The 144,179-nt window shown below is 40.2% G+C and overlaps 1 protein-coding gene across 4 annotated transcripts; it reads left to right on the forward strand.

Moving 5' to 3' along the window:
* Nucleotides 1-6,730: 6,730 nt before the first annotated feature.
* ZNF608 (zinc finger protein 608) lies at nt 6,731-92,751 on the forward strand. Of its 4 annotated transcripts, none has more exons than XM_076362625.1 (10): nt 6,731-6,755; nt 9,826-10,873; nt 46,081-46,336; nt 83,300-83,387; nt 83,849-86,300; nt 88,057-88,474; nt 89,024-89,196; nt 90,095-90,248; nt 91,508-91,567; nt 92,615-92,751. In XM_076362625.1, the coding sequence occupies exons 2-10, from the start codon at nt 9,986-9,988 to the stop codon at nt 92,749-92,751; spliced, it is 4,626 nt and encodes a 1,541-aa protein (XP_076218740.1). In that variant the 5' UTR covers nt 6,731-6,755; nt 9,826-9,985. The 4 variants fall into 4 exon arrangements, with proteins under 4 accessions (XP_076218740.1, XP_076218739.1, XP_076218741.1 ...); XM_076362624.1 differs by lacking the exon at nt 6,731-6,755 and adding an exon at nt 8,587-8,896; XM_076362626.1 differs by lacking the exon at nt 6,731-6,755 and adding an exon at nt 8,587-8,896 and having other exon boundaries at nt 91,508-91,589; nt 92,615-92,681.
* Nucleotides 92,752-144,179: the final 51,428 nt, after the last annotated feature.

A 144,179-nucleotide genomic window follows, 5' to 3' on the forward strand; every position in this document is an offset into this window, starting at 1 on the left:
TACGCAGTCCTCTTTTCTGTCTCCCTCTCTTGGTCTCAAACCCTCCTCTCCTTCTTTCCTACTCTCTTGATCTCTGTCTCCTCACGCTTCTTTTCCCGGAGGTCGCTTTTTGTGCAGTTGAGGGTACAAAGCTCTCTCTGTTTCTCTCTTCCTGCCCCAGTACAGCAAAGGAAACAACAGGAGAGCAACAAGAACTGTCAGGAAAGCAAGAGGCCATAGTTGCCTGCTCTGGTACACATAGAGAAGTTCTTAGGGATACTCTCTTCACTTGTAGCTCCAGTGGCCCACATACTTCATTTCTTAAAATGCCTCTCGGCCTGATTATCAGGATCTCAGGCATTCACCTTGTCCTAGAGCATTTATTTTCTCCCTCTGCACCTCTGCAGTTTTTAAATCTACCAGGCGTCAACTCCCAAACACATTCTGATAACTTCTTTGGTGCGTTTTCAGGGTCATTCCTCTTCAAGCTCCTTTCTGTCAAAAATGTAGCAGCACGTTTCCTCATTCCTCCCCTGAGGATGATATACCTAACCTTGGCTTCGAAAACTTTCACAGATTCATTCCTCACTTCACCAGCCAGTACACACCCTGCCTCTCAGTCATCTTATCTTACTCCTAGTATGTACTATCTGATCTTATCTCTGGCCTGTTCCTTCTGCTCATCCAGCATCAGGCTTCTCTCTCTCCTTTCACATTGGACAACAAATCCCTCTCACCCCCACTTCTGCTGCAGACTCCTTACGTCTAACTGGCTACTTCTCTGCAGATGCCATTTCAAGACTCATCTTCCCTCTCCCTGGCCTATGACTCCTAGCCTTCTAATAAAACAATCCAATCCTACTCCCTAAGCCTCAGTTTAATTTCCCCATGCTTATTTGTTCTCTCTGAAATTCTGAAGTATGGCACCCAGCCACTGGCCTTTTGTACATTTTTCACCTTAGCACTACTACAACGTGGATGTTGCCCGACTAAAATACTGAATCTGCATCCATCATTTCTATTACAAATTATAATTGACTGTGAAACATTCAGCTGTTTTGTATGAAAGTAGCTGTAAAAAATACACTGTAATAGAATACTAAGGCTACGACAAAAGGCTATAACATAGATTTTAACATGTATTGCCTGTTTCTCATCGCACACAGTCTATTAAGCAAGAAATACACGTTTTTAATATTATCTGAATGTTTATACAATGCACTACATAAATAAATAAGCTGTTGTTTAAATTACTCGAGGAGAAATTGAGTATCTATACAGTGAACTGAAGGCTTTATTCATGTCTGGGTAAAAGGTTTGTAGTTCAAATTCTACAGCAGAACTTCACAGAACTATTGAGTTACGAAATAGGAAAGACTTACTAGGTCATTCAGTCCATTCTAATGCCAAAATGGAGTCATTCCCCATAGTATCTTTTTTTAGTGCTTTTTCCAGCCTAATTTTCAAGTCCTATGCAATGGGACTTAAGAACTTCCTTTGGGACATTATTTATTTCACTGATTAGCACATTTCACTGTTAGGATTTTTTTTTTTTTAAATCTTCAGCTGTTGTTCTTTTCTTTTTTTTTTTTTTAATCCCCTGTGGTCTCAGAAAGATAGTTTCTATCCTGTCAACCCTTTACACTCTCTCCCTACCCCCAAAGGAATACACCCCCACCCACCCCCCACCCCGTCTTTCATAAATCGTTCCCTCTAGTTGCCAGTTGCCAGGCCATTTTTGTTGCTCTTCCACAAACACCACAGTGGTACTTTGTTTCCATATATAACCTATATTTGTGTGCTGAAACGTCAGAGATGCTGACCTTTAGATTAGATATCAAACTGAGACTCCTTGTGAATATGCAGATAAATGTGAAAGAGTCTATGGACTGTTGTAAAGAAGAAGAAAACATTGTTAGCATTGCCTCTTGGAAAAAAAAAAAGTATCTAACATAAGTGTCTGCCAAGTGTATAATGACTCCTCTGTATGTTTGTATCACCAGTTCCCACAGTCTGGCCTGTGGATCACTGCAAAGCTGTAATAAATTATCCACAACTAATCTGCAGAGCCGGTAGTTTGCGCACATCAATTTCAAGTTTGTTCATAAGACTGTGGGATAGGACATGATAAATTCTGAGGGTTGTAAGGATGCGCTAATCCAAAATTTTCAGATCAGTATGGTAATTTCCAATGTACTGCTTTCAAATCTGCTGTGAGAAACCCTTTATGTGCAAGATGTGTACGAGAGAAATGCCACTCATTGTTTACCTAGTTAATCTGGCAAATAAGTCCTCAAGAGAAATAGATTTTTGTCCCCTCTTTAGTGCAAAGTTGAAGAGAAAAGAATGTTTGTTTAATCTTTGCAGACATGCTGTGTGTAATACTGAGACTGTCTGCACGTGCACGTACCTCTGCTCCTGCATCATGAAACGCAGGAGCAAAGGGTGCAGTCGGAAGAGATCGTCTGGGGCAAGGTAATTAAGGCTCAGCTGCAAATGACGGTAGGACTACGTGGCATTTTGAGCCATCAATAAGTGTAACACCAACGATCTTAAAGTTCGTCCTGTTAGCGGGACAGGGCCGTCGGCGAGGACTGAAACAAGCCCTTCCCTAAGTTGCCCGTGAGTAAGTATTCGCTGTAGTCTTTATTTTCCCACTGAAGCCTGCCTCTGGAGACAGGTGCCCCGGGCTCCCGGGGAACACGGAACAGCGGGGCGACCCGGCCGCCTCCCCCCGCGGGCGGAGCCGGGCGCGGCGGGGTGCAGGGCCGGCCGCGGCGCCGCCGCCAGCCGCACACCAGCGCCCAGCCTCAGCCAATGAGAGGGCGGGAAAGCGATTTCTGGAGCGGTGATTGGCCGCTGCCCGCTCCGCGCCCCGGGCGCCGGCGGCCGGGGGAGAGCGGGGCGGGGGGGAGGAGCGGGGCGGCGGGCAGAGCGCTCGCCGCCGCTCCGCGCCCGGCTGGAGGCTCCCGCCTGGCCGCAGCGATTGATCTTGTCGCCAGGCTGCCTCGGGTGAAGGAAAAAGGAGCGTTTCCTCGTAAGGAACGTGTTTTTAAACTGTCCAGGAGTGTAAGATAAGAGCCTCACGTTCCTTTCGCTAAAAATAGGCGTTTGCCGGTAATTTTTCTAGGCCTGTGTGATGCGTCTGCCTGGCAAGATTAAAAACAAAAAGGGGGAAGGGCGGGGAGGGTGGATGGGGATCTCTTTGGGATTATTAGCGGTCAGCAGCTGCATTAATTAAAAACGGATTTCCTATTTCAGACAAACATCACTAATTTATTGGCCTTCTGTCTGTCTTGTAAAACGTACATGAATACAAAGTTGTAATTTAATTTGGCGAGCAGGCAGAAATTAAGGCGAAAAAGCCACTAAATCACACAGCGGGCACTGGCCTCTTTTTTAAATAGGGACACTTCCAACCTGACAAGACGATGTGAGTTAAGTGGTCCTTTTGCAGCCACTCATGGGAATCGACTGCTGCCGATGCACCCACGGGCCTGCGAGCGGTCTTGCTGTAATTTCTGCCGCGGAAACAGATAAATAAAACCCTGCTTCGGTAATCGTGCAGTACGTTGGGCAGGCTCCTTCCCTGTATAGTCATACACAAAAGCCGCGAGGGAGAGGGGCGAGAGGGGAGGCTCCCCTCTGAATTTTGTGATCTAAGGAGGTTTGTGAGGATATTTTACCCATCAATTGGCAGCTGTGGTTGGAGAAACGGCTCTTCCACGGACCGTTGCTTTCAGAAATTAAAATGATGGTGTAACGCAGATAAAGCGGAGGCATTTTTGCAATCTCTCCCAGTGACTGTTCCTTGGCTAGTTAACAGACCATCTATTCAGAAGCAATTTTCTTTGGGCTGAAATTATGTGCTGACCGTAGCAGATCACTTCCCATAATACCCCTTCCCCCACCCAACGCTAAATACAAACTGTCTCCTACTGACTGTATAATAATGTGAAAATGACTGTAATTTCGCAGATGAGAAGCAGCCCAAAGTGAAACGTGTCTAAACAGAGGTCGATATTGAAAAATCAGGGCCATTACCTAAATCTGAAAAATACACACTGTAAAGAAACAGGAACGGTGATCCGCGACTAAGTAGCCTAAAAAAAGGAGGCTTGGTGGTGCCGATCTTAAAATTTTCTCTAACCGCTGAGTGAAATCACCCAAAAGTTACCCCGGGGAACCTGCGATTTTCAGTTGTAACAACATTATGCATGCTCGTTCTCCCACGAATTTGCAGATGCCTGGGCGCAAGCGGGCCGTCCCCGGGTACCGCTGGCAGCCTCCGCAGCCGCCTCGGCTGCCGCAGCGGCTGGGAAGCGGCCCCTCGCAGGTGCTCCCTGCGATCGTCCCAGCGCTGTCGGAATGCCGGGGCGGGACGGCAGGGACGCCTTCCCTCCCCAGCATTTCTTGTTTGTGCTGCACACATGCCGTGCCCCCTCCCCCGCCTTCCCCCCCCCCCCCCCTTTGTAATCACTTAAAAGTTTAACGTGATCGAGGGCCGCCTTGGCAATGAACTTATCCCTGCTAATAAACCCTTCATTATCCGCCCCTGAAGGGGAAGTGTTTTTACACTAGGAGAACGGAGCGGGTTTTCTCCCGGCCGCTTCCAGGCCTCCCAAGGGAGGGTGTGCTGGTGACCCCGGTGCCCTCGGCGCGGGGCGGAGGGGCGATGGGGAGCCATGGCCCTCCAGGGCCCTGGTCACGGTGGCCTGGTGGCCGAGGCACGGCCGGGTGCCACATCGCGGGCGGCTTTTACCCCCCCACCCCAGCTTGCGTCACCTTCCCCGATGCTCCCGCAGCGAGCAGGTTTAGGAGGTTTTACTCCTCCACTACCTCTCCACTAATCACCCCTTTGATGGGAAGCGTGTAACGCGGGGACGCTAACACCCGTAATTTGCTCAGCTGGATGAAGTCCAAGGAGGTATTTTGTCACCCTGTCACGGGTGTGCAGGACATCGTAAATGCCACGCTTTGACTTCTCGCCGGAAACCTTGACTTGGGCAACGCGTGCGTTTGGCAAGAAAAACATCCCCTATCGATTTTCACAGGGAGATAATTCCTGGTGAGATCAAGGGGGGGGAGGGGGGGAAGGGGGGGAAAAAAAGTGAACCGCGCCTAAGGGTATGGAGAAGGACGGGGTCCGACCCCCCGGCCCGGCGCACGGCGGTGCCGGCGGGTGCCCGGCGGCGGGTGCCGGCGAAGGGCAGCGCCCCCCCTCCCGCCCCGGCCTCCCCGGTGCCCGCGGGCGGCCCCTGCCCCCCGCCGCCGTCCGCGAAGGGTTAAACGCAATTTAACGCAGCGGTGTAGCATAATGGCTCCCAACCTAAACAAAAGGAATGATTAAGGGGGATATTTTCGAGCTACACAAAGCCCGATAGGGAAGATTTGTGTTACTAATTCCTGTGAAAGGATGTTCACGTGGTAGTTATACGGTCGCTGGCATTCACAGTTCAGTGCCTGCAGCAGTAAATCAGCAGTCTGGAAACAAAAGGGTTATTTTCTGCTCCCCCTCCTTCCGGAAAAAAAAAAAAAAAAAAAAAGACTAAAACCCGACCTGCCTAACTTAAGCCATATTGTAAAAATGAACATGGGATAAAATACGTGAGGAGGGGAAGGGAGGGAACACGAGAAGGAGGGCTGGTCCGAAAGCGAAGCAGCGCCTCGGTGTCCCCCCGAGCAGGGGTGGGGGTGCTGCCCTGCCCTGAACCTCCCTTCAGCCCCTTCCTCCAGACACTGTTTGCTTTTCTCCTCCACTAAGCACGAAAATAATCGCACATGTGTATCAGCAGCTCGCTCTCGCTGGCTTCAAGCTGTTATAATTTTGAATGAGGGGGCATTTAAAAATTATGAGTGAGATTCTAAATTGCCTCTTTGAAACCGGCACAGAAAAATCATTCATCATCGCTTCGAAAACTGCCCTGAAATTAAATTAAAACGAAATGAGGGAGTCTTCCTCCCAACGTGTGAGTCTTGGCAGAGCCACTCTCCACCTTGGTTTTCTATTTTTTCCCCTCCTCCCTCCCTCCCTCTCTCTCTTTTTTCCCCTAAGCCCTAAATGTTATATAGGATAATTGAAATGGGAAACATGATTTGTATCTGGCTGCAGCAGGAGGCTGCCGACTGTAGCACTCGGCGTAGGCTGAGGGCTGCAGAGCGAGGGGCTGTGCGTGCGTGCGTGCGTGTGTGTCCAGTGTGAGTGTGTGTGTGTGTGGGGGGGGGGGGGGGGTATGTGTGCGCCTAATGCCTGTGTGTACTGTGTGTGTGTGTGTGTGTGTGTGTGTGTGCGTGCGTGCGTGTTTGTGTCTCTCACCCTCGCCGGCAGGCAGGAGGAGCGGCGGACCAATCAGAGAGCCCGGTTTCATAAAAGCTGGCTTCCGATTGGCCAGCAGGGAAAGGGCATTGTGAACAAAGAAAAGTCCCTCTCAGGTACCGCGCCGGAGCGGGCTCCCACTCCCCCGCCTCGGCCGCCGCCGCCGCTCGCGGCCGCCGTGGGGGCAGCGCCCGTGTCCCCCGTGTGTGTGTGTCAGCGTCTGAGCGTGCGGGGGGATAGATGCACATGCCGTTTTTTCTTCTCTCCCCCGTTTTTATTTTTGTTTTAATTTTGTTTCTAGAAAGAAAGGAAGGTTCATGGTATCTGGTGCTCTCTTCTTCCAAACACAATAAATCTGTTGAAGACATTAGATTTTTTTTTCCTAAAATAAAAAGCGGCTGCAACAAAAACACACTCAATGCAGTTAGAAGGAAAAGGTCAACTCGATCCAATACAGACCGTAAGTACGGTTGCGTGGTGTGTCTATAGCACTTGAGGGGATTTTTTTTTTTTTTCTCTGCAAAGGGGAGCGTTAAGAGTTTTGGGAGTTGAGATAACTAGGGTTTTTTGGGGTTTTGAAAAGAAAAAAAAAATCCCACAGGCAGGATGAGTAATTCGAGGGAAATAAGAGGGTGAAAGCACTGTAGTCACACAAATCATACTTGACGGTGCACTTGGGGGGCGTTAAAGCATAGTGCCTTTTTTGGGGTTCTGACTAACCAAGGGGGGGAAATAAAAGTGACACAATTACAGACAAGCCTGCATACCTCCCCCTCCAGAGCAAGGCGCTCGTTAGGAGGAGTGATGGGGTACCCACAGATCCCGGCGGCACGGGAGGCACTGCTCCTGTCACACGGAGACGCCAGAAACGCGAGGCTGGAGACGGGCGGGGGGTGGGGTGGCCCGTTGGTCGCCGGTGCCTCGGCCGTTTTACCCCCGCCTCGGTCTCCGTCCCGAGGCGAGAGGAGGGGAAAGCCCCGAGGTAACGGCGTCCCCCCGCCGGGCCGCCGGGAGGCGGCGGGGGAGTTTGCAAGGTGTTTCTCGGGAGCGCCCGCTTTGCCGCGGCACCCCCGGGCTCCAAGGACCCCCTCGGCCGCGGGGGCGGCGGTGAGAGGCCGGGGCGAGAGGCAGACCTGGCGGGCCCTGCCTGCCTATCTGTCTGTCCGTCGTGGTGCGTTTTTTGCGTGTTAAAGACCCGACCCGCATTCGCTGGTTACGCTTGTCACCCATTTTTGTTCTCACGACAACCAATGGAGCCCGCCAGCCTCACGTGACGCGGGCGGCCTGAACTGTAACGGAACCGCCGCGCCTCGGGGGTTGGCGGTTGCTGGCGCGAGCGCCCCTCCTCCCCCTCCCCCCCTCGCCCGCCACCGGCAATTCATTACGGCTTTTAGCTTCCCATCGCCGGCTAATTAAAAATACTAAGCTAAAGCTCCGAGACCGTCTGACGGGGGGGGGGGAAGAGGCGGGAGGGCGAGGGGAGGAAGGGGGATAGAAGTAGACTGCGAGGTTTGCCGAGACAATAAGGTGGGAGCGATCTGTCCTGAAAAAAAGGTCGTCTGCTTTATCTCCTCGGACTCTAATTACTGAATTACTTACCGCATGACTGATTAGCCCAAGCTCCCGGGTTTTTCATTATTATTTTTTTTTTTCCGAGACAGCAATTTGAGACTCTGGTCTGTGCCTATGCTTTTTTTATTACTATTTTTAAAAAGCGCTGATTTGAGGCGGGGGGGACGGGGACAGACGCCCCCCCCCCCCCCCCCCCCCCCGAAATCTTATCCCTGGGAAAATTTACTTCGTTTGAGAGCACGCTGTCCTTCCTCCACTCCCACAAAATGTTTTGATAACCGGTTTATCAGATCAGTGATTCCCCCCTCCCGCTCCTCCTCCTCTTCCTCGCCCCCCCGCCTCTCCCTTCCCCCCCCCCCGTTTCCCCTCAAGTTACTTCAAGAAATCAGATCTGTCAGGACGGGCGAAAAAAATGCCACTTCCCAACTAACAGGCGGAATCCAGCCCAGATTTTCAGTCCTTTCTTCTTCTTTTTTTCCTTCCTCCCTTTCACTAATTTATCCCGATGTTAGCACATTCTGTCTTGTAACACCCGGGCGCCTGTAGGTTTGTTTCATGGGATCATTACTTACTGATCAGGATGGCTCCCAGGTCCGGGGCTGAAGACGGAGTGTGAAGTTGGGGATACATTTTTTTTTCTTTTAAATTACTGTGATGATTATTACCTCTCGGTGCTTATTCAGGAAAAGCAAACAAACAAAAATCTGGTCTTTGATGCTTCAGTTCTGAATGTGAAATATTACCTACCAGCTGGTAAAGTTGTGAGGCTCAGCATTTTCTTTTTTTCTTTTTTTTTTTCTTTAAGCAAGGAGGAAAAAAACCTAAACAAACAAAAAAGGACTTCTGATCCGTGTGCCAGAGTAGGGGGAGATATGTTATTGACCGATTTATACTGGCTGAGATGATACTTGCTTTCTACTTCTTGATCACTTGCTCTTTAAGTAAAATGAGGCACAGAGTTGTTGCTGAGACGAGTGGGAACAGCATTTTGATTTGCTGGTTTAATTAAAAAATGATAAAGGATTAAAGGTAAGCATTATGCATATATATGTATAAATATTTCGACAGTCGACTGTAAAAGGGAGAGATCCTTTTAAAAATCGTTTTAACTAAGCTTTGTCAAACACACACTCATTTGCGGTCACTGAGGCCACCTTGGTGCAGATCACTTAAAGTGTATGTCTTAATCAGTTTCCTGTACAGTCAGTAATACTATATTTAACAGACCTAACAATTGTGTGACCTAGGAGTACATGAGAACTGCTTTTAGAACTGTTATCTTGAGATTTTTTTTTTAAGAAAAAAGACCTTTTTATTTCTTTTTCTGCTTTTTTTTAACCTATGGAGTTTAATATTTTCCACTAAACATTTGTGTCTGCAGGTTTTTGGTTTTTAACAGAAGCTGTATTGTGGCAAGGAAAATTAGGTTTCCTACTTCCCTTAGCGCTCCCTCTCCCCCCCCCCAAGAGATTAAGTGGAAGGGGGGTAAAAGATAATACAGGAGAGCCACAAAACTTCAAGGGTCTGGTTTAAAGCCACAAAATCCATGGAATGCAGCGAAGAGTTGAATCTGTGTCCTTCCTTTTCTCCCTTTCGTGCCTAGGTGGTGGTCCAAGGGGTTAGATTACAACATGTGCTCCAACAGCTAGGCACCACTTCTAAGACTGTATTTCCGGAGCTTTGTGGATTTAAATCATGTAGTTAATTTTTTTCTTTCCTTTTTTTTTTTTTTTTGTGGACATGACTTTTTAAGAGAGATTGTGGATGTTGGTATACAACTAGATTAAAGATGCTCACTATAAAAGCATCACGGCCATTGCCTCCGGTTTAACAAACTTAAGAAAAAAATGTGGCAAGGGTGAATGATTTCACTCCCCCTCCCTTGCCCCTTTTTATTAGTCTTATTATATTCTGGTAACACCCAGACAAGAAATATTCAACTTTTCCCTTCCTCACAGGACAAGGTGGACGTGGACTGCAGGTTGTGAACCTAGACACACCTGGGGGAGGAAGACAAGAAGAGTTGAACTTAAGAGAGCCCAACGGAGATAAACGAATGTCCCCACATCTCCAAAGGAAAGTTCATCGGATTTTTACTCTAGAGATCTCATCTTCAGGATGTCATTGAACACTTCCACTGCAGGAAAAGGTGTGGATCCAAACACGGTTGACACTTACGACAGTGGCGATGATTGGGAAATCGGTGTTGGGAATTTAATAATCGATTTGGACGCCGATTTGGAGAAGGACAGACAGAAATTTGAGATGAATAATTCTACTAATACCACCAGCAGCAGCAACACCAGCTCCAAGGATTGCGGGGGTCTGGCTTCCAGTGGGGCTAATGCTACCTCAGCCTTAGCTGATGGTCTAAAATTTGCTTCTGTTCAGCCCTCTGCTCCCCAGGGGAATTCCTCTCACAAAGAGACTAGCAAATCAAAAGTGAAAAGGAGTAAAACTTCTAAGGATGCTAATAAATCTCTGCCTTCTGCTGCCTTGTATGGGATTCCTGAGATCAGCAGTGCTGGCAAGAGGCAGGAAGTCCAAGGGCGCCCTGGAGAGGCAACTGGCATGAATTCAGCACTGGGTCAAAGCGTGAGCAGCAACCCAAACGGCAATAATAACAGCACCAGCAACAACACCACCATTGCCTCTTGTGGGAAAAACAAAGAGGAGAAACCAGGTAAAGCCCCGGGCAGCAGAGGCTCCAAGCGGGATAAGGATGCGGGAAAATCCAGGAAGGACAAGCAGCATGACCTGCAGCAGGGCCACCCCAATGGCAGTGGGGGTGGCAGCAGCCAAGCTCCCCCCGGGCATCTCTATGGCTTTGGGGCCAAGGGAGGCGGTGGTGGAAGCAGCAGCCCCTTCCACAGCACCTCCTCTGCTGTGGGGGAGGTGAGCAAAAGTACCCCGGATTCAGGGTTAATGGGGAACTCTATTTTGGTAAAGAAGGAAGAGGAGGAGGAGGAGAACCACAGGCGAATCAAGAAATTGAAAACAGAAAAGGTAGGACAAAGCTCCTTTCCACCTCTTTATCTTCTGTGTCTCCCTGTGTCTATAATAAATGTCCCACAACTGTGTGTTTGGCTCCTGTGTCCTCTCTGCTGTATGTTTGTGACACGCATCTGTTCTTCCTCTTTCTCTTAAAAAAAAAAAAAAACAAACAACCCCGAGACCTCTTCCCTAGACAGAAGACACCATGTTTTGAGTGTGCTGCTCTTCCTTATGATTTCCCCTCCCTGTCCTCAGACCTGGAGAATGTTTCTGTTTTGTCTGTTCCTTCTGATCGCACTCGCCGAGAAGGAGAAACCCCGAGATGACCCTCACTGAGCTGTCCCCGGTTTTAGCAGAGAGCAGCAGTGTTGGTACCAGTGGGATGGCACGTGTTTGCAGGCTGGAGGTCTGTGTGTTTTCCTGGGGGGGTGCGTAGCTCAGTCTCCAGGAGCAGCAGGTCTTGTGTGTGCTGACACTTTTCCACAACACTGGCGGGCCATTCCTCTCCCAAAGCCTAAAGGGACTTCTCTCCCTTCTCCTCTGACCCGCTGCCTGGAGATGAGATTGTGCTTGGGGGGGAAAACAGGACACATCAGCAGAGACCAGGGCTCCGCCGTTGCGCTTCGTGGAGATGCAGGATGCTCATCGTACTGCGGGCTCCTGTGGTACAGCAGCCCAGAGGCCCCAGAAGCTGGTGTGGAGGACGGGAAGGAGCCAGCAGACAGGCGGTGCCTCTCATCTTCCTGGAAGGAGGAGGCTGGGAGGAGGGGAATGCACCTTGTGCTGAGATGCGTGTGTGCCAAACAGCTTTCGGAACAGAGGGGAGCAGTTTGTCTCCTGTCTGGGGGAGCTTTCCTATCTGAGCCCTGCTGGCTCTTGGATGCGAACTACTCGTTTGTTGAGTGGTTGAAATGTATGAAAGAAATCAGATGGGGGTGTGTGTTTTTCTTCCTTTCTATTACGTTATGAAGGATGCTTTCTGCAAGAATAGATGGCCACGGCTCTATTCTTTGGGTAGGGTGGAGGAAGAGCTTGGCTTTTGTTAACTGCTGGTTCAAGGAGGTTCTGGTGTCGGCAGGAATTGTTCTGTCCATAGGGCAGAAGGCGTCTTCTGGGGGACCTGGGGGCGAGTGTTGGCCCGGGATTACAAGTCCGATGAATTCTACAGGTTGTTAAACAAAGATAACCTGGTCTGCCTGAAAAATAAAGCAAACCAACACCCCCCCAAATGAACAATCTCAGGGTGTTAGATTGTGACTTTATTGTCAGCTGTTGGTCTTAAATTACCTGCTTTTACAACTTCCCGGGGTGAATGTTCAGCAATGGGAAAACTTTCAGGTTGGTGTTAACTGTATGGTCTGCAAGTGTCTGGGAGGGCTGAAGGTCTCAGGGAAAAGTTATGTCTTTTTACGACTCGCTACCGGCTTTTTTGTATTTTGGTCATGTTGAAGTTTTTGTAATATTTAAGTCGACTGGAGGATTAGATTTGGGTGTTTGTGACATAAGGTATTTGTTAAAACTGGAAGATAATTTCAAGGGCTTCTGTTCAAGGCAAGGAACAAATTAGATTTCATATTGTATGCATATTGTTGCTTTCAAGATAGCATATCTACGGATGAATTTGAATGAGCCTTGTGACCTTTTCTAAATGCAGATGAGAAAACCAGATTGCTGTAATTCATGTGTATATGTTTGCGCTTTGATTTATCAAAGTCCTGTTCGTGGTGGAAAGGTGTCCTAAAATCTCATGGTCTCTTTATTAACTTAGTACAGTAGGCATTTACTTGTGTTGCCAATAGTCTTCAAATTGCAGTTCTCTAATCTGTTTTAACTATCTAGATAAATTGCCCTAATCCGGTCTTCACAATGGCTGTGGTTAAAGAGTCAGAGCCATTTGATTGGATTCAGTGGCTGCCTGGAATGTGGGAGGTACTGCCCTTTTGCAACCCCCTTAGCCTTTTAATCTCTCAGCCAAATGTTCACATTCAACAATTTTGTTTAGCTGGCAATCTGAACATTTCAGTATCTCAAAGGCTGCTGTCATGGCAACAGAGATTGGAGGGTGGTGTGGTTTCTCCCGTTTTTGTGTTCTTTTCACTCTGTAGTCATACAGGAAATTGTATGAAGAATCCATATACATGCGAGTAATCTACGTGCAATGTAAATTGCATGGCATGCAAATTCAGAGCAAACATGTATGGAGTGGCTTAGAGCCGGTGGTACACTTTGTGTTGTAGTTGTTGCTCCAGGAGGAGGTTTGGAGCTTGCATTTCCAGTAACAGCCACTGCTGTTGGCACACACCGACCTTAATACAGGCTTCACACATTAGAGTCGTGCAGTGTTGGCCATTGTCTGGCTTAATAGTGTGCTTGCTTGCTGTCTTAAATAACATCCCTTAGTATTTCTCTTCCCAAAGAATGTTCCCTTCTAGACATACAATAATAATAAAGCTCGTTGCTGACAATGGTTGCAACCTTAAGCCCAGCCTGTGGTACTATTAGTGAAACTTAAGTGTTTTATGTTTGTTGTTCTGGCTTTTTTCCCAAATGTTTAATAATCATTAGAAAGATTTTTTTTTTAAGGGTTTTAGATTCGTTAAGTGTTCTTGCTTTGACTGTTTATACACTAGAACACATATGCTGTACGTGCACAAAGCACCTTGTGTCTGTAGATAAATATATAATTTTCAAGCCTGCATGTTAAAATCAATTTCCAGTTATCTTAATGTTGTGAAAGACATGTCTCAAGAATTTGGATGTTTCCTCTTGGATACAAATGAGTTCATGCCTGTTGATTCAAAATCTACAGGTTTTTGTATGTAGTGTGGAATATAATACTGCATTTTTTTACTATTTGTGAAAAGCTTGGAGCAGATTCCCAGGAGTTGTAGTCACTGTTTAGCTTTCACAGCATGCTTCAATGTCTATTTTTGGTCTATTTATTCTGTTTCCTTGCTGCAGAAAGTCATGTAAAACATGATAAATTGGATCTTATGAAGCCTAATTAAATCAATGACTGTGTTCTGCTGGTTCTTTTATGCAGAAACCGCAAGTATGTTGTAAAAGTCGCCACTCCCCTAATATGTGGATAAAGTCAAAGTATGCTGTAATTCTAAGATGTTTGAGCTATATTCGTGCAGCCCATTTTGTGGTTAAGCCACCAGTGACATGTCTGAATAAGTAGCTTTGACAGGTAGGCTAACCACTCCTAAGATTTTTGGTGTTAAAACCTGTCTCTATTTTCCATTTCTTATCCATACTGTTTTTAGCACAGTTAGTGACTGTTTGTCACTCTTCATCTGTTTTAGCTAAGTTTTTTGTATTTTTAACCGCTGTTACATTGAAAAGTGTTCAGAGTATCTAGAAGAATTTGCTTTGTGTGGGTTGCAGGGAGATTCTGGGATTCAAACAGTCACAACTTACTCTGAGATATGGGAAAATTGTGTTTGGCATGTGAAAATCAGTATGTTTACATGAAGACAATACAGAAGATACAAAGCTGTAATCAGAGGTGTCTGGTTGCAGTTTTTAAATGAATCAGTCTAGTGATACTCCAGGATTGAATTTTTCTCTTGTATTAGCTTATTGCTTCTCATTAAGACTGCATTTCACATCTGAAAGTTGTCTTCAGCAAATTAACATGTTGGCTGGTATTGTTTATTTTATCTTCACTTCTTTTTTTTATAGCGGGATTGAAGGTGTTTTACACTTCATCAGGAAACTCTGTGTGCATTTTACCTATTGATGTAAATCATTTAAGTACATGCTTTGATTAATGATGTTATGGAGATATGCTTTTCATGTACTTTTCTCGCTGGCCTTGGGTGTAGTTTATTCACTGTGAAATAAAAGGGCAGGGAGGTCACTTGCTGTAATTAAAGAACAAAGTCTATTGTTGTTTGACAGCAAACTGTTTTGAAAGCTACATAAGGGATTTAGCTGTTAAAAACATTGATAACTATGGGTGTCTAACAATAAGCACAGCTCAAGGTTCTTAAAGTTCTGTAGTGCTGTCTAGTAGTGTGACGGTGCCTTTTGAGCTGGGTGAAGAGGTGTTGCCCTTTGGCCGAGGAAAGCTTTCCGTGTGAACCTGCTGACCTCTGCCAATATGTATGACCAGATCTGCTATTGAATTCCTGTGCAAAGCAAGAGTTAGCATAGCACAACGGAGGCTGGTCTAGAACTTTTATAAAATAAAGTAGGGAAGCTGATAACCTTATTTGGAACTACTGGAAAAGTATTTCACTTTGGGCATTGGTAATTTTACAATTTTAATAACTTCATAAATACACAGTAAAAAGGAAAGGATTGATTGTCCAGATGTCATGAGGTTAACCACGTTCTCCATGTTAAAGGGCTTTGCTGCAAGACTGTTTTAATTATAGCTATATAAAGACCTGTTTTTCCAAAGTAGCATTTTATAGTCCAATAAATGAAATGTATGTTAAAAGTGCTAAGCAAAATCTCCCGTAACCATAGAGGTGTTCAATAACCAGATTCAAGTAACATGGAAACTACCATCTGTTCCTAGTTTTCAACATAAAAACAGGAATTGAATAGCTGAGATTTGCTTATATTTTTTTGACTCTTTCTTTTTTTATTATTATTATCATTATTTAAAATAAGTTCACCTGGCACTTTATAGAAGCCTTCTGAAATGCAATAATACAGGAGAGACTGTGAAAACACATGTTCATACATATAGTTAACAAGTTCAACTTTCATTTAAAGAGATTTCCAGAAGCTCAGTCATTGAAGAATTTATAATAGTGAATCACCTCCTGCAGGCAAGCACAATAAGGGTCAGTTCTTCAAAGGTCTTACTATTTAGGTAGAACCAGAATTATTCTGTCAATTTTTCCCTAAGAGGTAAAAAGGGGGGGGGGGGGGGGCGCCTCTCAAAGGACAACTTTAGCAAGCTCTTATCAGTCACCTAATTGGATATGATAAAACCATTGAGTAAAATTTTCCATGCAGAGACTTTTCTGCTCTTCAGAGAAGTGTTCTAGAATTGTTGATGGGGGAAAATTACTCTTTTAAAGATAACTTAAGTTCTGAACTGTTAGGCAATGAGATTCTTGGCTGCAGCCTATGAGCCCTGGATAAAACGCCATCCGGCCTTTGTTTGAGGTCTTTTACTGAAGCTAATGACTGGTCTTGTGCCGCCCTGAGATAAATGACATTATCTCTGAGTGGTCTGACAGGAAACAGACATGTTAATGGTGAAGCTGCGGGGAGGATCTGCTACAGCTCTGACAAAAGAGTAAAGCTTGGACCCCTGGTTGTGATCATTAACACATAATGCATTCCAGCTTCTCCTGCCAGGGCCTTGATAATTGGAAAGCTATTTTATCAATAACAATGTAAATCATAAATCTGAAATGTGCAGTTTTTCTTGCATGCTAAAACTCGTGCCTTTTTTTTTTAATTTTTTTTGCATAAGAATTGAACGATCTGGTTTTTAAAGGGTATCATCTGTAGGCTCTGTAGTACTGATGTTTGTGGGAGATTCTGTGGCCTGCTTTGTTAATTGGATACATCCTTTGCATGTTGAATGCAGATTCCCCTTTATTTGCCCTGTGTTATCCGTGTGATTTGCATTGGTAAAGGTAGGCTAAATGCTGTTACTTCAGTGAGAGCAGGCCTTGTCCTGTGCTTGCTTTGTAAACAGGTGTATTCAAAAAAACCCAACAATCCACAACAACGAAAATGATGTTCTCTTAGATAAAAGACTGTTGAGAGTAGGTGGCAGGGTGGAACATCATAGTATGACATGGTAGAGGGCTAACACAGATCTGCTTCTGTTTCTCCCTCGTGCTGCTTTGCTATATATGCCAGAAAATCCACCAGCATGTTCTGTACCTGCTGGCCTGATGCACTTTCTAAATTTGCTATGGTCTCCATGGTCAGTAACTGGATCTCAGAACACTTGTGTATGTCCTGCTAACTACCCAGGCCATCTCAAGACTGTTCCAGGTGAGAGCGAGATTTCATGCATCCACTTGTTAAAATCCATTGGGCAGGTAGGAGAGCAGGTGTCTGAGAGATCCCCAAAAAGGTGTCAGGTGTGAGGATAATAATGAGCATGAGATTATATCCCGGCATCCTTTCTCCCCTCTGAAGCCACTAAGATTACACATGTGTCTAGGAACCACACATGGGATTAAAGGTCAACAAATGTAGTCTGTGAAACAGTAGATGAGAAGACTTGCCTGAAGAGAGGGTATAAAGAAATGGAGTTGGGGGACGTAGGCCAAATATGCTTAGAATTAGAATTTCCTTCAAAATGCCCAGTGTGTCAGCAGTATCTTGACAGCCTATGCATGCTTGTTTACCCCTTGAGCCATGGTCTTGGTTGTAATGCTCTTTTTGAAGCATTCTTTTTACTTATTTAGAGTGAAAGAGTAAAAAAAACCTGTGTTTCTCCACATCTTACACGGTGTTATTGGTACATGTGGTATCTGAGCACATTTTACAAGCATCATCAGGAATATGTCTCAGAAATACTAACATTTCTGCTGTCAGAAACACCACCTTCTGTTTTGGATAAAGACATATGTATTTTGGATTTCCATCACCTACCCTTGAAAAAAGCTTAGATTACTTCCGCAGCTACTTAGGCAGCTTTGTGTCATTGCCACGTTCTGTATTTCTCAGATATAGTACTCACTTTTTGAATGGCAGGTCAGCTACATGTTCCAGATTTGTTCCATGGTATACAATTGGGATTGCTGAACATAACCAAGTTTTAGAGACTGCCTTTCTCTGAGCTAAGATACTGTGTACAGATGATCCAACAACCAGGTTATTCTTTACGTAATACGGTTAGCACTGTACCAGCTTTATATTGTACTTATATAATGTTCTAACGTACATGGTGATATGTCACTGCATTTCCTGAAAGGCTGGAGAGATTATCTGACTTCTTAATTGTGCTTTATTTCTTAAAACAGAAGTAAATACATCCTCTCATGAGTCCTCAGATAGGATCACACCTGTTGAAGGGCTGGCCATAGTTTTGCTAAAAACTCGTGTTTGTTTTAGTGTGTTTACATGTGAAGGAGTTATTTTTATTTCTTAATAATAATCACAGAAAATACATTGATCTTTTTAAAAAATTTGGTCTGTACATAACATTCCCTGCTGGGTGAAAGACAGCAAAATGCTGTTCCATGAAAATTTCTGATGATGATATAATTACAAAAAGTAAACAGCTTTTGAAAATTTAGAAAAGTTTGTTTGTATTTCTTTTTTTTCTTTTCAATTTTATGACCTTTTTTTCTTTTACCCTTTTTGCACCAGAATGTTTCTGCCCAGTGGAGCTCTTCTGTGGTGCAGTGTTTCGCCAAAGCGAATAATAATACAAGCTATCATTTTTTAATTTGCTTAAAAATATGTTTGAAATGAGATAATTTGAATAAAGATAATTACCAGTTTTCATAGCAGGACTTGAGGGGTTTTCTGAAAATGAGATTTTAAATCACAAGATTTTTATTTTTATTTTAATTATTATTACATTCTTGAATTAAAACTACAATTTACTGCAGGCTATGAGTAGCCATTTTGGCAAATATTAAGATCAGACTATGACTTTTGGTTGTGCTGTAGCCAGGGTTTCAGTAAGCATCTCTATTGCATTTTCTCTTTTAATTCTGACTAAATGGTCTTGGCAATTGGAACAAAGCCTTCACATTTGAATGAAAGGTTGTAAACCTATTCAGAGTGACTTGACTGACAAGCAAGTTCTTTGTAATTTTTTCTTTCCCTTTTTGGAAAAAGCTGAGAGAAAATTCAAGGGGGTGGGAATAGGTAGTTTCCTCTGATTTGCATGTTTCCCCTGTTTGCATGGACATGTACATGTACATAATACATATGCTTATATATAAGACTACTTGATTAAACAACTTAAGTGAGCGCATAGGGTAAGTTGCATGCAATGAAATAGGACTGATGACTGTATATGTAGGTTTTCCAGCTCTAGGGTAGCTATGGTGTTGACTAAATTTTCTGAAATTTTAAGCCAACGCTGCAAGTAAAGAAGTTGCATTTTAGTGACAGAAGTTTATAATATGTCTGCTTTTCCTGTAAGTTGGCAAATACTGCTAAATCTGAAAATGAAGGGATCAACTTTTCTAGCACCTACCTGTCGCGTCCACTGAGGCTATTCCGATCAAAGCCATTGGGAATCAAATGTGAAGCTCTTTGTTTCAGTAACTTTGAAGTGAAGACGTGCTATGTTGAATTGTATGTCCTTTATGATAAATCCTCCTCGACCATTTTGACTTACTGATCAAATACCGAACATTTGGTTCCCTTATCTTCTCCCATCTTCCTCTCCCAGTTTTTGAGTCTTCCTAGCCTAGATCTTATTCCTGGGCACAAACCCAGCTTGGTTGAGGTGTTTCTGTCTCCTGAGAATCTCCACCAAATAGTAACGTAAGAAAAATGTCCTCATGGGGATGTTTGAAGCATTTGCCAATAGTGGCATGTGAATGCAGTTTTTTCAGTCAAAAGAGCAAACTAAAATCTATTGATTGTGGTTAGTTGGTGTTTTCAAAACACTGGTATTCTAGCTGTTGAATTGTCTTGTCATGTTAACCAGGAAGCAGATGGCATTATGCCACAGTGGTGTATTTTTACTTAAAGGAACTTTAGAGGTTTTGATGTGTTTTCTTTTCCTCTTATTTCCCTGATGGCTTCTTTTTATTGAAGAGTAACATGAGGAGACCTGGTAGCAATTTTATTGCTTTCCCATAACAGTTTGGAATAATAGCTTGGTCTTTGGTTGCCAGTCAAGTTTCTACGAGTCAGCTTCATTCTGTTTTTTATCATGTGGCAGTGGAATATAAAAAGTATATGTTTGTAGTTTGCCCTCAGAAACTGGCTCATTTTTTCATGCTTCAATTAGCAACAGAAGACTAAGCTCCAATTGGTCACACTTTTGTAAACTCCTAGAGCTCGCTTTCTTCATTCTGATAAAAGAAAGCACGAAGTTTAGTCTCAGTTTCCCAGGAAAATTTGAGGCACATCTGGCGTCTTTAACAGTGTGCACTAGACAGTTTGATTCTGCACACATTTAGTCATTTGCATTAGCAACTGAATCAAGTCAGGGGTTTTGTTGAGTCCATCCTCCACCCCCACCCCCAACATAAATTCACAGTACTCAAATGCCACCTTTATTGATGAATTTCAGTGATGCTGTACTGAACTACAGTAGAGGTGTCTGTTACGTAAGCATAGATTTTATAGTTTTCACTGCTTCCCTCAACCAGTAAGAAGAGTGAAAAGCAACTTGTAATCTCCTTTCTCATCGTGCGTAGGGCCAGACCAAATTATTTTTGGATTTCCTGTCACCTCCTTGGCTGATTTCTGTCGATGGCTTATGTTAAAAGCAAGAATAATGTTTGAATTGGAAGGGTTTGGTCTTTGGGTTTTCATTCTTTGTGGAGAGCTGTTTATTTGTGTGTGGTTCACCACACTACATGGATAGTACTATCAAGTCTGTGCTTTATTATAGGCTTACAGCAGTGGAGTTAATGGCAGTAGTTGAATTCATGTTCTTGCCAAGTCTTCCTTTTTGAAGGAGGGAAATGAAACTAGATCTGTATCTCTGCGACAAAAGGTAACAGTTAGAAGCGAATACAATTAGAAATGGACCTCATTACTCAGTTGAACTTTGTTTTGCTGCTATGAGTTTTAAATCTGATTTAGTAAACGTCCAGGGAGTTGTTTAGTCAGGTTGCACTGATGATAAGGATCTAATATTCCAGGAGTATTCTGGATATATTGAACACATTTGACATAAAGTTTTACTGGTTAATTTTTGCCCTGGGTTTAACGTAAGGCAGTGTGTGTTGAATTGCACTGGAGTTCTGGAATTTGAAGGAAAAATACTGCTGCAGTTTGAGAACAATGAAGGTGTTTTTTCCACACCCAGTGTTACTAAAAAACTAAATTCATCTTCTTATCCACTTCAGCCAGTAGTAAGGTGCAGTGTCATGTAATGGTGTTACTAGTTGCTGTTTAAGGACAGGATTGTATATGTGTATGTGTGTATGTATATCTATACATATACATATGGGGGAGGTGTAGATGTATATAAGTGTGTGTGTATATATACACACGCACATACACACAGAAAAAAGAGCTGCTACTGTTTTATAAATACAGCAACTGAGTTTTGGCTAATAGTCTGTATTTACATTTCATGTCCAGATCCTTTAACAATCTTTCCTGTGATGCGGCACCAGATGCCAAACAGTGAAGGAGAAAGGTAGCAGCTGTTTCCATTACAGCATTGGTACATTAGCCTCTACACTTTATTTTCATTTTTATATTCCCCTCCAACCTTTCCTAATCACCCTCTAAAAAGGATTTTTTCCTCCTGCCTCTGATTTATCTGTCTGCAGGGTTCTGTGTTATTCTTAGCTTTAAAATTATAAAATCTGTGTGATTTTTTTTTTTGTTTGTTTGTTTCTCTTAAGCGCTTAATGCTTTGACTCTTGCTCACAGTGAGCAAGGGCTTACAGCCCTTTGTTAACTCAAGTAAATAGTTCATTGCATTATGTCTGTGTAAGCCCTGCTTGATATGAGTCCAGGTTACAAAACAGGGCCCAGTATGACCAATTTGATCGTTCTTGTAACAACTTGAGCCACTGTATGATTTATATTTTTTTGCACACCGCCTGAATAGTGTTTTTTTCGTTCTTACTCTTTCCTTCACCATCTCTCTGAAAATGATAGTTTCATGGCTGTATGCTGTTATTGCTGAGATATGACTGAAAACTGCATGCAGTACAGTGAAGCACATTCATTTTCATCTAGTACCCGTTTATTGCCTTGAGCACTGTAAATCTGTCAGCTCTTCACGATGCTTTCACCTCTTTCTTCATTTGCTCCAGCTTCTAGTTTGACAATGTTCCCCTGAGGCAGAATTCTAATCTGCTTCCAATTAGTTGCAAAATGTGACTCAAATTTCCACATTATGGCTGCTGTTTTACTTGCACACACAAATCTAGAAACAAATTAATGCTCTTGAATATTTATTTTTGAGCCTTCAGATTTACTCTGGGTGGAAAAGTTGCCAACTATTTTCAAACTACTTCCAAGATTTAAATTTTTCCTCAAACTGTAATACTTACTACAGGTTTAAAATGCCTCTTACTGCTTAATTTTTACAAAACCTTTTCAGCTGGTTGGTTATTATTGAAGATACATAGCATATGGATAAATTCGAAAAATGAACAATACTTATAATTAAGGTTGAAATTTGGTTGTGATTGCCAGATCAGGATATGAGGCATTTCTTTTCTGCAGGCCTAGCACAACTTTTTTTTTTTTTTTTTAACCTTTAAGTACCTTTTCAGGACGAACATACTTATCTGTCACCTGTCTGCCTGCCACCTATTATCTGCAACTCCAGAAGTTGTCATTTGGCTGGGAGGAGGGAGGGAGAGTCTTATTTGGTCTTTGGTGGGTCTTAATAGGTACAGCTAATTAAAATCTGTTTGTGTGTGTCCCTTTGTATGTGTCTGTACTTGTGTGTGCATGCATATACATGAGTACATGGTATGTGTACGTTTAAAATATTTTATATACATTGAGTTTTCAGGATTCTCCTGTAGTGTTCATATTCCTATGAGCAGTTGCAGTAGGACTGTGGCCTTTACTGTTGTATTCATTGGGGAAGAAGTGAAATTTTGAGTGGTAAGTGTGGAAATCTAGACTAAAACACTGTGGAGAGGACTGGAACCTAAACTCAAGTGGGACTCTGAACTTTAGTCCTTGTTCAGGCAAAACTGGCATCAGAGGCTCCGTGACAATTCTGCTTTATTGCCCATCCACCTCAATGCCTTATGTCTGTAGTTGCCTATATGGAGAAACACAGTGTATTTAATTCAAATATACCAGTAGCTAAATTTATAGGTGCAAATCTTTAGTGGAGCTTAGCACTCTGCAGCTTGGCAGATTGATGTCAGCAGCCGTAATAGACTTTAAAAAGGCTTGCAGGATTTCATTGAAAGTACATTGCTGAAGTTGATATTGCTAAGTACCTGTCATTTCTAAATGAGATTTACACCTGTAAATTTAGCTTTTCATTTACAATAATTCACTTATTTATAGACACATTTTTAAAAATATTTCCTTGTCTTTACCGTCCCACATTGAGGTGGTAGCCTGCTCGCCCTATGTTGTATGTATAAACAGCTGAATGAAGGCGAACACACACATGCTGTGTTTCGGTTCATAGTCCCTGAGAACTTATTTTCCACCAAGAACAAAAATGTAAAAATAGAGATAAAGGAAAATGACCTTGATGTGGTTTTGTTTTCTCTTGGGTCATGTGTGACTCTCTAACTGCAGACATGAGAAACTTAACATGTTATTTATTTCTCTAAAGGTTTCGCTTACTCTAGTAGACTCCTGTGATTCACAACATCATTTTATAAGGAAACAATATTTGCAAACATTGTGAAATGCTGCAGCAGCATGGCATTTTTTTTTCCTTGTACAACTTCAAAGTCTTTGAGGTTCAGCTCTCTAGCCATGGTGGATTGCAGTTCCTGGGATTGTCAGTTGTTGAGAAAAAACTACACAGACAATTAAAATTGGAGTGAAATACATGTGTTTGTAGCTTACAATAACTGATTTAAAGACATCCGGAGTGTTTAACCAGGCGAGCACATAACAAAATACCCCCCCACATCCACATGTATGTGTACACACACACACACACGCAACCACACATTATTAATTTTTCAGGCAAAAGCCACAGTGCTTCAGAGAAGCATTAAATGCTTTTGTTGATAGCTTATAGTTTTATAAACTCTAAATCAGCTTATTGCCTTTTAACCAGCACTAAATAATAGAAGAACCTATGAGCCTCCACACTGGACAGCAGCCAAGCAGCTAAAGAAAGAAAGAAAAAACCCAAACCAAAACAAAACCCCCAAAACCTGAATGGTTTAATTGTAGAGCAAATCATTTGTTTACAGATTAAGACCTATTTGGTAGCCAAATCCTATGGACAAGGAGGTGAAAGAATGAGGCACTAAGTTACAGGAAATGAGCTTTATATTTTGTGACTAAGTCCTGCTATTTTTGTCTCCTCCTAAAGAAGAGGAGGCAAGGAAAAAATGAATTGTTTAACAGCAAAGACTGCTGAGCGAAGTGCACATATTAAGTAGGAACAAAAGGGTGGGAGAAGGGAAGTGTTGGTGTGCTTTGCACTGACAGGAACCTGACAACTGGAGCTGCTTCCAGCTAAGGGGCACCAGTCGGTGGCAAGAAGAGCTGCCCTATTCTGTTTTCTGTCTGAATGGGGTGGGGGAGAAATGCCTCTGTTAATGTGAGCAAACATAATACATTTTCTTGAACCTCTCTCCCTGAAGTGCAGTTTGGCTTGCTCACAAGACCTTTTTCCCCTTCTTTTTTTCCTCTGTCTTTTTCTCCTCTCTCTTTTTTAAGAGCAAGTTTTTTAAATGGGCCTTTGTTTCAGTATCATAATTAATTAGTTGACAGTTCAAATGGTTAAGAAGTGCTTGTGGTTCCTGCTTTATTGTTGTACAACATTTTTTTAAAGACCCACTTACTGGTGGCCTGTAAATTTGAAGATATAATTTTCATGAGTCATTGGTTTAAAGATCAAAGTCAAGAAAGCATTATAGCAGAAGTGGAGTAACCTCTACAGTAAAGGTTGTTTAAGCTTCTTCATTTGAACCTCTTCTTTTTCAGTAATTTATAGCCTTTCAAAACTTTTACCTTTTGAGTTGAATTTTCTGTGACTTCTTTACTGTAATTTCCCCACTATCACCACTGTGAAAATGAATTTACAAAGTCTGAATAAGGAAAATGTACATTAAGGGGAAAAAAAAGTCCTGGAAAAGAAAGCATTTTATTTATAAAGAACATTGCTGCTGCCAGTAGCTTGGTAGGCAAAGCCTTCTTGGAAAATGTGTCATGACTGTTTGTGTGAAAATTGGCTTTGATTTGTTCAGATTATGAATCTTCTGAGGAATATGTTTGGCCTATGTAAAACTGGCTATAAATATTCCATTTTCCATCTTCAGTGGCCATAGTAACTTTGCATAAGAGAGGGAGTAGGCATAGGTGGGTTTGGCAAGTTGTGTCTGGTCATCTGAAGTCATTATAAAATATGCTTTAGTTTGATCCCCTTTAACTTATAATAAAATGGACATTGAGTTTCTTATCCCTTTGACTAGTGGCAAGTTTATGTAAAGAAAAATCAAAAGATGCAGAAGAAAAAGAACTTGTCAGTTGTTCATATTTTAAATCCAGTACAGGAATAGGGAAGTTTTTAGTGTACATTATATTGTATAGTTTCCATAAGGGGACAGGAAAAAAGTTCATGAGCTTCAAGTGGGGCTTTTTAAGAGCTTAGTAATGCTATGTGTTGTTTCTTTTCATGCTGCTTGATTGAAATTTACTGACAGTATATAAAATGTTACTCTCTGCTTATGTATAAACAAACATAGAGCATTGCCGGTAGCTTGTGCTATTAAAAATACTACTCTCTAAAACTGTAGTCCACTAAGCAAGTAACCCTAACAACAGTATTCTTCTTAATAAAGTGTATTTTTCTTTATATTGTTTCCGCTGTATTTCCTTATCCAGAGAATGATAGTACATCGTGCAGTGCATGTAGCTGTGTTCCCACGTAATAGGCCACTTCACCCATTGCATTTAGAGGCAGAATCTGGTTGCTTTGAAATGAGTAGCAACATTAGCAGTAACATCTCTGCAAGGAGAATGCTGCCTTGAAAGTTATGCAAGAATGGGGTCTCTTATATGCAGTCTAGTTATATGCATATTTGTGTACATTTATGTCCCTTCGTTTTCTCCTTAGGCAGTGAAATGACTATTTCCATTGGAACATTAAACCAGTCTGTTATCTGATATCTATTTGGTAAAATGAGCATTGACATCATATTTTAAATGCTCGAAAGCAGTGTTCTAAGTGACCCTTAAAGAACTTTACTTTACATTATGTTCTGATATTGTGATTTTGTTCACATTGTACTTTAGAACTTGTATAATGTGACTGGCAGAGATACTAAACCAGTCTGTAATAGGAAATTTGCAATAGGAAATTTTAAGGGACAGCCTCTGTGTGGTAATATTTTTTTTGCATCTACTTACAAGTATATAATTTTATTGTTGTTGCTGCTTCTAACAGATACATGGATGTTAACCTGTCACACTGCAGGTTAAAAATGATAGCATTGAAATAATGGGTGAAGTTTCATAAATTCTCAAGACAAAATTATTCTTTTTTTGTGGGTATGTGAGGCTTAACTTTCAGTAGACAAATTCACTCCCGGCTGTCTTCCACTTTTGATCAAAGTAGTGAGGTAAATAATAGAAAGTTAAGGGTTTTCTTTATCAGTAGTACCGTATCTGAATGCTTGATAAACTTAATGAACTTCTCTGTCTGCTTGGTAGAGTAAAAAACAATAATTAAGCAATGTTGCCCTGAATGTGGGCCTCAGTAAATTAAAACGGAAATCTGCATTCTAAATCAACCATTTAAGACCAAGAAATTATTTAATCTCAGGATTTCAGGAAATTTGATACAGGCTTAGTTTGATTTTTTTCGTTGTTGTTGTTGTACTGGAAGCCAAGGGGCTGGTAAAATTCTGAGAAAAAGGAAGTTGCTGACATGATTTTAACTCACTAAGATAAAAATAGCTCTGGATAATATTTATGGTGGCATAAGAGCTCCTTTTTCTTATAATTATGTTTATAAACTTTTAATTCTTTCAAGAAAAGCCATGCGAATATAGTATTACTTTCAGAACTGAGTGGGGGCTGAGTGGTTTAACCTGCACTAACAAATTTTCAGTATCTTGCAGGAGACAAACCTTTGACAAGTTTAAATACAGAGGTTAGAGTACATTTTTCTCTGTCCTATTTGGCCTGCATTTGTATGGCCCATGGGTGTTTTTGATCTGATCTTGCCTCTTGCACAAAGGAGTCACTGTGTTTACTTTTGTGAATAAAAACCAGCTCCACGGATGAGAAGTGTGACACCTTTGTTGTTCATTCTCATACTTTCAGTATTTTCAGTGTTTTGACTTAGAGAAGGTCATCCGATCTGGAAACTGAAAGTTAGTGTACCACGTTTTCCAGGTAATTAGGCTAATTTGTTTTAGTCGTTACTGAATTTGTAAAGCATTCGCTGAGAGACCAGGCTATGAGCAGGGAGGAAATATTAGTTACTATGAGATTAATTGAATCTCCTTTTAAATTACAGCTTCATTTAAAAATAAACTCGTAGCCCACTTTAGAATTGGATTACTGCATTCATGGGTTTGGGGTATGAGAGCAAAGCATCATTACAAGTCTTTTGAGTAGGGAAACATAATTTCTTTGGTTTGGTTTAAGTCAGGCTGCACTTAGAGGAACCAGTACCTCCAAGACTAACTCTTGTTAGAGCACTACAGAAATTGTTTGGTGTCTTTGTGGTATTGCCAGTCTGGAAGTGGGCTGTGGTAAATCTTGTTTTCTTGATTTCTGGACACAAAAGGTCACATTTTTGCTCAGTTCTCTCACAAAAGGTTTTGCACAGCTCTCTTACAAGAGAGTGTCTGGAAGTGTCTTGGCTGTACTGTATGTAGTCTTTGCATCTGGATGTGTAGCAAAGCTCTATCTGTGAAACGGGTGTGAATGGAGCAGTGCCAGGACAAAATTGGTAGCTGGCTGCCAGAGCATGCCTCAGCCTGCAGGTATCGGTGGAACAGTTTTGTTAGGTTTCTGAAAATGAAACTCGAGCTGTAATCCCATGTGGGGTTCTAGCGGCACCTACCCAGAATACTATCAATACTCATCGCTGATGAGTACTTTCTTATTTTCCCTTTTATACAAGGTGGGCCATTCCATAGCCTGCTTCTGTAAAAAAAAAAAAAAAAAAAAAAAAAAACACACCAAAAAAACCAAACCAAAAACAAAAACCCAAAATGCCAGGTGATCACAGTAGTGTGCTTTTTCTAACCCAGTATCCAACTTGGCTGGGATGAAAGGTGGGGTTACATGGGCAACGTGGAGGGAAAGGCAGTGATCTCCAGAATAGGCGAGGTGGGGCTGGTGATGAGTAGCTGGGTTTCATACCCTCGTTTCAATTAGCTCAGTTGCAGCTGTAACAAGACATGTGACTCCAGCCTAAATGTATTGAGTTTATTTAGGCATTCAGACTGACATTTGCAATCTCATGCTTAACCAGAGCAATTTATTAAAAAAAAGTAAAAAATTAAGAGAAATGAGCATTAAAAGTCTTTTTACTTTATTATATCACATTGCCTGCTTTCTTCATGAAGGCCATCACTACTTTATGCATAATTCTTTCTCCTCATTTACACAAGATGAGTGATTATTCTTAATTTCGCTTGTATTTGTGTGATACAAATTCCTTGCATTTTAATCTCACATTGTAATGCCTTTTTCATTTTTTCCCCTCTTGTGCTATATTCAATGTTAGTCAAAGAGGTGGAATATAGGGAGAAAACTTTCCTCAAGACCCTCCTGTTCATTTGAAAGATCTTATACGTAGTCAAATCTCTGGTTTCCTGGTGTACTCTGTCAGTTTCCCCTGTTGTTTCTGTGGACTTATCAACCGGTTACCGAGGAGATAAAGTTATTTCCAAATTAATAGGAAAATATGTAGTGAAACCACAAAAATGTATATAAGTCTCCAGGGTAAGCTGTGTATCTGGAACAATTCTGTCAGGGCTTTCCTTTTTAAAAAGCTTTCATTACCTGAAGGGATGGTGCCTGTAGAAATCTGATTGCTGAAATCCTTGTCTCCTTTGCTGTCCTGTCTTTTCAAGTCTCCATCTAGACCTCCTCTTTAGCAACATTTGAAACTTCTCATCTGGCTGTCTGGTAGCCAGGTGCTCTGGATGTAGCTAGGAGGAATATCACAGGTAGCAAGGACAGGGTTTTCAGGCATAATGGTAGGAGCCAGAACTGAGTCACTTCATGCAAATGAAGCTCACTTAGACAAGATGAAAATTCACCCTTCAGTTCTTCAGGGGAAGCTGTTTTTTTGGGGGGAAGGTTGAGCAACATCTGTCTTCTGGTCATGAGGAGGGATTTTTTTTTTTTAATTTCTTTTTTTTCCCCCCTCTGTTTCCATACTTGCCACCAGACTCTGGAAAACACATTTTTTGGAGCTGGCGCAAGACAGGAACAACCTTGTCTTTATGGCACTCCTGAGTGCTAAACCATTCTTTTTGGGATCTTTCATTGGTCCATTGATTGCCCTGTGTACCCAGTGAAGTAGTTAGTGGTAACCTATGGAAATAGGTAACCATACGATTCCTTGTGCAAGTGATATAATTTGATAGATTCTGTGCTTATGTGCAAATCCATGCTGCTAAGGGAGCCAGGTAGTGATGTGACTGTAGAAATGGCATGCTGTTGTTCTGCATTTAAAGCACATCAGCTAGCTTTCTATAAGCTATCCCATGATGAGGAAATAAAAAGCACCTCTTTGGAAAGCAAGAGGCAGCAAGAGAGTGTAAGCCCTCGGTGAGGGAAGGACAGTCTCTTCACTGAGTCTCTGTTGCTCACTTGAGGTTGTGACACAGAGTGACTCATGAATTTTGGCTTTGTCGTCCTTCTGTGGGCCTAGCCAGGTATTGCAAGTGCTATGTTTAATGCTGAAATGTAGCTTCTCAGTAACCAACATAAATCAACAAACATTCTGTATGAACTCATTCCTCTTAGATGAGTTTTCACAGTGCAGAGGAACCTATGGCAGTAACTAATTACCAAAGGGCTAGTTTTTCCTCAGTACGCCAGCATTTTCATATAGATGCTTATGCTTGTAGTAACTTGGATTTCAAGCTACTTTCATCTCAACAAGAGAAGCCTAAGAAGCACAAGAGATGTATATTGGCTGTTACAGTACTGGGGGCTGAAAGCAAAACACCATCTTTCCTGGTTACAGTTAACCTCTGGTTGAACTCTTGACAGCTTAAACTAGCACCAGCCCCGCTTCGCTCTTCTGGAGCTTCTTCTTCTGAATTTGTACATTCAGATACCATGGGAGTTATCATGATGCTGACTGATGCCATTTACAGGGCAGTGGAGGGCTAACTTGCATGACCTGGCCTGAGAGATGTGCTGCAGGTAGTTGTCACAAGAGACAAAGATATTTAATGTATGAGGCAAACAAGCACGGTAATAACTAGAGAGTTTCCAGACTGTTTTACCTTGTCTAACCTAATTACAGATCCAAAGAGTTGTATTAATAAGCCACAGATATGTACTGTGCAGAGATCTACAGTTGCTTCCATACAACTGAGCTTGAAGAAGTGTGCAAAATTGGAGAAAGTATTTTGGTGTGATGGGTGTGGCTGTAAATCTTGTGCATCTAGAAAGTGGAGGCTATCTTTTGGGTTGCCCACAAAATCTGTGACTAATTTAGTGGATATTAACGTTGCCTTTGATTATCAAACAGTTTCAAAGTACGGTGAAATAATGTTTGTTCCCAAGCTGTTAACCTTCTGAAAAGTCACTGTGTATCAGTTAATTAGTGATGTTTATAGGATCAGCGTGTTGTTCAATAAGCAAATTCCCCACGTTAATTGAAACGTGACTCTTATAATCTTAAAATACAGTTTAAATGACCTTTTAAAATAATGGCTTGTGTGCTACTCCTTGCCACTGTTACAATGAATTAGAAATCAAAATCTAACGAGTATGTTTTCTCTCTAATGAAACTAAATGTGGAGATCTCTTCTCCCTGTGCCGCTGCTGTTACAATCAAGGTGTTGTCAGCATTAAAATTTGAATACCTCCTCCTCCTTAGTCATCACCGCTGAATAAACTCGTTTTTGATTGTAACTTTACAGATTAGCAGTTCCTTACTGCCCATATTGCTCTCCAAAGCACAAGGGTAGCCTAAAATGGCTGCAGATTATGATGTATGGCTGCTCTTGTGAAGCTGCAGCTGTGAATCTCAAAGAGGATGTAACCATGCAGAATCGCTCTTTTAGATGGTCATTAGCGCTGCATAAGTACAAGCCTCTTTTTCAGATAGCATTTATTCTTCACGGTTCTTCTACTAGTATGTGATGGCAATGTCATTTGCCAAGCATTGAATAACAATGGATGTTTTATTGAAGTACAGTATTCTGAACCAGTGCTTTTTTAAGCTGTTTAAGTGCTTAATTTTCGTTTGACTGCTCCTTTTCATGCAAATGTGAGTGTAGCAGAAAAAGCCAATACATCCTCCTCCCTTGTGCTCGTGTGATGTATTGGACTAAGCTGAAGGCTTGTGTGTGGGAGAAGGAAACATAGCTTAATTTGTCAGAGTTATCCACTGGCATCCAATCCTACTCCAGTTTTAGTCGTCTTTCTTCATTTTACTTAGAACAAACACGTGCAAAAAAAGCAGAAAGCTTTCTGTGTGATACTAAGGAAAAAGCGAGCCAAGGAACAGTCTCTTCCTTGCCCCCGAACAGATGGAAGACCAAATTCCAGATTCCTTTTACATGAATGAAAAGAGGAATTAGGTCTAAATATTTCAATGCATGGTTATTTCATTCTTCTTCCAAGGATCTCAAAGCACTTGGAGGCATTACGAGTTCATTTCTGAAGGGTAGATTTTTAATGTGGTTAACACCTACAACTATGGTAAGGTTTTTGAACAGTCTAGCACTTACTTCTGCCATTATGAGAATCTGAGGGAAACCCATGCACCCAGTGTGCTTTGTTCTTTGAACATCTGGCCTCTTGCTTTGATTTGGGAGCTATTTTAAAAATCTGGCATCAGTTCTGGGGTTTAAGTTCTAATTAAATATAGTACACAGTCTGGCCATAAGCTTCACAATACCCAGAGGGAAGGAAGGGGGGGGGGGGGGAGCTATCCCCATTTTATAGTCAGTGAAATTGAGATGGCGAGATCATAGAGTTATTGAAAATTGCCAATATATTTCTATACTGAACAGACCCATCAAAAGTGGCTTTTAGAGCCTTAATTCAGACCAAAAGAAATGTGTGTGTGATCTCAACATTCCTAGGTTTTAGAACCACAAAGCAAATTGTTTGCATTATGGCATGGAAATTAGTTGTACTATGCCATAAGCACTGACTGTATCCATTCCTACATTATCATCAGACTCTAACATGATTTCAGAATGTGAAATAATACTCACTTGTTTGGGGGCAGAACAACAGATACTGTGTTCTTTCTATGGAGCAGTAAACAAATAGTCCTCGGAATTCAAGTGCCGTGACACTAATTTTAATAAAACGCATGGTGATTTCCTTTTAATTATAAACAATATTGAAAGCAAGCGGTCAGTCTTCAGTAGATACTTAAGCTGACCCACTATCGGGTTGCTTAAATACCTGTTTCTTTGCTGTGTAAGAGTGAAGAATTTTCTATATCATGCCTATCGAGATCAAAGCAGCTTGTGTTTATCTGATTCTTTTTGCCATTTTTTCTCTATAGAAAAGCTAGGTTGCAGTGTAAGAATGTGTATGAAGTTCTTTGCTTATATTCAAAGATCCACCAACTCTGTCTCTGTATCTCGGATGCCTGTGTATGCTTTTTCCAATGTTTTGTGTGTGTGTGCACGCGCGCACCTTCTTTCTCTATCCTCAACACACAAGTGGTGCATCTTCAGGTATGGTTGAGCCAGTCTTTTCTGCTTGGCCATTAGTCATATTGATTCTCTGGTGATAAAGGAAGCTTTGCTTTCAGTGCAGTTTTAACAGTACAGTATCAGGGCCTGTCACATAAACATTGTTGACATCAAAAAGACTTTGCAAAAACGTGTAATTTTGCAAAAATACAAACTGAGTTGTATTTCACCTTTTGTATTTCAGATACAAAAAGGAAAACTGACTAGGTTGGTTTCAGTGTCCAAAAGGAGTGAAATTCCAGAAGCAAATAAAAACAATGACAAGAAAATTTAACTTCTTCCTCTTTCAGTTACCTAAAATGCTAGTAATAATACAAGCAAGGTAGCTTCATTTTTAATCTGTCAGTCTCCCTTTAATGTAATTTAGCATTGATACCGTTTTCTGAGTTTTCAGATGGAGTAGCTCCCTCAAAATTGAAAAATAAGTATGCCATTAATTTCAGTATCTGAGAGTAGTGTTTTTAACTACTTTGTTTGCAAGCAGGCTTTGAACTAAAATACTGTTTACATGTTGAGAACTGTTGTCAACCAGTGCGCTTTTTATGTTTTATTGTAGTATAGTATTTGCTTTAACCCGTTTAAGAATTAGTCCAATAAGAAGGAAAGGAAAGGTAGCAGAGGTGTAATAAACACTGGTTTAATTTTTACAGCACAGTACATTATAGAACTATAAAATTGTGTGATTAGCTAAGTCATTAACACTGTCTTAAAGCAAATAAGTGTTTAGAGCTTGACAGACTTAGTGCTAAAAACCTTTCTAACAGTGAATTTAAAAAGTAACCGGTCTTGCTTGGAATAAAGATTCTGCTGTTGTGCATCATCAGGAGCTCTGTATTAGGGCTGTCATCCAATTATTATATTCTAATGCATTCCCTGTTTTACAGCACTCATATCTATATCATTTTGGTACTTCCTTGAGAACTGTGCCATGTAGAACCTGCAGAGCATTTGTACAGGATCACCACCAAAAATTAGTTAATTGAGTTAAGTCTTGCCCTCTGCTTTATGGGAGGGTTTCTTTTCACTTGTTGTTTTATTCTGTATTTATTGGTAGTGAGTTAGGAGGCATAGTAAGAGCCAATCTAAGAGTCATTCTAGTCAGTTAAAGTCTCCACTTTTCTAATAGGATCCCATTGATCCAGGTGCTATGTTGTTTATGTTCCTAAATCAAAATTTTCAATTATGATTTAAGAGATCTCTAATTGCCTGGTATGAGACATCTCAAAAGTCCCAGATTTTTGTACACAGACTGCTCAGTCCTTTCTGAAAATGATGTCTTTAACTTGGAAATTTAGAAAATCTCGACCGTGTTTTGAATACAATCTAAAAATAGATAAACAGTCTTTCTTTTTAATTTGCTAGATACTAGGAGGCCACTCCTGTCAAACTTAACTCATGTCACTTGGCGCATTAAGTCCAACATTTGGTATTAGTTTGTATTAGTTCATTCAAATTTGAAAACAATGTTAGAGAACATTTGGAAGACAAATTTCCTGTTCCAGCCAGCTGAACAAAGCCATGGCCTCTTAATAAATTTAACTTCTTTTCAATCCAAAATTCTTTTTTCTTCCCCCCTCCCCCCCCATCAGCTGCACAATGGTTGAATCACTTTCTTGTTTTATGATGCACTTACGAAGTTACTGCTCTGGAAGACACCTGCCTGATAAATGTTTTCCCAGGTTAGCTTTTGAGCAATTGAATTGCAAAATCACTAGTCCCCATAGAATGACAGAAAGAGAGAATACACTGAAATTAAAAACCTGAGATGTTTTAGGGTGGCTCTCATAGCATGGTGTTCTTTTTGGACATGTGAGAGAAACACATCCTTTTTTGGATATATATCAGAGAGAACCTTTCCTTTTAAAACAGTGGATATATTCCCAAAACATGTCTAGGATAAGACAAAAAATAGTTCTAAAATTTTGTCAGATGTTAAGCTTCAAGTGATAGATCTTTAAGGACCTGGTGTGTTCCAGGCATTGCTTTCGCTGTGGGAAAATAAAGTGCAAAGCGGGCAAAGGACTTACACACAGTATTAAGCTATCAAGCATCAGTGTGAGTTTAAGATGTTGCATGTCTCTGCCAGCAGTTGCCATCTCTGTGGCTGTGCTGGCAGAATGATTGTGTGAGAGTTGTCTGTCCCCTTCGGTGCTAAGTGTACACTTAGCCTGTGGTTCCACCTCTGCAGAAACCGATTTCAAACTGAGCTGTCACTGTCACACTTTCCCATGGACCCTGGATAACTAACTGGCATGTCAAGAGGAATCCCACCAGAAGTGTGAGACAAGTCGTTTGATTTTTTTTTTTGGCTAGGTATGAGTTGTCCACCTGTTCAGCTGTGGGAACACAAGGACCGATACAAGACTGTACCCGTAGTTAAAATTGCTATTACACGTGTCCCTGAAGCAGTAAAGCTGTGGAAGCTAACATTGCCATGGTTACCTGAGCAAACAGTCTGGGACTGACATCTCTTTGCTCCAGCTGTTTACTAAAAGGGCAGTTCTACAATATGAACCTGCTGCTTGAAACGCTTCCTGCCTGTGTGTTGTTCCATGTGTGATTATGACCCTCTTAGCTGTGTCAATTTGACTAACAATATGCCATCCTCCAGTGGGATATGTATGTGTAATATTCCAGGTAAAAACAAGTGAAGGGAATGAGTGTCTGGAAGACCACAGCAAAGTGGGAACTTTCAAAACTGGCTCATCTGACAAAGGGTATGTATTCTCGAGTGGTGCCTAAAGGTGTAATTGTCACATTACTGGCTCTGGGGCAGCAGAGACAGTCTAAAAGGTTCCTGTTTCTTGCCCCCTCTTTGCTCAGAGGTTAATTGCTGGCAGTACCTGAAATAGCTTATATAAAGGTAGCTCTGGAAAGTCCCCACAAACTACATTCTCTCTTCCAGCTTGCATACCCTTAAATACGGTATTGGTAGAATTGAACGCAGGTTGTTTGCAGCCATGCTGTAAGGCATCTCTCTATTTTTAGACCCTTGAGTAGAGTCCAAACAGGGTAATTGGTGACTGGACAGTGATTGGGCCAAGCTTAAAGACTGTTCAGTTAATATTGCTGCATTTAAAATGCCAGCAACAGGTTGTTTGAGGTCCATCTCAATAGGCATGTTCACATTTGTACAAAGGAATAACTGCTCCCTGTGGAGGTATATTCTTGTGTTGTTTTCCATTCATTTGTATGTAAGAAGAGTAAACCTCTAGTCAGCCACCCTACATAGAAGTCAGTAAGAAAGGCAGAATTGTGCCTTTGAAGACTGAAATGAACCTGAAGATGAGTTGGTAGTATTTCTACTTTAGTTTTTCTAAGTCATTAGCAAGACAGAGTAAATGGATGCCTTGAATGCTGGCTAATTTGATTATAATAGTAAACAGCTCTGGTTTTGAGGGAGAGAAGAGCCATCAAACACTTCTGTGCATGGATGTTCATTTCCAAGTATTGAGTAATGATTGAGGTTGTATAATTGATACATTTGGGAAAGGAACGCATAGAAGTTGTCACCTTTATCCACCAAATAGAGCTTTTGCAGCCTTTCACAACTTCCCGTATGTTAATGAAAAACATTTTCTGAGAAATTGGCAGCTTCGTGCTTTGTAGCTGATGCCAGCTTTTTTCATGGACCAGTTCAAGGCAGAGCAAAGGGAAAAATGCCTTGTTTTAGTGCGTGAATTACTCTGACAAGCTTTCACATTGCCCCTCCTCTTATTAATATTCTTTTTGATGTGAGCTTGTAAAACAGAGGATTGGCTGTTAATCTCTGGGATCTCAAGGGCTTTTGGCAGTGGCCCATAATTGATGTGTTCACATGGCTGTTGTCTGACTACTAATGATTAGACAGCAGTGTTATCTCCCAGCTAAATCAGTGTTGCTTATAAATCACACTTGATAAACTGCAGTTTCGTTTCTTCAAAGGATCTGTACATGTCTATATAGTTTGATAGAACTGCCAGAGTAATTTCATTATTTCATGACAGCTTAGATTAGGTTTATTTTTTATTTCAGTTGAGCAAAATATCTTAATTTCTACCAAGTGTACAAAAATGTTTCTTTTTGTTTGTTTGTTTTTCTTATAAGCTCATCGTGCAGTGGATAGAATAGAAAGGATATGTACAATTAGGGCAGAGCAGAGAATAGAAGGTGCAAGTAACTGCGGAATATAACACATGAAAAGTGGAATACTTGGACGACTGATTTCTTTTGCTTTATTTAAACAGGAAGGGAGCTTCATTCGCAGCAGGTGTTGATAACACTGTTACACTATAAAAATAGTCTATGAGACAGTGTAAGAAAGGAGGAAGTTAAAGGTTAGATTGATGTACTGAAACATGAGGTGTTTCAACAATGGTGTCTGGGATTTTGTGGGTGAAATGGGGTCCTTTGCATGCCTCCATTCTTTCTCAGCAAGACAGGAATGATAAGCCCTTACTGAAACTCTGCAAATGTAAACTTTTGTCTGTGTTTGGGTGCTTAGAGAGCGTGCTAATGAGGATTCCAAGGTACTAAAGCAAAATCAATAGGGAAAAATGTCTTTGAGGTAGGGACATGAGAACAGAGATCTCAAGGTGACCTGCTTCTAGGCCACAGAAAGGACAAGATTTGGCTGTCTGTTCAGTAGCCTGTAATCAGATGATTTGGTGCTGATAGTGTAGATGCTCTCATGAAAGAGAATTAAGAGAACACTAAACCTGGGTTTCTCCTCTCTGCCAAAACTGAATGGCCTCAGAGCTGAGGCAAGTAGGTAAGTAAATTTAGAAAGGTCTTCCCTGCTGACTTCAATTCTTGTATTTGCCTTCATACTGTAAGCTTAATCCTTCAGTCTCATTGTTAAGGATTATCGGACACTTTGCATCAGTACCGTGTTCAGTTTAGAAAGAGAAAAAGAAAAAAACAAAACAATTTGGAGGGAATAGGTATTAGCAGTTTCCTCCTCACAAGGATTATTTTCCTCTTAAAAATCTTCACTGTACATATATTATTTTCAGAATTTTTTTAGAGCTCTTGAAAAATTATTTGAAATGCTGATTACTTTTCAGCCTGGTAAAACAAACACTACAGTCCAAATTCTGCCCATAGTTATGCTTCAGTGGACTACTCTGGATTTACACCAGAGTAAAGGTGTACACCAGTTGAGAGAAAAAAAAAACCCTTATAATAAATTGGCTTTCCCTAAGATATTGTAAATACCTCAAACTGCATTTGAGAATAAAGATTTTATTTTTATTAGTAACTGTAGATATTTAACAGCAGGTAGTTGCAGGGATAGCTAAATAATAATGCTTCAGCTCTTTTTTCAGTTGAAGTATCACAGCGAAAAGGAAAACTGAAAGGTCATTTTAGAAGTGTTTCCTTTAGTGACTTGCTAAATAATCATGAATGTGTATGCCCCATTCTTAAAAGTAATAATACTGTCTTGTTCTTTAAATAAAATTGGGACACGGTATCATACTCTTGGTAGTGTTTGTAGCTAATACCATGAAGTTGATCTAAGAAATATGGAGAAAAACTAACTGATACAGGATCCTACACCCATATTGAAAAGCGCAAGTGGGAGACCTAGGGCAATAATACAGGAATATATTAACCAAAGATCCACGTGTCTTGCCTAAGAAGCCTAAGGGCTAGCTAAATTAAAAATTTTGGGGTCTGTAGACACTGATAAATATAGGGCCATGAAGTCAAATGATGAATTTTCAGAACATACTAAAAAAAGTTATCCATAAGAATATAGTTAGGCAACTAAAAGTTTTTGGTATACATGGACCATCAAGGAAGCTCAGTTCTGTTTCTGAGGATTATAGAGGTTCTTTGACAAGCTTTTGGAAGAGAAATTAATAGTTTAGTTGATTTTTTGCAAGAAAAATTTATTGAGTTGAGGAAGCAACAGCCTGAATCATAATGTACGCAACTTTGCACTCGCAAGGTAGAGTAGTGGGCAAATGGGTAGAAGGCAACAAAACCCTTTGTGATAGGCCATTGACATGCAGAAAGTTGAAGAGGTGCAAAGAAGGCATTTCTCTTCTGAGTCTTGTTTGCCACTGGATTATACATTGCAGATTCCTGGAAAAACTCCCAAAGTTATATTGATACTCTATGTGCCTTGCACTCCAGAATGGCTGAAAAGGCAGCTATTTCACCAGACTGCAGTCACATCATTGACTAATTGAAACTATCTTTTGGTAATGGAGAACTTCTGCTGCGGGGTCATAGGGTTGTGGCATGATTTGCTTGGACACTGAGAATGAAAACTTGAAATGTAACAGTTAAATGCATTCAGTCATGATGCAATTAAATTATCCATTATCTTCCTATATACAATTAAGAGTGGGAAAATTTTCCTTGGTCAACTGGTATCTTGATATGTCACAGAGCACCCATAGCTTCATTCCCGGGTCAAAGTCTCACACCTGTTAGAAATAAACATTGGCAACTTCAGGGTACTGTTTATTAATAATGCTGTGAGATTTCCATAAGCAAATACCTTTATCTTTTTTCAGGCTCAGAACCCTGAAAGGTTGAGTGTAGCAGAAACTTGGGAAGAAAAAGAGGTCATTGTCATCTTTAAAATGAAAAACTTTTTTGTTTAAAATGAAAAGCTTCTAAAGGGTCACAGAACTCAATAAAGCAGTACCTAACCCTTACCAGCAAATGGCTGTGCCTTGATTTTTACCATATTCAGTCGCATGACATCATCTGATACTGGAGATCATCTTATGTACATTCTGTCTAAACCCAAACAGATCAGAGAAATACAGAAAATTTCCTTTCTTGACTGTGGAATACAGTGTATCTCTCTAGACAGGATAGGTATCTTGAGCGAATTTCAGTGCTTGTTTATTCTGTGTTAAAGCTTAGCAAAGCACCCAGGCTGACTGAAGAAAAGTTTGGAAGTGCAGACTGAAGAGCTGACCAGGAGAAATAAAGTTTCAATGGAGAAAGGTGTTTTAGAGACCTGTGGACAAAATTATCTCAATGAATATGATTTTCTTGGGCTGAAAGAGGAGAAATGTCTTTAACTAGAAATTTGCAGGTGGTAATCTGGGCATCCTCCCAGGACTCTGCCAAACATTAGAGCTGACATACAGTCTTTCACAGATGCAGCCTTTGGCAGAAGGATATCACTGGCAGCTGTCAAATGCTAATCTTTCCCACAGTAAAACGGGTGAATGGCTTTGGGAAATCCCAAGCATCTGAGCTAGAATAGAAGATACAAGAGAGGACAAGGAATTTTCCGTGCCTGTTGTTTAGCACCATTGTTTCTGCATTAGACCCTACTCAAAGCTTTGAGTTTTCATCATGGTCTTCATTGTATATTAATGCTATCCTAAAAAAAAAATTAGTATTATTGTGTCTGTGGAGGTGCTGTAGATACAGTCACAAAATGTCTGAGGAGGTCTGGAGGTCTGCATGTAGAAAGAATATGTAACTGTCAAAAGATTGTGAGTTTGCAGAACTGTGTGTGCTGGTTCAGCAGCTGATCGGAGCGGCATAGAAGATCTTGAATACAAGGGGGAATTTTTTCCTTGTTCCTTGCAGTAAAAGATGAGTAGCATAGTAAGAGTTTTAAGTGGCTTTTTTTGCTTAAGAACAAATATTCAGAATATTGAAGTTATTCCAGATGTGAGTGATTCGCTGATTTAGTGAAAAAAAAAAGTGTCAGTTTCAGTTAGTGTGTCTTTTTGCTTGCCCTTTTTTTTTTTTTTCCTTTTTCTCCAACTACTCAGTTGACTGAAGTGGAGAAATTAATTTTAAGAGTAGGAAATACTTGGAATCTCCAAGTAGATGCTACTTGTGTTACTCAGTTCAAAACAATTACATACCAGCTTTCTCGTCCATACTACAGTATTTGTAAAGCATAAGCATATTTTTTTATTATTCTGGAACACAAGTTTTAAAAGTCTAAAATTTGGATGAAATTTAGGCAGTCTGAATAGCCTTCATCCTTCTTTTATATTCAAGCTCTTGTGATTCTCAACTAAGTTGACCAAAATAAGTAACTTCGTTAGTACCTCTAACTTTCCTGTATTTTGAATGTAAGGCTTGTAATAGATGTGTTTGTCTGGTGACCAAAATTATTTTCTACATCCATGTCTTGTAGTATTTCTTTCCTATTTTCTAAGCACATCCTTCATGGCACTGACCTTTTCTTCCAACAATTTGATGTAGAATGTTTGCCAAAAATGCCTTTATTAGATAATAGGCATGGGTTTTAATAAATAAAATATCTCTAGGTAATGACCCATATTTCAAGGTATAATTAAATCCTTCTCATCTCAAAATTAATACTAGTTTATTTAAGAAAACAAAACATCAATTCTGTTAAGTATGGTGTCAAAATGCTTCTGAGCGGCCTCTTCTTTGAATTTAGATGCAAGAAATACTGAATTGAGATTAAATTGAGATTTTTTCAGATGAAATGGAGATTATTCATAGGGGTAATTTCTGTTACCTGGTAGAATATGAAGGAATAGCTTTAGTTTTTAGGTGTGTAAATTCTTTGTGGGGCAAGGTTAGTAGCAAGAAGAGATTTAAAGAACAATCAGATGTCTAGAAAGGCAGACACACTCCTGAGCACACAAACATTTTTTCCATGTCACATTCTCCCACATTTGTTTTCTTCCAAAGTAGTTTCATTGATTTCATTAGACTTGCTTCTGATTTATAACACTGTGAATGAGATTAGAATGAGGTCTTCTGGGGTCACTGTTGCTTTAGAAAATTAAGGTAGGGGCAAGCATACTTTATATAAAAACAAGGTAATCTCCCTTTCACCTTAAAATCTAGAGAAAGCAGTTTGGAGGAAGCAAATCTTCCATATAGGGCTGAAATCCTTTATTTCCTGTTTTGCATTTCAGCCATAGTGATTCTGTGAAGTACTAATTCATAATGCTAAAGAACTTGTCAATGTCATTTTCAAGCTTGGAGGTTTCTTATTCCTTTCAGTCTTTACGTTGGTGTCTTTTTTAAGGAAGGATTTAGTTTTGCAAAGGGTCAGGCTTTGTTTTTTAGGTATATCCCATAATAGGATTTGGATCTTCTTTCCACATTCTTTCTACTAGTGCAGACATTCCCACTGGGAACGCTTACAGTAGATTTTGTCTCAAATTAAAAAGCAGTGCTTTCTTGGAAGGACTTATCCTGAGCCTTAAACCTGCTCCTCTGCCTTTCTCCAGGCTATATATTGGTAGATGGATTAAATGGCTTTTGGTGTACATTTCAAAATCACCTGGTGGGTGACACTGCAGTAGTGTATGACCCCGTTTGGTCTTAGATTGGTAGACTATATCATCATTGAGATATACCTTCAGCGATATACCTTCATTAATGAGGTAGAACTACACATACATTCATAGTTATACATGTGATAGCACACTTCAATGGGTCACATCACGTGGCCTGGCTGCATGGCAGCTATTTTCTAGTTTGCATTTTGTGATTTATGACAGAAAAATTTCACACTTGAGATACACACCCTCTGAAAGTTTTCAAAGTTGAAATGAATGAAATACATAGATACAGAATACTTCCACTTGATAATATGATCAAAAGTTATCCGTTTAAATCTCTCTGAAAAGTGATTTTACTTTGAATACTACTGTAAATCCGCTTCTGTCAGATTAGTACCATGTCAAATAGGGCCATAGGTGTTCCTGGTGTCTCGCTCTTCTTTTATTCAGGTGAGTTTTCCACAGGAGTACATGAGATACCCTGTCCCATAAAGACTTAAAATTCTCCCATTCCTGCAGAAATGGGAATATGATATGGCTGATTGCAATAGCATGATGTTGGACACTTTCTGATCTGGGAAGTCCCCTCAAATCTGTGCACCTTCTTCTGTGAGTTCAGCATTACCCACTGGAATCTCTCCTGGTTGTCAGGAAATTGTGTACAAAGGACACAAAATGTTAATTTTCAGACATAATTTTCGAAGTTTACACTGCATCAGGAAGATGAGTTTTGATGAGCAGAACTTAATTCCAGCATGTAAAGTGCCTGAGTAACTGAAGGAGAACCCTGTTAGAAAGTCTTGCCTAATTCTAGTTAGGATGACATTTCCTCTTTCTTCCATACCCTCTTCCTCATCTGACTAATGTTGTGCAGCCACCAAAATACTTTTTTTTTGTCATGTTCAGATAGAGGAGCTCTCCATGGAGCACTGACTACATTGCTTGGCAGGTATTCTTCATTTTCTGTGAGCTTTCTACTACTAAGAGCCATAGCTCTCTGATACAATCAAACACTTGGCAGTGGAAAGCTGCCATGAATAACACTCCAGCTTTGTAGCCTTTGTCACTAATCAGCTCTCAAAAGCTCTTGGAATTAGGTGAATGAAGAAAATATTGCTTGAATATTTCTGTCTTTTTTTGAGCCCTTTGATTATGTGTATAAAGAGAGCATCTATGTAAATAACCTTCCTCAGATTCAGATTTTCATTCTTGTATTGGAATCTCTCGTGTGATAAACAGCAAGGCTACTGCTCAGTATGCGCCAACACCTGGGAATAATCATGCAAAAATAACAGTGAGAAACTGCAGAGCATCTGTTCTTGACATTAACTTTCCTCAGTTTGACAGACTGCCACCACCAGATGTTAGTCTTATGTGCCTTTTTTCCACTGGAGATGGCGGCCTTCCTGCCTCTCTCTTTGCCTTTAATAGCTTACATCAGTGCCCTTTGGAGAATTCATGAAAACAATTGTGTCACCAGAATGATTGCTGAGAACCACCACTTTACTGTGCTGATGTTAAGATTATCAGACAAGATGGGATAATTTTAAAACATTGAGAACTGGAGCGATATTTAAGCTCAGCATATTTTTTTCTTATGAGTAAGGTCATATTTGTGCAATGAACATGAACCTCAGGGACAGTAAATGTCCACTTAATTCTCGACCAAAGGCTTAGTGTTTTAATTCACAGAGCAACAGCCCCTTTTACTGCACTAGCAACTCTTTGGCCTTGTCCTGTATGTGTTTCTAGTGGAAAACATGAACATTTATTAGCAGGTATAAATAAACCAGAACTGAGTACAAATATTTGTAACAAAGAACTTAGTAGGGTACACTGTCAGATCCCTGCTTTCTTCATCTCCCCCTCACTGTTTATAATACTTGGAAAATGGAAGACATCTGCCAATTTAGTCTACATTCATTTAAAACATTGGTTAGTTTAGTATGATAATAGCAAACATTTTGTTTTTTCTCTGGCTTTGTGATGAGTATGTTTTATGGAAGAGTGATGTTGCATGTGTAGTAGGAGGTTTTGCACAGCTTTAGAAAACACCATGTAAACTATCAAACAGGCCATTCATCAGCATTTCTTCGTTTTATAAAGGGATGTGGCTTAGCTTTTCTTAAGCACTGGCCGCCATTTACCTGCCAGTTAGTGATCCTGGTTCTCTTCTGGCTTGAAGTAAGATACGTTAAGAACTCCTTTAAATTACGCCTGAGGTACACATTGACCCTGTTTCATTGACAGAGCCCCATTACACAGCCAGTGCCAAGGAGCGGGGCTCTGTGCCATCAAACTGTCTGCCTCCACTTGGCATCAGACAGACAGAATCTGTATAGCATAGAATCAGTGTCCCCCCGTACTAGGCATACACGGTTATGGTTTTATGTTATGCTTACTATTAGACATTGCAAGTAACAGCTGCTGTTGGGGGTCAGTTGATACTTGACTTGCCTGTGTGCATTCAAGTCTGCTCTGCAAAGCATTCTTGCCTGTGCTTTAAGTCTGCAATTGCGATGGCATAGAGAAGAATAAAGATATCATTGCTGGACTGCATTGTTTTTATGCCACAGGAACTCTGCTTTACTCAGTAGAGTTTTGCTGGTATTAGCAGGTTTTTACTCCTAAAGGATGCTTTTAGTATCCATGTTTTGCTTTGATTTTTTTTTTTTTTTTAACTTTGTTCTCTCTAGTCTGAAGATTATTTTAGTCCTAAATAAAAAGAACCCCCCAAAATGAGGAAGAGTTTGGAGAAGAATGTGGTTATAGGTCCCTCCTCTCTCCTCCCTAGTTCTAGTGTAATTGAGATCAGAATCCAGGCTGGTCATACAAAGATCATACAAAACATTTTTGTTAAATATTTAGCACACTTAAGGCTTGTGTGCACAATTAAAAGTGTTGGCTCTCAGTTTGTACATATGAATAGTGCTCAAAGCAAAATAATTGTTACAAAGGCTAATTGTAACAATTGTTACAATTTTTAAAAAGGTCTTTTAAATTTCAGATTTCCATTTTACTTTCTCTTTATGAAAAGTGGCCATGTGATGAAGTGAGCTGATCTGTAATACAAAGGATATATAATTCAAGGATAATACTCTTTAGTCCTTTCTTCTCTTTGTATTGCCATTTGCCAGCTTGGCTTTTAAAGAAAGCAAAATTAACTTTGACCTACATTAAGATACATTTGAATGAAACCTAGATGACAACGTACAGTGAGTCATTATGTTTTCTGTTGAGTCTTCTTACAGGGTCCAAAATTAAAAACAGCATAGATATAAAAGACATCTGATCATCTATTTGAAAGCAGCCAGAAAGCAGCCATTTCTAAAAAAAATCATTGGATTGAAGAATGATTTCTTGGTGTGATACCTATGATCCAGTGGGCCAAATAAGCATGAATTGTAGGTGGCATAGCTATTTGAGTGGGCACACTCATATCCTCATTTAGCTATCTTTTATGTGACAAAGGACCTTATGGCCACAGTAAAATACTGAGAACCCTCAGGCCAAATCTGTATACAGAAAATCTGCTACTGGGTGTATTGGAAGTCATATGGGAAAGATAACTTCTTCAGTTCATATATAGATATTGTCTCTGTGTGAATTGTCTGTGTACAGACTGTCTGGCGAGTTGTATTCTTTCAAATATGCATTTTCTAAACCCTGAGAAATTAGGTGGTTTGGATAGATTCTTGTAAAAGTCCTCATCTGTTATTTCAAGTAGAAAGATGTGAATGTTATCTGTAAGCTGTTAGGTGGGTGATCCTAATGTATTTTAAATGGTTGGATGACAAGAGATTATATTTGATGCCATATGGATATTAGAATTGTTCCAAGTGCTAATTTCTCTATGATGCACATGAAAAAATGGCATTGATATGTCTTTGTACTGTCTTTATAAATGTTTTTCTTTAAATAGAAAATGAAGTTCCCAGTTTGCAAAATTAATTTCCACCCACAAATCAGTCTCTGTCAGCACCAAGAAAAAAGTGGCTTTAATCCTTGTTTTTAAAATTTATTATTTCATACTAGCAGTCTATGACAACAGGGAATAGTCTTGTAGAAACTCAGCAATTTGCCTTGTTTAGCATGATAGATATTTTTGTACTTAATTTTTCATGTGCAGCATTTGGGCTGATGTCAAAAAAATTAAACTCATAAGACTGAAATTACCCGTGATACACCAAATCCCTGCATACACAAATGCAGTCTCAGCAAACTGGGCTTTCTTTTTTTTTTTTTTTTTTAATTTTATCTTCTTTTTTAAATCTCTCAGCACCATTATAGTAAGTTTGTCTGTTGTTTTCAGGTTGATCCCCTGTTTACAGTGCCTGCACCTCCACCTCCGATTTCCAGCAGTATCACACCTCAGATTCTGCCTTCCTACTTTTCCCCATCTTCATCCAATATTGCAGCACCAGTCGAGCAACTTTTGGTACGGACTCGTTCAGTGGGTGTAAATACTTGCGAGGTTGGAGTAGTAACAGAACCCGAATGCCTTGGACCCTGTGAGCCTGGGACCAGCGTGAACTTGGAAGGAATTGTGTGGCATGAAACTGAAGAAGGTAAATTGTTTTTTCCATTAGGTTTGTCTATGAGATATGTTAACGAGGAGGAGACTTCGCTGTATCTGCCTGGGTGCCAACTAAGGGCTTGCTAGTCTGTTGGGACACCATTATGTACAATGGCAGTCACAGCTTTATAGCTCAGCTAGTGAGTTTTTCTTTTAAAAACAAATGGCAGGTTTTTTATTATTTAAGCAACTGTATTTTCCAAATGATCTACCATGTAACCCCAGTTAACAATAGAATTGTTTCTTATTGCTATAGTGAGGAAAACATATGAAGAAATAGCTAATAGAATAGCATAAATGCACTATTTAACTGTACATCATGAGGGGGATATATGTGATGGGAGTGGATATATGAATAGTTTATATGGAAACTTAGGTGAATATTTTGGAATTCAGAAACTATGATAAAAAAACGCCACCAATACATAACAATAGAAGCCCCAGAGACCCCACAGAAATTCAATTTGATGTGATTATTTTTTGCATTTTGGTTATTTGAAACATGCTTTAAGAGGAAAGCATTCTTGCTTGAAGAGAAGTGTTCCATCTGGTGAAGAAGTGCTATCTAAACCAGAATGATTTCTTTAATATCCTTTGAAGGCATTTGGCCAAGTAGGAGTGCTGGAGAGCTTTGGGGAATACTAAACGTTGATTTGCTATGATTTAGAACAAAGTAAGTAGGAAAAGGATTATGCTATGATATGCTGATTTTTCCATTTTGGTTTTCAAAAGCTCGTTATTAAAATACCATCTTTCTCCTGTTAATGCTAAAAATACTGCATGTGTACATTAAACTTCTGCAATTTTTGGTTTAATAATAGTGGATTTCTCCAGTTATAGCTGCTTGAGAGTCTTCCTGTGATTGTTCTTATGTTTGCTTTGAGGATTATGTAATTTTTAGTGATCTATCTCCCTCAACAAGGGGAGTGAAAACAAGATTATTTACAAAACGATATAATGAAAGAATACAGCAGTGCATTGCTTTGTGATAAATCCCGACATCGTTCAGACATACGCACAACGGCATTTAGTCCTTTGCAGTGATATATAAGACCTCACCAAAGTGCTCTACACTGTCCTCTCAAAAATCAATAGAGAGTCAGATTTACTTGCTTTTATATGCTTTCATCCATCCATCTTTCTCCCTGTGTATGTCTACAGCAGATTCATAAGGTAGATTGATCCTTTTAGATTGTTTTTAAAGCACAGTATAAATTCTGTTTTAAAATATCCCTGCAGAGATGACTGCCCTTAGCAGCTCCAATCTTCCTTGACTGGCCTGTATTAACCAGAGTTGGAATGTGTGGGCGTTAACTGTGTTGACATGAAAGAGCAGTAGCTGTTAATAGTGTTATTCTTGCTGAATAAACTAAACTTCTGACCCCCGCTGAATTTAAGAAGCCTGCCTTGTTAAAGGTTTGGCACCAGAAATGAAGTATTAAAAAAAGTGCATTCTGGTCAGGATGACATTCCATTTACCAATTTCTCAGCACTCTACTGGTTTAAAAACTCTTGTTAGTTAATAGAAATTAACTCCTTTAACCTTTTCCCAGGTTGTCTAAAACAATTTTCTGAAACAACTCAAGAGATCAATGACAGCATGTTTGAGTGAAATGGTTTTGAATGTGCCTGTTTTCACAGCTTTACAAATACTGTTTGACGACACTACAGCTATGAGTGACTACAATAATAGATAAAATGGGATTCTAAAATACTCTGGAAAAATAGCTAGAATGTAGATTAAGAGACTGAAGATAACTGATATTATTTCATATTGTATGGTTTGTACTGTGCTCTTTGTGTTTTACTGTTTCAGACCCTGCTGACTGAAGAAAATAACATAAATTTTACTCTGTTTTTCCCAGTGTTCACAATCAACACCGTATTATGAAAAATGAGTTCCTAATGATCATTTTTGCATTTTAATTAAGTTTTGACATTTGGGGCACACATATATGTATATATTTAGCTGTTTTCAAATTTTCTCACATGTTCATGAAAGCAGCTATATAGCAGCTTGCATGAAGCCATTTCTGCCAAATTTTAGAAAACACGGTGCAGATGGGTCTTCTATTTATCTTTAACAGAAGGAAGATTATCAGATACTCATTTTCTCCAGTTACGATTTTGACTTTAATTAGGCCAGAACATGACCTTTCCTAAATTGGTGTAAATCCAGAATACTCTGAAATCTTTGTAATTGGTGACATCTAAAACCATCTTGATGTTCATAATGACCAACTGAAATACAAATTTCTTTTGTGATGCCCATATGTTTCTTTGATATTCACTCCCTTCACTGCTTTCCAAAACCTAATAAAAACACACATGCAAACTGACATCTATCTAGCTGTCTACATAGCCAATAGCTTTTTAATGTGAAACAATTTTAAGCAGCTAAGGTATGAAAATTGCTGACCTTGGCTTGTGTTTTGAGATATTTGAATTATTTTGTATCTGATTTAGCCACTCTGTAAGATGAGTTGTGAGGTGATTAGAATAGGCTTGTAGGATGTCTGCGTACTCTGTGGCATATGGGAACTATGAACCAAATGTGCTCCTGAGCAGCCTTCATATGCTGCAGCAACTAGCTGTGGGAATGCAAATACAGAAAGGATGTGGTGATCACAGTTATTATAATAAGAACAGTAGAGTGAGTAGAGAAAGATGAAATCAGATAGTTTATGTAGAACTCATTATTAAGTGTAATATATGTTTTATAGAGGAGAAGGCGTATACTTGAGAATTCATGTTTTGGAGGTTTTTGTTATCTGAAATAACCAGTTTTCTTTTAGGAATGTTAAACAAGTTGTCACATTGTTACATTTGTTTTTCAAGGTCAGAAAAAGGATGATGTTTGGTTTTATTTGTCGTATTTTTAAGATAATCACTCCAAAGTGGGGGGAAAAAAGCAGCACTGGATTTCAGACAAGACTGTGGCAGATCAAAGAGAGCGTTGTTACTACAGCTCTTTTCATTTATTCCATGCCAATCTATTCAGTTGACTTGAACAGCAGATTTAATAAATCAGACCGTTTTTCCCAGAGTGTTTCAATCTTAAGATGTGTAGAGGGGAGCTGGCATCTGAAGTCTGTCACATTTTATTACAGGGCTTTGTAACTAACCATAGCTGGTTACTCATATAATTGACTGAGACTGCTGGTTATCACGTGGGCATTTCTCAGTTGCGCTACTATGTTGTGTAGTGTTTAATTTATACATACGTAAGCAGGAGGCATTTTCATCTGCATAACTACTTGATAATGTGTCCAAAGTGGTGTTAATGGCTGTAGAAAAGAATATTGAGGGAACTAGTTGAGGCTACCCTGTAGTAGTGGAATGAGAAATGGTTATGGGCAAGTCAACCTGAAAGTTGGCAGCTGATGTGAATATTTGACACCAGAAACTACCATCCAGTAACAGTAAAAGTCCTTCACAAAAAGCAGCTTGGTAGTGTTATTGGACTGTATTTTTTTGTTTGGTTGGTTCTTCTGATACTCTGGGAAAGAGCTGCTAAAAGTCTGTATTTCTATTCTGAGAAATAAGGTTTATCTAGAATCAGGTACTTGCTAAATCGTGTAATTATCTTCTGGGAAAACAGTTTTGAAGAGAGCAGTAATTGTTTCTTACTGCCTGGAGGAAATAAAAATGACCCAGAAAAAAGTGAAACCACCAACCAACTTTCTAAATTGCTTAGAGCTTGCTTTTTTGTTTAGTTTCTCACACTCAGTTGCCCTGGGTCATGTCCTGTTTTTGGTTCTGCATCTAGTAGTAGAGTCTGCCTTTACATGTGGGAAGCACTAGTTCTGATGATGTCCTGTTTGCTTGAAAACTGTGTAGGAGACAGCCATCCATCACCTTGCTGCCTTTGTGTGCAGAACAAGCTGTCTGCATGCAGCATTGAGTTCTCGCATTGCTGCACTGACTGACATTCTTCCTCTTTGTGCAGCTTGGGTACAACTTGTTGTTGTTCAGTAACAAATAATGGGGAAATGAGTTGTATTTTTTAAAGTGTCCTCTTAACAGGGTTAGCTTGTTGATTTTTATAACTTGAGACTAGTTGCCAAATGTAAGAAATAGGAATCTGCTGGATCTTAGAAATCTGATGGGATTATCTCCAGGGTATTCCAAATTCATCCTGGTATCAGTTCTGACACTATTTCACAGAAATTTTCAGTAGAAAGGAGAACGCTTAGATGACAAAGAGGCATGCTGGTACTTGTTGTGTATGGGTTTCCCAGCCTGCCACGTTTGCAACTAATATGCATAGATGTTGTTTTGAAAACATAACTTGTTACACAGAGCTGACGTGGATTCCTCCCTGCCTTACTATGTGGTGTTAGTTTCGCAAAAACTATTTTAAAAGAACCGTCTGTTTTAAATGTCTTTGGTTATATATCTGTGTTCATACATGTGTGTATAAGTACGGGTTTGTATGTGCCTACAGAAATAGAATTAGAAGAATGAGTAGTCGTCTGACTGCCTCTGATTCCCCTTAGCAATTTTTGTGGTTTAACAAACACATTTTCCTACTTTCACAAATACAAAGGCATGATGAAACAATGAAACTTGTAATGTTGAAAGCCATGTCAAATATGTAAGTAAACAAATGCAGAAATTAGAGATTTTTAAAAAATCTGTTTTATCAAAGAATGTTACAATAATTCATAGAAATTCAGCTAAACATGATTAAATCACACTGTTGTCTTGAGCTCAGGCAACATTTATAGAGATAATATCCTTTTTTAAACCAAGTGATACAGTTGTAAAAAAAACAGGTAAGTTTTCGGACTGGGTGCATTTATATTCTGTCCTTTCTGTGTGTGTAGACCATTGACTTGCTGGATACAGGAAGCAGTGGTTTGGTATTGTTAACCACCATACTCAGTTCAGAATTGAAAGACAGTGGGTATTTTTATAGGAGAGAAGCATAAAGATATCCATTGCTCAAAAATCAGGCTTTGTTATGTCCATGTTACAGAGAAGCGGTTTGTGGACAAGGTAGTTTTTTTGGCTAGCTACATTAACAGAACACCTAAAACCCAGCTATTTTCTACTGTCATGTGAGTCATCTGCTGACCAGTATAAATGTCAGCCAGTATCAAAATGTCATCTGTTCAAAAAAAGCCTATACACATGTTTATATTTTGAGATGTTATGTTTATTTTTTCATCTTTCTACTGTCTGTGATATCAGACCCAATAAATCAATGGATTTAAGGAAGCCTGAGATAGGTGATTCTTTATAGACCTCAACTGTCTCATTGTATTATCTCAGGCACTTGGAGTCTGACAGCTAGTACGTGTTATGTAGAAACTTGTAGCAAGGGAGAAATGGGCTATAGCTCACAATGGGTAGCCACAGGCTTGCATAAAAATGTTTGTGGTTTATGGAAGCTCTACCTACTTTACAAAAGGAGTTTGGGAGATTGTACTTTGGGATGTACGCAGACTATCTGAGAAAAGTTTTAGGAGTTTAATGTTACAGGATTCAGACTGTGAGAGGGATTTAGCTGTAGGTACACTGAGGTTTGTTGGGTCTGAGGGGCCTTTTTGATCATCTCAACAGTTTGCCTGACCTTATCAGTGTATACGTTTGTTTAGGGACACAAATTCTGACATTGTCCTGTAACTGGCTTGTGCAGTATTTCTTGCACATTTGTTTGAAATATACGGTGCTGGCCAGTGTTAGAGGCAAGGAGTGGGCTAGATGGACTGCTTCATCAAAGCCAGTATGGAAAAAAATTAATTTTGATATATTTTACTGCTATAACATAAAATGATTGTGCTGCAAGACCCAAAAAGGGCACTGTTTTTGACAGAATCATACAATCATTTAGGTTGGAAAAGAATTCTAAGATCACTGAGTCCAACCGTTAACCTAACACTGCCAAGTCCACCACTAAACCATGTCCCTAAGCGTTGCATCTACACGTCTTTTAAATACCTCCAGGGATGGGGACTCAACCACTTCCCTGGGCAGCCTGTTCCAATGTTTAACCACTCTTTCAGTAAAGACATTTTTCCTAATATCCAACCTAAACCTCCCTTCGCACAACTTGAGGCCATTTCCTCTCGTCCTATCACTAGTTACTTGGGAGAAGAGACCGACACCCCCCTCGCTACAACCTCCTCTCAGGGAGTTGTAGAGAGCGATAAGGTCTCCCCTCAGCCTCCTTTTCTCCAGGCTAAACAACCCCAGTTCCCTCAGCCGCTCCTCATGAGACACTGTCACACACAACCTTTGATTTCGCAATTAGACAACTACTTGTAGTCTATTTGATACTGTTTTCATCTAAAATAAATGAAGCAAATAGTAATTTTAGAGCCAAACCTAGAGCCAAAGCCCTGTGTATCCACAGAAGTCCCTTAAAATGGTTTTAAACCATTGGGACTGGCTCTTATGAACCAGGTGTACATGGTTGAGTTGATGTGGCTTTAATGAGTTGCCATGAATCAGCTGGGCTACAATAACCAAACCTTTGCAGGCTCTTTGTTCACAGCAAACAGTAGATAAATCATGCCAGTATAAACCTTCTCAGTGAAGGGGAAATGCAAAATAGGTTGTGGATATTCCCTGCTGGCAGAGCTATATGTCAGATGGGAGATATTTTGACCTCATTGAGTTTAATTCTGATTCTTTTACAAAGCACTCCTTTTTCCAGAAATGTTCAATTAGTCATTCATTTAAACAGTAATTTAAGTTTAAAGCTCTTTGTCTAGGTGATGGAAAGCATCACAGGTTAGTGAAGATCTGTAACAGGGAAAAAAGAAAAAGAAAAAAATGAGGTGAAAACAGAACCACTGCTAATTTCCAGGCTTTCTTAATGCAGCAGAGAAGTCAAGCTAGTTCATCACCTCCTCCATTCCTTCCCAACACTTGCTTCAGAAGATTTTTTGAAGACTGCAGACCACCACTGGAAGAAAAGCACTTAGGAAATTTGTGTAAAGATGCTGTTAAATGTTAAATTTGGTATTTAAATGCCAGTGTTCCTTCTTGAACACATACACACCTCAGGGTCTAACTAGTGCTAATCCTACAACTTTGTTTAGAGAGACTGTACATCTCTATTGCATGGAGGGATGTGTGATTTGTTTACTGCCTAGTGCTTGTCCTGTTGCTTCACTCTTACGGATACAGATGTAATGCTAAGCATAGCATAGCCACAGTACAGTTGCAATAACTGACCAAAAATATCCAAAGTGTCTTATTTAGCCAGGGTAGTAATGGCCAGCTTATCTAAAGGGACCGGGAAAATGCCACATTTTACAGCTCAGTGAGAAGACTGGGTGCAACTCTCTTGGTATTACCCAAAGCAGAGAATGAAAAAACTTAACAAATTCCAGACAGTGCTTACCTAAAAAGCTGTATATTGCCAGACTGCTACAGAGGAAGACTCCCTGCGCTGCTTGTACATACATAGAAAATTATCCCTTTTACAAACAAGCATATGGGGGCAGGGAGGGTGCATATGAAAGAAGGAGGAGGATAATTGAGATTGGAAACATTTGCTTGGAGCTATTTGAATGTGAAACTGAGCCTGCTCAAGCAGTGAGGTTATGAACACTGAAGGAGTTGCTTTAAGAAAAGCAACAGTTTTGAGCATTTACTGCTCAAAAGCAAAATCTCAATAGCAGCAGATTGCTTAGAAGTGAGACCGTTCCAGTACAGAATACTTGCAACATGTGGTGTTTGGATTTGTAGATAGCAGGGGGGAGAGATGACTGCTAATGAAGAAAGTGTGTATGCGTGCAAGTGTTTTCTTACTAAATAAATACCACTGGAGTAAGGAATGAAAGCACAACTGAAATGGTATCTTTAACTGGTGTGGTTCAGGGATTAAACCACTTATTTAAAGATGTTCTCACAGTCACTCCAATTTTGTACATAGTTTAACTAGTTAGGACAAGCTGTGGACTTCCAGTTTTGTTACACTCCTAAGTTCCGCACTGGTGAATGAGAGGTTCTCTTGGTTGCTGGACTGTATGTTTTCACTAATACAGATTAACATCAATTTAATAAAATGATCTTTTTTCTCTGCGTTTCAGGCTATGTGGTGAAAAGCTGCTATTGGCATTGGGACTAACTTGCCTGTATAAGATCAGTAGCTGGCCTAACATCCAGCTTTTCATTTTTTAGAATCAGTGGAAACTTAAATTTTGTCACCCTGAGGGCATATGCATAATTCTTTCCAGTTATTACTGATGTGGTAGTAACCAGCTATTAGTCTGGAACTCTTGGTGACAAGAGGCAATCCAAAAAGCAGAAGGAAAACCCCAATTTAAAGATTTTGAACAGTGAAGAGTTCTTTGGCCTTCAGGGTTACTAAAAGATTACAGGTTATATTTTTGTTCTAAAAGAGGGAGACAAGAAAGGTAAAAGTTGAGGATGAAGACAACGAATATCAAAAAAGAAAAGCTCAAGGGAAATAGCTTTCTTGATTTAGACTGAAAAACTAAGTCTAGATTTATTAAAGCTAGTGTTGCAATGGAAAACACAATTGAGGTTCATCAATTTTATATCCCCAAATGCCATAAGATTTAGGGGAAAAAAACATCTGGGATAAAAACCAAAAGGCCAGTATTAGAGCACTTTGCTTTAATTCTGTTTTTTTTGGGGGGTTGGGGTTTTTCTTAAGGAGTATCAACAAAAGCAGAAAAACTTTTATGTCCATCAAAATTAACACTGGTTTGTTATTTACTAGATGCAAATTTAAATCTCAAAGATTCTTTGGGGGGGATATAGCTATGGAAATAAAAGGCCATAGAATTAATTTTAAGGGCAGTTTACTACCCTTGTTAAAGATTTAATGAGAATAAAAAAGAATATTTAAGAAAAGCCTTCTTTTCCCCTACTTTCTTTTTTTGTTTGTTTTAATAGATGTCAGTTACTTGTTAAGCTTAGTTGGGAAGTTTACTAGGGCTTTGCTTGGGGTGATATTTTAGTGTATTTAAGTGATTTTGTTTTGTTTGAGTTTTGTTGTTGTTTCTGTATGAGTGTTAACAGGCAGATCAGGCCATTTGCTTTTTCTCTAGTGACTTAGCCAATAGTATAAAGATCTCCATTAGTAAAATGGAACTGAAGTTAGTTGTCAGTAGGTGGCAATTCTGTAGCCGGTCCCTAACACTGAGGACAAGTGTTGTTGAGACTCAGTTTCAAGCGGGGTCAGTTCCAGATCAATCTTCCAACTAATCTAGAGGTGTTTTTTCTTCCCCAGTCACTTAAAACTTCTGCATTTAAGTAGGTTGAAACAAGTAATTACGTTTTACTGCCTGTTTACTTTCCCCTACAGTGACTGAACCTGTACTTCTTAACCTTGCATTCATATAGAGCTGGCTTTTGTGGATCTTTTAAAGCCTGAGGCTGTGTGACCCCCTCTAGTTGGGAGATTTTTAGAAACAGAAAGAGTCGTCTCAGGTTTCACTAAAGGAGCTGTTTTCCTTAGGGAAGAGATAAGCTGACGTCAACTTTTAGAAGAGTATGACTTATAATGTGTGTTATGGATTTTTTTAAAAAAGCTTACTTTTTAGGTTATTCTCTACAATTTTATTAAAATCCTGAAAGTTATGACTGTAGGTTCTGTGGTTTCTGAGAGTTTTGCAATGAATTAATATTTGCTTCTTGAGAAATTTTGTTCAAACCACTACTGGTGGCAGTGAAGCCAGTACAAGTTTGCATCCAAGCCAGTTTCATCCAGAAGAACCATTGGCTATCGGTAGACTTCATTTAGCTTCAGAGTAAGAAGTATCACTGGTTACAAGCCTGAGCAATTTAAAAAAAAAAAAAAATTGTTCCTGGGTTGCAACAATTCCCAGCTAGAGACCTGTATTTAGAGGTGATACAACCGGAACTAAGGCCAGTGGAAGCTACTGATGTTTGTTACTTAATGAAAATCAGATCATTTTTGTTGAATTCTGAAAGAGAGGATGACATTTCAGCACAGTCTGCACACACTTGAAAAAGCCTTTCATTTTTTCATTGTTGTATAAAGGAAGGAAAAAGTTTTCTTTGGTAGTCTTATAAAAATGAAGAATTCAGTATTTTTAAGCACATCAGACCTGTGTGACTCTTAAGTGGCAGTATAGTTTAGTTCTTTGACAGTAGCCAATTTCTGAGCTTTTTCAACTTCACCAATTTTTTGCAAACCCCAGCTAGGCTCCATGTCTTCCAGAGTGGAGGGCTACTTAAGGTGGGAGTGAATGATCTTGGTTTTGAAACGTAGTGACATAGTAGTTTGTTTCTCATTCAACTGGCTAGTCAGGGATTGTTAGAAACAGATTTAGCTGGGAAAGTGTTCAAACATAGTTCTGGTGGGGAGAGAAAAGGCGGCAGCGAAGTTGTCCTCACAAGTGCTGGTGGAAGGCTGAGAGATCTCCACAGTGCTTCAGACTTCCGCCGATCCAGCATGTGGGAGTGGAGGCATTCATTGAACTGCATACATTTTCTTCCAGTCTAGCTCTTTTGGAAACTTCCCACAACAAGCCTTCACATCTATTTGAGAGTTGTCTGCTAGGTTTTGTGTGTGTCCCAAAAGCTGTGCAGACTGGTTTCTTTGAATTTTCCTTTCTCCAGCACTTGATGTTCTGATGGCCTCAACTGCTTCGCTGTTATACTGAGGTACGGCTTCTTGCTGGCCAGGGAAACTGCAGATGCCAGTGGACTTGAAACGTATTTTAAAGGACTACACCTCCCCTGCAAACACCTTCCTGTTGACAGTGGGAATGAAGTTGTGTAGCATTTTAGTCATTTATTTCATGATACCTAGTCTGGAGGTTTTTCCACAAGAACTGACAGGCAGTTTCTCCCTCAGATGAAGATTAAAGGTGGGACAGAGGTTTGCATTTACCAACTGATGGTGCATTTTTATGAAACATGAACAAGAAGGCTAATGCCATTTCTTCTTACCTTGATTCTGCCCATGCAAGTGGCACATGAAATTAGTAAAAATAAGGAGGGAGAGAGACTCTTGAGGGATGGGAGTAAATCTCTGCTTGGTTTTGCTTCAAGGCAGTGGGTGGTGATCGGGTTACAAATGGTTCTGTTGGTCTAGACAAGCAAGTGACAGGAAATAACTTAGAGAAAATGTTTTTGTATCCCCAAAGCGTTATCTTCAAGGAGCACAGTTAGTAATGCTGTTGTGAAAAGAAACCTCCATTTGGAGAGACAGCTTGATGCAGGCAAAGCTGCTAATTTGTTTTCAGCTTCAAGGAGATTTAGAGTCTTTGCATCCTTGGCAGTAACACACAACGTAATTGTTTCCCTTCTCCTTAATCTTCACTCTAGCTGCATTGGCTTAGAGTAGCTAGGAAAGGCTGGAACGTTGACTGAATTAGCTGCACTGGATAGCTTCTCCTAACAGGCGAGGAGAAGCTACTCCGGTACTTTTCTGACTTTCTAGTATGTGAGGAGAACACTTGCTGTTCTTTTCATGATTACATCTAGTTGCAGAAACCCTTTTGTGCAGAAAGGCAAATAAATTGTTGGGTATGAAAAGGAGGTGACAGAATTAATGTTCTTAAACTGGCAACGTTACTCAGTTATTAGGGGCTCTCTGTAAATAACAGCTTTGCTTTCATCTATTTTCTGCCCCTTTCTTCCACAAAAGTAATTTTGTAACCCTACAATTTTTAATACTTCAAAAAACCTAACTGTGCACTGGGAGATTTGTTTGCATTCCTATTATTCAGTTTGGCAATGTTTGTGGGCGGCAGCTGCTTACACTTTTGGAATATGTGCCATTAACATACCACTGGTATAAACCTAGCTGAATTCACCAAAAATACAATCTTCAGAGAAGGGATATAGCATATCATTGAGCAATTAAATTATTTAGTCAATCCAGTGGTTAAGCTTGGGTCAGCTTTGAAGGGTAAATTTCACTGCTGGGATACATTCTTGGCTATGAATGAATGCATGAATAATCTTTCTTTGAATCTTAAGATGCACAATAGACACAATAACTCTTGAGTTGAACTCTTGAGAGCGGGCTGATTTATGGGCAGCTGTTGAAAGTGCTCCTAGTCAAATTATTTTTTCATCTGTGTAGTAGAAACCTGTGGTATATTAATTACTGTATACCATTGCAATGGTAGACAGACAAAAGCTGTGCAAGTCTTCACTATGGGTTTTTAATTTATATATTAAAATAAAAAGTAATGATTTTGACATGGTACACTGCATAAACTGAGAATCATTTGTCAGGGCTCTAGCAGACAAATAGCTGAAGGCATTATTGACCTCAACTGCTCAGCCAGTTGATCTGTAAGTTACCTCCCATTTAGCAGAGGCAACAGCAGGGAGTGTGTGTGCTACCCAGTGCCAGCAAGCTCACAAACCTGCATAAGCCAGCACTAGTTTAATTAATGCTGTGATTGCAGGTGACCAAGGATCTGACACACATTCCTTTCTACCCTCCCTGCTCCAAGGGCTGTAGCCTCAAGCAAAGGGCTGGGGCAGATGTACAGGAGGGGGTAGCATCACCCACTACATCAAGATTTGGCCAAGTGTATCTTCTGGAGAGCTTAGTTTGCTAGAAGGATCAAGAGAGGTCTGTTTTGTGATCAGCAATAGTGGCTTGGCTCAGAGCTGTTTCAATGTTGGGGGAGGAGCGAACTGTTCTTGTCTCAATACCCATTTCTGAGCTATTGTGTCTACGTTGCACAGTGCTAGGGGGTTTACTGATTGTTGTAAGGCATTCTGCATTATTAAAATTGTGTCATGGAAGTTGTTTTCTAGGGAGTTCTTCTGAGAATTAGTTGCAGAAGGAGCAATTTGATTTTATTTTCTTTCAGTTAACAGGCCAAGCAGATGGGAAAGCAGACCTGGAGTAGTTTTGCTGGCTGGCTGCCACGATTCTGTAAATTTTGATTTGTGTGGATATGTAACAGTTTTATTTTTCCCTTTTTGGAAATGTATGCTTGTAAGTCTTCAGGAAATTAACCATTGGTTTCCTGTGAAATGTGCACTTGTAAAACAAATGTTGTAGCAATGTGCCATGCAGAGCCTGTGTTGTGTCAATTAGGAAGTGTGACATCAGCAAACTCCATAGGCTGTCAAAGGCTAAAGCACTTTTCAAAGCATCATTCCTTCACAGCTCTCCAGAGAGAGGATTAAAAAATGACAGAAATTTGAACTGCAGTTCAGTACGGTTTTATTGTTTGCCTTTGCCATTCAAAAGGCACAGGGTTTGTAATTCTACCCAAATGAGATTTTTAATGCCATTTGACCTTACGCTATTTTGTATTTGAAATTAAGAAGGCACTCAAATTTGCAAAATCTTTATTAACAACTAAGTGTGAGTTGATCAAAACTTGGAAATTTTAAATTTAACATTCCACAGGGGGAAAGATGAAAAATACAACTCATGTTTCACCCTTGGTCTGTCTCCCCTTCACTTCTTGCTACTCCCTGCACCTCCACACCAGAACGACCTGCAAGAAAAGAGTTACTTAAGCATTTATTAACTGTGGTATTGATGATGACATCACCACTAATTACACGCCAAGAGAGCTACATCTGACTGTAAAAAAAATGCTAGGGATTTAAGCACGACTGACAGCCTGGGTCATAGTTCTTTTTTTGTAGCTTTTTCCCTGGAAATTTAAAGAACTTAGATTCTCACTGTTCAGCATTTGATTCTTTGAGATCAAAAGGCTTTTTCTTCAGAGAGTTTCATGTTGTTATTTAAATGGTAATTGGCTCTATCCTCAGTTTGACTGTGAGCATTTTAACTTTAGTAGGTTTGGGATTTTCCTTATTTTCAGTTCTGTGCTTCTAATGGAGGAGGTGATTTGGGGAATTACAAAGATTAATTGCAAATTTGGAAGCTAGTTACTAGTGACAAGAGTTGATAACTTTTGGGAAGGCACATATGCTATTTGAGCAACATGTGTTCCATAAAAACTGATTTTGCTGCTGTAATAATCTGTCTCTACTGGTGACTTTCACATCTGGAGTAGTTCCTCACTGACAGGTGAATGTTTCTGTATGGTGTGGACTGTGAAGTAGACATAAATTATGGGATTTGTTAAACTATTTGCCTGCAAACTTTTGGTTCAATATAGTACTCTCTGGAGAGAAGGTCATGGCCACAAAACTCTGATCTCCAGGGAGGCAGTGCTTGAAGAGTAGTAATCTTTGGTGAATACTTTCTACTGTAATCTTCAGTACTTTCTGGTGTAGAAAAAGGTTTGGTCCCATGATGTTCTTCGGAGACAGAACCAACATTTTGCTTTAATTCCTATTCACTCCTTGCTGAATTGGACTTCAGTTCCTCTCTTGTGAAGTCTATTACATTCAGCTGTCAGTGTGATGAAGAAACATGAAAACTGCTATCCTTGTTGTCCAGGAAAGGCTAAAATACTTTCACAAACAAATGTATTGCTATATGATATTGCTGTCATTGAAGTAAGTAAGCTGCTGTTGAAGAACACTGAAGACCATGATGAAACACGACTATATCTCCTGTGCTTGGTGACTTGGTTTTCATTCTACTGAAGGGCCGGGGGGGGGAACAAAAGACCGTCAGGTATAATTACTGCTAAAGTGGCTAAGCTGTATTCAGGATTAAAATGTCTTCGTGGTAAACATTCAACAGGAACCTGCAGGCCTGGGTCAGAGAAACAAACAGATGAATGTGACAGTTTTCAAAATGCAACAATTCAATTTCTGTGTGTAAGGGAAAGTGGCATCTGAGGAGTCTACAGACAGGTCTTTGTGTTGGTGATGTAGCACCAAGGAGTGCATTAGGAACCTCTGGTGTTTTCTAATAATGTTAGAGGTATCTTCCCATTCATGTGTTTATTTTCTACTGGCTTTAGACCACCCAACATCACATCTAACCTGCAGCCTGTTTTTCCCTGCAGTCTCTTTCCTCCCCTCCCCCAAACGTATGGTGCATGTGCATTCCTGTTTTTGCTTTCTGTTCACGGAGGTATCCAGCTGGGAAAATACAGTGTGTACAATACTTTCTGCCTTCAACTGACATTTCTCATAAATTGCAACAGAAACACTGCTATCAGCAGCTTAATAGCAGGTAGAATACAGCTCTACATATCAAGTCTCAGCAGGACACAGAAACTATGGTTACCAAATTTCCAAAGAGAAAGGGTTGGGAGGGAAAGTTTTTATATAAGAATAACTGGGAAGGGGGGGTGAGAAACATTTAAAATGGATTCATTGAAAGCTGCCTTTTTGAAAAAAAGGCTTATAGAGGCTGACTCAGTGGCTTCAGCATTTGCTTTTTGCTGAATTGTTGTTTTAGAAGACCTCACAAGAGGTTTCTATTATAAGCAGTGCAAAAAAAGCACTGCAAAAGTCTTTCCTCTTTGGTCCTTAAAAAAATGTACCTTCCACACCCATTCCTTGAAATACTTTTTGAAAAATACATAATACTTAACTGCTGCTGTAGTATAAGGTGTTTATGACAGAAAGTCCAGGTCAGCCACAGTGTATTTATGCAGGAAATACAGGTTTGGTGGAAACTGACTAGTAAATAGCATTATGTTCCTAATCACAGAATTTAATAAGTTTCCATTTTGGCCCCCAGCTCTATTTAAACCCAAGTCTTGACTGAAGAAGGTCAGCATAGATTAGAAAATATATCACAATACTGAAATAAACTAAGTGATTTAGGATTTTATTTTTGTTTGGTTGATTGGTTTGGGGAAGGGTATGATTAGAAGGGTAAGTCAGATGAGATCTTGTTTATCATAGGTTAGTCTGTTCTTTGTGACCATGGCAGAAAGGACAGGAAATAATGATCTTAAGTTGTGGCAAGAGAGAGTCAAGTGAGACATTAGAAAAGCATTTTTAACAGCAAGGATAATGAGGCTGTGGAGTAGGTTGTCTAGCAGCTTGTGGAATCTTCCGTTAGAGGAAAATCTATGCAAACATTTTTCAGGATAGACACTGACACTGCTTCAGAAGTAAGGGGGGCGGACTGGACAACTTCTTGAGGTCCTCTCAGCTCTATAGTTAAGTGTTTCTAGGAGCAGGATAGTTCATAATTGATTCGGTTGGTTTTTTACTTCTCACATGGGGATTTCCGAAGAAATTAGGACACAGTGTGTCACCTTCTTTATTCTTTGATTCTTGTCACCTTCTTTATTCTTAAAATTCATTGAACAACATTAGTGAAACATTTTAAAAAGGCAGTAAAAAGGAAATCATGCTGCCTAAACCAGGGCTATATATAAATTATAGCAGACAGCTATTAATCAAGGGCTCATGGGAACCAAATGTGGGACAGAGAACAACTCTCTTATGGACAGCCTAGTAATGAAGAGACCAACTGTTGAATCTATACAGCTGAAGGAAAAAGGAGGAGAGTGTGCAGGTACTCTTTGCTGGAAAGTTACCCTGTGCTTGGCTTAAGCTTTAATTTTTCATACCAATACCTAGCTAGTAAATATCTCATAATTTTGAAGGACGCTTCTCCAGTAGCCTTTACTTTTCTGTAATGTAATCTTTTAAAGCTGTCTTATGAGGAATGAGGGAAGGCAGCGTTATAAACATAGTACAGCATACTGAGATCCAAGAATACCGTTGAGTCTCAGTGAGGCACATAAATAACACTAATCTTCCTTCTGTGAGGACAGCTGTTGGTTTCAGTTTGGAGAGTAATAAAGATATACTGCTCTTCTCCTTCAGTTTTTCAAACTATTTTCAGTGGAATATTTTTCCAGTAGTAAATACGTATTAGCATTTTTGTTTGTTTCTTTGAGGGGTATGGGTTGTATGCTGAGTTTTGCTTGGACAGAAGGAAAAAAAAAATCTCTTCAAGGTCTCAAAGATACTGTTGTCCCACAAGTGGGGTCCAATACCCGGTGTGCAATAAGCCAATCTTACACACAGAGCCGAGATACTTATTTATCTCATGTTTGCGCAAAGATGGGTGCTAGGTGGTAATTCCACAAAGCTAGCACACCACACAAAAGAACTACAGCGTATTTATATTGTTACATGATTAGTAAAAACCCGCCTAAGTTCATGCTCATTGATTAGTTCTGTTCAAATTAGCCTCGCTTGCCATGTAAATTAGCACGCATGCTCCTTGCAGGTGTGGGGGGGCAAGTCTTTCCAGTCTTGAATTGAGTTGGTGGTCGCAATCTCCCCCTGCCGCCTTTACCTTTCCCGTAGTTACCGCAGTTTTTTTGCCGACTTTTTGTTTCTTTGGCAATCATCCAGCCTCTGGCACCTTCTAGGACAGGATGTTCCCCTTTTATCAGTCTTTTAGTTCTTCAAGGGCATAGTTGTTGTAAGGCATGCATCGTTTATACAAGGTAATCAGGCTAGTACAATGAAGACTACAGTCTAGGATAGGAATTAACCCAAACATATGGCTACAATATGGCCAGGTGTATTTTATTTATGGCATCTATAAGACAGTGGGCAGCCAGCCATAGAGAGACAGAATTTCACTCTTAGTCTTTCCACTTTTCTCATTCTTTCCTCGTTATTTCCTACCACCTATCGGTAATAGTATTTAAGATTTTCCTAGTTCTGTGGAAACTAGGAAACTAGCTGACTTTCCTGTGGCAGAGAAAGAGTAATAGTGAGCTTTACCAACAGTGTTCTCTTTGTTTCATCATTCATGTGGGTTCTTTCTGCAGTCTTGCACTCCTGAAGTTTTATGAAGTCTAAAGATCTCATATGAATTTCTCAGTTGGTCAGCCATATAGTTTTGTCAAAGAACAGTCTTTATCCACTTGATTATCTAACCATGAACCTTTTTGCCAGTGAGCAACTGGCTTGCAAATACATTACATTTCTCTCTGTCTAGAATCTCTAAAAGAAAGAAGATGTTTTCTCATGGACAACAGGAGAAAATCCCATACTTCTCTAAAAGTATTCTATGTAGATAGTTTACTAATATCCTGTTGAGAAGACCTTGAAGAAAAGAGATCTTCAGCCAATAACAACCTAACTTTTGATTGTGCCTGCTATATTCTCTAGACAGGACAGGTGAGATGGTAGAATCAGAAAAATAAGTTTAAAGCAGTTTTATCTAGACACAAACTCATCCTTTATGTCTGCAGCAGACATAAAGCAGACATTGCTCTGAAATCCAGAGCAATTTGGAAGGTTCTGTGTGCAATGCCTTTGCTTTCAAAAACAAAGACCAAAACTGACTCAGAACTTTTTGGAAGCATTCTGCCTTGACTGCTAAGGGAGTGTTAATTATATAGGTGGGAAATCCTTTGGAGAGAAGAAATTATCTTTCTACTCTCTGAATGTTTCTTATAGTCTGCTGTCAGGTAGAGCCTCCTATCTGTGGATGTCTATAGGCTCCTTTTCAGCAATTCCCAAATGTACTAGAAGTGGATATATTTAACCCCTAGAGACAGACATATCAGAGACAAAAATAGGTTTTAATTTTTCTAAAACAGTGGGTGTTGATCTGTAAAATTTAAAAGCACTTGAAATAAACTCAGTGGCTGCCATTTTGCATGGAATAATTTCTGAACTACCTTAAAGGCTAGCTACTGAAAGAATCAGCTGCAGTCTTTTGGTTTAAGGATGTTTTACTTCCACTTTCCAGTTTTTCAAGTTTACCAGATTTGCTTTTTGTCATTTGTCATCTGAAGTACTGTGTCATGTCTTGCAGTAGTCTGTAGGTGATTAAAGATAATACAAAATTTTCTTTTCAGAAAAAAACAGAAACTTCTTGAAAGGAATGGTTGTTAAATTCATCACTGTTTAGGAAATAAATTGTTTCACGGGTGTGCTTATACCTTCAGGATCCTATCAGTGTAAACAAAATGTCTATATTAATAGTGTTTATGAACTCTTTGGTCAAGTTTGCATTTCTGATGGACCAAATGCAGATTTTCATGTTCTCAGAAATAGTTCTCAGTCACTAAGTGGTTTTATCAAGAGAGGACAAAAAGGCCTTTTCAGAGGAGAGAAGCAAAATTAAAATGAGTTTGCAAAACTTAAGGAAAGTTAGAATGGGTCTGTTGGGCAACAGTGAATCTTTGCGCAAGAGGTTTTTCCATAGCGTCCCTTCAATTTTCAAAACCTTCAAACGAAAGGGTAAAGGTAGCAGCTTTCTACCAGCCTACCAATCCTGTCAGCTGGAAAGAGACCACAAAAACCTGATGTGGGTTTCCTTTGGTGTACCTCTTCTGTATCCTCAAGCCTTCTTCCCTGGAATCTGATTCAGTTCACCAAACAGCCTTTTTATCTGCCTATCCCCAAAAGGTTTCCTACTAAAACCAGGTTGTTTCTAATTGTGCATAGTGCATTGGACTCTACAAAGAAAAAGAAGGCGTCTCGTAAGTAAGATGCTAACTGGATCTGGGCTGTCAGTAATATGGAGAAGGGAAAAAGCCATAGCCTCTACAAATATTTTCCATGAACATTCATTAAAAATCTAGTTTACTCTCTTTTTTGAGTAGTCTAGTAGCAATTTTAGGTGGTTTCAGATCTTTGTTAAGAAGAATATATCAGTTCCTGTTATTAAATCTGCAGTCCTTAAATCTCCACTGGTGTTCTTTGTTTCAAAAGCAAGGTGTCCCCCTTCTGTGGAGTTTTCATAGGTCATTTTAACATTTCTTTCTCAAAATTACATTTGCAGAAGCTCCTCAACCAGAATAGTAAAAGCCTTCCAGGAGAAAACGTCCCCTTACCAATGGACAAAAGTCCTACTTTTGTTCAGTTCCCAAAAGAGGCAGAAAGACCTCCACGTTCTTGTGTCCCTTAACAGTTAAACAAATGTATGGTCTTACCTTGATCTCTAGTACTCTTTTCTGTCTCTGTCAAAGAGGGGGACCCATAAGAAAGAAACCCAGCCTCTGTAATCTAAGTAACTAGTTGACTAAAATACCCAAAGATCATTGGTAGAACCTCTGAACACAGTGAAACTACCAGGAAAAGGTGCCACAGCCTCTGCTGCCTTCTGGGTGAGGAGAGAGGCTTCTGCCAAGGATTTGAGAAAGGCAGCCAACTGTCATTCCTTTCACACCTTCCTGAAGTGTTACAAACTTCTTGTTGTGGCATCTGTTGTTACTGCATTTGCTTGTCTACTGCTTAGAGATGTGGTCCATCAACAGGAACCCATGGGTGGACACATATAGAAGTCTGACTTTTTCCCCATTGGCACCCTTTCTCTGTCAGTGCTGCCGCCTTTTCCTGATGAAATGCCCTGATTCTGTATGATTCTACTCCATCCTTCCCTCTAAGCGGCCTTAATCTGCTGGTGAATATTGCACAGAAAGTATAAGGGAGAGAAAGATACAGTATTGTTTTTGCTAATTACTTTTGTGGTTTCAGATGGTCATCTTCAGGCGATCTTGTGTGCTGAAACACAAAGACTCCTCCTTTTAAGGCAGGTAGGTGAGTTAAAAGATGATAACAACTATACAAATAGTGTGGAGGACCAAGAGCAAGGGAGCACTCTTTCCCTGCAGTTGTCTCCCAGCCTACAGGAGGGTTAGTATCCACCACAGTGAATCCCCACAATCTCCAGGGGTGTAACAAAAAATGCATTGGCTAAATGGAACCGCATTCACACATGAGGACTAAGGGAGCTAGATTTTATGTGGGTTTGATACATCATGCTGGTATTTCACAAAAGGGGAGGTCCACGTAAGGTATGTAGATTATTCCGTGTAGTATAATGATGGCATCATTTCACTTGCTTCCCTCCTGACAGAAACCATTAGCTGTAGTGGATTAGCTGCTGCCTGAGCAGAAGTTGTTCTGACAAAGATGATCATGTAAGGAGTGAGCTGTAGTTTTATACTGGGAGGGAAGTCAGGAAATCAATGCATCGGAGGATTTGAAGAGAAAGAACAAAATGCTCCCAGAAGCCTTCCTTTTGTGACCTGTCAGAAGCAGCTTTCTTCATGTGGTCAGAGAGAATGTAAATGACAATAAAACATGCAGTGAAGAGTTGAACTTAATCTGACTAAATATTATGCATAAAGTCTTTATCAGTCTTTTGTGCTCCTGCTGTTGCAGGCATATATTTTCAGACATTCAGTACATTTCCCCCTCCCTCCCTTTTGCCTCCTATTCAGGGGTTGCAGAAATTTAAATTAGCTGACATTTTTCAGTATCATAAATGGAGGATTAAGGGTTATACTAGTATGATCTGGTGACAGTTACCGTAGTTCAGACATGTAATTTCTTCTGGTTTTTTTCCCCGTCAGTTACACTATATTGCTAAGCACAATTCACAGCGTAGTGGCAATCAAGTTCACAAACACTGTCATCACAAAGATGGGAAATTAAAATGTTCCTTGCCAAACTTTATAAAGAAATTGTAGGTGAGGAGTGGAAATCAGAATTAGGCTCTCGGGGCTTTTTGGTCAGTGTACAGTGCCTTCTCAGCAAGAGTCTGTGTAACAGAATGAAGGGAAGAATTTTCCTCATTAATTCATGTGAGAAGGAAGTGAAACAAACCACACAGCTTGTACTACAAAGTTTTTATTGCTTCATAAATTTTATTGAGATAGAAATTAACCAGTTTCCTCTGTGTTTTAAACAGAGTCAGTTTGTGTTTATTGACACAGGGGAAGCTCATCTGTGTTCAGGAATAGATCTGTTTTCTGTTAGAAAAGGCTGCACTTCAGAGATATTTTTAATACTATCATATATTAACTTGACACACCATGCTTAAGAATCTGTGGTTTGGGATTTCTTAATTTAACAACAACAGTTTTTCTACCTGATTGGTTTTGTGATAAGCAGTGAAGTATCAAGAAAGAGGTATCAAATTATAAAAAAAACACTGTGAGATGCAGCACACGTGCCAAAGTCAAGAAATGTTTTTATGCATTTCCAAAAACTTTTCAGCACTGCATCCACATTAGGGCTGCTGCCACGTTTACTGAAGCATTTGAACGATGTTTTCCTGCTCATTTAGGGAGGAACATAATCATGGGTATGTTACATTGTGGCAAACATATTCAAGAATGTCTTTCATTTAAGCTGTATTAGTCATTAAGAGTTTTAAGCTGCCCTAAAACATATGGAACATACACAGCTTTATTTGGGTGCTTCAATACAGACAGGTCCGTATTTGAAATGGAAGCTTAATGAGCTGTGACTATCTGAAAAATGAAAATGTATAGGCAGAGCCCTTGAAACGTCACCCATTTTTTTTCTCTATTTTTACAATAATGATTGTACAAGATGGGATTTGCATCTCTGAGCAATGAGTTAAATACTTCCAAGTCTCCTTGAAATCAATTTCTTGTGATCACGAATGCAGACTGAAAACCATGACTTTGAGATTTACGTTCTGTGAATAAAATTTACGTTTGCCTGAAAAGCAAAGAAGGCTGTCATTACATGCTTCCTAACCTTCATTGTCTATTTCCCTTCGGTACACACAAGCCCAGTGCGCGTGCGCACAGTCTAGAGGAACAGCTTTCTGCTCTGTCGATTTTGTTTTATAAAAGCCCTGTTTTCTTTATTGCCTTTATCTATTACATCTGTAAAAATTTATTTAAGCAATGACAAATTTCTTTTTTGGGCCTGGAGTCTAAAAGAATAACTACTGTCAGGCTATTGGTAAAAGATTTGTTGGATATGACTGTTCATTAAATTGCAAGGATCTGTTGGTGAGGCTAGCTGTCTGAAGCTGCTGTGAGTAGGTGGGTTATGGGCTGTACTTAGTGAATATACATCATCAGAGAGACAAATGTGCTTCAGCAGCCTCTTGTTTTGTTCAACTAAAATGGGTGTTGATTTTGGAAAGCTCAGCAAAATCACTGTCATTTTTCTAAATCAGATGCCATTCATCCTACAGAGCATCCATTGAAAACAGCATTTAGGTTAAATATAGCAGCATTACTTCTCAGCTTTGTAAGTTGACAAGAATAGCATTACATTTATTTCCCTTTAAAAAATGCTCAAGCTGAATGCAGTGCCTGTGAGTGAGAGCTAATTGACAGCACTGTAAACAGGAGTCCTTGTACACAGCAAGTGTATGGTCCAGGGTGCTGCACTGCTTACCTTTTCACATGGCTTTTCCAGTTTTTCACAGCCACGTTTTATGTCCCTGTAGGGACAAGAAATTTAACGTTGCACGCATTGTTACTATTTTTAAGAAAGGAAATAAGACAATATTCATAAGGATAAAAACTTGAGTTACTAAGACTGTTTGATCCACAGTAGCTACATAAACAAATTGAAAGGCCTGCTGTATTTTTAATTTTTATTATGCTACTCCAGCACTACCAATGCTTACTGCTCTGTTTATTCAGGTGTCCACCTAAATAACTGTGAAACTTCATCTTCAGCAGAATCTGAAAAAAAGCTATTTGATGGACTACAGATTATGAGTTCTTCTCATTCTTCAGGGTGTAAATACGCGTTCAGCTGAAAGCCAGGGAGGGAGGGGAATCCTTCATTTGAAACAAGCTTTTAGTCTGCACTTGATCTCCTCTGGTTTTCTATGAAAAGCCACGTTTGACTGAATGACAGCTGAAAAGGCAAGCTGCTGTATCAGGGGATTTAGCAGAAGGAAGCTGCTGTTCTTTCAGCCAGCACCTTCCCAGAAAGCTCCCTGAATCTCTTACCAGTTCAGTCCACTTGTGAAGTCTGTGGACTAACAAATATGTGGCTGAAACTGTTTAATTGAAAGTACCTCTCACTGTCTTAGTACTGATATTCAGGTTTAAGAAACTAAATAAATATTCACTTATGGCTGTCAATTTCTATTCTGTAATTTAAAATGAGATTACCCTTTCCTAAAAGCTGAAGTTATAATGGCAGAACCATCTAAAGCTACAGCTAAGTTAATTAAAAAAAAAAGAAAGGAAAGAAATAAAAAGAGCCACTCTTCCTTCTGTTTCTTCAATATCCAGGGAAACGGATCTATGGAGTTACTGCAGTTGGTTTCTGCTAGTTGATCACAAGTTCCATTCTTATCAAAACAAGTCCTTAAAAAACTGCTTTCCTTTTTTTGTTCCAGTTTTAACCTTGATAAATAGGAAAAAAGACATAGAAGACTTCGCCAGCTGTAAAATCTAGTCATGTTATGCAATATTGAAATTCTTACACAAAAAAAGGGTTTCTGTGCATTTGAGGACATCACATTATGACTATGTAAATGACCTGTTGGTGGTAGTAAGATGTATGCATGCAACTGAAGTGTACACAGTTGTTTAAAAATAAGTGATAATTAAGGGTGAATGTTTTCAAAGACAAGTCAGTATTCTTCCGTGTCAGACATGTAGGAGTCCCACTTAAATGCTCTTCAGACCTCAGGAGAATGCTAGGGAAAAATAATGACATCATGATTAGTTCTGAAAGTGTTCTTCCACTTTGAGCAGAATGCGATACTGATCTTGAAATACCATAGAGTGATTAAAGAAGAACATACCCGTTTGTCTACAGTTAGCATAGCATGATTCCACAAGGGATATTTTTAATCAAATCTGTTTTGGTCACTGGTTTTCTAATACACAAGTTATGTTATGGAACATATCAACATTTGTATGACAGTTCTGTGTGACTGAGGTTATCATTCTTGGTGTGCATAAAATTATCTTAGGAAATCTTTCTTAGTATGTAAAGATGATGAGTCTAGCTGTTTGAATGTTACACCTTTCTTTCATACAAGTATGTGTCTAAGGGCTGATCTTTGTTACTGATGATTATTAGCAATTAGGAATGTGTTACTTTCAGGGAAAAGGCTTTTGCGCCATTGTTGTACAGCTCAGAGTCAATAAACTCTGAGCTGCTCATAATAGCCTTTCTTATTGAAGTCTTGGACTTGCCCTAACTTCATCAGAGCAGAGGAAAAAAGAATAATGTGAACAATAGGAGCCATGGAGTTTGACTTAGGCCTAATGTGAGGAGGCTGTAAAAGCTGTCAGGGAGCTTGATTGATTGGCTCTCAGGCTGCAGTCCTCAGTGCAAAGCAATAATGTTCCTGCCTCTTGTGAGAGGGCTGGATGTGCCACCTGGGGTCAGAGCTTATCAGCCTCAGGGGCCAACATTTCAGATGAGGCCAAAGTGCAGTCAATAATTTATACAGAAATTTGTGTGTAGATTCTGGAGTAAAGCAAGCTTTATCTTGATATTGTTTGTCTGACCAAGGAAAGAATTAAGTCATGTCTGAAAGTCCAGCCTCTTTTTTTCTTTTAGTGACATGGGAAAATAGTCTCCTAATATTGAAATATGTGTTTCTGTCATCATGTTGGTTGTACTTTAATGAGGGAGGGCATGCCTATGATGATCCTTTGAGGGATGTTTCATTGCCAAAAGAAATGTAGAGATTTTTAACTGATTATATTAGGATTCCTAGAACCCTAAGATTTTACTTACATTTTATGCAACACTAGTCTGTCGTCAGTGTCTAAATAGTTTTGTTTCTAAACTATAAGGGTCAAAGGTTGATCAGCTCTAGTGCATGAAAAAGCCAAGAGAAGCTGTAGCAGCAGCAGCATAGATCACAGAAGGTCAGGGAAAACTAGCCAGGCTCTTAGTAGTAAGTGGAGAGTTTGGGACAGCCTGCACAAAGGACACTTAGAGGAAAATTGTCCAACCAGTCGCTGGCAAGAGAAGAGAAACCTAGCAGAAAGTGTACCGTTCGCTAGTGGGAAATCAGTTCGCTGGTAGCTTGCCTTTGCATTGCATCAGTATTGACAAACCACTGGAATAAGCTAACTGGTTAAGTAGATGTTTTACTAGTTTACCCACTTGGGAGGTAATTTAAAACAGAGGAAAGAAAATCATGGTGAACGGCTCTGCAGAACTCTGACACCTATTGAAGTTGGTTAGTTGATAAGTAGTTCACTTTTGTTCTGTCCCAGCAAAATGACTACTTTGCTTCAGTAGATGCTAACAAAAGCCCTTTTACCTTTCTTCTGCTCAAGGAGAACACTATTAGTCATAGTTCATTAGGCATGTTTACAAAACAGAACTGGTATCTTAAGTGTTTTACTGAAATACTTGTAACTGTTCCAGACATCTTTTTCCCCACTAAAATACAAGAATGTTATAATAGGAAGGACAGCACCGCCTACTATTTTTTAAGGAAAAGAACTAGTTTGTGGGATAAGAGCTGTAAAAATTATGTAGCATTTAACCTTGGCAATGCATAGTATTTGTTTAGTGGTTTTCAAATCTAGAAGGTGGCGTTTCAAGCATAGTTCTGTTTTTAATCTGTTAACTATACCAACAAAAGACCTTACAATAAGGTTACTCCAAATCCTAAACTGAAGCAATTGTGTAGGAAGAAGAGCCTCAGAAGTGTAAGGTTCTTGATCTGCTTTTCCTAGACAGAGGAAAAAGTGGAATGGTGGGCCTCACCATTCTATACTTAACTGATTCCTTTTCGGTGCATGGGTGGGGAAGAGGTAGATGAGACAGAAGTCCTCATTTACAGTTGCAGTTTTTGTAGGACTCTAATGTATATCCCATGCTTGACCTAACACCACTTTTAGCTTTATGTATTTTTCTGTGAAGTTTGATGGTAGCGTATTACTGTATTAATATCTTAGTGTTTACCTCCACAAACATAGAAGATGTGTCCCTGCAAATCCCACAAACTGAATGAAAGAAGAAGAGGTAATTGTCTCCTATTAGCTGTAGTAAGAAATCCTGAGGGAGTTCTGCAGAAGAAATCCCAAATGGTTTTTTTTTTTTTCCCCTCCCCTTTGTCTTGAATCTGTCTGTCTTAGGTGTTTACTTACCCTTTTCCCAGGCTGAGGACAATGAAGTCTTCATGAAAGAGTGAAATTAAGTGAAGCTTAATGCAGAGGGAGAGAGAGAGAGAGAGAGATGTAAAATGCAGTTCAGTAGATTTCCATGTTTTCAGCCACTGCTTTAAATTGCTATTTTAAATTCCAGTGAGTGCAATAATAGAGAAGTTATCGTGTCTAGTAACTACAGTTGGCCTTTGTAAAGAATGGCTTGTTAGGAGGCTTTATGATTTACTGAGGCCACAGCTGGCTGCCAGCAGAGCTACAGGAATGTGTTCTCTCTTGGGCCTGGTACCTAGAGATGAAAAGGATCCAAAGCTGGCACAAAAGCAACTAAATGCTTTGACTTTAAATAAAGCATCATAATTTATAAGAGGCTCTGCTTCTCAATCCCAATGAGGTACATGGATCAGCAGCAGCTCTTTGAGGTTGAGCAGAATTGTTTGCCTGGCTCAACCACAATTCTGGTATCTGCAGTCTACAGATTTGGAAGCATTTTCATGGTTTGGGCTTGGAATTGTTTCTTTAGCCATGCTGTTTCTTTTCCACAAATTCTCTCTCTTCCGTCTTCCATTCTTTTATGTTTCATTAGCTGCTCTACTGTTTGATAAATAACTGTACCACTCTTTGCACCTGGCAGCTCTTTATCATGATGTAGAGCACTGGGGAACTAATCGCCAAAGACACCTGAAGGTTTATAGGTGCATTTTGTCATGTTATTTGCTTGGTTTTTACTCTCCAAGTGAATTGTTCCTACAGTAGCAGAATTCAGAGCTGGGACACAAACTTCTATTGAGGTGTCCTAATACTCACCTTAGGAAGAAAAACAAAAACGTATGAGCTCCTTAAGACTTTGGGGTTTTTTTTGATAGACAGATACACACACACATATGCATACACACATAAATTTATACCAGCTTCCCTATTTCTGCAGCTGTTTCTCAACAGTCTGCTGATGAAAACAGTATTTCTGTGGTCTGGTGTCTGAGATGAAGAATAGAAATGAGGCAGATAATTATTAAAGGAACTCCTGAATGCTTGTCAGGGTGAGAGAAAATGGGTTTGGTTTTCCCTTTTTGGTGTTACTTCTCATATTTAAACAGTAGTGCTTTTCCCTACACTCCAGTCTTGTTTTGCTTTGCTATTTACTTGCTTTTAAGGGTGAAAGAGTTTGGGAGAGAAATAACTAGCTGAAGAGATCCTGTAATTAATATAAACTGCAGGAAGCGAGTGTGACAGATGAGTTGAAAAGCCCTATGTTCTGTTGCTTATCTCAAGTGACATATGGTCCTAGAGTACAAGCAAAGGCAGTGGATTGTGGGGCTTCTTTTTCTGTCGCTCTAGTGGAAGGCAGAAGAGTGTCCCTGTGTTCCACAGGGCAGCAATATAGGAGCTGAAATAACACTCCTTGAGAAGCGAGTGGGAAATTCAGGGGATTACAGAACAGCATTTCCTTCCTCTAAAATTCAGACTATGTGACATTTTTCAGTGTCAGGCTATGTGAATCACAGTTATGATTACTGAAGTAAAAGAAAAAAATCTGCTAGAAACAAAATACTTTATTTCTGAAACAGATTTGGTTTTCTTCAGAACACACAGATGTTAAATGATTTTCAACTTGCATTTTTAGTTTCAGCTGAAATAAAGTAAGACTGCAGTTTTATTCTCAAGCTTCAGTAGAACAGTGAAGTGGTTCAGTTACTCTGGCCAAAGAAAAGGTAAGGTTTGTACAAAACCAAATCTTTAGTTGTACTCCAGAGGTCAGAAACCTATGGTTAGTTTATAATAACATTAATTGTACATTTTCCTGTAAACACTGCAAACATGTGGTCTGACAATCAAGAGGTGTAACAGCAATTTATCCAAAAGTTTTCCTAGTCCTGCCCAAATCTAATCACTTTGATACAAATCTGACAGGAGAAAATTATGTTGGTCGCTGTGGCTTCATAGTTTTCAAAATCACCATTTGAAGTAGCTCGTATTTTAGTAGAACTATTCAGTTGTGGATAAACCTACAAGCCATTTGGGACCCAATCTGATGTATTTTCTGGGGTATTACCCAGTTTTCATTGAGTCTTTTATTGCTTTTTTAATGAGTGTAAAATTTAGCCTTGTATTTGATTAGGACCACTTGTTTTTCTTTCAGCTCTCCATTTGCATTTAGATCTTTGCTTATTGGTTACTTGTTAGGCAGACTGTCTTTAGAAGAAACATACACTTAAAAATTTATAGTGTCATTGTAATTATAACTGATAAGGGACATAAGCTCTTTGATTAGATGCTGCCCTGTTTCCTGGAGCCAACCTGCCTTTAGTATTTCTGTCATAGCTTTGTCTAGAGGCACTACCATTTCAGCTCACCCTGAGCAACAAGTCTTCCTAATGTGCTGTTTTGTTTTATACTAAAGCTGGAAAAGGATGATGTTACTAGAGAGGCAAGAAAAAGAAAAGAAACCCAAACTTCTTTTAGCTGACCATTCAACTGAATATTGACCAACTGTCTTCATGAGAAAGAAATAGATGGTGGTGAATAAACTACAGTCTAGTTTTCCAAGAAGCTCAATGATTTTCCCAAATCAATGCAGCTCATCAGGCTTCAGAACAAAGGCTGTGGGAGATGTGACAGTGATGGAAGTGGCTGTGTGTTCTTTTGTGTATTAAGCACATGGGCTCATGAAGAAGCAGGCCTTCTTCAGTTATTTCAGTGTTTATTCTTCTATATGCTCTGGGATAAACCTCTCGATTAAGAAAATATATTACAGTTATTATTAAGTGGGATGAAAAAGTTGTCTCCTTGCTGGCTCAACTCCATGGCTTCAAGAGGTATTCCTCACTGTATAATTGCTGCTGCTTTTCTGAATGCAAATGGGAATATGTAATGCAAGTCCAGGGAATACATGTTTTGTTTGTATATCTTTAGAGGTATAACACAGCTTTTTCAAGCTAGGGTGGTGGTTGCTACTCTATATATGTTGTAGTGATGACTTCATAATGAAGGGGGAAAGAAAGAGCATGCTATTTGAATAAAGTATCCATGAAATTTAGGTTGACGTTACTCAGAAGTTACTGGAAAACTCATGGATATGAACTAAGTTTGTTACGCTGTTGAAGAAGTTGCTGTATGTGGCTAGAGTAATGCCAACTTGCTTTAGCCACCAGCAGGGCAACATTAACTAAAATAGCAGGTTTTAGCCTCTCAGCCCTTTAACCTTTAAGCTTACTATGCTTTCATAAAGTACTAAATTAACACCACAGCTAAGCGTCTCAAAGGTTTATAACTGTACCAGCAGTATTTCATTATGCTTCTTTTCCTTAATGCTATCCAATCTTCTCAGCTTCATTGCTACACAGTATTTGTTCAGATAAAGTCCAGTGTCCAGGATGACTAATTGCAGATCTGTGTTCCAGATGGTTTGATTACAGGATGTGGTTAAAATTATTTTTCAAACATTCAGCGCAGCAGTAGGGATTTAAAAAAAAAAACAACAAAAACAAAAACAAAAACAACACCCAAACACAACAAAACCAAAAAACCCCCACCAGTTTTGCATTTCCAGGCCACCTGACAGTCATTACATTCTCGGGCTTGCTGATGGTGATATCTGTTACATGTGCATCTGCTGTAGATGTAGTTCAGTTCTTGTGCCGTGCTAGACAGAGAGTGTGATTAAAGTAGTAAATAAATTGTATGTCTACCAGATCAGTATTCAGTGTAGAAGACTTGACTTTATAGATAGGATGTTTACTGTTAATTTTAGATTACTTTCTGGATGGAAGCAATCAGGGATAAATAAGCCATTTGCATTGCAAGTCTAATATAAACACTGTTGTGTGTTTTTTATGCCTGGATGAATTGCAGGTGTATGTGTGGATCTGGGATTGATGATGATGATGTGGTGGATGTTGTGAGGCAAATGAGTGATACTGCTCTTACTAAACCAATGGCAATGAAAAAGCTTGGGATAATCCTGAGATTATAGATTTTCATCTTGCTGCTTTTTGCACTTCGTATACTTTAGTTACTGTTGGAACAGTGATGTCAAATAGATATATGTGGGATTAAAAAATTCGCAGTGCCAGATGCAGAATAAAATGTGTTTAATCCATGGTGGCAGTGTACTCACTGATGACAGATATGCCGTGGTTTGGCTATCCCAGGCATGTCTATATTATTTGTACTTGGCAAGACTGGGACAAAAGGCAAATGGAATTTGGTTTGCAAACAAATTTGTGGAATCACTGATAATAAAGATACAAGGAATTGATTTTGCTGTAACGTTACGTCAAGTGATGATGTGATGCCTTCTCAATACTGAGAATTGCATCTCAACCTTGAAGAGCTGCTATGCCACAGGAATATTGCTACAAGAATTTGTCATACTAAACTTTTTAAGAAGTAATCTTATAAAAATTACTACAAAGCATAGTATACTTTGGTAGATCTTCCTCTGGCATCAGCAAAAGTTGTCTTAAAATGATACTCAGAATAGTAAAGGCAGTAGGCAGAACTGTTAACCGAATGGGAATTTTGAGCAAGTAGGACTCCACTTATGTTTAAACTTAAGTGTGACTTTTTAAAGATACGTGACTTTTGGTGACTGAAAAGCAAATAAATGATTAATAATTTTGGAAGATCGTTTAAATATTCTTCAACAAATTGGTTACAGAAGGGTTCAGAAAGACTTTCTGCAGATCTGCTTTCTCCAGAATTTTGCAGATACTTTTGGCCAGATTCTCTGCTAAGAACAGAGGAAACAGCTCCTTTTACAAAAACGAAGGTGTACCCATTCACCCATTCAGATAATGGGTCTTTTGAGTTTTCTGGGAAAATAATCAACTTGAACTAAAACAGAATTTTGTAGCAGTTGCTGTAATCTGAACACAAAAGCAGCCTATGCTGTAAACATTGTCAGGCTTTCCAGTCTGATCAATTGAGTAATGTCTACTTACACTGGAATTTGAATGTGTTTGTTTTCTAAAGCCAGTATTTTCAAAAACTGGGACCTGCATTCAAGATATTAATGTGATAATTTGATTCCTAACCACATGATCTCATTTTCAAAGTTTTGAACACAAAGCATAAAAATTCTTGGCTTAATGTTTATTTGCAGAAAAGAGTCAAGAAAGCAGAAGGATTAGCATCTGTTTTAGGCTAGAACCTTCAGTGTTTTGTTCTTTAGATGAAGAAACATCTGCAAGAGCGTGTCCTGTTAGATTTGAGTAGATCCTTACCAGCTTGATGTAGCTGCTAGAAGTGCAGTGTCAAGGTAGTCAACATGAGTGGTACCCTGGCTTGGTACTGAAGATGCCTTGTAATTGTGATGTTTTTACGTCAGAATAGTATATCTGCACTTGTTAGGCTGACTTTAAAAGAGCATGGCTCTTTTTTCAAATAGTGAACAACAAATTTAGGTAGTTCATTTCCAATTTGTGATGACATATTTCATTCTATAAATTTAGTTAATAGTAAATAGCCAATTTTAGTTCTGGTCTTTGTTACGCAGTCACTGAAAAGGAAGGGAGGGGAAAGGAAAGCGAACAGATGCACTGCATCCACAGAACTCATAAAAAGTGCTTCTTTCTGTAGATTTCTGAAAATTATTTTATTACAAATCACTTTTGTGACATGTGACCTTTCATTCCATAATAAAATCCAAGTACAAATTGTCACAGTTATTTCGTACAGGTTTTTACATTGTATCTATCAGAACTGCTTATGTAAAACGGTTTTGTGCTGCTCTAGGTATGTGTTAGTTTTTCCTATCTGTTGTTGGGTAATTTTTTGCCATAAACATGGTGGTTATGAATGTGATGAGTAAAGAAAAAAGCTTATAATGGTATGTGCACTGTGAAGGAAAACACCAGAATACAGAATCTTTTCTTGCTCCTAACAGGCTAATGAAATTCCCCTTGATGTTAAATTTACACATTTACACCCCCATTTTGTGGTAATTTTTTCTCTGTTACATCCAAATCTTGTGAACTGTGCTGTGGTAACTGGTGAAACTCTTGAGCTGACACCCTAACTTGGTGAAAGAAACATTTGCATGTAGTCTAAATATATTCATTATTGTTTGATCCAACTTCACAAGAACAGGATGAGATATTTGGCCAGGTTTCCTGAATTGGAATCTTAGAGTCCTGATACCCTCAGGTACACTGCATTACAAGCATCTGAATTTTTCTCCCATTCTTCGGTAATGGTTACTTCAAATAGTTTAGCCTCTTGGGCTTTTTTTAAGGTGAAAATACATCTCTGTATTCAGACAGAATATGTGTGAATGTGTGAATGTGTGAAACCTGTGGGTTCCTCAGACTGTCTTTGCATTTTCACTCTTGTTCAGACAATGCTAAACAAATGATTGTTACATGATGTGTTGTCTAATGTATAGTCTAATGTAATGGGAAGTCCCCCATAAGGGACTTCTTATGACTTGACACGGCCCCAGTGAGGTTTGATCCTGTATGTGATACGTTACCTACTTCATAAGATGGAGGGAGTATGTGGAGAGCTATGCGCCGCCCCCCCCCCCCCCCGGCTCAAAAGAGGAGTTGGAATAACTGAAGAGAAGGGTTAGTGCATGTATGACTGCATGCCCAGTGTACTCAGATGCAGTACTCGGAGGTGAACTGAAGACTGCTGTAGTACTATTTGTGTACTGCCTTTGAGACAGTGCAGAGAAGTCGCAGCAGAGGTTCTTATTTTGAGTTTGAACTCTGTGCCAGGACAAGTATTTTGGATCAAAGAAACCTGTAATAGTACACCCTGACTGCATTCAGCAAGAATAGCACTTTCTTTTCAGTAGTGCATCTAGCATATAGTGTAGACTACTTACCTTTCTCATCTCCGTTTTCATTTTCCAGTGCTTTGGTTTAATAAGCCTCCAGTTGCATGTTTCCTTAGGGGTCAGTCCTACCTCCCATGTTACTTATATTTTCTTGACCCATTTCTGTGGTAATCTTAGAGGATTAAATGAGTTGCCTTCACTGCCGGTTCTGTGGAATCATACCTGTGGCTGAGTAATGTGCTGTTCATTAGGGAAAGGAAATTTCTTCCTTGCCACAGTTACTCTAATGCAGCATGGAGATTAATCTTCCCTCCTACTTACATACTGGGGCCTTTGCTAAGACTAACACACTTAATGCGATGCTAAATGTAACTGCTTTAAGGCAGGAACTTACTTGTGTTTGCTTTTGAAGTATTGACTTTCTTACACTGGAAGGTCATTTGAATGTCTTCTAAGAATTACTGAAAAGTGTATTGATTTCAGGGGTTTTTATTATTATACCTACTCCATGCCTTCCACTTTGCCCTCTTTTCTATTAATGGGTAACAGACTATCCCTAGGTCTATTATATAAATTAATAAATAAAGTGCATGTAGAGATAGGCAAGACTACAAATACTGAGGAAGACGGAGACTTATTTACGAATACACCTTGCTTAAAAAAAAAAAAAAACAAAACCACAAAACCTAACAATTGCATTTTAACAAAAGGATAAAGGTGAGCTAGCTGGGGAAAAAGGAATGGCAGAGTTAATTCTCCCGTAGTACTCCGTGGGAAGTCAGAAAGCCCTCCTTGCTTTGTACATTTAGAAGGAGATTGGACAAACACTGGTGAGTGGACAGGAGGGAGCAATTGTGCTGCTGCAGGGAGATGGGCTGCATGACATAATAGAACTTAGCGATGGAAAATACCCGTGGCTTTCACTCGGAGCATTACGGAGTCACAGCTGACAAGCTATTAAGGTGGAACGAAAGCATCAAGGTTGCCAGAGAAACACCTTTCTAATCTCCCTCTCTCTAGCGTGCGAGTGGCAGATGGGAACATAGCTTGGAGTTGCTTGTAGCGAGAAAGCCCGTTTCCGCCGACAAGTATTTCCTCTGTGGGTCTACTGACGTGTTCTCCTCCTCACTTTTTTTGCCCATGCGTTTGGGTAGGTGTAGAGGTTTCGAGACATGGCGTGATTTCAGCACTCGAGGAAACCGACAAGGCATCTGCTGTCCCAGAGCCCTCACGCTCCCCTCCACTTTGGCGCCAGTGGCAGAGGCGCTGCGGAAGCGCCGGCTCCCCTCCCGGACGGGGGAGCGTTCCGGCGGAGCCTGCCGGGCCGCCCTCGGGCCGCTTCCCGGCGATCGGACTCCTCCGTCCGCTTGCCTTTGCCCGCGAACACGCCACAGGCGCCGTCCGCGCCCAGAAGGCGGCAGAGGGCGGCTTCAGCGCTGCAGGGCGCGGGCGCCGCCGGCGAGGTGCCGCACCCTGGGCCGCGGACGGACGACCCCCTTCCCCGGCAGGGCTCGGCGCTGCCCGAGCCGCTGGGCGACAGGCAGAGCCCCGCGCCGCTCCTGCCCGCAGAAGGCGGCCTGCCTGCGCGCGCCTTCTCCCCCCTCCGCCCCTCCCGCCCTCCGCCACCAATGGGCTGGCGGCGGCGGGTGCGGCAGAGCGGGGCGCGGCCAATCAGAAGCCGGCGCTGGCGGCGGGCGCGGGCCAATGGCGGCGGGGGCCGGGGCGCCCCGCGGGGCCGGCGGCGACGAAGGCCCCTCGGCGCCGGCGGTCGGGAGCGGGGCTGAGCCGGGCGGCCCCCGGCAGCGCCTCCGCCCCCTCCCCTGCCCCCTCCGTGGCGGTGGTTCTCGTTCGGCGGGGGCGAGGGTAAACTGTGTGTGGTTTTTTTTTCCAGGCTGCCGAGTTTGCGTAGGTCGTAAAAATACGGCATAGCGATTTAACCGTAATCCTTCTAGGTATTCGAAGCCTGGCTCTGACCCTGGCTGGAAGAGCTGTTTATCTTTCATCCTTCAGACCAGTTCGCCCCAGCGTACGAAATTCTAGTCGCCTTATCATAGCGGCAACTTAAAACCATATGGGGAATAATTTTCAAATCTGCTACAGAGAATTTTCAAGGAAATCCCTTCTTCCCTGGTACTTCCCCTAACGACACTTCAAATACTTCCCCGCTGTTAAAAGGCCCCTGAGGAAGTCAGCGGCTGGTTGCATGTTTACTTTACCTTGGTGCAGCAGAGAGGGATCGTTTTAGTGCAGAATTAGAAATCGCACCGGTAAGACAAAGCAGAAGGACTGGCTGGAAACACTCTGGCACAATGCCATTATTATATCCGTTACCGAAGCGCTACAGCCAGAACAAGGGAAGTGTAGGGGAAAAACAAGTCACGAGGCTGGCAGCTGCAAGTCGGTGTCTTCACGCCTCTCATAAATTGGAAACATTTTGCATCATGTCGTTCTTTGCTAGGTAAAATATGTTTTGTATTTCAGTGTACGTTCTAATGAGAAGAGATGGCTGGTTCAATAATACTACCTTGTGTTTATCTGCAGACATTAATGAATTGAAGGGGTCATTATGTGGGCTAGTCCATAAACATGGTGATAAATTATGTGAAGAAGTGTTTGAGGGCAACCTGAAAACACTTGAATGACATCCCCCACATTTATTTTATTGTTACTTAGGATATCCTTGCCATGCACATGTTTGACAGGGATAATTCCAATAAACCAAAATTAGAAGTCTGCTTTAGGTGGGCAGATGGCTTTACATTTAATAAAAGTCATAAGTGGAAAAGCAATTAAATTATGGTACATTTTTTAAAGGATCGCTCTATATCTATCTATATTGTCATTCCTCTTAGCTTTACTGTATGGTTGCAATTTCATGTTTAGTCCCTCGCTTTCCACAGAAGAAAAAGCAAGGCAAATAATACATGTTTCCATCTATATCTGCTGAACAAAACTTGTAATGCATACATGTGTGTATGTGTGTTTGTGTGTTTGGATATAGGCAATTTTAAATAAACAAGCATCATTATCATATTGTTCAAAGGAAAGCGGATTCTTCTCAGTCACCTACCGATTTAAACACTGTAACTGGTGCTTAGTTTATGCTGGCTGGCTGCCAAGTGAAAGCAATTATGTGCAATAATAGCAAAATTAAGAGGTGAGTGTTGCTGTTTTACAGCAGGACATGGCAAAACCCATTTCCTTCTGTCAGCTGTATCTTGATTACACACGCAGTCACACAGGCACACACTCTCTCTTACACACATACATGCACACACACACAGTCTTGTTCTTTGTCGTTTGCTGTCTTTCCTGTGGGTTTTAACTTGAAGTCACTGAAACCAGAAAAGAGGAAGCATATAGACCGCAGCATTTGAAAGCAAATGAGAATAAAGCTCCTACTTTGTGGGGAAGGAGAGAAAAAAATGAAAAAAGAGCAAAACAAAAAACCTACCCCAATTATTGTTCTGACTGTGATAATACTTGATTTTTCTCCCACTGGCAGGTGTCCTAGTGGTAAATGTTACGTGGAGGAACAAGACTTATGTGGGAACGCTGCTGGACTGCACAAAGCATGACTGGGCCCCTCCTAGGTAGGCAATCATTCTGAGTCTGTTTTTTCTCTGCTGTATTTTCACCCCCAATCTCTGTCAAGATTAATAAAAACCAACTGGTTATAATTGAAAACATGCACCAGTGAAACGAGTAATTCTCTGTTCCACGCTGAAATGTAGAGTGGGAGTTTTTATTGCTTTTGTTTTGTGTTTTTGAGAGGGAAGGGGAAATACATGGGATTTAGTCAGAGGGCAATTAATTTAAAAATGCATTTCTGTAAGTTTGGGAATTTTTTCTCTCCATTGTGCTAATTAGGTGGTCTTGTTCTTACCATTTTTGTCCTTTTTTAATGACTTTCCCTTTGAGACTGTAACATTCTCATTTGGAAGAAAGGTATCTTTCCTTTAACATGTATGAAGGTTCTGTTACGGGAAGTGGTGTTTTGGTATTTATTCAGTTCACAGCTCCTGCTGATGAAATCTGTTCTTGTTTTGTGAAGGTTTTGTGAATCGCCAACAAGTGACCTGGAAATGCGTGGAGGACGGGGCAGGGGAAAGCGGGCAAGGTCCGCTGCAGCTGCAGCTGTACCTGGGAATGATGCGAGTTTTGCAGAGTCCAGAGGACTTCAGAATAAGAATCGAGGTGGTGCCAATGGGAAGGGGAGGAGGGGCAGCCTTAACTCAAGCGGGCGCAGGACACCCCCAAACTGTGGCATAGATGAAGTCAAAGCCAGCCCCTCATCCACAAACAAGAGGAAAACTAAGCCTCCAATGGAGCTAGATTTGAACTCCAGTTCGGAGGACAATAAATCTGGAAAACGTGTTCGTACTAACTCTAGAAGCACTCCCACCACCCCACAGGGGAAACCTGAGACTACTTTTTTGGACCAAGGCTGCTCTTCTCCAGTGCTGATTGACTGTCCTCACCCCAACTGCAACAAAAAGTACAAGCACATTAATGGACTACGATACCATCAGGCTCATGCACATTTAGACCCAGAAAACAAACTGGAGTTTGAGCCTGACAGTGAAGACAAAATTTCAGACTGTGAGGAAGCATTGAGTAACGTGGCACTTGAATGCAATGAGCCAAGCACAAATTTGCCAGGCTTTGATCCACTAAAAGCACCAACATCTCCTTCCTCCATCACTACCCCAGGGACCCCCAAGGGAAAAAGGGAACTGACCAGCAACGGCCCCGGTTCAGTTATCAGTTCCAAAACTGGCAAGAATTCTGGCAAAAAGAAGGGTCTGAACAGTGAATTGAACAGCCTTCCGGTAATTTCTAATATGGCAGCCACACTGGATAATTGCTCGGTAGCAGATGGCAGTTTGCAAACCGAAATGCCGAAATTGGAGGCTGAAGGGTTAATCGACAAGAAGAGTTTGGGTGATAAAGGCAAGAAAGCAAACAATTGCAAAGTGGATAAAAACCTATCCAAACTGAAAACAGCCAGGCCCATTGCCCCAGCGCCAGCACCGACTCCTCCCCAATTAATAGCTATACCTACTACGGCCTTTACAACCACCACTACAGGGACAATACCAGGACTGCCCTCTCTAACAACTACTATTGTTCAGGCTACACCAAAGAGCCCTCCGCTAAAACCTATTCAACCAAAGCCCACAATTATGGGAGAGCCAAGCACTGTAAACCCAGCTCTCACATCACTCAAAGACAAAAAGAAAAAGGAGAAGCGAAAGCTGAAGGACAAAGAAAGCAAAGAGACGGGAAGCCCCAAGGTGGATTCTAAGCTGGGAAAGCTGGAGGATTCAAAAGGGTCTGGGAAAGACTTATCTGGACATTTTTTAAAGGACCATCTCAACAAGAATGAAGTGCTAGCTAATGGACTGTCAGAGTCTCAAGAGAGCAGGATGGCAAGTATTAAGGCTGAAGCTGATAAGGTTTACACGTTCACAGACAATGCGCCCAGCCCTTCCATAGGGAGTGCCTCCAGGATGGAATGCAGCACTTTGGTGAATGGACAATCTGCCATGGCGCCACTGCACGTGTTGACACAAAACGGTGCAGATAGCGCGGCCGCTAAAACCAACAGCCCTGCTTACTCGGATATTTCTGATGCGGCTGATGATGGTGGCTCTGACAGCAGGTCAGAGGGCATGAGGTCTAAGGCCAGCTCTCCATCGGATATTATTTCTAATAAGGACGGTGTTGTAAAAGGACATTCTTCAACCACAGCACAATCGGCTCAAGCGAAAGAGTCCCATTCTCCCTATTACCATGGCTACGATCCCTACTATTCCCCAAGTTACATGCACTCTGGACAGGTCGGTGCCCCAGCACCTGGGAGCAGCAGTACCCCACAGGGACTGAAGATCAAAAAAGAGGCTGAGGAAGAAGCTGAAAAGAAAGAGAAGGCAGAACCGTCAGATGCCAAGAAAAGCGAAAGCACTTCCTCTAATTTGCAGCCACAACATCAGTCAGTAATAACGCAAAGACACCCTGCACTTGCTCAGTCACTTTATTATGGACAGTATGCCTATGGGCTCTATATGGACCAGAAGTCCTTAATGGCCTCTAACCCTGCTTACAGGCAGCAGTATGAGAAATACTATGAGGACCAGAGACTAGCAGAACAGAAAATGGCACAAACTGGGAGGGACTGTGAAAGGAAGAATGACCCCCCCTTGAAGGAGATTGGGAAGGATGACAACAAGCAGAAGAATATTCCATCTGCCACTATTTCAAAGGCCCCTTCAACTCCAGAGTCCAGCAAAAATAACACTAAAATAGGGTCATCAGTCCCTAACAAAGGTGAGGAGACAAACAAATCACAGATCCTTTCCAATCACCAGCAGCAGCTTCAGTCTGACAGTTTCAAAGCCAAACAAATGGAAAACCACCAGCTCATAAAGGAGGCTGTGGAGATGAAATCTGTTATGGACTCCATGAAGCAAACGGGAGTAGATCCAACCACAAGATTTAAACAGGTGAGATCACAGGAAATGGAACAAGAGTGTCTTGATTTATCCTTAAGTCATGTGAGATTTTGTCCCCGATTCTGCTATGTTCTTCTAGCTTTGCAACCAAACAAGCTCTGCCATCCTTTTGTCATGCTGGATAGTACTGTAGTCTGTGAACAGACCAACAGACCTTTCAGTTGAGCTGTTTGAAAAGGAAAAAAAAAAAAAAGATCTAGCAGGGTGGTGACAGAACCCAAGCTTAAGACCTGAATAGGCTATTGTAAATTACATGCATGAATAAAATAGAATTAGATTTCTCTCTTAGATGTAAATTCTAAGCAATTTGCTTAGTTCAGAAATGAGAAATTTCAGGCAAAATAAGCAGCTTTCACTGTGAGAGGACTTAAAGTAGATTTGAAACATGGTTTGAAGTGTTTCTTTTTTTTGTTAAATGACAGTTGGCATTTACTAAAGATGGGTGAGCTGGTTCTTTGAAGAGTTGGCTTGAAGCTCAGCTCTTTATCTTAACCCAAGGTGACCTTTTTGAAGCAGTTAAGTTCCCCTTCTCTCCTCAACCAACCTCAAGCCCCTACAGACCTACACAATGGATGAAATCCTCTCTCCGTTGAAGTCAGTACAGTTTTGCCATTGACTTCAGTGGAACCAGAATTTCATCCAGTGGCTTCATGCTGACCTTCCTAGATGTCACATTGCCTTCATTCAAGGCAATGCGACTGTCTCTGTGCTCTGAACTGGAGCCTCAATGCTTGATGCTTTCATGTTCCGGTGTACGGTACATCCCAGACTGCACCCTTACGGGCTGTCTTTCAAGGGACGAGGGGGTCAGGTGAGCGGGAGTTAGGGAGCTCTAAAGGAAGTGGGATGGTACAGCCCCAAGTAGGAGATTTCTGCTGATTGAAATGAGTTTTCGAACCAGACTGTCCAAGCGTCTAGTTGTATGCTTATTTTGTGTTGCATGTGCCATAAATGTGTATCAGTTGGAGACAATGTTTACAATTAGCTATTGCGTATCCTGTATTAGTAAGAATAGTCTTCCTGTTACTGCTCAGTACTGATTTGGTGTAGTCTTGTAAAGAACTCACCTGCCTAATTCTATAACGTGTTTATAAACTGGTCCATGTAATATATTATGCAAAAATGTATTTATGATATCCTATACATATTCTTTAAACCATGTGGTCCCGATCCTGTAAATACTTTACAAACTTGAAATAAGACTGTCAGCTGAAGAAGTCTGCCTTAATGTCTGACTTCCACTAATTCCTGAATGTTTGTAATATCAGAGGCAGCATTAGCATCTTTCCAGCTAGATCAGTTTTTCAGGTTCGTTGTTCCAGGTAATCTAAGTGCTCTGGCATATCATTAGCCAGCTTTAATTTTGTGGTTCACAGATATTTTTTGTTCTCTAGTGGGAAAATATCTCTGTGGGCTTTAATTAAAATGTTTTATGAATAGTGTGGTCTCAGAACTTTGATACAACGCATATGTATTTCATGATTAAACTAGTTAAAGGCTTGAAGAAGGATATAAGATGAAGCAATTGAATTTAATTTTGATAATAGTCTCTTGCTCCTTCATGGGAATATTGGTTTGACTTTGAGCTCAAGGCACTCTGTAGCAAGCAAACCCCTCCTCTATGTAATAGGGATATGTTATTAAAACAGCTATTAAAAATACATTAACTGAAGTACGGGAAATATCAATAACAATCTTATTTCAGCATCTAAGTTCAGAACAAAATTTTTTTTCTCCTCCATATTAGGATCCAGATTCACGAACATGGCATCATTATGTCTATCAGCCCAAATACCTTGATCAGCAAAAATCAGAAGAACTTGATCGTGAGAAAAAGTTAAAAGAAGACAGCCCTAGAAAAACACCTAACAAGGAAAGTTCCCTGCCTAACCTTCCTGTCTCATTAGCAAGCATTAAAGAGGAGCCTAAAGAGGTCAAGCGTTCTGATTCTCAATCAGTGGATGAGAGCAAGATAAAAAATGATGATCGAAAGACTCCTGTAAATTGGAAGGACTCTCGGGGTGCTAGAGTAGCAGTTTCCTCACCAATGAGTCAGCATCAGTCATATATCCAGTACTTGCATGCTTATCCTTATCCACAGATGTACGATCCCAACCATCCAGCCTATCGCGCAGTCTCTCCTGTCCTAATGCACAGCTATCCTGGTATGTATTCTGAAATTTGCCTTGCACGCTAGTTAAGACTTTTACCCTCAAAGTGCAGTAAAGCCTGCATTTTAATATTTTTGTTAGTAGCTAGGGTAAATTAGAAGCTTCATGGGTAACATTTGTTTTGCTTGTGCTTCCACTAGGGAAAGTTCTGTAGATGAAACTGATTTAATACAAGATGTTCCTTTTATGAACTGTCTCAGTTCCCAGCTACAGTTTTCTCAACCCTTGACAGTCTGCTATTGCTGTTAGACTGACAGATAGTTTATTGCCTATAAAAATATTCTAAGCACTTACTGTCAGAACCATTATAGTTACTATTCCTTTCACTTAAAGAGGACCCATAAATGTCTGAAATGGCTATCAGCTCAACCCTCTTTATAACCTCCATTCATCAGCGTAAATTAGGTGAAGAAATTGAAGAGCAAAGATGCCGTTTGATCCATTTTTGATGTTATCCTCTGTCCTGGCATCCCCTCCTCCCACCTTGATATAACCAAAATGTAAAAACAGTAACTTGATGTGGTATTTATTGTTTACCTGCAGGGGCCTATCTCTCTCCAGGATTTCATTATCCAGTTTATGGGAAGATGTCAGGGAGAGAAGAGGCGGAGAAAGTCAATACCAGCCCAAGCATCAATGCGAAATCAACCACTGAGTCCAAAGCACTGGATTTGCTCCAGCAGCATGCCAGCCAGTATCGCAGCAAGTCCCCTGTTGTAAGGCTTCATCTGTTGTTATTGAAGAGTGGTACATATGGGGATGGGTAGAGAACATAATTTTAAGAAGCACACAATCTGGCATCAAGCTCTGAATGAATGATTCTTCTTTTTAGTACTGCTTAAAATAAAAGCAATTTATAGTCAGCATGTTTCCATGGCATAAACTGGAAGTGACACATATAACAGTTCTGTGCTGAGAGTCTTCCTGTCTTAAATGAATGGACTCATATAGAAACATAGATTCAGAGATACCTCCTGGTGCACAGTTTATTGCAGTTAAACAGGAAGCTCCTGTTTGGAAACAGATAATGAAATGAGAAGTTGGGCTCTGGGATTTGGTAATATCCCGTCCCTGTATTTCCCAAGAAGCCACATCTTCCAAATAGCAGATTACCAGCTCCCGTTTCTGAAGATTTCCACATTGGAGCAAATACTGTTATTTTACTTTCAGATAAGTTGGTGCTAGTTTTAATTGTGAGCGAGTCACTGACTCTGATTCTATTTTTAAAAGGTCTTTCTTGCTATTCAGGCAGGCTTGATCCTCAGAGTGCATTAGAGAGGGCTGATGATTCATTTACATCAGCTTTCAGCAGCTCAGCGAGGTTGTTCAGGCATTGGCAAGTCAGCAAAGCTTAAAGGAGTTATCATTGTGGCTTCAAGCTGCAGTGTGTTGCCTCAAAATCTCTGTGCCTTGGAAAATCTTCCATTAGCCAGATACACCAGCTTTAGATTAGAATCAAGTGCAAATAATCCAGTAGAGATAGCTCTTCAGAAAAAATCAGCTTCATCATTTGAATTCAAAAGGTTGTTGCCAGGTAATGGCAAGTGTGGGTTTTTTGTGATATTGTCCCTTTTAAAATTCTCACATCAGTTTTCTTTCACTTTCTGTTACTAGCCTGTGGAAAAATCAGCAGCTGAGCGTGAACGGGAAGCAGAAAGGGAACGAGACCGTCATTCTCCTTTTAGCCAGCGGCATCTCCATACACACCATCACACACATGTTGGAATGGGTTACCCCCTTATACCTGGACAATATGACCCATTTCAAGGTGAGCAGAAGATTTCCAATGGTGAGATGAGCTTGCCTCATGGAGTTGTTACCTTGACACTGGAAATCATGCCTATGTGAAGCATTTTGAATAGAGATCCCCTTGTTAAATCCGAAGTGCTTTACATTTAGGAAGAAGGCTTGAAAATTCGCAGCATGGACTAACAACAAATGAATAGCTTCATGCCTGAGAAATACCAAGTTTAGTTTCCAAAACTGGATGTTAGAGCATTATTAAAGATGTACCAGTTAGGCTGTCATTCACGTGAATGTTTTGATTCCTACTACAAACTGACATTAACTGGATGAAAGGCAGTAAAAAACCCAAACCAAACAACCTCCTTTTTGTATAATTAGGGTTGTGTAAGCAATGGAAGAAGTGTAGCAAAGACAAAAGCTTTTTATACTGAACATATTTTATGTACAAGGCATTGCAGTCACAAGGGTTTGAGCTTGTTACAATTTGACCATCTGAAAGAGGACTCTTTGTATTTTGGCAAATGCAGTGCACAAAGTTGCAGTCAGGGAAAAAGCAGCACAGTGAGATACGATTCATTCTCCCTAGGTTTTATACTAGTCTTTGACTGTTTTTCTGTAACCCTGGACTCTAGCTGAATTAAAAGGAGATTTCCTCCCATGCAGCAAAGTACATGCTATCACAATTGGTGGCTAAATGACATTAATTCATTACGTTCACTGGGTGCCTCAGCAGTTATTTTTCCTGTGTAAAAGTCTTGACATTTCTTAGTTTGATTCAGTGATTCCATATGCCTTTTGGGATGCATTATGCTTGTTCAGTAGGAAAACTGTAAAAATGATAAGTTATTATGGAAGTATTGTATTCTGAGCAGCTGGCATGTCGTTTTTGTAATTCACTGTGACTTTTGATTCTTGTTGTTTCCTGGTACCTATTATTTCTACTGAGCTTCCTATTCAGGAACTCATACAAACCACTTAGCATCATGCAGTGCAGTACTTGGAAAGGAATACAATAAGTAGGAATGCTGTGTTTTCTTGTAAAATATCTATCAAGGACAATTCAGTTTACTATATGAAGGCATATTGGTCATACTGGGCAGACTGTCTTGACACTGTTGCCTGAATTATTTGCCATTTATGTAGCGTTAAAACCCCACCATTTTCTGATGGTGGGGTTTTTTGTCTGTTTGCCTTAGGCATGCTTCCTAACATTTCTCTGAGCACAAAAATCCATTAAAACCAGAAGTATATCAACATTCCTTCGTTTCTTCTTTCCCTCAGGATTGACCTCTGCTGCCCTTGTTGCCACTCAGCAGGTGGCTGCGCAGGCATCTGCATCTGGTATGTTTCCTGCACAAAGAAGGTAAATAGCCAGTAAATCTTAAATTATATTTCTTAACATAGAGAGGAGAAAGCAAATCATAGATTTTGTAGTCTGATGGTCTGCAGTTCCTTGTATGACACAGTTTTTAAGGATGAAGAAAAACTTGGGACTTTGGGTTAATTGTAGTTTTATTCTCTTTATGGTGACGTTTTGTCCTTAGTTGTGTCCTTTAACTGTAACATAGATCATTAAGAAGGAACAAGTAGTCTGTCTTTTGAGATTTTCCATAGACTATGTTTTAAAGATTGGTTATTAAGATAAAACAAGTGATTAGGAAATAGAATTTAAGATCCAGATTCTTTATAAAAGGGGTTTAAAGTTCATGTTCAGTTAGATCCATGTACTACCAGGAAAACTTAAGATTTTATCTATTCTGCAAGTCTGCCTGGTTTGCTGATTTTGCTTTCAGAGAGGTTTGCTTGAGAGTCCGTTGAGGTGACATCATGCTGAAGTTACATACCCATTCCACACATTTGCCTCTTGGTTATTTACTAGGTCTTCAGTAGAATTTACTCTTCAACCATCATCCTGACTCTTCAAGAGGAAAGAGGCTCTTCTGTATTGTAATGATCCCATCTCAAGTCAAAAACCCAAAGCATCCTTAACATTAGGGTTTCTTTCATTGCTGCCAGGTTAAGTCTCAGAGTTTAATGTATTAAATAGTACTGCAACGTTTCATGGTTATGGGTGTCTTTCTGAAAGCTGACTCTGAAAACAAGCGACCGTGTAAGGCTCTTAGCTGGAATTATTTGAGTGAGAAAGGTTTGCAGCCCTGAAAGAGCTGATGGATGCTAGGGTGTCAGAACCCAGAAGATAAATCCCGGCACAGGTTACTTGTTAGTATGTTGCCCCTGACAGGGGAGGGACGACGACATGGCTTGCTGTCTTTCCTTCTTGGGATTGAGAGTACTGTGCAGATTTCATTTCATGGTGTATCCGAGGTGCAGAAAAAACCTAGGAGGAAAGGATACTGCATACTAAAACATTCTTCTTTCTCTTTTCAGAGAATGATGAGTTTGGAGATGTACATTGTCATGTGACTGGATCACATGAGGAAGCGCTTTATTACAGACATCAGTTCCATGGTGTTAATTTGAAATGCCTTAATGGCAGGCAAAAACCAGTCATTTCATTTTTGTAAATTGCAGATTTTATCACAGAGTAACAAATGTTGCTGTAATTAGACTTCTGTTTTTATATATATATATATGCGTATATATATATATATACATATATATATAAAAATATATATATATTCTTTACTTTTTTTGTATCAGTACCAAGGCTCGCACACAGGGTCTGCTGCTAAGTTGCGAACCACACAGTAAAAGGAGATATGTATTTGTCATGTTTAGAAAGCGTTAACCGCAAAAGGCTGTTTGTTTCTTTTCTCCTCTTCTTCCTTTTTTTTTCTCTTTTTTTTTTCTTTCCAATTGTAAATAGATAATGTTATGTATCAGTGTGCCTGAACCTTGCATACCCTTCTGATATTTCCCACAAGCTCTCAGAGAGGCTAACTGTGATGACACTTTGGTACAATGTAGATGTCTATTTGGTGGCTCCTATTAAGATGCATCAGTGTAAAATGTTACTGTATTCACTGTTTCATTGTAATTGTGTATTGTGAAAAATATACCTTTGGAAGGCATGGGGATTCTAGTACCACAAAAACTGTGTTGTATATAATGTATAGATTTTAAATGGAGATAATGAGCATCTGTGAATAATGAAATGTCTTTTTGATAATCTTGAATGGCAGATAACCTAATAGCCTGCATACCAGAAGACATTTGTGATTGTTCTATTACTTGAATAGTCCTGCAGTCATTTTTTAATGTTTACAATTACCCCGTTTTAGAAGAGAGACTTTAATGCCATTGCCTGGTTACTTGTTTTATGCTGTAATCTAGTTTGTTTTACGTAAAATGTATATCGAATGCTTTCATTTTTATACCTGCCTTAAATAATTTGGCAATCAGAATACAGAAAAAAAGTTGGGTTTGTACTTTGTTGGTGCCTATGGGCCACGTTGAAAGATGTGTCATAGGAGTAGATAGCAGAGGCTGCAGCTAACACACAGCTACTAACTAGTCTGTGTCCCCAGAGGTTCTCCCTGGGGCTCAGTTACTGGTGTGCACCTGCAGCCATCCCGTGCCTCCCCGCTGGGCCTGTGGTGTCGTCCCCTCCCAGCGGGCGATGCGGGTCCAAGCCAGATGGCAGTGGGCTTCTTTCAATTGACCCTGATAGGCTCGAAAAGGCCCATAGTAACACCTTGGATGGTATTAGTGGAAATTAAATCTCTAATACCTGTTTTAGAGCAGCTCTGTGTGCTATAAATTATAGGCAAATTTTTTCTATTATATCTGTATTGCCCCCCCCCCCCCCAATCAATAGATGCCTAAAAACAGAGGACTTGTTGATTAAAAAAAAAAAAAAGTCCCTTGCTGTGCTTAACCTGCATTACCACAAAATCAGTATTTTATGTGGCTATACCACCTGTTTTGTTACAGTGCGGTTAACACAGTACACAGTAATATGAAATCACTAATCATGACATGAAAAAAAATCAGATTTACCGGTCAGGTTTTTGAGGCTTTAACTTTTGTCCTTTCCTGCATATCCCAGTTATATTGATTGTCAAAACTGTTTTTAAAGTTTTACTGTTTGTTTTGTTTTTGTGTTTGTTTTTTTGACAGGGTGAATTACTACAAGTTAAAGCTTGTTCTTGAAGTCGGTTCCATTTCTCCTACCTTGTGAATACTTAATACAGAAGGATGAATTAAAGATTCCCAACAGACAAGCACACTTGGACTTTTTATATCACTATGATGAATCTGCCATTAATATTGCTATAATTGTTTTATTTTTATAGGCATAAAATCAGTTCCCTTAGTGACTAGTTATAAGGTTTATTGATTTTTACTACACATCATTCATCTGTGGCTTACTCTTATTGTCTTGTTTGAACACATTCAGAAGTCTCACAGTGGTGACACGCTACAAATTAGCCTCATAAAAATGGGAAGGAAGGGGTGTTTTCTTTGGAAAGGGGATATTGTGAATGCAGGGCTCTTGAAATAATAAATGCCTTATTACTTCTATAGTAAAGGCTCAGATGGCTTTTGTATTGAAATGTATCATTGATTTTTTTTCAGCCTAGACCATTAATGCTTCTGCAGCAAAACAGATCTTATAAATTCACACTATTGGTGATTGTGATTTAGCGTGGTTTAAGATTGAGTGTCGTAAGTAGCTGGAATGAATTACTCTGATTGATACAGGGTAAGCAACAGTTAAAATTATAATTAATGTTATATAGCTTTATTATATCCTTGAAGTCTGCGAGAGGGGCTAACATCCATTGCCATTTATTGTCTTCCTCCACTTAGGGTTATTGTCTTCCCTCTATCTTTATAGCTTTCCTTTTGGTTTAACACTTGCCATGTTGACCTCCTTAAAGGCTGTGCAACAGTGAGCGTGACTCCCTGGTTCAACACTCCCCAAAGCCAAAAGGTATCCACCCACATGTCTGAGCATTGATATGCAGCTGCTATGGTCGTATCACCACTGTGTGAGCATCCAAAGGATGAGCAAACTGAAGCAGTAATACAAGGAAGACAATTTACAAACCTGGGAACGAAGAGCTGCAGAGTCTGGTCACTGGAAAGGGGCAGCTGAAGCAGCATGATACAGATATATTTGCACACTGTTTCCACAGGAAGGGCTTGTACCTTTTGTTACCTCCAGCTGACACCTCTATCACTGCTCTTCTAGCAGCAGCGATCAGTGAGCCTGCTTCCATCTTTCATCCAGATGTTGCTGGTTGTCTTGCAAAGGTTTATGCATTGCATTTATTTCTTTGAGTTTCTAGCCTGTCCATGGAATGCCACTAGAGAAATGAAAGGTCTGTCAGTGGGAGCCCATCACACAGACCCAAAAAATCCCGCCAGGGAGCTACTGCCTGTGGTGCTTGCACTGGGAAAAAAGGGACGTGAAGGGGTTGGGGGGTTTTTGAACAATCTGTAATCTAAACTGTAGCTCTAGAGGCTGAAATAGGACAGGGGTCTAACTGACTGAGCTGGCTGGCTACTAGGGCTAGACTAGAGCTGGTGAAAATGGGGGCTAGGAGTAACATTGCTCCAGTTTTGTAATTTTAGATTCCCTGGTGGCCTTAGGGAACACCTGAGAATTCACAGAGCTAATTCTGTGCTGTGTCATCCCCCCTTGCTTCTGAAAAGTGCATTGGTTGGGCTTAACCATTGGGTCATTAGTCCTGCTTGTCACTCTGACAAGTGCTGGCAGGACAAGTGCCTCCAAAGGTCATGAAGTTAGAGAACCCCTAAATCCATCCTAAAACACACCAGGGATTGTTGATAGCACAAAAACTGGCATAAGCAAAGAACACCACAGTGCCCTTCTGCAGCTCTCCACCCTGGCTTTTCTCAGGGAACCGGTGAAAGAGTCAAGCAGAGAATCTAGTTCGTATTTCCTTCTGGTATCACAGTCTTGTCACTATCACAACTGACAAATGTACTGTCCTCATCTTTCTGCCTCAGAATCTCACTCTAATATTTGCGTGCCACACTCTCTTACTACTCCTTTCTTCTCTCCCCTCTCTACCCCAGTTGCCCACTTAATAAGCCCTCTTACATCCATTTGATACTATCAAAACTCACTCTGTTTTTGCAGCTAAAAACCTTCTGCATACATTTGTGATCTCAGCCCTTTATTAGTTCTCTCTTTCCTTTTATCACACTCCCTCCTTTGACCTGTGGTTTTTTTCTGTATCTTACGCTGTGTTAATGTATCCTGTCTCTCTTCAGCCAAAAGTGTTTGGGACAGAGAGCATGTCTCACTTCAAATTCATACAGCATAGTTCATATTTGTAGTTCCCTCTGAATAATAGCTATAGCAACTCATAGATGATAGCACGAGATGCCATGAGTAGCTAGAGCAGACCATTACTAACAAGGAGCTTAAGATAACTGACAAAAACCATTACAGTTTTAAAAGGTATTTTGGAACCATCTAATGCCTCAAAAATTGGGAATGATACCAACCCCACATAGGAAGTCTGAAGCTGTATCTCCTTCTATCAGAGGGAACTGGAGACATACAGTCATTACTTATGAACCAGCTTTGTTCTGCTTTAGAAAAAGAGTTCTGTTTTCTTCATTTGTTTCAGTTTTAGCCCTTTACCTAGCTTTCTGTACTAAATACTCTATAGCATTACTGTGAACTACAGTTCTCCTTGATGTTGTTGTTTTTCTTAGGTCAGTATTTCCTAAGTTCTCATAGCTTCAGCCTTTTCTGTAAGATTTTTTTGAGGGAATCTTACTGTTAACTTTTACCAAGAAAGCAAGAGGTTTTCATTCAGGAGAGGAGATATCGGCTGAAGTTACACATGTTGCAGTGGTGGGAAGGTAGACACCATTAAAATCCTCACACTGGCTGTTAGTAATTTTTGTGCAGCATATGCTAAATAGTGCTTTTAACCTCAGTAGCAACTCTGAAACTTCTTGTCTGGACTGATAAATCAGCAAACTTAAGGATTTAGCAAAGGTAATTATTACTTGCAGCCTGACAATATTTATCATGCAGAAAACTTGTTATTCTCCACCATAATATTATAGAGAAGTGCTCTGGGGATTTTGAAAGAAGATTTTGTTACAGACAAATGAACTTCTGCAGTCATTTTGGATGGTATAATGGCGTATGTTAATCACATGATTTCCATCATGTGAGTTTGCTGATGGTAGAATAGTGCTTACTTATTGCTTTGAGCATAATGCTGCAGGATTTCTTCATGAAACTGAACAGTGCAGCAATGCCTGCTAAAAAAAGAGCTAGATCAGGAAGCAAAGATTCTCTGAAAGTCTGTTTAAACTCTTAATACAGGAGACTAATTTTAAGGCATACATCTTGACAGGTAAATGGCCGCAGTTCTCTTAATTGTTTTCAGGGCCCTGGGGGCACTACCAAGCCTTGCTGGCCCTGCCCAGCCTCCCATGGAGCCTCCTCCCACCTAAGCTCGGGGGCCCAGGACTCCATTTCAGTTCAGCCTGCGGCTGTCCATCCTAGCCCCGGGGCCACCTGATGCCCTGAGCTGGGGCTGTACCCCAGTTGTCTTGCTCCCTTGCTGGGGTCGGTGGGATATGACCTGCCAGCCCCCAGGATTCCCCAGCCCTGGATGTGCTCTCACGGTTGTGAACAAGGATGTGCAGTTTCTGCTCTCGCAGGACTCGGATTTAGGCTGCTTCTAATAGAATGGTGTGCAGGGAAGGGGCTTCAGTAAGACCCTTGTTAATATTTTCTTAATTAGACAAATGAAAGGTGAAAGAGGAATTTTGTCTTTATATGTTTCAAATCCAACTCTTACAGAATAGTGGAAATGAGATGTGGAATAAAAAGCCCCTGAGTTTTCTGATTGAAGAACCTCCTGCATAGTTAACAGGCTGCCATGAAAAAAGTCCTTTTTTTTCCCTTAATTTTTTCCCCTTGTTCCTCGACAATATAAACTTCTGTTTGAGAGTCCAAGTGACACTAGAAATAATTTGAGGGGAGAGGGGAATTTTTTCCAATCCCCATCCAACGTGGGTGACTGAAAGGGACAAGATTTGCAATTAGCTTTAAAAGGAGCTGGCACTCCTTACATGTGCTCAAACCAGGCACCTTCCTTACCCAGAACAGGTTTCTCCTTGATAAGCTCCCTATTGAGCAGTGGTCAGGTCTGCTGGCTGCTTCAGAAACATGACTGCTTCCTTCCTTTGGGACTCTGAGTTCCCCAGAAGAGAGTGAGAAGAACCAGATCAAGGGCTAGATGGACCACTGGAACAGTTGAAGTTTCTGCTTTTCCATTGCTTACACGTGACAGAGCAAGGCTTTTACCATCTCCTTTTGTCCACACCTTTCCCCAGCCCTGTCACTAAGTCAGTTTAGGTGTTTGCAGTGATGAGCCTCATCAAGCCACTGATTTTTAAGCAGAGCTCCAGACAGAAAAGGTCATTAAAATGTCAATGACACAGTATGTCTCCCCATGCCGTACATTGGAACGTAACAATTTAATACCAAGCTTTGCCGCAAATATCTGCTGTGCTAATTCATGATCTTCCCACTTGGAAAGAAGCTGGCTTCCTTTAATAGAGAATTTGCTAAATCCTCAACCTCTGTAAATGGCTTGTGGCTTTGTTGAAACCAGCTGACCACTTTCCCTTTTATCTGCCAAAAGTCTTTCCCCATTTTTGGAGTTACTTCCCTAAAAAAACAAGGTGCAGAAGAAACTGCTAAAGAAGGAAAACACTAAAAATAGCAAGACAGAGTCCACTGTTTCTTATGCTAGTGCACCTCTCATTAGGCTTACATGAGTTCTGCTTCTGCAACTCAGATAAGGATTTGGTCGCTTGAGGCAGAGCAGTAATTGCTAGTCAGTATAGCTCTTTACTTCTTCCTTGAGTACATGCACATGCAAGTTCCTCTGAGATGCTCATGTACTCCCTCTCTCCTTTGTTAGATGGTCACACATAAATGCTATATGCATGATTTGATATTAATTTGCTTAGGGGTTTCTTTTGTAGCCCACTGGCAATAAAATAGCTCTCTAGGGTACTAAGGGCTGCTCAGCTTTGGAGTTTTATCGCTGTGCCTGACACTAGGTCACGAGCTTTTAAAACCTGTCCAGCTTGTAAAAGGGTTAATTCTCCTAAGTTGTGGATACACTAAAATTCTGTTTTATTAAAGAAGAGCAGTATGTATATGCCAGTGTATGGGTCTGGTAAATCATTCAAGATGTATACAGAAAGGGGAGGGAATGATTAAAGCTGGCCCTGACGGGTAGGGAGGATAGGAGGCTTTGACATAAAAGTGACCTGGCTGAAAACTTCTGAGTCTGCTCTAAAGACTCCAGTGCTGAGCTCTGTACTGAAATACAGGGATTTGGAGAGTCACGGGTCCAGCAAGGTCACCTAAGCAGCACAAGGAACAGCGGCATCACATAAGTCACTGAGCAAGCGCAGGTGAGTCCCCAAACACTGATACTGGGGACTGCAACATCTCCTAGTAAAGAAAGCTCTGGCACTAGACAGGTGGATCTTCTTTGTGCAGCTAACGTGGAGCAAATGCCCTTGGAGCGGATCTGACTGTTCTGAAGCACTCAGGTGCTTGCTACTGGATCACATGCTGCTGGCTTATGAGCTGCCATCTCGGTATGCTCTGCTTGCTTCAGTGGCACAGGTCTGCAGCATCAAGAGACAGGGTGATCCAAAGAGTGGTGAGAGTTACTTATTACATCTGAGCAACTTACAGAAGATGAGACAGGATAAAGCATGAGGCAGCCTTAAAGCTCAAGCATGGCCTTGACAACTTTGTCTTTAGAAGGCACTACACCTGTCCCATTACCCACAACTCCCCTACCTCAAGGGAACATGATTTCACTTGCTTCCAACTGCTATACTCCAAGAACCAGTCTTTTCTGTCTGCCATGTGAAGACAGGAATAAAGAGGAGTCCTTCTTTCATAGAGAAGGAGAACTTTATTGCAGAGTAGAATATTATCGGCCAGGAGACCATATGTGGCAAACCAGAAGTGTGTGTCTCCATTTACACTTCCTCTCATGGCATTAAGTTGAAACCTTTTGTCCTGTTCTCTTCCATTGTTTGTTGTCATTAAGTAGATAGATTCTTACATTCTTTTGGGGCCCATTAAATAGCAGTATTAGATTACTACTCACCAGTACAAAGGACCCATATCTCCTCATTAATTGGCTGATTCATGTTTAAGAAGCCATCTTGAGTATTTTTCTCTGTAAGAAGGATATTTCCATCATGTGACATGATAGTTTTGTCCTTACCAGATGCTTTTGTTTTGGCTGCTCTATTTTTAGACATCAGCACTTCACATGTAGCTTAGATGATGTCTCAGCTGAATCTTCAGGATGCAGTATTTCATATGTTTATAAATTCAAAATTGGTGCTAGACTTTCACATTAAGTGCCACATATATTTAGTAATGTTTTGTTGTTTTGTTTTTTTTTTAAATCTTGTTTGTTTGAAAGGGAAAAATAGCTTCCAGGAATTCAACTTCGACAGGTTTTTCTTTTCCCTATTTCTTCAAAAGGACAAAATTCATTCACAGATCATTCAGATTCTTGGCAGCATCTGGTAGCAGATCCAAAGGAAAACATTTCAAAACAAGTCACTGATTTCATGGAGACAACATTTATCAATAATACAATTACCCCTTTAACTCACACTAAAGCTCATTTCACTAGTATACAATGATCGGTAGGATGAGAATTGAAAATCTCTCTGTGTGAAATCTGTAAAGCAAACACATGACACTGGTTTCAGGAGAAGGTTTTATCAGGGTAGCTAAGGGCAGTGAGGGATGCAGACCACTTCCCCATCTCCCTTTCACACCCCCACACCCCTTTTTAGATTATGCTTTGCCCCTGGCTCGCTTCTTATATTTACTATCCATTAGTCCCTAGGGATATCATCAAGGTCAGATGCTCTACTTGAATCAACAGTTGAATTACCCATATCTTCTGACAACATCAAAAAGCAAATTGCTATCTAATCACCAAGGAAAAGAGACTTGAAGAACAACAAGTAGTTCTGTGACCAGTGCTGCTAATAAAGACCAGTTTTCAATGGCTTTCTTACCTGTTTAGACTCTCAGATGTTCAATGAATTGTGAACTTCTTAATTTTTTCCTAAATGAGGCCACTAACAGGCTGTCTCTTCTTTGCCTGCTTACCAATACTTGTGAAATTATAGAGTGTCTTTGGAGTATCTAGTTTAATTGCAACTGGTCAACGAGCTCAAATGTTATGTGCAAGGCAAAGGTTATACGCATGGTGTGATCAAAGGAACTGTAAATGAGAGCTGTGCAAGCGTCTCCTCTGCGTGGCCTTGTTGGGTGTGTATCCTGAGCAGTCGAAAACCTTAAAGGTGTCAGTGGGCATAACAGCATCTTGTCCCCTCACAAAGATGGGGTGTGTTCAGGGCCAGGCACGGACCCTCTCTGTGAAATTACTCCAGTCTCTTGCATTGTGCTCTGCAGCACAAGTAAGACACAGAACATCTCCGGCATCATAGCTGTTGTAAAGAAAAGTAACTGGTTTATAATTTTTTCATTTTTAGGGTAAAGCTATGAACAAGGGAAACTGAAATAAGCCTAAGTCATGGCTCTTAACTGCTAAATCCATCAATAATCACAAGAATGTATAACTTGGAAGTAGTCCATTATGTTTATGTATTTAGCTGTAGGCTTTACGTGTCCCTGTTATATACACATAGGTAAAAAAGGAGCCTGGATTTAAGAAAAGCTATGGCCATAATCTTTTTCTAATGCATTTGGGCACCAACAAACAATAATGAATTTTTCTACTGTGTAATAATAAGCTAGTTAAGATACAAAAAAGAACAAAGAGTTATTTTTGAAAGCTCTGGGTAGTAACAACGTAATGGTTTCATTATCTAAAGTTCAGTCACAAGAAGGACAAAAAAAAAATCCCTCTTGTGTATGCTGAAGAGCTTTTCAGTTGTGAAAAAAAATCGATACCATATTCACACTAATGTTTGCTTGCATAAAATATTGACTGTAGTCACACTGGTGGTTTTACATAAAGACTTAAAAGCAATCTTGATCGTCTAAAAGGTTCTAATTGTTTTTCCCCTTTCCTGAAAAAGTAATGAAAGGACAACTAAAAAGGAGAACTATATAGTTATTTTATAACTGGCACTAACAAATTTCACCAATTACAGAGTCCATTCTGTAAGCAATGAATGTGTGGCTCCCAATTAATCTAGTGCACCTCCAGGCAAGGTCTAAATCAGCTGGATACAGCTAAAGCAATTTGCACACAGCTAAAAGCAAATTGGAAAATAAGTGTTCCATGCTACTGCCTATCTTTCCAAGCCAAATACACAATCAGTATTCTGGCAGCAGCACTCTGTCATGTTATTTGCAGCTATCAATTTTAATTATAACAATTATTGATTAGTTGGGAAAGTGAATAATCTAATGTTCAAATGAGGTTGGCGTGGCTGCCGGGGATCTTTTTTCTCTTTCATGCACATACACATTTAGTGTTAGGAAATATCAAGCAAAGAACATGCCTGCAGCACGGTGCTGAGCTCAGGTAACTATCACTGAAGTTGCAGCGGTGATTTTGTTTGTTTTTAGGATTCACCAGTCTGCTGTACAGAAAGGTTGATATGACTTGAATTAGGGCATGAGAGGACTCAGTTCAGGAACATAGGCCAACACTTTCAAATTTGGGCACATAAGTCAGGCTCCTATTTTCTTACTTAACCACCCAAATGAATGAGCTGTTATCTATGGGAAGAGTGCTCCTGTTGCCCATTGACACCAGCTATTTTGCTAACCTATTTACTTTTAGACACAAGCTGTTTCTTCTTGTAGAACAATGCTTCTCTTGGAACAGAGAAAAAGGAAATAGCCAACAACAAGAGTTTCATGTGTTTCAGCTAAATAAATAGCTGGGGGAAGAGTACATCCTGACTTGAGCAGGGTTACAGCCACAAAGGCTGAACATGAACTTTCTGAATCTGAGTTTTTGGTACAGGCTCATCTCCACTGCTAATCAAATGCCCTTTGTAGTGTTGCTGAAGACATGCTGTTTCCATTTGAAGTGATCCAGTAAACATACAGCTAATAATTACTGTACCCCAAAGAAGCCCTTCAAGTGGGCTGCAGGCTGCCTCTGTGCCAGCTGGGAGAGCAACAGGAGAATTTCCTCTGTATCTCCTGCTCCTCCTGAGCTGTAGCCTCAGGAGGCAGGGGGAAGAGCTGTGGCAATTTTAATTCCGGGGTTTTAGGATGCTGTTGCCCCGTGTGCCCTGCTTGCCCCATGGCTGAATGTGTCCATCATGCTGGGGACAGGCATTGCAGCATGGCACAGAACTGTGCCATGTCTGCCCCAGGCTGCACCGACCCCAACGGGGGAGACTGGAGGCACAGCCGCACCACCTGGCTGGCTGGCTATTTCTCATAGGGGCATGATATTTTTGTTTAAAAGGTAAGGAGGGCAGCGGGGGGTAGCAACATCCTAAAGCTCTGAGCTACCACTGAGGTCAGATGAGCAGGATCAGAACCAGGATCACAACATTATCTGTTTACCTGCTTTTGAGTTAAAAGTACAGAGGACAAAAAAAATTTTTTGTGCAGTTTTGCAAATAATGGCCACTGGATAACTGGCATAGTAGGTGGTGCATTGCACTGTTGCTCGGAAACTGTGGATGGATGTGAAACTGGGAAGGTCAGCTGCTGCAATTAGTTATCACGAGGAATAATTTCAAAGACCTGCACAAGGATTTAGCTATGCAACTCCCACTGTCTTGGCAAAGCCTGGGACAGCTAATCATCTGCTTTGAAAATGTGAGCGAATGCGTCCTTGAATTGGACAAGAAGATCTTTCCGCCTAATCAGGAGCCAAAAAAATGTGCTTACAGTACCTCATACTGCAATGGGAAAAACAAAGGAAAAAAGTAGCAAAGACATGGGAATGAATCCTGAATGTGCTAAACATGGGAATGCCTGTGTCTGATAACAAAACTGCTCTTTGAGAGAAAAAAATAGTGGAATGCTTAGATAAATATGCATACATGCAAGATCATCTGGTGATCAGATAGACCTTCGGCACATGTGCACACACAGTGAGTGTAATAGTGTTGTCTGACACACCTCCTGCTCTGTCTTGTCTTTCTGAGCTCTTTTGTTTGGAGTTTAAATTATTTTACCCTGCCCACCAAAGCTTGCAGCCTGCTCAGCTCAATGCTGCATAAACACACTTACAGAGACCTGCCCCCGTCATTTTCCTTCTTCCTTTCTTTCTGTTTTGTTGTGTTGAGGAAAAAAAACCCCACATATAGCAATTTCCTGTTTAATAGTATTTACCGCTGTAGTATTGTTGTAATAGAGAACTGTGAAAAGTTATAGAATGCAGTCCTTTAATCTGGCGTATAACAGTGTGATTCGTATTTTGTTAGGCCATAAATTGATAATATCGCAGCTTCTCTATTATTTAAAGCATAGTATTAATATTAAAATTGCTGTGCCTGTCCATAACTTTGGGATCAGAAATGTACCTCAAGGGATCCCACTCCATCTGCAATAAGAGCTTTTCACTTCAGATTAATATGTTTTCATTCGCCCTGTCAGCCTATGCAGATGGAGCAGGCCTCAAACCACACGGGGTCAAGTAGGTGTCCAATTAGGCAAAGTTATTTTTAAATTCTGGAGGGCACAGGGTCAGCACGCTAGAGAGATTTAAGCACCTAAAGATGTAGATAGGTGTCATGTATTTTCAGAAGTGCTATCGCACTGCAATCAAGGGGAGTTAGGCATCTGGCAACTATCTTGTGAAACACATTTTGAGATTCCTGCAAAGAGCCTGAACGCTCTTGGAAACCCAGCTGCTCTTGCTATAGGAAGGTTTAGGCCACATACCAGAGGCCACCAGTGGTTTCACTTTCCCACTGCCGCCGTCTCAGGTCTGCTGAGATTTAGCTTCATGGCCAAGATTCATGCGGCAGCCTCCAGACGTGCTTACATTGCTTGGGAGGACACACATACATCGGCCAACCGGAGAGTTCAAAGTGCTGGAGAATTAATCAGGAGGCAGGAAAGCCGATGGCCATGGGTGAGCCAGCTGCACTCAGGCATGGCGTGGGGATCTACTCACTCAACACTCTTCTCTGTACTCCAGGTAAAGGAAGGTCAAAGAACATAAACCCAACCACTTTCTGGCTAGCTCAGTCATCAGTAGTGGCCACAAGCAAATGCCCATCTTCTGACAATTTTCAGCCAGGGGATTTTCTATTGTGGTTTTTCTATGCAATAATTGACAAACTTTTTTTTTCCCAAAGTGCTTGTTCAATCTCCTCTTGAATTCAGTATAAACTTTTTCTATCCACAGTGTCCTCCTTTGCCAAGGAGTTTCCCACATGCAATGTTCATTGCATAAAGACCCTCTGTGTGTCCTGGATGCAGTCCTTCTTACGTTTATTTGATGACCCTGGATTCTTGTACTGGAAATAACAGCAAACAATTTCTTCCCTAGTCATCTCCCCCCTATACCTCTCGTGATTTTATAGGCTTTAACGTATTCCACCTTAAGTCACCTTTTTTCCACACTAAAGACTCCCAGCCTAATTTCTTTTTTTTTTTTATTTTTCCTATACAGAACCTATTAATCATCCTTGCCATTCTTCTCTGAACCTTTTCTATTCCTAATATATCCTTTATAGTTGTAGAGATTCGTATCTATCTTTCCACTGTAGAACAGCCCTTTTATTCCTACCTTTAACTTCCTGGATTTTAGCCAGTTATTTTTCCTGTATGTGTTTTTATGCTGGTGAGTTTCTTTAAAAGGCGTGGTGAAGGTCCCCGTCAAAAGCCTTTTGGAAAGCCAAGTAGACAATATCATAGGGGTGATCTGGTTGAATCATCCTTTTCCATATGCTCATTGATGCCTTGACTGTCAAGAGGTTTGTAAGGCAGGACTTCCCTTGCCAGAAACAGTATACAGAAGCCAAACCTGGAAGTGCATTTTGTATTTGTATCCAGCATGAAAGGGAAGTAAAGTCACTTAGAGTTGTGGGCACTTTGACATTTTAATCTAGTTCTGTGAATTGTCTTGAGATTCTATACAGACTTGGAATAGGGCAGATGAGACATAGTCCTGAGGAGACTTTTCAGGAGACAACTTAGGAAGATGAGAAACATGTACCCTCAGCCATATTTTATTAAATCCACCTCCTTGTTTTGCTCTTAGAATCACAGAATAATTTCTGCTGGAAGAGACCTGTGGAGGTCTATAGTCCAACATCCAGCTCAAAGAAGGTTTGATCAGATGAGGTTGCTCAGGGCTGTGTCCACCTGGGTTTTAAATATCTTTGAGGATGGAAATCCCACACCTGTCTAGGCCTCTGTTCTAGTATTTCACCACCTTCGCGGTGAAAATTGCCTTTATTATACCTAGTTGAAATTTCCCATGTTCCAGCTTGTATCTTTTGTCTTTTCGCCTACCCCTGTTTAGCTTTGGGAAGGGTCTGGCTCCACTTTCTCTACATCCTCCCATTAGGTAGCTGTAGACAGCAGTCAAATCTCCCTTCAGCCTTCCTTTCTCAAGGCTGAACAAACCCAGTTCTTTTTAGCCAAAAAGAGGTGATGCATTGGTTTGACAGCAGCAGCAGCAGCAGCAGCAGCATGTTTCAGTTCTTGTTCTTACTAATGAATGGGACAGGGCCAGGATGTGAGTGTTATCCACATGGAGGTGGAAGAAAGCCTTAACAAGTTTTTTAATTAGGTTACTCAAAAATAGGTGGTTAGATCTAAAGAACTGCACTAGAAGTCAGTGACTAATAATTTCTGAAGCATTGGCTGAATGATGTAATTTGTACAGTACGTACCAGGGCAGCGAGCATGTATGCTACAAAGTTCAATCCTAATAGAATAATGACCCCAGAGGGGGCCATCAAAAGCTAGTAGAAATTAAAGCAATTCAGGATGCTCTGGCTTAGACTGAAGTGATTTCAATACCATGATCCATCAGAGTGGATCTGCAAAGACCAGCTGAGGTTTTAACTGCTGGTTTGCATACTTGAGGTCTTACAGCCTCCAGCAGCTGTGTATTGATCTTGATATTCCTGTGTTTCCCAGCAGAAGGAGTGGGGCTTCATATCAGGGAGGCAGAGAGGGCCTTCACCATGGCACTGTTTCTTTCTCTGACAGTGTGTTAGATACTGTACCACACGGTTCTCCTCTGCCAGTTTGCTTTTTCACATGTATAAGCCTACCAGCGAGTAAAGTGGGAAGGTGAGATGAATCTTTTCAGTCTGCTGGTGACACACAGATTCATCTCTCAGTCGCTCCACAGAGCACACTGAAGTACATATCCCAGAGTTTGAGTACAGTGCGAGGTAGATAAAAGCAAATAATCTGAAATCACTCTGGAGAAGAGCAAAAAATTTATCCTGAACAGCTGCTTTCATAAAATTTCTGTTATTTTGATAGGAAATGCAATTGGCAGCTCACATGAGACTCTGACCACAGCAAATCCAACATTGACTGTCTGCTTAGATTGCAATCCAGATCTGAAATCTAAAATATTCAGAGCCAAGAATTTTAATCCAGGCTGTGTGTCTTCACATCTACAGTCCTGAAATTTATTGCAATTCTCTACCATTTCCAAAAAGTGTGTTTAGTGAGTGTCAGGTGAGGAACAGCGTTGCAGACTGCAAACCAAGCGCCAGTTTTTCTTGCAGATACATGACAGCAACTCAGACCCCAGTGCTAACTCCAGACAACATGGTCTGCCTGAACATGTATTGATAACTAGTGCAGGAGAAGTGGGTGAATCCTCCTGTGTTTGGCATACATTTCCGTGGCCTTTACACCTGTAGGTGCTATCATCCTGTTTTGGCTTGTTCACAAATTGATTTTAGCCACTATAGGAGTTCTGTAAGGCTCTTGTGCAGGCAGGTACACAGAGCTAAGTACCCACAAATCTCCTTTAAAAGTATATTAGTATTAATTGCATGTGTGCGTGTGTGGAAGAAACAGATCTGCCTAAAAGGACAAACTAGAGTCTGATCCATTAAATATTTCCAATGTTGAATATAGCATTTTTTCCAAACTGCTTACACTTCGCGTATGCCTTTGTTCATATATATTTCAGAGATAATAGTAGACTGTGGTATAATGCTTCATCTTGACTTTCAGAGATAACAGTGCTAAAAATGCAAACCAATATCAAGCAAATCTGGACAATGTGAAAAATAAATGATAAAAAAAGAGCAGCCGAGGCTGTCCTTGACAACATTACTGCTGAACGTGACCTAACCTGACTAATGCATCCATTTCATAAGAATTTAAGTCTCTTACAGTGGGTTTATAATATGATAGAGCATCAGTAAGGTGTCTTTTGAAAAAGAGGAGAAAATTGGATCTGATGCAAACTTTAAATGAATGAAGGCTCATTAAAAAGCTTATAGTTAAACCTAATTTCACAGTAAAGTGTATTTCTTTCCCTTTCTGTTTTTCTTATTTCTAATGTGTGACATTATATGTAAGTCTACTTTTAAAATCTTATATGTATAGATATATATGTATGTATAAGTATGTATACATGCACAGTTATGTGTAAAACTACATTATGGATTTTCAAACAGTTAAATACATGTTATATTTTCAAAGGCATAAGTAAAATAATTCATTAACTTCCCCATAAGTGTGGAAGCCTGATTAAAGGCTGTTTTTGAAATAAACCAGTGGGGATTAAGGAGTCTCATCAGCATATGCAGAGACTGTGGATGTCGAAGTGGCGAGCTGCTGTTGACAGCTGGTCCAGAGTGCACCCCAGGACTGGCCGATCTGTGGCAGGTTTCCATTCTTGCACCAGAAGCAATAAATTGCACCACTCTCATCAGTGCAATGAGATAAAACAGCCCCCCTGGCACGCAAGGCACTGTCAGCCACTGGGAAGGAGAGCAGACAGCACATGCTGGTGGAGAGCTGTGGAGTGACTCTTTAGTTGGTTGAAGGACATCTTGCATGTTTTGGAGTGTGTGTTGGGTTCTCCTCATTCATCACTATTTCTAATTTGTTTTAAAAGATTTTAATACGTGTAAGATAGATAGTCTACTGCCTTTCAGCACATATTTAGCCAATACTCCAGAGAGTCCTGCCACTTTCCTTCCCCCAGCAGCATCACTCAGTCTGGGGCAGTGCCAGTCAAGGGCAGGCTTTGAGGCAGCAGGGACGGGATTTTCTTTGTATGCATGGCAGCCTCTTTTTGGGCACTTTATCTCCCACCTCCCAGCCATCTGCTCATCAAGTCCATTGAGTGTACAAATCTGTTAATGCAGTGCACATTTTGAGAAGGTAGAAGCTACCACCACCAGTGAGGTTCAAGGGGATGATAACAATGTTATGGTCGCCAAGTTTATTTTGTTGTTATGACTCTTTTTTTGCTACTTCAGTTCCATTCCCCTCTCAGCAGGTGAATTGTACAGATTTACATTCACCTTGTCAGAGATGCTGACCTCCCTAATTAATTCAAATTCACAGTGATGTCAAGGGTATAGGGGTAATTTGGCCCAATGGATCAAACACAGAGTGAAAAACATGCTATTCCCACAGAAATTAATGGAATTTGTTTTCACTTAAAGCAGGGCTGACTATGGTTAAATGACACTGAATTTCACAGATTTGCATTGATTTGCTAATGAGAAATTTACACCACCATTTATTTGCCTCTAAATTTGACCTTTTCACTTCAGCTTGAATTGATGATTACTGTGGGAACAGAAGAAACTGGATTCACTTCTCTGGAGTGAACATAATTCAGTGAGCAATCTATAAAAGAATTTGAGGGCAAAGTAATCCAAGGATTAAAAAAAGCTACCGAAAAAACAGCAGCAGAAAGAGTGTCTGTCTGATAGCTTATCACTGTGACTAGTATGTGATCGCTGGCACTCCTAAATGCCAGGGAGCTGTCCCCCGTTAAAATTTAATGTGCTATCCATGAGGGCTGGGTGTACACAAATCCAATTTTAATAAGCCCCTGAAAGGTGGTCTAAAATCCAGCCCGCTTCCCCTGTCTCCTCTGGGTGTGAGGACTGCCGAGGGCTTTGCTGTGGGGATCTTGCTGGGAGCAGGGCAGCGGGGCTGTGGGGACACCGGACCCTCGCACGCTGGCTGCAGCGCGGGAAAAGCCCCCACGAGTCACGTCCTTCAGACCCGAGTCGCAGCGCAGGCACCGGCGGTTCGGAAACGGCTCACAATGCAGCGCTGAACCTTGCTGCACGGCTGACCTGCTTTAACGAAAGGGAAAAAAGCTCACATTAGCATGTGAGCAAAGGAAGTCAAAATGATCTCATTCATAGAGCTTTCTCCCATTTATGTAAGGGGAGTTGGCCCCCACAGAACAGCATGTCTTTCTCTGGGCCACACAGAGCTGTCTGCCTAATTTTCCTCATTCTTAACCTTTGCCTCTCCATGGGACTGAAGTGCAAGACAAAGCCAGGACGCTGCATTCTTCCCTTATATCTTAGCTACAATACCGAGGAGGTGGCAGGGTTAAAAATGTTTGCACACCCATGGGACAGCTTGAATGCACGGAGCTGTTCTGGCATCGCTGTCTCTGAGCTGCAAGGACTGACTGGCTTGAGAATATGCATCTCCACCAGAGTCTGTATGCAGCAGGCAGCCACAGCTGCCTAAACTTGTGTAAGCTATTGAGTTTAAATTAATGATAAAAAATAGCTTCTGAATAATAAAAGTCCCCAAAGCAAAACTTTCATCTAATACTACTAATTGCCTTTGAATTAGTTCTTCTCTATAATGCCACGTTAGCACAGCAGCGCATTAATTATTGAGCAATATTTAAATCATTCTGAAGTAAGTAATACATTCATTTACCACCTCCTTTAGATGGGAAATATCTCTTATAATATGTTACTTTTTAAAATCTTTATTATTTAAAATAACATCTTTTGTTTGTCCTTCCGCCTTACATAGTTGTGAATTTTTGTGAAGACAATGCTGCAATTGAACTGCAGGTTCAGAAGAAAAGTATTTATCAAATTTTTAATCTAATAACTAATCCTTCTTTAAAATTATGCCTCTTAGCAAAGTGTATTCCTGGTATTTTGTTGCTGTATTGTTGGACAGCTTAGTAAATTGCTTTTTAAAGGAGTCTACCTGGATTAAATTAATTATTTATGACCCTAATAAACTAAGAATTCATAAAACTATATCAATTGTGCCAACATGGGTCTTGAATCTACCTCACTGTTGAATAGCTAATATTCACATTCGTCTGAAAAAGAATGCAGCCTTTCTGTGACTTTATGTGTTACCTGTGCAGTGTAAAAGATGAAATTATCTTGCCTAAAAGTAAAGGCAGTGATATACTATGGTAGAAATATATTAGCAACAACTTTATTCCTTCACTATTATATTATTCTACAAAACCTACTTCTCTTAGCAAATATTCAAAGTAAGGCTTTGTTATTTTGTAAGACCTCTTTTGTGTTGCCCTATAAGAAATGCATTCAGGTATCTATTCTATTGAATTTCTCAAACAAATATTAATCCTATCATCTCCTGAGTTTTTGGGGTGTTCAGACAAGAGATTCAGCTCCTCAACGGAGAGATCTTAAGGTGCAAGTCAAACCATCCTGACCTTCATAAATAAACAAACACACACCGCCTAACGTATTCACAACCAAAACCCCCAAAGTATATGCGTATGTTCTCCTCAGAGGGCAGGCTAGTGAAGGTACTGATGTTACAGGCATGCAGGACCTCACTGTGCTCAGGTTCTGTATGCATGTGTGCGGTGCATGGGTAGCACAGTATTGGACACATATTGTGTCACTGGGAAAAGGGGAGAGGTACCATCATTGGTGCTTGCCCTGACGTGTACTGAAGACATTCTTCACAGTTGAGGTAGGATTTTTCTTCTCTTTTTCCTCTATAGCTCTCCAGTAGTTCCATGAGCTACACTATAGGATGCTCTAAGACCCAAATGAACCTCTAAAGATCTTCTTGGGGACTAAATGAGTTACAGGAGCACCTACCTTTACTGTGCCATTTTGCATGACCTGTCCTCAAGTGCTATACACAAATTTCGGAGGCACCTCCTTTGTGTCCTTCCAATATATATGGTGTTAAACTGAAAACAGTTACGGGAAATCACAATTAGATCAAAGCAGATCCAGATCCAGGATGTTACGGGCTTTACTACTGTCCCTGGGAAAATTGTGGTGCAGGTCCTTTTGTAAGCTACTATATCTAGGCACGTGAAGGACAAGAACGTGACTGGGAAAAACCAACACAGATTTACCAAGGATAAATGGTGCGTGACCAATCTGGTCACCTTCTGTGGTGAAACAACTTGCTCAGTGGTGAGCGGAGAGCTGAGGGCATCACTTACCTTGATTTTAGCAGGGTGTTTGACACAGCCTCCCACAGCATCCTTGCTGACAAGCCATTAAGATATGGACTGGACACATGGACTACAAGATGTATGGAAAACTGTCTGAACTGACTGGTGGTGGTCAATGGCTATCTGCCACTCACAAGCAGAGATCCTTAGGGTGAATACTGGGACCAGTGGTAATCAATATCCTTATAACTGACCCAGACGATAGGACTAAATGCACCTGCTCAAAGTTTGTGTACGACACCAAAATGGGAGGAGCTGTGCATACACAGGAAGGAATAGCCACTCTAGAGAGAGACATTGACAGGCTGAAAATTGGGTTGTAAAGAATTACAGAAGGTTTAACAAAGGTAAACGTGAATTCCAGCTTCTGGGACACAGTAATCAAAAGCAAAAGCACAGGCTGGGGTCTGACTGGAAGGACCCTGGGCTTCCTGGTGAGCACCAAGATAAGCATGAGCTAGCGGCGCGCCTTGGCAGTGAGGCAGGCCAGTCCTGGGCCACATCAGGCCAAATTTTATCCTAGTCTTGACACCAACCTGAAATCTGGATCATCATACCCTTATACTATGTCTGTCAGAGCCCTATTTCTTCATTCTCAGATTTCTCCTTTCTAGTCACTTGTTCCATTCTGGTGTCTCTGATGTTTCTATTCCAATTCTGGACTCTTGCAGCGTCCATCCTGTCTTCCTCTGGATTCTTTACTTCATGCTCTTTGCATCTAGTTCTATGAAAACCTCATTTTTTTTTCACTGAGTGAGATGGTATTTTCCCACATAAACTTCTGACATTTAAATTTTCAGGACAATATTCCCTTTGTGAGAAAATCCTTTAACTCCATAACCTCAGCCTTCACTAATATTTGGATTCATGTTGGAACTATGCCCTTTTCCCCAAGCTGTAAATTTCTCTGGGTGACTGATAACTGCAGAATGTTCAACTGTTTGATGGATTATGAAATTGTTTAGCTGCCCCCATTGTAGGGCAGGACTGGAAGGAACATATGGAAGGAAATCTGAATGTTGTGTCTCTAATTCATGATCCTTCCATGAATTTGTTAGTCTTCTTATCAGAACTGATGGAAGGTACCATAATGTTGCATAAACATAAAAGCCCTCAGCAGAACTTTCTAACACTAAGTGGAAGACTCCACACAGCAATGATGTGTTGTTTTGATGGATGACCTCAACAAACTAGACAGAAGAAATCTTCCAAACCAGACCTCATAATTTTGAATGATGCAACCTATTTTTCACAATACTGAGACGATATCATGTATAGATGACCCAAAGATGGACATATCTTTGTAAGCACAGAGGAGTACAGTACAATTTTAGAAACTTCTAAAATCAATCTTTAAATAAGTTCTAGATTCAAAGATTTTCTAAGGATGCTCACACTCTTCAGCAACAGAAGAGATTTCTGTTAAGTACTACTAGAAATCTTTGCAAGCTTTAAAATCACTGTTTTCAGGTGAAGACTGTGGACAACCAGATGTTCTGCACTTGGCACTGTAAGGAACCCCCTATAGCAAACTGCAGTTTGGGCTTGATGAGCATAGTATGAGGGGAACTCACCTCTGGAGACAATCAGAACCTGGGTCACAGGCCCTAGCCAGGTTTTGCTTCTTTTGGGTTTTTTTTTTCCCCAATTAGTCAGTTCAGGGCTGTTTTTTCACTTCTGCCTCATGTGGCTATGACTAGTATTTCCCTGGTCCTGGCATACTTTCTAGGTGAATTTGCAGTCTTTTGTTTCCAGTTTCCAAGCATTTGAGACTTTATGCCTGCTAGGACTTTCATGCAGACCTTCTGGCTCTTTCTAGATCTGAGCTGCCTATGATCCTCAGCTACTACTTCTTTCTGAATGCTAGTTTGGATGTTGGCACTATTCAGCAATGAGCAAAAGGAGTAGCTTTATCACTGGAGCACTTAAGAGTTACTATTCTGTTCAATCTGAAATATTGGTCTGAGGAGATCACTGCACCTTTTGGGCAGGAGAAACATTTTCCAGGTATGTGACATGCTATTTCCAGTGTCTATACATTACTGATGAAGTAATGTCTATACATTACTGTGCAAGAAAACATGATGGTTTGTCTGCATCTCATGTTGTGAAAACAGGCTGTATTTCAGACTCACTGTCCATGACACTTTCCTTCTGGATTGTTTCATCCCACTTGTGCTATAAAACCATGTGCCTAATTCTTTTTATCCTGAATGTGAAAGGTGAAGGGAGATATTTTCTTAACTGTCCTTGCCAAGAGCAGTTAAACTAAACTAATGGAAGCCAGTTGTCTTAGTCTTTCTCTGAGAGCTGGGTATGAGCCATTTGACCAGGGTATCAAAGTGGTGAGTAACCTGACAGGGGTGAGCAAAGTTTTACCAGTAGATGGATATCTTCTCCAGACCTACCTGCTCTGTCTCCCTACTTCACTGGTGAACTGGCCTTGGAAAACAGGAGAGTAACAAAGAAGGAGTACAACAACAGGAGAGTAACAAACAAAGGAGTATAGCTGCCTCAATCATAAACTGAACCTGCGGAATCAAGAGGGGAGGATAAACTCTGGCTGAGAGACATATGTATGTTCTTCTTTGTGCATGGATCTGTGTGGATCCTGTATTGTCCAAGGATAAAGTGTTTTAAAAACTCCTCTGCAGACCTTGTGTGTTCTTTTCTTTAACGATGGTTTCCAAGGAGAAACACTTTTGACCAGAGTGCCACAAAAGAGGAGCTCTTGGAAGTCTATGCGAACTACCAAGGAAACTTTGCAATGGGGAAGCTTCTGCACTGACCTGGCCAAGACCCTCATCCCAAGGGAGAAGGAAGCTCCTGACAAAGCATGCACACTCACAATCACCCAGGCGGCTTGCAGGTAGAAAATAATCAGGATTGTTTGTGTGGGAAATCACAAGATCCAAACCCTGGGTAGACTATTTCCCAAGCATGTGGTAAGACTCAGCCGGTGCTGTAGTGTAAATAAAGCAAGAGGTGAAAGAGCAAGATGGGAGAGTAGCGTTTCTGTCAATGGAAATGTATCCTCTGGAGCAGGACAGGAAGAAAGACCCCATGAAGCATGAGAGGGTGGATGGAAAAAGATGGAAGATTAGGATGTGGGGAAACCCCACAATGAGAAGGAGATAAAGGGAGGGATTCAATGGCAAGCAAAAGGAGACTTTGGGGATAAAGGATAAAGATGGATGAATGTGGCAGGGAAGAGCAAGAAAGAAATGGTAGAATGCAATGAAGAGAAACAGACAAAAAGAAAATAAGAGAAAGATCATAGGAGAAGGAGAGAGAAAGAGTGTGGGTCAGTAAATGGCGCTGGGCATAAAAGCAGTAAAGAACAAATGGAAAAGAAATGCTCCTTTCAGAGAGAAAAAGAACAAACAGTTACAGAAGAGAAAGGCAAAAGAACAACATGCAGAACAATGAAAAATCTAAGATAAATAATACAGAAGTGAATGGAATGAATCAGAACTAATAGAAAAGAAAAGGAGGGGGAAAAGCCTGAAGAGAATAAAAAGATAAGTCAATATTCAGAAAAAATAAATGACTAATTTTAATTGGATTTATTTGTTTGTCTATATTTAATAGTCTTTCTGTGAGAGGCATATCTTCCTAGATTTTGGTATTAAAAGCAATGGCTACCTATAGACTAATGTTCAACATTTATCACATTTTATGATTATATTGCTCATGGAAAAGCTTTTACTAGTGCTACATTAATATAATTTGAGTAGCAGCGGGAATCTGTAGGAAAGGATATCCTATAGGAAAAGAAAAGGGACACCTCCCATTAATTATTCTAATTATTCTTTCAGAGTGGAATTGAATTTAATTTGGCCACTAAGAGGCCAAAAAAGAGCTCATCTCTTTTTGAGTCACACTTTTTTCTTACAAGCCCACTGTTTACAGTCCATCTGAAGTCTGCGGGTCGCATGCCCTGCTCTTTTGCACACAGCAAAATCAGCAGCTTACGTTTAAGATGTTTTGCTTCTTTTCTGAGTCTCTTGCTAGTGTACTTAGCAGAGAATGATTAAAACCTGGGCTCTGTTAGAACTGTTGCAGTGTTTAAACAAGGAAGTCTGTGTTTGTTTAAGAGAATGGGGAAATGGTTATCTTGACAGATTAGACTGAAAAAACAGGACAGCCGCAGTCTAGCACAGATGTCCAAATTTGCCACTTGGCTGGTTTTTTGAGGTCCTCTAAACAAAACTTGCTTGTGTGTTTGTGCCTTTGCTCTGTTTGACACCTGACTGAGGAATGTGATTAAGCACTACTGCCAGGGATTACATGTCTCTCGTGGGCAAGTGTTCACACGGCTGAAGTTTCCTCATGTCTGTCTAACTGTGTCATAGTTTGCTAAGGGAATACAAGAGAAACATCTCAAAATGGATTAAAGCCCTTGCAAAAAGGTTGGTTTGTAATGAAAAGGCTGTTTTGGATGGAAAACCAGTGAACTTTTTTTAGAGCTGAGTTTTCTGGTGTCTCCATTCACTTAGTGACAGAACATGCGGAAGTGAGAAACATACAATTTGTCTGTGAAATACTGAAGCCATTTGCAAGACACATTACAGCCTCCCAGATGTAAAGCACATCTCGATGGAAAGAAATGTCACATCCTTAATCAGTGTGAGATGATCATTTTCTAATACATTTAAGATGCATGCTTCACTTGATAAATCCATACAACTGTCTGCTCAAACACTTTATCAACTTCCATTAACATTATCATCTTGAATTAGTTGTCCTCACATTACTTCCATGATAGAAAAGGAACTTTTAAAGTGATTGCCATTTTAATTTCTTTAAAACCTGCTTATCTGTAAATAAAGTTTTGCTCCATTTGATTAATGTTAAGGCCATCAACCTACAAGAAGAGGTCACTACACTGTTCAGGCTTGTGTGCATGTAAGGGCTTGTGTTTGCACAGTGCCACGCGTGAGAAGTGCTTTGCTTGGCGTGCATGTTCTGTGTATTACATACATCCTGGCCGTGTACATAAATTTGGTGTACGCCACAGGGCCCCAGAAATAGGTCAGAAATCTGGGCCAGATCCCAGAAAAACAGCAGTGCATGGTACCTGATGAAGGGGATGTATAAATACTTTTATAGCGATTGTCTTTGATCCCAACGTTCACAAGCACTCTGAGGAATTTCACCTACATATGTCTGTGTGATTACAACTGTTGGTTGTAACTATTAATGGTGAATATACAGTTAGAATGAGAAGGCGGCTCTTTTTTGTAGAAATGACTGACAATCTATTGATCAATCATTTGGACTCCTATTATCACACTGGTGTTGGATGCGTATTTTATAAAGCACCTGTGGCAGAGGGATTATTGCAGATCCTGTGTCTTTTTTCAGGTTACCCTATATCTAGAGTTCAAGTAGTACTTTACCAAGATTAAAGATATATACCTACCACAAATATGAGGTACCTGATAAATACATGATACGTGATGAATGTGAAATACTTGATAAATATGAAAATGAGACTACTTTGGGACTCAGGTTTCCACACAGACAAAAGGACCCCATAAGCAATGGAATTTTATAACTGGTAGAGTTGTTCTAGGACTTTGATAAGAGATTTTAACACCTGCTTAGATAATAGTTAAACTTACATTGGCATCTGCTGAGTATCACAACATTATTTGAAGCAGTAACAAAATTGAAGCCATAGTCAAGCTCCACCTTGAAACTTAGCAGGTGTTTTAACTTTTTACTGGTGAGCTGTTTGAATTGTCAGTCTGACGTTACAAGAAGTGTGAGAAGGCCGAGGACCTTATGAGAGAAAGTGCTTATGCCAGGAGACTTCTATTTAGTTACTGATAGGCTTTTATCTGTTTCTTTTATCATCAGTTGCTGATTTTTGTTTTTCTTCCCAATCCTTGGACTTGAAAGTTGTGATGTTTCAGAGATCATATGAAAACCTTGCTGTAAGAGCAGACATGAGTAAACTGCTTATGGCTGAAGTCATTGGCTTGAAACAGCTGACTGCCACAAGGTGCTTAAAAATCTCTGAGTTTTTAGAGTGTGTCTGTGCAAGTGTGCAAAAAGTGATTCTTTGCCTAAGCAGTTGGACCAGTTGGATTTGTTTTGTGTGTCACAGTGCAGAAATAATGCCACCAGCTTTGCAAGGGGGAGAAAATGGGAATCCAGGGTTAGCGCAGCTTGTTAGCTGAGGCTAAGAGGCTAACTTATCTTCAGATTCACAGAATAATACTACAACAAATGATAAAACCAACTCTTTGTAATCACTTGGAACAAGAAATTGAGTAACTGTCAACAAAACAAGAACAAATCAAGACAAAACACTGAATTTCTTTCTCTGATAGGACATTAAGAGAATAACACCAGATGTTACCTGTCTTGACTTTAGTATGACTTTGACTGTGTATTACACAATGCTCCCAAATACAAGTGAGGGAGGTGTGGTGTTGATTAAGCTGTTGTGAAGTAGGAACAAACGTGACTGGTCCACTGTGTTTGGAGAATAGCTATCAACACTTCTTGGTCAAACTTAAGCGTGTATACTGAGAGGGGATTCCCATTCAGCTTCTCTGAGGCCACTCTTCAATATATTAATCAATAACTTACATAATGACATAGAGTATATAACGTTTTAAAATATATGGTTCCTACCAAACTGGAATGGGCTGGAAGTACATTAAAGGGTGGGACTGGAGAGCTAAATAATCTTCACAAATTGGAAAAGTGCAGTGCAAAAGATATGCAAAACCTGATGCATAGGTAAGGAAAATAAACTGTGCAAGTAGTGTTTAGGTAGTGACTCTGTAGGGGTTTATCATGAATCAAAGTGAACAATGTCAACAATGTCATGCTATTGTGAAAGCATCAACACATCATGCTGGGATATGAAACAGCATAGTCTGTAACACATGAGCTAACGATCCCTTTCTACTGAGCAATGGGAAGAAGTCAGCTCCATGCCCTGTCTGTATTTTGGCCATTACGCTTCAAGATGTGGACTGAGTAGAATGAGTCTGAATGAGAATGAGAATGGTAAGAAATGAGGGATTTCAGTTTTGAGATGAATCTGATCAGAGGTGAAAGTCTTAAAACAGTATAAAAGGAAAGTAACTTTACTTCCTAGCTATTGTGGATAGGCTGAGAAGTAAAGGAATGAGGTTCCAGCAAGGGAGATTTACATTACCCATCAGAAAGGCAGACTGTCAAGGACTGTCCTACGAGGTCCTACCAAAAGTTCTTCTACTGGCCATCTAGACCATCATCTATAGATGATTTTTGAAGCATTGGTAAAGTATGATCTCTGGAGGCTAACATTTCATGCTGAGATCTAGCCAGCATCCAGTATCTACTTTGTTTTACTTTTTAAAATTTTTTTAAATTAAAAAGGTTGTGGTGATATCTAAATATTCCTAAGAGGGCTTTTTAGTTTTGCATGGCTTAAGCACAGGCCATGGTTGCTTTAGTACACTAAAGATGATTCTCTTCTGTCACCGGGAGGAGTGTTCATGAGAATGTTACAGATACAGTTGCTGTTTTCAGAGTATCTTTTTATTATGTCTGCAGGTTTCTGGAATTACACGGGATGGATAGCAAGGTTCCCCTTTAGCTTTTTATGCATCTGTTGGAAAAACATTTCTGTTTTTTCCAGGATGTTTTTGTTTGGTTTTTTTTTTTTACAATTATCTGTCACAAAGATTTTCTCATACTGGGTTCTATGGGTTTTTGTTTGCAGTGCATAATCACAGATTGCTTGGTTTTTCGGCTCTTGCAAAGTTGGATGATCTTTTAGGAAAAATATTTTACTGTTGACTTGCCCAATGGTATCTTGTGGGACTAATTAATTAAGCCCTTGCTAACTTTCTGTAGCATTTAGTGCTCATTGATTTACCATAGATACAATCCTCTTGTCATCCTGGCTCTGGACACAAACAGCCCTCCGCACAATCAGGTCAGCTAGGAATATCTGAGCTGATTGGTTTTTTCTCATCTTTTTTAAACTTGAGAATGAATACAGGTTGCAAGGGAAGGATGAGGCTGTGAAAGGAATATGCTAGCTGGGCTAGGAAAATGTATGAATATGATTTGACTTGCTCAGATGCTTCTGTGGTGACTATTGACCTTCCTTTAAAAGGTACCTGCTTGCATCTCCTTCAAGTTTTCTAAATAAAATGAACACGAAATGAGTAGATTTACTCCCCAGAAAGAGTGAGGAGCACCAGAAGAAGGCCCCCTGCTATGTCTATATTTTTAAATTAAGAGGAGCTGGGGAACGGTGCTGGGCACTAGACTCACCCATCCATACTGACACAATGCCAGGACTGCCTCAGCCCAGTTTTGGCCTGTACTGTCTGCTGGGTGTGGGACATGACTGTACCCAAGTTGTAGGTTTGGATTTGGCTGCCTTGTTTTGAACAGTAGGATAATTTAAAGGAAAGGATGTGTGCTGTTCTGTGTAGTTGGCCTCATTGCTAGAGAATGGCCTTGGGCACACTGAATTTACTACCATGTCTTAGGCCATCTGTCCTGGACAGACAGGAAGGCATTCATATTTTACCTCTTGCAAAGAAGTTTATACCTCAAGGCTGAGGTCAGTGCAAGGTCACAGTGAAAAACCTTGGCCTCTAATTGTTTACACAGTGACTACCCTTCCGGTTTGTACAAAATCCACCAGCTCCCAACATAACCAGTACTTTTGCTGTTGAGAGCACAAATACTCACCAGTGAAAATTACAGGAAAAAACCATGGAGCTCCTCATTCAGTCGCCTTTTACAAAAGCCAGCTTTGTCCTACAGTATTTGACACGTTTGGATGGCACTAAAGACAAAGGCTGGAAAACCAGAGCTGATCTTATTTCTCAGTAACCACCAGTACATCAAAACATAGAAAGAATAATCTCAACCCTAGCCAGAGTTTTACAGCCCAGATATCCCAATAAATTGTAAGCATGTTGTAAGTGGTGACCATTATGCAACCACTCTCCCCTAGCAAAAATAGTTGTCAGCATTACGCTGTTGGTAAAATTTTTTTTTTCCTGATTAGACTGGTCTTAGAAGCATTGACATCTCACAGAGAGAATAATACATTCCCCTGGAGACCTGGGATTTAACCTTGAAAGAATCTACCATGACTGAGCAGAAATCTATCCACATGTATCTCTAGGTAAACGCAGAGGAGAAAAAAAAAAATTCTGAAAATAAAAATTTGACTTATTTCCCTACAAAAATGTCAATACAAATATTCACATACTGGCTCCAAGAAAGGTACAATATGTTTGCTCACAGTACATTTACCTAGAGATTTACTTTATGGCAACAACTATGTTATTTAAATTGTCAGTAAAGCTGCAAGGAATGAAGTTAGCAAAACTCAAATGGACTTTTGGGGTAACATCAATCAATTATGCTTTGCATAGTGCTTCTGGGCTGATAACAACGAATACAATATCATGCTATTTATTTTATTTAGCAGCCTTCAAAAAGTGCATGATAAAAACCTGTGAAAAGTGTGTCTGCCAGGCAGCCCTTGGTTTCTTTTGGCAGCCACTTTGCAGCCCCACTCTTACTGTAGCTTTGGGCTTGCTCTTCTCTTGACCCTAACCCTAATGATAGCTGCAGGCTGAGCCCCACACAAGGCTGCCAGCCCTTAACAGCCATCAGTATAACTTTTGCTTGTTTTTTGCAAAGAAAGTAGATTTTGGTTTTCTATCTGTTAGGGCGTACCTGTAGGTTGGGCTGAGCACCGATTTAGGGGTGCCAGGCTGCCGTTGCTGCGGAGCCCCAGTACAAGATGCTGGGCCCCGGAAATGCTGCTACAGACCCGTCGGGATGCCTAGGCTTGGAGCATTGATGGTGGTGAGCAGCCACAATGCCTAGTCCTCCGGCCCCAGCTCAGCGACTGCCCCGCGGCCTTGTGGCCCTGAGCCAGGACAGCTCAAGGGGTGGCCATGGGGCTGAGGCACTGGGGTGTTCCGAGGGACCAGGGTGCTCAGGGTGAAGGAGCTGTGGGAGGAGGCTGGCCAGCCTCTGGGGCAGATGGGCAGGATCAGGGATTCTGCCTGATCATTCACAGGGATCCCATGGAGCAAAGCGCCCAAAGCCCTCTTGCATGGAAGGAGGGACGGCTGGTGGCTCTGTTCCAGCAAGCTGTGCTTGCAGCTCCCAAGGTGGGGAAGGCTGGAAATTTGTGGTTGCTGGCAACAGAAGGAAAGCTCCTTCCCCGTCAGCAGACATGCGTTTGCAGAATATGAGCAGTGCCATGGTATCAAAGAGCTCTGCTGGGGGAGGAGGCATCAGGGGTAGCTGAGCCAAAGCCAGCAGTGCCTGGCCACTGTATCTGCTCCCTGCTTCTGCATCCCAGGGGGTGCACAAATGGCGGCAACCATGCAATGGGGGGCAATGGAAGAAGGCAAAAAAGTCAGGGAAAAGAGAGGGGAAAAGCTGGGCAGTGCTGTGAGGGCTGCACATGCATCCCACCCAGGAGGCTTCCACAGTCGGCTCTGCATAATCGGTGGAAGTGCAAAGCTTTTTTCTTGTTTCCAAATCCGCTCAAGTCTATCAGGCTCCAAAGTGCAGCTCAAAATCCATGGTATGTGTTTATGTCTGAGTTGGTAGCTCTAACAAAAGAAGCGGGGAGAGAGGAAAGGAGGTGTCTACTGAAAGAGAGGAAGGGAAAGCAAGTGCAAGGGCCTGGGTATAGTAGAATGGTAATATAGAAGAACTTGGGAAAATTAATAGGAAAATAAAATTTTTCTCTATATAATTAATGCTCCATTAGTTCTAAATTTTTAAATAAATATGATTCACATCATTACTCATGTCTGTTAGAGTTCTGCTTCACATTGTTTCAGCACACAGGCTGCTTCATATTCCAGTAAAGAAAACCTAAACCATATGAAAATACTTAAATGACTGTACATTTTGGTATGTTATTGCCTTTTTTTTGATTGACGATGTGAGAGTGCACACCTCATTGCAAAGTAATGCTTTTAACTTAAATCAATTCTAAGTGAACATGTTTTATGCATTTATGCTTGTAGTTTGAAAAAAGTGTTTCCTAAAAAACAGTACTGGCTTTTAACTATACAGTGAACAAGTGACTGGAGATGCCTGCATGTCTCAGCCAGTGAGCATTTACTTGTATTGTCTTGAAACTGCTACAAGTTTAGGGCTCACAGAGCTGCTGTAGTCTTAATGAAGCAGTTAATGATGTGTGAATTATAGATCCTGACAGCCTCTTTAATAAAATCAACAGGACTGCATCCACAGTCTACCATAGCTGCTAAATAATGACAATACTGTCTGCTTAACATAACGCAGTATCTTTAAGTAAAGTACCATTCCTGCATTCTTGTACTGAAAAATTCTCATCAACACAAAGAGGAATGTGAGCAATGAAGAACAAGCTGATACACATGACACTTCATTTCTTTCAGTTTGGGAAAGAAATGCACTAGCCACAGGGAATTCACAAATGAAGCATCATGTAAAGCAATGTGTTTTTCATTGTTATTGTAACAGCATTTCTATGAGATCCTTCATTGAAGTAAAGAACAACATAATGCATAATGGACTTTAACAGTCAAAAGTTTGCAGGGTCTTTGTTTTGGTTGTTGGTTTGGGTTTTTTTTGAAAACATGTGAACTTTAGCTTCCCAACAGCTTTCAGTGAACAATTGTCTTCACAGCAGAGCTAGTTGGAATGTGATAGTGCTGGACGGCACTTACTTGTATGGAAATCGGTACTATATGTATGTATGCCGAGGGATTTTTCCATACACTCAGCTAATAGAAAAAGAATGATTGTTGTAAGAATGAAAGGGCTTTTGGTGATCAGCCTCATAGCCAGCTAACTATTCAGAGAAAATTTTATGTGTGCCTTGTGTATATATTCCCTAAATAATTTTCTTTATTGTCTGGTAGACGGAAACTAAACACTAAGGGCTCTGGAAAAATCCAGGGCTACTTTACTGTATATGTTTACTCTTGTTTATGTTTTTTTCCCAAATAGTTCAGGCAGCTGTCTTTCTCTCACTTATTTAGCAGATACTGAAGCAAAGAAAAGGGAAAAGAACCAAGCCATATTCACTAGCTCATGTAATCACTTCATTTGCGATCATGGTTCAGGCACTATCAGAACAACAAAATACCAAAAAGCTAGAAAGTAACTGACATGTAAAAGAAAACACCATTAAGACCCAGCTACAAAAGAAGGAATTACCTAGCCTGTGTATATGAACTTGTGAATATATTCAAGATACAATAAACCTGGCCTGCTGGACTGAATTTACCCAAGTGAAATTTTCTTTACCAATAAAGGGACTACCAGTTGTAAAGCCTGTTGCAATTATCATGTACAAACAAAGCAGAATGACTTGCTTAGGGAAGCACAGCCAAACCACTCAATTAGTCCCCAGAAGTTCAAAGTCTTTTTTCCTGCATTACTGCAGCGGTGTTTGTACAAGAAACATTGGCTGTTGCTGTTCTCTTAAGCAAAAAGATTTGGAAGTGCTCCCTGCACTTGCATCTTTCCGCTCCTCTTTCCTCTCTTTCCTTTGGCCCCCGCCACAATCCTATGTGAGCAGACAGATGTGCACACACATTCATGCAAGCACAGGTGTTTATATCTCCTTTCCTACTTGGATCTCTTAGTTTCCTGCATTTCATGTCCCACATCTCTTCCACTAATCTTTGTTCCACCCTTCTCAGTTAATACCTTGTTTAGCCCAATCCCAAATAACATCCTGTCTCCTCAGATCCACTCAGCAACTACTGGGAAAAACATAATTCCTGCCTTTCGCATCCCTTATGAATTGAGAGACACCCCCCTCCGCCCCGCCAGTGGATCCAGTTTTCCTCCCTGGGCCACTCTTAACGCATGGGGCTGTATTTGCTCCTTGGAGCAGATGTTGGAGGGAAGATGGTGAAAAGAAAGGCAGACCAGCTGTTAAGACCATTAGTCTTCCAACAGGTGTAGACTTTTGGGATGAGGGCAGGCCTTTCAATCATTTCTCTCTTTCAAAGCAAACCCAATTTTGTGTGGAAGAAAACCAATGTGGAGAGGGTGACTGTACCTCTTGGGGAAAAAAAATACATATCCAGTGCTCTGAATGAAGTAGAGATACACTGTGTTCAAGCACTTTTGAAGTCATATACATGGAAGGCTTAGCTTCCTAATACCACTCTATTCTTCTTTCCACTGCAGTAAGGAAAAACCCGATAGTTAAGGCTCTTAGTAGTCAAAATTGCAGCCTACTAGCTACCGTATTGCTTCTTTCACTTGTATCACCATTAGCATCAGTGGCAGCAAATCCTCAAAAAGCAGCGGTAGTAAAACTGCCATCTCAGAGACGCTGTGAATGTGCGCTGCTCAGGAGCACGTGCAGGGAGAGCTAAAACAGAGTAAATATCCCTCCAGCACAACGCACCATCCACTTCAGACGTCCTGAGTGGTGCCATATGCTGCCAATATTCCCATTCATGTCAGTCACTTCCTTGGAGAATAAAGCACCACAGCTCCTGGGAAGTATGGGAAGGGCACAGGTGTTGAATCGATAGTCTCCAGCACAGGGAAATCACTAACAAATGTGAAAAATCTGAATCTGTGCACAAGATTGAAGCCAGCTTTATCTTTTTGGTGAGAAAGCAAAAAGTACAGCTAATATTTTACTTATTTAAGGTTTTTGCATTTTACTTATTTAAGATTAAGATAAATATTGCAAGCAGTATTGGTTTTCTTTTATTTTAGACCACCTACCTACAGGAGAATAAAAGATCCAATCATACAATGATCCTCTGCTTCATTACCACACGAAAGAGGTTTAGAAAAGCTTAGGATAAGCAGTGGGATTTGTGAGCATGTTTCTGAGTCAAACCTTAGAGATTTCTGAGGTTTGCTTACAATCCCTTGCCTTTTTCAGCAATCAGACGTTAGAGGACCTTAGAGAAAGATAGGTCATTAAATGATTCAGTTCTAATCTATAATGGTTACTATTGATATCAGCAAACCCTGTGCTTTCCATAAATCATATTGCTAAGCAATATTCTCTTAACTAGAAAAATACTGGCTTATCCTGATTTTTCACGGTTATTTTTTCACCCTGATCCTTTTCATTTTCTTTTGTTTCTCAGTAGTGTATGTTTTCTTCTACTGCAACATTGAAGGGAGAATCATTGCGGAAGTCTGTCTTGCACTACAAATTACATTAACTGCTTCAGACCTGGCAGTGGCATGTATCTGATTACAAAGACGTCAATATTTTATGATCACAATAGAAAGAGCTAAATGGTGAAAATCTGTAATATTCCAATAAGCTCTGAAAATGAGGTAGAGGCTTTCATTGTTATTAGTGTTTTTCAGGGGTCTGGGGGAGCCAAGCAGGTTTCATATGGTTCAGTGGCATCTTGGTGGACTGCACTGATGCTTTTGTTTAAGTACAGGCCTCATCGAGGCTGGTGGTGTAGCGAGTGTAAACTGGCATGGTGCCACCAAAATGAATGCAAATCTGCTGATTTTTGTATGAAGAAGCTTGTCCTCAGAATGCAGTCAAAGCTTTTACACTGCAGCTTGCAGAAGATAGTGACATACATTTTCATAGTCAATAACAAAACTTTAGCCGTGCTTTTGACAGTTCTTGGTTTCTAATTTGTGTAGTATTTTTTTCGCAAAACACTTGACCAGCTGTAGCCAGATGCACAGAGCTGCTGTTATTTCAGGAGCCTGCAAAGAACTGCAGTTACCCCAGAACCCTTCATCCAAAATCAGCTTTCTCACTGTTTTGTAGGGTATTTTCTAGTTAATAACAGTTAACGTTCATAATCACTGCATTTTAAGAGAATGTTGCAGGGGAAAATGTGCATTAGGGTACTGAAGTCCAGCTGGGTAAGGAAAGAAAAAAAGGATCCTGATAAGAAATGCTCAACACCCATCAGGGTAGAGCCTGTGTTTGTATTACTGAATATCTGCACAAAGTGCACTACAGTGGATTCAGATTAATATTTTATTGTTGTTTCTAGTCTACAGAAATCGTGACTTTGAGTTCAAAATAATCAATAAATCAAATACAACATCACAAGTTTTGAAACGTTCCCTTGGAAATGTGCCTCATTTTTATTACTACAATGTCACTTAAAAAAGAATTCTTTGTCTTTGGCTTGATGAGTAGGTATAAAAGCAATTCCACAGCCAACTGTCAGATAAAGCAAACTCAATTCATGTCCTATAATGACAAGGTCATGCACCACATAGAACCACTTTTAGATTTGCTTTGAGTAAGCTCAGATGAAGAAAAGCATGTATCAAAATATAAAAAAAGAGCCACTGAAGGGTTTGGATGAGTCATTCAGTCTCACCTGAGACTACATGTAGATAAAAGAGTGTAGCTTTGATGGAGGCACTAGTGAATTGGTTATGTTTTCATAATGACTTCTTTACATTATTGAATACAATGGGAACTTTAAGGCCAACTGCAATAACAGTTTCTCATGAAAAATTAACAAAGAATTTATGGAAATGTAGCAAAAGTCCCAAAGCAATTAGCTTAGATTTCTCTAGAGTCTGAGAAAAGCCTCGATAATTGCAGACAGAAACTGCATAAAGTGGCTATTTTCATTATCACAGGATACAGAAAGTCCATTTTCATCACAATGGGACATAATGATGTTAAAGCTAACATGGAGATATGTTTAAAGAGGTTGAGGCACAGTTTACAGAATGATTTGATTTACATGTCATTCAGATGCATAGTAAAGATCCTTCTTAAAATGATGAGGTGTTTTTTACCTGGTGTCTTCAAAGCCTCCCGCAAGGTAGGAGAGAAAAATAGATTGCTGTCTCAGGAAGCTAATTGTACATTACCAGTAGGATGCACAGGAATGAGTTTAATTTGTCTTGAATGGAGAAGAGCGAAATTGTGATACAAATTGGCACATGAATATACATTTGAAAGTACCCATTATATGTATGTTTATAAGAGCACTTACAATGCTAGTGCTGCGTAGCTCAGAAACAGAGCAGTTGTGGCAGGCTAAGGTCATGTGAGAATCACCCTTAAAATAATAAGAACATTGCTGAGAGCACCTGTAACACCTCTTCAGCCCTATTTTCTGTTTTGTCCATGAGATCTGTTGATGCATTTTATTTTATTTCGCTACTCTGCACATGGTGTGCTCTCGCCAATCTAATTACTCCTCACATGAACTGGAAAGTCATATTCTGGTTGGGTGCCCACGCTCAAATGATTTATATTACATAACATAAGCAGCCTCTCGTAACCACAGATGTCCTTTGCAATGTCACATGCTTCGATCTGCAGAGTATTTCCACCAAAGACCTCAATAAATGGCTGTAGGTAAAAGTTATCTATTATAGCACAGAATAATTTCTACACTATTGGAGAACAGCTCTGAGGTCATTATGCAGGTAAAACTAGCACTGGTCTCCAAGGGGGTTTTAACTACACCGTCAGGCCTTATATGTTCTCACAGCTGAGTAACACAAATAGCATTCAGTCTAGCTGTTAGGCTTGATTATAATCTTGTTCATATCAGTGTAAATCAAAGCAGCTCTGCCAATATTTCGCATCAGTGCAAGTCTCAAGTACAGATGGGCTAGCCATTTTTTCCACTAGTTTGTTGGTTTTCCTCTCTCTGAACACCAATATATACCAGTATCATTGTAACAGTGGCTAATTTAGATCCACTTTACAATGGACTGGACATGATTAATGTACACTAATGCACAACCCTTTCCCCCCCATGAACTCTCTGGTAATCTTTGTTTCATATCTGAGCAGGAAAGATAAACAGTTTCAGTGTTTTAAATAGCAGGGAGTTAACATAGTAAATCAGAACTCATGGGCAGCTGCTTATCACCTGCACAAGAACAAACAAATGAATCTACATATCCGTACAACCCATTTTATCTGTTCGTGTGTTTTTACTGTTTTAAAAGTAAATAGGATTTTTTAAATTATATATGTTATCCTATCATATGGTTGCATTAGTTGTTAAATAATTAGTAATAAGCAATACTAAGAGGCAGTGCTTAAATATTGCAAATCCTTGTGTTTTTTTTCCACTTTCTCCTTTGGTTTTTCTTTTTCCCAAAAGACTGCTTCAGAAAAGAAAGAAGAAAAAGAAAAAGAAAAAAAAGAAAAAGAAAAAGAAAAAGAAAAAGAAAAAGAAAAAGAAAAAGAAAAAGAAAAAGAAAAAGAAAAAGAAAAAGAAAAAGAAAGAAAAAGAAAAAAAGAAAAAGAAAAAGAAAAAAAAGAAAGAGAAAGAGAAGGAGAAAGAAAGAGAAAGAGGAAAAGAAAAAAGAAAAAGAAAAAGAAAAAGAAAAAGAAAAAGAAAAAGAAAAAGAAAAAGAAAAAGAAAAAGAAAAAGAAAAAGAAAAAGAAAAAGAAAAAGAAAAAGAGAAAAAGAAAAAAAAAAACCACAATCAAATAAAAACAATCCACAAATATATTCCTATAAACCTGCAATGACCAAAAAACAATTTGATTCACTGAACCAAAGGCTTGCTTGAAACTCTGCTGAATATGAAACACTGACATTAAACACCCTTGGATCTGAAACTTCTGGTTAGTTTAGATACCAGCAGGTCAAATGAAGTTATTGCTCAAGGGCTAGTTTAAAACTACTTGTAACATGTTTTGATTTACAGATTATCAATTCAGCTGAGCAGCAGAGGAACATATTCAGGGAATCACATAAACAAATACATTCAACTGTACTGCGGATTAACCTAAAGTGACACATTTATTTAAAAATCTGCCTACTACTTGTCCTCATTGATTAAATGCCCTTAAGAAAGTGAGTCTGATGAAATAGAAGCCATTAAGATTCAGCACACCTCCTCCGCTCCTTTTGATGGTTGACACATTCCCTGGAGTGGGAGATGGACGGCTGATAAGCTAACACTGAATTATAAGCACTTTGTGCAATGTCACCGGCAAATGAAAGATCTAGTGTTTTGCTTGCAAAGCAACAGTGTGCCTTAACAGCACAAAAATGTACATGGTGCAGAATTCTCTCTCTGCTGAGAATATAAATGAATGTATGTATATGTATTTATATACATCATGTGTGCATTTTTATGGCAGAGACCAGTTCATGGTGCAATACAGGTTGTTTGGAGGTACAGTACCATTGATCAGGAAAATAGAAGTGTCTAGGACTGTTTCGGTGTTGTCAGAAAGCCAGACAAGCATGGTGTGATATCTCCACTGTGTGTGCCATGGGAAGATTTTTCCGAAGCCAGGTCAGGGAACAGAGGAATTGCAAGGGAGAAGTCTCCTTAGCCCTAAGCTACACTGGATTCAAGAGGTTGTGCTTGAACTTTAGAAGGACTGGGTGAAATCAGTTTTGAGATTATTTGAAAGATGAGTTTTGGCATTTGGTACTAGTCTGCATAACCCCCCTTAGGCTGTCGGGAGCCATTCCTGCTAATTACAAAACCTTCCATAAAGGTGATGATCTCCGGGTTATCCCAAATGGTCAAATAGTGGAAACTAAAGCTACGATTTCACAATGTCTTCAGTAGCAATGAAGGCATAGAAAGCTAAGTCTTCCCCTTTCATCAGTCACTCATTTTGCTGCCAGCGCAGGAGACCACAAAGGTGCAAGATGACCCTGGACTGAGCCACCAATCCTGCAGAAAAAAAATCAGATGGGCCCTACCACCAAACATGAAACTACAATCTCCAGTCTTTTCCAGAGCTGTGGCATGATCCCTGTCCTCCCTGCCACAAAAAAAACCCCACTTGGCTGATCTCTAAATGGTCTTAGTTTGTTATAGCATCAAGTATCACTTGCATTTTAATTGTAGGTAGCTCATTACGGGGTTATGTTATGTTATGTTAGGTTAGACCTAACACCTGCTGTCAGCCCCTGTGTTGATACCATATTGGTTTCTCTTGTTGCTGGTTATTCAGTTTGATGCTCTACATATCTGTGCTGCTAAGCCAGTTTTGATAGCTCCAGATCAGCTACCAAATCCAGCTCTCCTACTCATCTGGGTTATTTTGGGCTCCAAATCAGTCACACTGTAGTAAACAGTAGACATAATTTTTGTGTCATGCTGTGGGACCTTCACAATTATTAAGAACATTTGCTAAGGCAGCATGACAAGCTCTGCCCCTAAAAACATCAATCTAAATTGGCAGGAAAAGGAAGGGCTAGAGGTGAAGGCATTTAGACAAATAGAGTAATTAAGTCCCACATTATTGTTAGTACCATGAGCTTGCTGGTGGTTTGCTACTGCTGTTTAAAAAAAATGGTTTTCACTGAACAGGAGAATTAATGAAACCGGGTTTTCTACAGAGCAGCATGCTTTATCCTGCACAGCGTCATCCATCTCGTCAGCGTTGCACCTCTACGCTCCTCCCGACCCCATTGCAGGCTGGGACAGGCTGCTCTGGAGCCTTTCATGCAGCCACTAGCCAGCCAGCTGCTGTCAGACAGCACTTGTTATGGCTAAGTACAGCCACTCTTCCCCTTTGCAGGGGCACTGGGAATATTTCTGTCCCCTACCCAGCTGCCAATTTTCACACAAGTTCTAGGAACTTTGTTATCCTAGATTTCTACTCTGCTTTTAAATTCAAATGCATTGGCAGAATTACAGCATTACATTAGATGTCTTTTCCTCCTTATTACTCTAACTGCAAATTTCCTTTCTCAGTTCCCACCTGGCAGTTTTATGTCTCAGAAATACACAAAGGAAAACTCAACATACCCCACACACATACCCTATGCTAAATACAGCTGTTGGGCATAGTTGTAACCCAGGGCTCCAAATCACAACATTTTGGTATTGATGACAGGAGTAGCTATCAGACAAATAAAAAACAGACAAACACTGAAGTTTGTGGAGATGAAGGATGTTTCAGATAGATGGACTGATAAAAAGCACAACTAAAACCACCTTGTAAACTGAGTGGGTGGCCAGCTGTGTGCCACAGAATGACTTTTCCAAGGCCATCACCTTTGCCTTGATGTTAGGGCAGCTCTAAGTTGTTAGGGCAGCTCCTGACATCCAGCATCTGAGCATCTCCTACAGGGGGTCTGTACAATCAGGCACTGAAGGAGGGATTCAGCTGCCCACACGCTGATGTTAGTGTCGTTTGAAGCACTTTTGAGCTGATTTCCAGCTGCCACTCCAGAAAGCCACAGGGTTCCCAAGCTCTGGCATCACCTATCCACAAAGCCATCAGGTATCTCAAACACATGAAGGTCTGGGAGTGGCCATCTTTTAACAGTGCAAAGCACCTGTGTGTAGGCAATGGAACTGAGTCCTTAGATTCACGAGTTGTTGCATATGGGTGGGAGAAGTAAGAAGTGGGATTGGAGATGCTGGGTAACTGTCCAGTTGTGGGCTTTCACTTGTGAGACCACACCTGGAGTGCAGTGTCCTGTTTTGGTTCCCCACTGAAGGACAGATGTGGGCACACTGGAGCAAGTCCACAGGCGGTCCACCAAGGTGGTCAGGGGGCTGGAGCACTTAGAATGCCAGGAGAGCCTGAGGGGACTGAATCAAAACTTAACTGGTCGCAGCCCTGAGCAACCTGATCTAACAGGACCACCTCTGAGCAGGAGGTGGGCCCAGATGAACTCCCCACATCCCTTCCCAACTATAAGAGTCCGTGATTCATGAGCCCTCATCCAAGAGCTGTGGCACCTCCAGGCACGGCCCACTTCCCTTCAGTCGGTCCAGCAGAAGAACAAGCAGAAGGTTTTGGGCCATGAGCAGAGACTTAAAACCACATGTATATGCTGCTGAGCCCTTCTCACTGCAGTCACACAGCCTCTGGGCTTCCACCTGATGCTGCCGCTTGGCCTCTGCCATGGAAAATATTTGGCTATCCTGAGGCTACAAGTCTGTGGTGACTTGGCACACAGAGTTTGACCATCTGAAGAGCAGTCTTTTCCTCACATTTTGTCACCATAGGATCTTGATTTTGAATGTAATAGCAAGGAAAAGCTTTTAAGAAGCATCTCCTAATTCCTTATCAGTTAAGTTGCTAAACATTCACGGGGGGGGGGGGGGAGGGTGTGTGTGTGTTGTTCATCACTTGTACCATTTCTTATTTAACAGCTTTCATGTGAAAGATTAAAATACCTTATAATAATTTTCATTCAGCTGCTATTACTATTGCTATTGCTGTTTTGAAAAGTCCAGATTACCTCTGTCTACATCTTAAGGTTTCTGAAAGTTACTAGGATACAATGACAACTCTATAATTATGTCTCTTCCATAAAGGAAGTCACGCACAGCATAAAAAAAGCAGCAAATAGCAGACTGCGCAACGCCAGCATGGTAAGCTTATGTCACGTACTTGACTGATCTCAAAACCCCAAAGCTATTAATGTGAAAAAAACCCAACCAAAACAAGCCATTATCGTGCAATGACAAAACTTCAAAGGTTCAAAAAATCACTAAACATGCATCTCAAAAGATCCCTTTTATTGAGATGCACACTGCTCAGTTCATGATGTTGATCCAAGTGGTCTTTTAACACAATAACAGGTTTTAATCTGTTGAAGCCCTTGCTGATAATGCCACAGAGAGAAAAAATGCCCCAAAATGATTTGATTTCTTCCCCCCATTTCACTATACCCTTGGTATGTACTCTATACATGCTGCTGAGAATGTATATTTTCAGACAATAGGTATGTGTAAGCACATATTTATTTGTTATAGAAATACAATGAAAAATCCTGTTCATTCATTTTTAATGAATCAATATCGTATTCAATACTTATTAGTATTAATTTCTGTTGGAATGTTTAGTATTCAGAAAATATGATTATGCGTTGTAATTTATAGTTTTGATAACTGAATCCAGGGAAAAATTGCAAGAAATTTAAAAAAATCTTATCCATTTAACCAGTTTTATCATTCAAGTTGAAAGTTCTTTACAATAAAGCAAAACTCAGAGTGGAAAAAAAAAAATCGGCCTATTTGCTTTTGCACCTTTAGAACAGAGCAAAATCTTCCAGAATGTTCGTTAAATCTTTGGAAAAATGCCCAGGAGTTTTCATTAGCAGAAGTATTTAATCTCATTAGTATATGTTCCTCCCTACCTGTGTAAGTTCCCTCTATAAATCAATTAATTCTTACTACAAAAGATGGAGGCTCTGTGGTTATTGTACAAGCAAAAGTGATGGTCCCACACTTGTGCCAAATTTATCACTGGGCATTACTTGACTCTTACTGATAATTTTAGTGAACATAAATTAATTCATCTGGAACTTGATCTGTGAAAACAGAGGCTGGATTGAACTATACCTCTTCCCTTTGGCTTAGAGTGCCTTGATTGTTAATAAAGGCTGAATAAAAAATACAAATCTTTCAAAATATGAAATACTTCAATACTACACTGTCAAATGCTTTCTTTGCATCTAAGGATGTAGGGATGGCAAGCCTGCCCAGTTCCCCAGCACACAGTGCTAAATAGGTCAATGCTTTTGCTCTCTAAATCTTCACCAGTACTTAGCACTGCTTGGGGAAAATTTTTGTCATTTTATTTATTTCAGGTACATGAGTTCACAGCGGACTGTATAAAGTAGTGCTAGTCCTAGTTCTACTTAATGCTAATTTTTTGCAGATTTGACATAATAAATCATGACAGTAAAGACCAGATTGTGTGCTTTCAAATTAAACCTGACCTCAAATTACTCAGATTATAGTATACTATACATAGCTGGGTGTATTTTGTTATTTATACTCAAATCTGAAAATTCTGAAAGAGTTATTAGAAAAATCTGAGGAAAGACATAACTGTTAAATATTTGTGTGCTCAATAGAAAGGAGTTTAAGGCATAGGGCTTAAGAAAAAATAAAGAGGACTGTTCTGTAGGAACTGAACATAAACTTTGTAGTTGATACAAATATGAACATTAAGAACATTTAAATGAACCAGCTATTCAAAGTTAGCCGCATGTATTTGACCGTACTAATACTCTCCATGTGGGATTTTTTAGTATAAATTCAAAGGTGCACGCACCCACATGTTTGACCTGGCCTAAAGCTGGAGGGGGTCATATAACTGCCCAGCTGGACTATGTATGTATTTCAGGAAAATACAGGCAAGTGTTACAGGAAGTGTGCATACTGTTATAATCATATAGCTCGGAAAATAGTGTCTCAAAATTACCTTGACAAAGATTGTCCTGATATTAATTAAATTTTCTGTTTGCTTAAACTTCAGCTTGCTCCAGCTGAAAAATGCATGCTTAAAATACAGGGCTGAAGAATGGATGCTACAGAAGGGTGGAAATTAATGAGAAAATGTTTCTACTAAAAAAACCCAACCAAAATGTGCTTAAAGGATAGTATTTGGAAGGAGAAGTTTTCAAGAAAAAAAGACCTAGCCATAAAAAGAGACTAGTATTTGAAAGGGCATTTAAATGGTCTTTTCAGTTGTGACATGTTATAGCTCTTTGGCATCGCATTTCTTGGCTAAACAGAAATTATCAAGAAAAGACTGGGTAGGTCTTTTCTTGATAATCTGTTTAGCCAAGAAATGAAAGACACTAAAAATCTCATACGTGTTTCAGTGAAGACTTTGTTGTCTCTGAAACTAATGGCAGCCTCTTGTAAGCGCAACACTTTTGAACATCACGCAGCCTGATTTGGGAGCCTACTTTCACTGAAAAATCTGGGACACTGTTTGTGTATTCTCCCTATCATTTAATGAATCATGATAAAAAGAAACTCTTATTTAGTTTAAGTGGTTGAATATCCTGATGGATTCACCGCAAGTGGTATGAAGCTGGGTGAGTGCGGCAATTTTTCCTCCTTTCGTCTCCTTTTATCTACCTTTTAGCTTTAACCTTCTTCTCTGTCATCAGCTTTTATTATATCTGTCCCTTAGAGGATCTGATTCAAAAGCTACTGATGTCAATGGCAACCTCTCATTGACTTCAAAGGGCTTTGGATCAACCCCCAAATGTCTTATTTTAAGTATTTGTGTTACATAGTGCTTTTTTGTTTGCTGGGTGAAATTATTTTCTAAATAAAAAGAAATCAGATATTTGCTGAAATGGTAAAATAAATTATGAAGAAAAATAAATTGTTCAAAGGTATTTTCTCTAGGCCTTGTTCAAGTTTAACCAGAGGCAGTAAAATCCTGTCAATTAATTTACATTAATATTGATCAGTACATATTAACTGTGCAAAGCCTACTCTATGTACTAACACTATGAGTATCACTGGCATTAATCCCACAGCAGTTTTGGCCATGAAAAAACCCTGTACTTCCCCTCCATTATTTATTTTTTGTGGATTGTCATTCTGACAGGGTTTTAATTACAGTTGTTGTTGTTGAAGCAGCATTACCTAACATTTTACTCTTGTATGCAATGACAGTCTTGAAAGCACAAGAAAACAGGGACCACATAGTATACTAGATTAACTGTGGGTTAAACTGTTTCATATGGACGTCACTGGCTTGAATTTAGTGCATTTGGCATAAATCAAGGAGCATCTGCTCTGAGTAATGGTGGATAATACAGTGATAAAAACGGAGTCTGTGAGACAACACTACTTCTGCCATTGCTACTTGGTCAGCAGTAGATCTCCCTAAAATTGGAGAGCCATTTTGCCTTAGCTCCACATATTTTGGTAAAACATGCCAGAAGCTTAAAAGCATTACAAAGCTATTTTTACTCACAGTTTATTCAATGCATGGTTTATTGCATGACAGGGATTTTCACAAAGCAAATCTGAAATCTGCTTAACAGCCTGGAATTTCTTAGCCATTTCTCTCTCGCCCAACACTTCTGGAAGAGAGGATGCATGAAGCCATATTGTATCTTGACACGCTGCAATAGCCAACATTTCTCCACAGCTCATAGTATCTAGTTTAAAAGCAGGTGATAGTACAAATGGGTTCAGCATGTGCTAATGAGAGATCATAAACAGATATTATGTCAATTTGCAAAAATTACACTAGTTCCTCTCTTACAGCTATTAACACTGCCAAGAGGAAACAATATACTGCAGTGCAGGGTTCTTAGGGTAAGCTTATACACCGTATATAATTCAAATTAGTAACACGAAAATCTGTGCAGCTGGGCAGGAGTTAAACAATGTGTCTTTCATGTTGGAAATGATTGATAGGACTGGCAAATGTGTATGGCAAAAATCTGAGGACAGATTCCAAATAAACCATGTCATGCAATTAGTTATAACCCAGTTATCAGTGTATGTTAGTAAACTACTTAAAAGAAAGGTATACCCAGATTTACTGGAGGAATACAGAAGTTCTACATGTATCAACTATTTCTTAGCCTGAACTGACTAATGAGTATCCTATTACATTTTTGCATTATTATTTGAATTTTCTTTGCATGGTCTGTTTTTGAAAGAACTTGTACTTTATCTTTAAAAATTCCTTCTGTGCTAAAATTAAGCACAAAATTAGTAATAGTCTGCATATGAACTGTTATATTGATCTCCTTTCTTATCAGAGAGATATTTGTCAGAGAGACCTAACTGAGTGCAACTTCATTTTCACTTGAATTTTTAGGTTTCCCTTTTTCCTTTGTAGACTGTGCTTGTAGTTAGTTAACTGTATGCTTTCAGGTCAAGCAACACAAGAGAGTGAAAAAGCCCTAAAACTAAGTGAACCAACAGAATTAATAGGGCTTTGAGCTAGAGAGAAGAGAAAGAAGTTGCAGTATCCCCATTTCGAAGCTTGTGAGAAAAAATTTAAAATAGTGACACTAATACTACAAGTACCAAAAATTCAAGGAGACATTTGACAAATTCACAGAATTAGGCTACTCAGTGGCTATTAAAAATGAGGCTTTGATGAAACTTCCAACTCAGAAAGTCTCTAACCCATGGCTTGCCAGAAACTAGGACCTACACTATGCTGTAGGTCCATAGTGCTACACTATGCTGCATCCCACTCTGAAGCACCTTGTACTAACTCCTGTTTGTTAGTGGGCTGGACAGACGCTTGATTTGACCTGTTACAGTCCTTCTTATTTCTTTATATGAGTAAAGACAGAACATGGGGCTAATTGTTTTTTTTTAAACACAATGACTTACATAGGATAAAATGTGGCACCAACTTCAACCTTGCTACGTACTGTTTCTGTAATGAAGAAGCTAGCTTCATTCTAACCTAAAAACAGCAAAGGAGCAGTGTATGTAATAATTGTGCTATTTATAATGAATAACCTTCTTTTTCACATTTTAATTGGAACAAATTGGCAAGCAGCTATTCACAGATTCACAGATATTAATCACAGAGTTCAAGCATTCCAAACACTTCTGACAACATGTTTATTATATTTTCTTTCACAATTTTAATATTAAAAAAAATCCCTACAGTTAATTATGCTGTTAACAGCAATTCAATATTACATGCAGAACTCATATATTGCTATAGACTGGGTGAAAAAAATGGAAATATAGAGTCAAACATATTTTGTATAAATGAAAGGTAATCGAACAATAATAAAATGTACATACATTCCAATGTGTATAACTTTTTGCTAAACTAAACTCTCCATAAAACATTAACTTAGGTGATGTGAACTTTTTTTTTAATTTCAGCATATGGGAAATCACATAGCAAGTTGTAGCTACTGCTTCTGCAGAAGGAAATGTAAAAGTGAAAAATTCAATAACTGGATCAAGTGAGGCAAATATCAGAGAGCAGATAACGACATCTAACACAGATGATGAAACTGGCTATATATTCCCAGTGTCTCTAAGATGAATATCCTGCTTTTGGGGGAACTACTGAGACCACCATCATCCTGAGTTGAGTCTGTGAATAATGTTGACAATCCGGTTCCTTGCCCTGCAAAATAGCTTAGAGAGTATTGTCTCTCTCATAACAAAATGTTCTCACACAGAGCAGTGGCAGAGGACAACTAAAATTAATAGAAACCCTACCTAATTCACGTTTCCTAAGCAGACCCAAAGCATTCAGTCACCAGTCACATGTGGTTTTGGGGGGAGGGTCAATATGCATGCCATTGAAGCTAACCCCTGTCCACAGAGGCATGCACACTTTCCCTGTCTCCGCATGTTAATGATGTAGAGGCAGAGCAGGAAATGAAAATGTCCCAGTGGCAACAGAGTACTTTGGACAGAGTTTTTCAGGGCAATGAAGGAGCCAAGGAGCGGGAAGTTTGAAGTGAATCATGGCTGTACTGCAGAAAGCAGATGTGGAGATAGCTCACAGCGGGGCTGAAATTCCTTTCCACTCATCTTTGCCGCACATGGCATATGACAGGTGGTCTGCCAAGTCCTGTAGATGTCTGGGTATTTTCACTTTCAAGTTTGAAAAAGTTACACAATGGTGCACAGATAAAAGTTGAGGGTGGGCAGTGTCCATGATCCACAAGAGCTTCATGAAGCTTTCTCCAGTGAATAATCCCCTTCTGCAAGTCCTCTTCTGAACACAAGAAGTTGTTGATTCCCTCCATCTCTGTTTTGTTCATCTGGCTTAGAGAATTGGAAAACAAACACTGCAGACCTATTTCTCTCCCACTCTGCAACAGTTTCCACTAAACCTCTGTCTGAAGTAGGGAGCACATGATTTATAGCTATTTATCAGTTTTAATAACCATACTGTGGAGCTGTTGCAGGTAAATTCTGTCTTTCTTGTATTGGTCCACATTTATTTCTGGGGAGCAAGTCTGACAGAGAGCCACCAAACTGAGGACTAGTGGATTAGTACATTTGTTATACCCACCAAATTGGAGAATCAAGATGGTCCAAACTAAATATAAAATACATTTCTCCACTCCATAAGGAGACATATCAGCTGCATATATGCTATATGATTTGAAATTGGAAGGCACTGTCACCCGTCCACACTTTTATGCATTTTGAGAAGTGTACACTGTTTTAAAATAGTATGAAAAATCACATCTGTATAAAGTGTAGCCTTCAAATTCGTGGGGCTCACCAGCACACCCACCTCCCAGCAGAATAAGGCATAACACAGTAACAGATAATGAAAAGTCAATAGAGGAAAAAGCATCAAAACATGGAAAAGTAGCAGTCCTGCCCATCCTCAGCTGAAGATCCATATGCATTGCAAAGAGGTTGCTTTGTGAAAGAAAATTAGGGGATTTTTACTCCTCAATTTTATTTGAGGAAGTAATTGAATTTGTCTCTTTGCCAAGAATCCAGCTAAGGAGGTCTTTTTAACAGGAATGAAAGAGAGCGTAAATTTAACAGCAAACCTTTAAAGGTATATGCAGATTGCTTGACATCACTTGTTTTCCCTGGATAACCTTTATTTTCACTATAAATTACCCTTCTCACTTCACAAATGATGACTATCACAGAGTGGAGAGGAATTGAGGAATTATGCACACCCAGCTGCTATGTTAATTGTGTGCTGTTTGTTCAACAGCAGCATTAGGAATATAAAACCCTCCTCACTAGTTCTCTGAAAGCCTTTATAAATAATAACACTTATGTAAAACTTAAGGTCTGAATATTCTGTGTTTATGAGTAACTGGATATTATCATATTAAAATCATTACTAACCCAGTGCCTGAATATTTGTTCTAAATCCTGTCAATACTCTAATGGCAGTAGTCTTGGAAACTACACATCTGCCACAGGATTAATTACACACATAAAACATTATCATTGCCCTACATCTCCTATGAGGTAGAGAGGCTGCTAGAATGATTAATGGCTCTGTATGACATACGAATGAATAAATGTAAATGTTACCCAGTGGATAGAAAGATCTGTTCCTGACTCATATTAGAACAAGCTGAAGGACCTTACTGGTGCAACTTTATTCTTTAAGGTCTGCAGGCAATGTTAAAAAACCCCTAATCCACAAATTCTGCAACATTTGCTGTACAGTTGAGAGAACTCCTATCTGCCATGGCATTTTGAATTGTTTTGAACATGGGGTGTGTGTGTGCTCACAAGTATATGGGAATATTAAACAGGTGCTATACTTGGTGAGTCACCTTTCCTGCTTATTGTAAATAGTGGTGGTGCTCCTGGGGCCAGTGTTAGGTCTAGGCCATTAGAAAATTCTGAATTTTGACTTAGAGTCAGTCTTCAGGCACAGCAGAGAGAAAACATTTCCTTTTTATAATACATCAGGGAGGCATAGGTTCAGTTGTGACAGAAAAGAAAGAAAACTGGAGGAAATATTTCAAAGACAGTCCATTGTTTACAATTAAAATTAACAGAGCAGAGTTCAAAGGTGACATACCAGTATGCAATTAAGGCCATGGGCAGTCCCAAGCAAGCAATTAGGTGAGAATTATAACAAATGTAAACTGGAGCTAATCTATTGATCATGTCACTTCTTCACGGTTCATTATTTCTTTAGACGTCCTTTAATAAAGACCCCAAGTGGTCCTCCGTACCTTTGTCACTGAAATCTGAAACACTAAATTACAAAGGCTGAGCCCTTTGTTCATCCCAAACCATTTGTTTCTGTTTCTGCTAACTCACACTTCCTTCCTTTGGAGGATCGCATCCTGCATGTGGGACTGAGGGCTGCAGCTAGTCATTGACACTGCAAAGCTATTTGCCTTCAGCCACCTTAGAGCATGAACATATTCATCAGCCAATTAAATCTCAGGCTGATTTTGTAATTTACACTCGCATCGATATAAATTTCTATGCCCTTATCCCCAAGTGGGACACCACTTGTATGTAAGCCAGCAAGCAGCAGTCTGCAGGGTGCCCATCACAAAGGCAATTGCAGTGAAGATGGAGGCAACTGAGAATGACTGATATTCTAATGACATGGCAGGACAAGGAACCAAACGTTTCTTCTGAGTGGATGCTGTGACGCCATAACTTGTGACATTGCCCACCTTGTGAATTAAGACAAAACAACAATAAGGTTGTCAGTGATCATTTGTATCGGGGTACACAAGAAGTATTGCCCAGGCTACCTGCCCGTGCAGATGGGAGGTCCACAAGGGAAAGGAAAGGTGGAGGAGATAGTGTACTACCTTGATATTGATGCAAAAGGGATCAGTGGGGACAGTAAGCTAAGACTCAGTGCTCCCAGACATCCTGCAGAGCCCCTTGATACAGCACTGATGCCTCCATACTTCTTATTTACCCACAGTCACCTGTAACATTACGGTGTCATCCTGGACTCCTTTTTTTCCATTGAGATGTGAAAATAAGCAATGTGCATTGCTCTCTTACATTTAGATGCTCAAATTCTAACTCCACGCATTTTTGGTGCTTCAGTGGGCAATGTGGAAACCAGAGCATGATCTAAGTCACTGTATAAAGTGCTTGGGCTCCCAGCACCTCAAGGCAGTGGACAAAGCCTTGCAACAGAAGGGGATGCTGTATTCATTTTCCATACTTTGTTAGTCCATAGGTGAGTGTTTACAGCTAATGTCAGAGGTTTACACCCTCATATAAGAGGTTGAAGTCCTGGATTTAATTTGCTTGTTTTTCCCAGAGGTTGTGCTACCACAGAGATGTTACCACCAGGCTACAAACTTCTTTTCTCCCCAGGGTGCACTGTCACTGGGAGTTTTTGAATGAGTCTCTGCTTTGCTTTTTCTCCTGTTGACCTTATACATCTGATCTTGCTTTTACATAAGAACACTACTTTATCAGAGGAAGGTAGACTAGTATCTCATGTAGTGTGACTCATCATGTTTCTCATTTATGAGGCTGCTGTTGCTATTCCAGAAAGTCTGGCTCTGTACATCTGAAGGGTATGAAGAAACCAAACGCACAGGTCAACATTATAGACCTTTGCAAACAGACCTGTGTTTAGCTTTTCCTATTGACTGCATCTGGACTTTCAGCATCTCTCAACTTACGCACCTCATGAATAACTCATATGGCTCAGGTGCCTAGTTATCAGGAATCACAACACACCAGGCATGTTGTTGCACTGCAACTCTGGGGGCTGAGCCATGTCTTTAAGTGTCTAAACGTCTCTCAACACAGGGCCCTATGCTCCAATTATTTCTGCCAGCTTCAAAGGTATTACTATGATAGTCACAGAAAAAGAGATCAATACAAGTCTTGCAGCCCACCTTGTAAGATATCTGGTCAGTTTCCCAAAAGAGAGCAAACAAAGCTTTTAGACAAAGCAATGCCAACATTTTGGGCACTTAATTTACTCAAATCTAAAGTCCAACCTCCTTTAGGTCACCAAACTCCTTGAATCTACATGACAAAAATATTTAGGTATATTACAGAAAGGTTGTTGTCATTCATATAAATGTGCCTATTTGAGGAACATGTAACGATATTATAGTAGTGATGAGGTGTAGAGAGTGTAAATGGAGTTTGCAATTAATAACAGCAGAGATTCCTAAATTAAGACAAATACAAACTTTGAGATAAGCTTCATGGTACTAGCAATATACAATACAAACAAGAAGTCTTGCGATAGTGTATAATGACCACTATTATCCTAATCAGCACAATCGCACTCATCATTAAAATTTAATTAAGGTTTTCTCTTTGCTCTGTGTAATTATTAGAGAAGCTTCTGGTGAAGTCTAATTGCCCTATCATAAATGAACAGAAAAGAGAAAGCCCCTTTGTCCAACAAACAAGTTTTCCTTTAAAGCAAAAATATTACATAATAATGAATTTTCAGAAAG

This window comes from Aptenodytes patagonicus, chromosome Z (assembly GCF_965638725.1).
Source record: "Aptenodytes patagonicus chromosome Z, bAptPat1.pri.cur, whole genome shotgun sequence".
NCBI lineage: Eukaryota > Metazoa > Chordata > Aves > Sphenisciformes > Spheniscidae > Aptenodytes > Aptenodytes patagonicus.

Bases quoted from the DNA above. Each gene is read 5' to 3' on its own strand.
- ZNF608 (XM_076362625.1), top strand. From the start codon at position 9,986: ATGTCATTGAACACTTCCACTGCAGGAAAAGGTGTGGATCCAAACACG. The intron at 83,388-83,848 runs GTAGGCAATCAT...TGTTTTGTGAAG, and splicing joins CATGACTGGGCCCCTCCTAG to GTTTTGTGAATCGCCAACAA. The intron at 86,301-88,056 runs GTGAGATCACAG...CCTCCATATTAG, and splicing joins CAACCACAAGATTTAAACAG to GATCCAGATTCACGAACATG.